Source organism: Geotrypetes seraphini, chromosome 8 (genome assembly GCF_902459505.1).
Source record: "Geotrypetes seraphini chromosome 8, aGeoSer1.1, whole genome shotgun sequence".
Lineage (NCBI taxonomy): Eukaryota > Metazoa > Chordata > Amphibia > Gymnophiona > Dermophiidae > Geotrypetes > Geotrypetes seraphini.
Window position 1 is genome coordinate 136,750,029 of NC_047091.1, and position 136,422 is coordinate 136,886,450.

At 41.6% G+C, this 136,422-nt stretch overlaps 1 protein-coding gene across 7 annotated transcripts; it reads left to right on the forward strand.

Annotated features, from left to right (window-relative positions):
* Positions 1-57,565: 57,565 nt before the first annotated feature.
* Positions 57,566-99,456, forward strand: TBX1 (T-box transcription factor 1). 7 transcript variants are annotated; one of them, XM_033957416.1, is made up of 9 exons: positions 57,566-57,641; positions 60,103-60,213; positions 63,029-63,413; positions 69,904-70,005; positions 76,445-76,616; positions 76,904-77,059; positions 81,926-81,993; positions 86,384-86,484; positions 97,750-99,456. In XM_033957416.1, exons 1-9 carry the CDS (start codon positions 57,581-57,583, stop codon positions 98,136-98,138), a joined length of 1,545 nt encoding a protein of 514 aa, XP_033813307.1. In that variant the 5' UTR covers positions 57,566-57,580; the 3' UTR covers positions 98,139-99,456. The 7 variants fall into 7 exon arrangements, with proteins under 7 accessions (XP_033813307.1, XP_033813309.1, XP_033813308.1 ...); XM_033957418.1 differs by having other exon boundaries at positions 63,080-63,413; XM_033957421.1 differs by lacking the exon at positions 57,566-57,641 and adding an exon at positions 59,481-59,822 and having other exon boundaries at positions 63,080-63,413.
* The last annotated feature ends 36,966 nt before the right edge of the window (positions 99,457-136,422 follow it).

Consider the following 136,422-nt stretch of genomic DNA (forward strand, 5'->3'; position numbering starts at 1 on the left):
CCAATAAATAAGCATTAGAAAAATCCCTTTCTTTTTTTTTAAATTCTTTATTGATTTTCAAACCTTCAACAGTGCAATACAACGTATTTGTATACAATAAAAGCACAGTCAACTTTCCCATGTTCATAATCAACCATTTCCCCCCACCCACCCAATAATCATTCAATAAAACACAAAAACATATATTACCATAATAACCTTACCCTATTCTAGATAATTATATCTTCCCACCCATCCCAAATGTAAAAATTCAAAATCAATTTATGACATAAATTACCCTCTATGTCCACACCAAAATATTCATCTACATACCAACATCAGAGATTATATGTGCCATGTTTCTTTAAACGGAGAAAAGACCTCAGTGTTTCTCAGGAGAATACCTGGGAAACTTTCTATGGCAAGTACTTAGTTGCTACAGAAGAAGTACATCCTTGGTCTCAGAAAAACTCAGTTGTATATCTTACTATAATCACTATGATAGCTTTAAAATATATTTTCAGCAAATAAATTTCCAAAAAAATAGGAAACAAGCACTTATCTCAGGTAGACACTTTGTCCTCTGATATTGCAAAAATTACCGCAGGTCGCAATTGAACCGTCCCAATCTTCTTTTTACTAGGGTTGTTGTGCCTTTTCATATGTTTCTCAGTTACCTTGTCAATGATCTGGAAACAGTAGTAAAATTAATGGGGGGATGTGAGACAAATTGCCTCCTCAGGTCTATATAACCTAATTCACCCCAAACCTTTAATAAGTTCACATGACAATGTTAATAATTAGACAACAGAGTGGAGTAAAAATAGGCCATAGCTTTGTTTATTGGTGGGGAGTGAGGGGCAGGGCCGTGGGTGGAGAGGAAATATATCATAGCCACCCATCCCTTTTGTTAACCCATCCAAAATTTGCCATCCAGCTATGCCACTAATTGTGAGGTTTAAGTTCCAGACCAGTGGTTCTCAATCCAGGCCTCATGACACACCAAGCTGGTAGGTTTTCAGGATAGCCACCATGAATATACAAGGGATAAATATGGAATACAATAAAGGTAGTGCATGCAAATTTATCTCATGCATATTCATTCAGGCTCTTATTCGGACCATGAGAGATTGCCAGTGGTGATACTGGAAATTCAGTGCCAATGTGGTATCCAGCCCTCAGCATTGAATTTCCAGTCTAGTGTTGGCCAGCTGAAACATAGCTGGCTATGTAATATTCAGTAGTAGCCAGCTAAGTGTCAACAGGGTTCTTGTCTCATGTTGAGGCAGTCTTTCCTTTTTCTTAGGAAATTAGAGCAGAAATTAACTTCATTCCAAAGCAAATATATACATACATGCAGCGATTAAACTGATCTTCGGACTGAAGAAGTCCGATCATGTAACACCTTACTACCGACTACTGCATGGGCTGCCGATGGAGGCGTGTGTGAAGTTTAAGTTCGGTTGTTTTTGCTTTAAGGCACTATTCGGTCTAGCCCCTAAATATATAACTGACCTTTTCTCTTTCTCAACCAACAGACATAAGAGAAGCTCACACATGAACTTTGTTTCCCCTCCAGTTAGAGGATGTAAACTTAAAAGATATCATCAACACCTTCTCTCACATCAGGCAGCACTATGGGGTAAAGATCTAGATCAACTGCTTACTCCTACTACTTATGGGGAATTTAGGAAATACCTAAAAACATATCTGTTTCTGAAGTATTTAGGCAGCTGACCTGTACAATTCTTACTCCAAAATAACTGTTAATCTATACCTGCTAATCACTAGCTCTTAACTCTGTTTATTCCACTCAAGTTGTACTATCTTTTAATTATTGTAAACCACATAGAACTTCACGGTCCTGCGGTATATAAACTGTTGTTATTATTATACATATGCACCTTGGTCAGACCACCTACTCCTAGAATTCACCATATTCTGGAAAGAGATATCAATAACCAAACCAACTCCCTGAGTAACCTCTTATTATAGAAACAACAGAGCCCCTGAGAGGAAGTGGCTGTGGCTCACCAGAAAAAAGCCATGTGCTCATCTTCCAGAGGTCATGGGTTCAAATCCCAGCACATATTTTAATTGTGGCATTCTATCTTGCAGGTGCACCTTGATGATCTCACAATGAGATCAGCATTGTGCAGCTGCACACCTCCATTTGCAATGAAATAGAAAGGTCTGTATCTGTTTTTTTCTGTTTTTAAGCTTTTGCAAATGAAGTTATGTATGCAATCTATATTTTTTTTATATGCTTTCTTTACTTTCAAGAATGAACTGATTGGAGCACTGTTTAGTCAGAAAAAAGGGTAGCTTTTTAGCACGAAACATAAAGCTGTGTTTTTCATGTGCTGTGCTTCAGTTAATGGATCTTTTCCTCTAATTAGCAAATAGCATTGCTGTTTGTCCACAAAAATAGAAGGTTTTGCATGCAATATATCTGTTTTGTTGTGCCCTGTTTATGTGGTGCCTTATTAAATGTATTTTGAGCTTAATAAAGCAAAAATAAAAACCTAAAGAGCTATTTAGCAGATCGCATTAAGGACGTCCAAACTGTGCCTAAATTCCGTCCATAGAACTCAGGTATCTCTGAAGCCCAAACTATGCTGAAAAGTAGACCTGGTTTCATTCACCTACAATGTAGGCATGAGATGGACACCCTAGGTCGTTCATCGTTATGCAAATGAATCGAAGGACGCCCATAATGAAGCCTCACCCAGACCATGCCCATTCTATGCCCACTCCTATTCCGTTATGCGTGCGTTATCCCAAGGGGCGTCCATGAAATTGTGGAGGCACCTACAAAGTGACATCCACATTCTTTGGATGTCCATGTGCCAATTATCGCTCATTAAGACCCTTAAATTGCTCATTAATTACTTAGTTTGGACGTCTAAATCCCGCTTTGTGTTAGGCGGGACTTAGGTGCCCTTTATAGAATCAGGGCCTAGGTGTACATATGGATGATGAACTTTCTGACAGCTGGCATCCTCCCAATGGGGTCCCCAAGAATTCTCATTTTCATCATCAGTGTTCAACCTTCAAATGCAATTCTTGGGAGCCAACCTAGATCTCATATGAATAAAACATTTTACCTACTGTATGCAGATGACATAATGATCATGCTACCTGTAATGGCTGCATTAGCCAACACCCTCACCACTGTGAAAAAGTGTGTCCACATCATAGAAAACTGGACCTCAACCCACCGCTTTAAACTAAATAAGAACCAAACAAAATTCCTTTGATTAGGACCCTCAACTGACCCATTCTACACTCCAAAGATTACAGACTTTTCACTAGAACTACAATCACAAATCTTAGGAGTAGAAATTGATAACTACCTAGCCATGAAGAGCCATGTACATTCAACAATAAAACAATCTTTCCTATTTTTTAATGAGGTTTTAACATATCTAGGACCCCTAAGGAAGAAGTGTTTTTCGAAACATGGACCGTGTCAGGTCCAGGTAGCTAACTTACAGTGAACCATTTCTTTTGAAACTGTTCATTGATTCAAATAAAAGACTTGGCATTTTGTACATCGCCTCTACAGTTTCTCTTTTTGGTTTTGATAAGCATTTTCTTAGCAAAGAAAGTTTTTCATAGCATAGAAAGGTTTGTCCCTGCAAACTGCAGAAATTTCCGGTTCCTTTGTTCCAGGCCTCAAGAAATTAAATCCTTTTAGTTTCCTTTTTTATTAATTTTTAAAATTCCTACCCTCCCATTGTTCTTACATTTCATGTTTTCTTTACTATGCTTATTGTAGTTCCCCCCCACTTCCCTTATGTATAAGTCTGTAATGTCCATGTGTTTGTGGTAGTTAATAATTGAAACCTCATTTTTAATTGTAAATTGCTTTGAATTTATGATATTGTGATACATCAAAATTTTAATAATAAACTTGAATAATAAAACTTGAATAAAATATACATTATACTTTGACAGGCATTTGACTAACTGACACTAGGCTAAGAACCATAAGTACCTGTTCCGACTTACATACAAATCTGACTTAAGAACTGTTTAAAACATGTAACTCATTTGTAACCCGGGGATTACCCGTAATACAACTGAAATCAACCTCCAACCTTTACAGATACTTTGCTCTAGATCAGTGGTTCTCAACCCTGTCCAGGGGGACCCCCGGCCAGTTGGGTTTTCAAGATATCCCTAATGAAGATGCATAAGACATATTTGCATGCCTGTCTCCTCCATTATATGCAAATCTCTCTCATGCATATTCATTAGGGATATCCTGAAAACCCAACTGGCTGGGGGGGGGGGGTCTCCTAGGATAGGTTTGAAAACCACTGCTATAAGTAGATAATCTACAAACCACAATCGCTAGAAAAGCTTGCCCAAACAAGACAAGTCATCAATTCTTGCTGGAAGCCCCATAAATTAGCACAATTATGAAGGGCATCGAGGTGCAGCCATAGAAAAAGTGCACTGTCTAGTTACCTCCAAACAGGCATCTTGAGGCCTTAGCACCAGGAACAAATGTTTTTGAAACCTTAAAAGATTCACAAAACCTATTTTTAGAAAAATGAAGGCCCTAATCACATGTTGCTCAATGCTTTCCTGCTTTCTATGTTGGATTACTGCAATGCAATCTGTGCTGGTATTCTGGCATATAGGCTGAAATGCTTGCAGACCTTACAGAATAGAGTGGCTTGCTCTCTCTGTTAACCTTACCGATTTGACCATGTGACTCTTCTTCTATTTAGCATATATTGGGTGCAGATAATGCATCAATTTTAATTCAAATTATTGGTATTGCGTTTTAGAGCATTCTGTGATCATACTCTGAGATATTTGACCACTATGACTATCCCACATCAACCTTCACGCATTTTACTCTCTCTGCATGAACATTGACTCATACTTTCTCCTCTTGCTTGGCATATTTGAACATTACCAGGCAGAGTGCATTTTTCTTTTTGGCTCCGTGGTTATGGAACTATCTTTCTAAGGATCTTTGTGCCATAGAATCTCTTTTTGGATTCAAATCTTTACTTTTTTTTTGTGGGGGGGGGGGTGGCCTTTGAGTAGCTGGTTATAAGCTTCTCTCTCTCTTTGAATGACTGGTTCTATCCTATGTAATACTGACATTCTTCTCTCCCTTTCTTATTTTGTTATTATTTTAAACTACTTTGGTCTGTGAGTCAGTGAATGGTGGCATATTAAAAATAAATAACCAAATCCTCTCACAATTTTAAAAACCAACCACCACATTTTAAACTTCACTCTAGCCTAATTAAAATGCAGTGAAGAAAGAAAAGAGGTTACATGATCTCTTCTTCAAAATAATCTTGTAGCTGTACTCTGGATCGACTGCAACTGTTTTATACATTTCAGATGCAATCCCAAATATGCCAGGTTATAGTTATCCAGTTGTGAGAACCCAAATGCATGTGTCACTGTCCTCAGATCTTCATTCCTGGATATAGTTTAAAATTCTAACCTATAAAGCATTGACCTATAAAGCATTGACCTATAAAGCATTGGACTCGGGTGTTCCAGATTATCTGGCTTCTTTAATCATTTCATATTCTCCAGCAAGGGTCCTTCATTCACTGTTAGATAATAGACTAGTGATTCCTCATCCCTCAAAAAACAAAATGGGAGAGAAGCAGATGCTCAGCTTTCTTTGCAATTTCACCATCCTTATGGAATTCTTTACCAACTAATTTACGTTTGGAACCATCATATATTTTATTTTGTGTACTTTTGAAGACTTATCTTTTCGAACATGCTTTCTCTTAAATTGTTAATTAGTGGAGAACACTTTTTGCAGTGATGGAGCGTGTATGGTTTTATTTCTGTGCGTGAAAGTAGTGCACTTTCCTATTTTCAATGGCATTCTTTTTCTATTTGATGTATTTTGTTGTAAATCACCTTTAATTGTGCTTCAACTAAGGCGGTATATCAAATTTAAATAAACGATAAATGATACAGACAAACCATCAAGCAACAGCCCCAATTCATTACTCTGCAGGGACACACTCGTCAAAAAAAAAAAAATCCTAATAAACAAAAACTACATTTTTCCATTTTGTCTTTAGTAAACAGAAGCCACTGCTTGCCCTAGATCGGTAGTATGGAATGTTACTACTCTTTGGGGTTCTAGAATGTTACTAATCTTTGAGATTCTGGAATGTTGCTACTCTTTGGGTTTTTGCCAGGTACTGGTGACCAGGATTGGCCACCGTGAGGACGGGCTACTGGGCTTGATGGACCATTGGTCTGACCCAGTAAGGCTATTCTTATGTTCTTATGACATTTTGTTGGCTGTATCAAACAACCCCCACGTTCATGACTAGAAGCTGAAGCAAATCGGTGCTATGAACGTGAGCCTACTGGTGGAAACCTTGGAGTTTCAGTTGCGGAGCTCATCATCATCTCCCCAGAGAGAAGGAATCCGTTGATATCATTCATGCTTGTCTTGTTATGCTCTCTAAAACCCCAAATCCCAGGACTGGAGAAGTGGCCTAGTAGTTAGTGTAGCAGACTAAAAACCAGTGCATCCTGCTTCTTCCACTGGTAGTTCTTCAGACCTTGGGCTTCCCATCACCCTCCATCCTCTCAAGTACAAACTTAGGCTGTAAACTCTCTAGCACCTGAAATATAACTTGCCTTGAGCTCAGGTTTGGAAAGGCAATTGAATCTAAGATCCAAATCCTGTGTGCAGGGCAATTTTTGTGTCTTAACACCACACATTGCTTGCAGCTCAAAGGCTTGTCAGATGTTTCTTGATTTTCAGCAAAATTCCTGAAACATGTGTTACCTTCAGCTAGGGTTTCTTTCCCTTATGTACACACATTTCTCTCTTTTTCTCCTTTCCTTCATAGTCCCCCCCCCTCCCCATCTTCTTCCCCCTTCCCCCAACCTTGCTCCCATATTCCCATCACAACTCAGTGTGTGTTCCACCGCAAAGGAAATGCCCAGACTGAAGCTTCAGCCTTCAAACTGGTGCCAGCTGGCTAAAGAAAGTAAATAAAGGCACTGGGCGTTCATTTTTTTGAAAACCAAAAAATGTACAAGGAGTCATGTTTTGATGAAGCTCCTCAACAAAGGTATCATTTTTAATCAAAGGCTGCTCAACAAAGGCATCATTTTTTTATTACAATAAATATTTTTGTGATAATGGATAATTGTCTGAAAGATTTCCTTGTATTAGTGCATTTTATTATAGATGTACATGAATATTCTATTCTAAGCAGTATTTCAAACCCACATGCTTGTGAGCCAGCAACAGTGTTCCCTGTATGCAAGGGGTAGAGGGCTCTGTGATTACAGTGTAACCTCAGTGCATCTCTAGTCATCTTGCTGTTTGAATGGCTCAAGGCTGAACTAGGTCGCCGGACTGGATGGACCTAGGGTCTGATCCGGCAAAGCCATTTCTTATGTTCTTATGGAGGTCCCTTGCAGTTCTAGCTGCAAGCTGACTGGAATGCGATGAGCTATTGCATGGGTGTTGGTGGGTCCCTAAAAGCCTTAGAGGGAACATTACAACTTTGTGGTGTCTGCTCTGTCATGCAGATGGTCTGAATATGATCTTCAAGCCAGTAAAAAGTGGATGAGAGGGATGTGGAACCACGTGCAAAGATTCACTGTTGGCCTTATTTCCGTAAGTCAACAGGGGTTGAAAAACAGGGCCAAAAAAGTGTAACCATGTGAGAAAAACAGCACTGGTGCCCATGGGTAGAACAGGCCCCAGAGCTGGGCTTCTGGGCAGCTGGAGCTATAGATGTTGCCAAGGCAAAACTCACTCCTATCTCACAAAGGCAATGCCTAATTGCTAGACTCTTTATGTACCTCTGAACTGGTCAAATAATGTCACAGCTAAATGGAAATGGGGATTATAAAGTTTTTTTAAAAACCCTCCCCCGTTGTGAATGAAAGCTCATGGCCCCTTAATCCACTGCCTGCTAACTGGAAATGTTTCAGAACCAAGGACCTGCTTTGATCATGTAGTGACTAGTCAATATTAAATCCCACCATCACTATGACCTATTGACTGAATGTGATTGGTCCTAATAAAGAATAGTGTTTTGCAATCACATTACCCATACTTTAGGTTTCCTGGGCAACTGAAAAGGCTCTGTATTTGATATCTATGCTTATGTCTGGGTTCTTTGTATCAGAGAGCAAGCATTATTGCTTAAAAAAGGTCTAAACTAAGAACCTGAAGGAGAAACTTGCACTGTGCCAACCTTAATACTGAATATGTGCGTGTTGGAGGGAGAAGGCAGTGTTTCATTTCAGTGACACTAGTGACCTGTGGTTAGGAAGAGGAAATTCTGTTTGTTTGGATTTTTCAATATATCGGAAACCAACCTGCTGGCAGCCGGGACCTTTTCTTATGAATGGGATGTTCGGACATAGTAACCTAGAGATTCCGGATAATAAATGTTAGCAAAAACACAAAACAAAAGCTAGCAGTGAAGGGAAAGAAGACCGAAAATGTAACTGATGGGTCAGCAGCAACATCCAAAGGGAAGGATGACAGGAAGTTTCCTGCAGTTTTATCATGAGCCAAGCAAAGCTGGGATGGGGATCTGGGGGGGGGGGGAGGGAGGGGGGAAGGGCTGTCCCTGGGGTTTCTATTCCTTCTATCATTGTGGAAAAGTCTCACACAAATGTGTCAAGCTTTTTTTTCATGTACGTATGTATTTAGTTTGTTTCTTCTTCTCTTGCGTGCATGACTGCATTAAATGCATAAACTATACGCCCAGTTCTCTCTAAAGGTTGCTAAATCCCCAGACTCTCCTTTCACAATGTTTTTACTAGTCCAGATCTAAAAAAAAAAATAGCCCAACCAGTGGCCCACCCAACAGTAGAGCATCTCTGATGTGGCTGATTGGGATTCCCTATCTCTGCCATCTGAAGACTCCTGGCATCTCTCCCTCCCCTTCCTCACAGGTGTTCTGGCATCCCTCAATTCCACCCCAACCCCCAAAACTTTTTAAAGCCTTAAGTCTGGAACCTTCTCTCTGATGCAATTTCCTATTTATGTATAGGTGGGATCAAGGCTGGTATCAACAAGTAGTATGAGTTGCTATTTCACTGCCAATGAAGAACTGAAAGGTTTAAAAGGTATAGGGGGCAGAGAGAGGAAATTTGAGAGATACCCAATCTGCTGATCTGCGGGAGAGGGGGGGGGAGAGGTTCCTAATGCCCACCCACTTTAGGCTTAGGCCCACACAAAATTGAGTTTTTGGCTATACTTCTGCCCCAAAGTCCACTACCATTCTCTTCCCTCCTTAACCTTGTGAGCCAAGCTATGGTATCTATAATAATAAAATGCTAGCCACGCATGCGCACTCTCGCCGCGTATACCCTGAGATCTGATCTGTCGTGCTGTGCCCGCAGCGAGAGTGCGCATGCACGCTTACTATGTCACCAGGACCGCAGCCAGCCGCCGATCGCCTCCACAAGCTGGGACCACAGCCAGCCGCCGTGACACGGTGGAAGAACAGCAGCAGCCCTTGAAGCTCCTCACCAGCCTGTCCCACCTCCTCGAGAAGGGCTGAAAAGCTGGCCTCGCGCGCTCTGCAACCAACTGCCGCTCGCCTCCGCGTGCCAGAGTGATGCGCAGGCGCGGGGGCTCTCGCAGTGTCTGGAAGCAGCGATGGCGGCGCTGCGCTCGCTGCTGTGCGCGAGTGACACGCCAGAGCTGGACTCCGCCTATCGGCAGCGGCTCGACGCCAGCGCGGCGATGAGCCGGTGTCTGGTGCGCTTCGATCGGCCGCTCCATCTCTGCCGGGGCTGCCGGACTCAGTTCTAGGAGCTCAACCGCCTCCTCTACAACGTCTCAGCTCCCACACTCTTCAAAGTGCTGCTCTCCTCATCTGGCAACGCTGCTCCTCTCCCCCTGTTCCACCATCCCTCAACTTGCAGTTCTGTCTTCCTCCCATCAGTCCTCATCTTTCTGCACTGCTCCTCTCCGCCCCCCCTCAGCTCCCACACTCTTCAAAATGCTGCTCTCCTACCTCAACTTGCAATTTCCTATGTCTTCCTCCCTTCCTGCTCCCATCACTCCTCATCTTTTTGTATTGCTACCCTCCCTTCCACATTTGCCACACTCCTCAAAGTGCTGCTCTCCTTCCCTTATTCTGCAACACAAATCCCCCACCACTCATTTTGCAATGCTGCTCCTGATCCCCTCCCCAGATCCTACCAGCCCTCATTATGCAATGCTGTCTTGCCCCCCCAAGCTCCAATCACTCCCTATGTGATAGCGCTGCTCTCCTCGCCATAGCTCCCACCTTCCCCCATATGGCAGTGTTGCTCCCTCAACCCCTCATGAGATGGCACTGCTCCACCTCCCTCCATCAGCAATCCCAAAAGGTTAGCACTGCAGGAAGGGCTGTTTTGGGAGAGGAGGTTTGGGTGATTGCTTCTGTACTTTTGCTAGCCACCACGCCCAACCCGCTCCCTTTCACGGCGCTGGCAGTGGCTGCGGGGAGGAGGGCTCTGAACCGCTGAAGACTGTCCCCAAAACACCGGTCCGCTATTTCCAGCCTGCTGTCGGCGCCTGGAGGCCGCGGTGTCGGTTTCAGGCCCGCGCGGTGGTGCAGAGTGGCGGCTGACAGGGAATTGGTTGCGGCCGGTGCGGAGCAGCGGCTGCCAGGAGGAGGCCTTCACAGAGTGGTGCTGGCGGCCCTCCTTCAAGGCAGCACAGCTAAAGCATTCAGGTAGTACATAGGACAGGGGGGGAAAAAAGGAAGGGAGGCCTACTGCTGGACAGGGGGAGCAGGAAGAGGTGCTGATGGACAGGGGGGGGAAGGAAGGGAGGCCTACTACTGGACAGGGGGAGCACAGAAAATGGCTAAGGAGACAGAGAGAGAAAGAAATAAAGACACACACACACACATATTCTAGCACCCATTAATGTAACGGGCTATAAAGCTAGTTACATTAATAATTGCATAAGAATTAAAAATGACACAAGTAAACCCATTTATGGTAAGAACATGCTACAACTTTATACATTAAAGTGAAATCAAAACAAACTTTGCATAATAGTACATATGAAACAAACATTAAATAACTAATGTCCCTCCGCCACATGCTACCTATCATAAAACTGGACAGCCAATGGATGCCTTTAAGAGTTACTGAAATCCTCTTCAGGTCGCTGCCTTGCCACTGCTCAGGCCCAAGAGAGCAGGCATGGACCTCCACACTGTATCATTTTGTACTGTAGAGTACAAATTCTATTTTTTTTATTTATTTTAAAAATGTATTACTCCTTCTATCACAGATCTAGGTGGGATACAATGAAACATTCATAAAATCACAAATATAGTATTAAAAAGTATATGTTGTGACAGGACCAGTGGTAAGCCTAGCACTGGCAACCCGGCTCCCACCACAAGGCGCAAATATTAGCGCTCTTTGGAGGACCATTCTGAATTGAGCACAGAGGAAAAATAAACTCTCCACCAATAATTCCCAGTTCCAAGTTTTGTTATCCAGTTTACCTTGCACTGGTCTTAATACAGCCACACTGGTTAATGATGTTTGGTAGGAAATTTATCACAAACAAAAGTTCTCTTTTACAGCCAGTCCTTGCTTCAATCAGGAAAGAAAAAAAACTCAAAAACATTTCCCTTTAAACAGAGTTTCTTTCTTACAGTTCTGCTGCCCTGCTTTGCATACTTTTGGGCAGCATTTTGGTTTCAAGAACTTATATACAAAAGCCCCTATGGACCAGCCAGCCCTGGGCTTTAGCTCCACGCCTTCTAGGTGTGGGCACAATTGCTGTGTTTAGCCCACTGTTTCTTCAGGAAGTTCTCCCCATCTGACCACCACTGACCCCTCTTATTTCTGAGCAGTGGGCTGGGAACCATCCACCCTTGTTTTAATGGTCTAAGATTCCCCTCCCAAAAGTTCCCACTATCAGGGATGTGAAATGTAAGGTCACTGAAACAACTCAGGGCTTTATTTCTCCTTCTAACATTGCATACAGGGAGTCTGGTTTAATTTCTGTTGCTAACCAATCCTCACATTCACACATCAAACACTCATTCATTATACAGTACCTCATGAGGACAGAAATGTTTCTTTTAAGTACTTTAGACCATTGTTATAAAACAAACTTTCATTCCCTTCCCCCATACAGTACCTTACTGATTCATGCTGCATTCAGACATATAGTCTAGGGCTTCTTGGCTGCAGTCCATTTCATTCCCCTCAGAGATATCGCCCTCTACTTCCATAAGAGACTCCTCACTCTGTGAAGTGGAGTACAAGCTATCCTCTGGAACAGCATTTGACCAGCCCTGCTCAAGGAACTTTTCCCTTCCAATTAGCCTCTCATTGGGAAGCAAAGTTTTGTCAGCCTGACTGTGCTTTGGGACAGGAGGTTTTCTAGCAGAAGGCAGTAAGACAGAGCTTCTAGCCTTCAGCTCCCTGTTCTGTGAGGAACGTCCTTCCCTCCAGGTTCCTGATTGCCTGTGTGTGTTCTCAGCTGGCCTTAATTTATCCTGCTGTGAAACTTTCACTTGGGCTCTGAGCACTTTCAGCCTGTCAGCTCCATCCCTTTCCTTAACCCATGCTGTGTCAGATTGCCTGACCAGAGGTTTAACCAGAGAATTAACAGATGGCTTAAAAAAGAAATTATAGGGCTTGGAACAGGTATTCTGTTCTCTGTTCTGCCTGTCTGATCTTAGCACAGAGTTAATGGGCAGCTTCCTTGGCTTAGGAATAGGCACATTTGCTTTAGTGGTACGGTTTAAAGCAGATTTTGAACCAATGACAGGAGCTTCCCTGTCACAATGTTCTATCAACAAAACTAGGACATTCCTGGAAAAACTCCCTTAGAAGAAAAACATATGAGAATAATAATAATAACTTTATTTTTATAATCCGCAATACCAAAACAGTTCTAAGCAGTTTACAATAAGAAATGAACCAACAACCAGTGAAATACAGTCAATACAGGTAATAATAAAGACGTAAGAAATACATTATGAGGTAATAAATTTGTCAAATAGATAGGTTTTACAGATTTTCTAAAGGATTGGTAGGAAAAAGCTTTTAATACCATTTTGCTTAACCAAGCATTCATTTTACCAGCTTGGAATGAGAATGTTCTATCTAAAAATCTCTTATAAAGGCAACCTTTCAATGAAGGAAAAGGGAACAAATGAGTTCTGTGAAAATGTCTAGAAGTGGGAGCCAGCTCAAAGTGGGAGCACAGAAAATATGGGGCCGAACCGGTCAAAGTTTTAAAACAGATGCAGGCAAACTTGAAAATAACTCTTGCCTCCACCGGCAGCCAATGTATCTTTTTATAATAAGGGCTGACATGATCTATTTTTTTCAGGCCAAAAATAAGGCGAACTGCTGAATTCTGGATAATACGCAATCTTTCGATGATTCTCTTATATATTATATTGCAGTAATCAAGAGTACTTAATGTCAATGATTGGACCAGTAATCTGAAAGACTCTGCATCAAAGTACTTTTTAATAGTGTGAAGGTTCCATAATATTAAAAAAAAATCTTTTAATCAGTGAGTCAATATGTTCGTCAAACGTTAGTTGATGATCTAAAGTAACACCAAGTACTTTTATGGAAGTATTTATTGGATAATCCTGGCCGTTCAATCGCAATGTTGTCTCTATAATTTTATCATTTGGATTAGCCAAGAAAACTTTTGTCTTTTTGGAATTGAGTTTTAATTTGAAGTGCAATGTCCATTGTTCTACCTGATTAAGTATGAATGAGATATAATTTGTAATCTATGTAGAAAGTGTGGAAATGGGAAAGATTATGGGGCTCATAATAAAAAAAAAAAAACATCTAAAAAGTGGCTTAAATGGGTACTTGGACAATCAAAAAGCCTGATCGTCCAAGTACCCATAATCAAAGCTGGTTTTAGACGTATCTAAAACCAGCTTAGGCCTTTCCCCTGCCTCTAAACGCATAAAGTGAAAAGAGGCGTTTTTAGAGGAGGGGAAAGGGCGGGCGGTGGGCCGACCTAGACATAGGTGTACAGCAGGTATAACCAAAAGTTTAGGCAGGTTGTCTAGTCGGCATTTACACGTTTTGACTTAGACCAAGTCAAAACAGGTATAAGTGCTGAAAAAGGGGCCGCTGAGCTGATCGTTGCAGCTCAGTGGCCCCAGCAACCTGCCTACCGCCTACTGCAAATATCGCTGCAGGAGAGATAGCTCATCTCTCCTGCCGCGATGGTGATCGCCCACCCCCCTCCGAACTGTGGCACTTTGCGGTAAGCATCACGACAGGGCATCTCCCCTGCCAGCGATCCTCACCCCAAAGTACCACGGTTCGGAGGGGGATGGGCAATCACCATCGCAGCAGGAGAGATGAGCCATCTCTCCTGCAGCGATCAGCCCTCCCCCATGACTCGATCCGGGCAAGAGAGAGCCCAAGCCCTCTTGCCCCACGGCACCTCCACCCCTCGACTACAATCGGGCAGGAGGGAGCCCAAGCCCTCCTGCCCGGCGACACCCCCCCTACTACTACGATGGGGCAGGAGGGAGCCCAACCCCTCCTGCCCAGGCGAACCCCCTACCTCCACCGCCACGAAGATACGGGCATAAGGGATCCCAGACCCTCTTGCCCTCGATGCACCCTCTTCCCACAATTGCCCACCCAAATCCCTGATCAGCATCCCCGGCGATGCTTGAGACCCTCTCCTGCCGACACCGCAACCCCCCCGACCCCCCCCAGTACCTGAAAATCGTTGGCCGGACAGACGGGTGCCAAGCCTGTCCGTCCGGCAGGCCAGCCATCCCTTGAATGGCTGGCCTTAGGGCCTGATTGACTCAGGCAGCTCAAACCCCACCCACAGGTGGGACCTGAGGCACCTGGGCCAACCGGAATAGGCCCAGGAGCATTAGGCCCCTCCTGTGGGTGGGGCCTTAGGCACATGGGCCCAACCCGGCCCCATTGTTTTCTTGCCCCCTGAAGTGATGTTATCAGAAGCAGGAGGACCGCTCTGCTCTACTGATCCTGAACCTGTACAGCAAGTAGCGCTTTCCGCAGCTGCTACCATTCTGTCTCCTGTCTCACAGCAAAGTGATGTCTCTACTGGACTCTGCAAATTTTCCCCATCCTGGCTACTTGTACAGGCAACTGAGGGCTACAGTGCAAAATGCTATTGCAGATGTCCCCACTGCATCTCCTAAAGCTGTGCTTTAACTCTCAGCAATTGGACTCCTGACGTCAGCAAGCCAGCTCTGTGGAGACAAGAAGGGGACACCAACAGCAACCAAACCAGAACACTTGGGCAGTGGCCTAGAAGACATGCAATCTACTCCAGCAAATAGGTTTGCCAAGTCATCCCCCCATATATGCTCAACAGGAACCTTAGCACTATGAAATTATAGCGGACCAAAGCCTGGCACCCACATAAATGGGCCCTACCCCTAACCCCTCGGCCCAGCAGGTGAGCAGCCCCAAAGACCCTGCCTTGATGGGAACTGAGACTCCTGCTTGGAAACCGCATGAGTATCTTGGCCTCCCAGTGGCCCCACCCCTGCCATGGAGGCAGTGGCATAGTAAGGGTGAGAGGTGCCTGGGGTGCCCCCTCCTGCTGCAAGCACGCAACTTCCTTTCCCCCGTACCTCTGTAACGTTCCTGGTGTGAGCAGCAACCCCTCCCCCCCAAGCTGCTGTCGCACCAGTGTTGGCTCTTCCTCTGATGTCACTTCCTAGGTGCGGGTCCAGGAAACGACATCAGAAGAAGAGTCGACACTGGTGGGGGGGGGGGTTGCTGCTCGTGCCAGAAATGTTACAGAGGAACAGGGGAAGGGAAACGGTGCATATGCGCAGCAGTGGGGGGGGGGGTGGAGAAGGAGCAGGGGGTGGAGAGGAGAACGGGTGCCTGCGCCCTTACCATGACGGCAGCGACTAGGGTGGACCGCCCCCCCTCCTTAATACGCTACTGCGTGGAGGTGCTTGAAAAAAATTGAACAGCCCTGATCTCATGCATCCTAGACTCTCTCACCACTCACGGCAATGCCAACCCTGGAAAAACTGTTGCACGATCGGAGGGAACCCCCATGCCTTTGAGCAGCCATGGACCCAGGAAAAGGCTCTCTAAGGGATGCCTTTGCTCCCGATGTTGCCTGTAAAACCAATGGACCTTTTCCCTTCCCATCCCATCTCACCAAACCCCTTTTTACTCCTCCCACTGTTCCTAAACTCTGGGACTTCTATAGAAAGAGCTAACAACGCAGCGGCTTTTGATCTAAGCAGAGGCGGAGAGGACACGGGCTATGATGGCAGCAGAAGAAAAGTGTAATCAGAAGTCCCTGCACTCATATGCTCAGAACTCAGCTCCTCGTCAAAAGAGTCTCCCGCCTGGAGGGACACTTCTGTTTCTTCATCCACCGGTCTTGAGTCATCATCTCAAGCTACTCTGCCACCAGATAAGTAGGAAATGGAACAGAGCCAAACACACGTGTGCTGCCTCTGAGGATCAGGAAAAGATTCTGAGATTCATAGTCCATCCTATGGACCTCTCCCTCCATAATCCCTACAATCCTGGCCTGACCCCTTGGCAGGAAACTCTTTTCAAGTGATGTTCCTATGCTATTTCCTTCAGACCTATACCCCTCTTTTCGACTTCCTCCTCTCGCTTTTCAACCCCCTCCACCTGCCTTCCCCTGCCTTCCACCTGCCTTCCCCTTGTACCATCCCCTGAGCCATCTAGCCCACTGTCAGCTTTGCCCTCCTAGACAAGCTCTTGGGCTCCCACTTGACTGAAGAGAAACATTGAAAGCAAGCATTACTAACGTAGCTGGATCTAAACTGATATTCCGATCACATGAGTAGATATTTGACCCTTCGAGAGGTTTCATGCCTAAAAGGATTATGGCACTATTTTCTGAACGTGACTTTCATCCATGTCTGTGGAAAAATCCATAGAGAAAAAATTGTCCTTCAGTGTTAGTACCAGGTTCCCAAATTCCTCAGGGGTGTTCAGGCAAACATTAGGGGAAACACTGGCACAGTGCAACATGTAAAAGAAAATGGAAAACAAACAAAAACAGCTCAATCAAGTTATTCTTTTATGATTTTAAGAATAAAAAAGGTTTAAAAAAAAAGTGTAAAGTTTCTCTGCAGTTCAGTGACCGAAACAAAATACAGGGTTTGATAGAGCACCTAGAATTTCCAGACATCAAATCATTCAAACCACAAGTAAGGTTCCAGTTGCTCCCTACTGTTTTCCAGTTTATAACAATTAAAAAAATGTTCCTAGAGCCCTCCCCAAAATACACTACTCAGACTGAGAAAATAAACACGTGATTGTGTCCCAAATCTGGGCATTTTTCTTTATTTCCTTACTGATATAGTTTTGGCTTTTCTTAAAGGTCCTGGTTACCCACATCAGGCTGCTTGAAAATTGAAAACAGAGAGAGAGAGAGATAGAGAAACCCAGAGACAGTTTAGTCTGATTTAAATGACATTTATCTCAGACTTGGCTACGCGGAAATTGATCTATTTGTGTTTGTCCTCTAAGAAAGTGATATGTCTGTTCTCTCTGGGGAGGGGAGGAGGGAGGCAGATGGAGAGGGGACAGCTGTAGACAGGGTAGCCATCTCTTACCCATTCCTTTTTTTCTCTTCCCCTCTCCTATTACTCAATCACCCCATTCCGCATAGTTTTGCCTCATTATTAGAAACAAGAAGAGGGAGAGAGAGCGGGAACCCCCACGAAACCAGCTAACTTTTGTGTTTCAATTTTAAACGCCCGTTGTCTGGAGGTTATGTGGGCAGTAACACATTCCTATGTAAAAAAAAAATGTTAGACTCTGAAATAAAGAAAATAAACTAAAATGCTCTGATGGTGATATGAAAGCAATTATGTTTTCATAAGCGATTTAGAAAGTGCACCCTTCCATTATTTGCAGCTAAGTGCATGCATAGCGCTAAACAGCAAATATAAGGACCTTGGCTATCTCTGATCTGTTTTATAATTTCACATACATTTAGCATGTCACGAGGTTTTGCGCTGTAAATTCATATCATCAAAAAAACTGCCAGGAAACTTAAGGCTTATGATAGAGATCAAAAGAAAAAGTCACCAAATATGAAAGCAAGTGATCTCTAATTGATAACAGGTCAGGCACTTAGTGATATATTTTCTTCAATCAACTATCAATTGATGTAAACCCAAATGCTCAGAGTTGTGTAGCCATTTATTTATTCAATTTTCTATACTGTTCTTCCAAGGGAGCTCAGAACAGTTTACATGAATTTATTCAGGTACTCAAGCATTTTTCCTGTCTGTCCTGGTGGGCTCATAACAAACAAAACAGAAGACTGCAGACCTTGTACACGATGCAGGCAGACTTTATTTATGATAAGTAAATCATTAATTAAAAACCTCTTTCTAGGTAAGGGACCCAACACGGTCCGTGTTACATGCAATCTTCATCAGGGGTCCTATTAGGTAAAAAGAAAAAGGTATCAAGGGGGTCTTTTCAGCGTGACACTAACGTCGCAGGTTCCACAGCGTGTCACCAGCGTTTTAGTTCCTACAGCGTGTCACATTTATTGCTATTTGTCCAAGGTTACCCCCTTGATACCTTTTTCTTTTTACCTAATAGGACCCCTGATGAAGATTGCACGAAACACGGACCGTGTTGGGTCCCTTACCTAGAAAGAGGTTTTTAATTAATGATTTACTTATCATAAATAAAGTCTGCCTGCATCGTGTACAAGGTCTGCAGTCTTCTGTTTTGTTTGCTTTGGATTTTTTACTGCAGACAGTTGGACCTCTGACTCCTATTTTTGGTGGGCTCATAAGCCATCTAATGTACCTGGGGCAATGGGGAGGTTAAGTGACTTGCCCAGAGTCACAAGGAGCAGTGTGGGTTTAAACCCACCACAACCTCAGGATGTTGAGGCTGTAGCTTTAACCACTGCACCAAGGACCTAAGCCCCCTATAGCAAGATTTTGGGACCCTCTAAGATTTTGAGATGTGTTCATTTTTGTATTCATTTTGATTACCTAAATTACAATTTTTAGAGGTTGCATTTAAATATTGTTATATGCAATGATTGGGTGGTTGGTCTTGCTATATAGAGGCGTTAGATCCTTGGCATGGCTACACAACTCTGAGCATATGGGTTTACAACAGCTGAGAGTTGATTGAAGTAAATATATTACTAAGTGCCCGACCTGTTAATAATTAGAGAGCACTTGCTTTCATATTGGGTCATTTCTTATCATGGATTTTGGTCAGTGCTCCTACGACACTGATTATTTTGATGAAACCACCTTAGGACTCCTGTATGATTATTTTTCATTGTCCACCTCACAATGGTATGAGGGACCGCTGAAAAGTTCTCAGCCCAACCGACAAAGTTGGGACAGTCTCCAGCCGTGTTCCACTTTTTTTTTTTTTCCGTGCCGTATTTTTCCAACGGAACGAAAAAGGTGGAAAATCGCATAGCCCTCGCAGCGGACTGCCCCCAGCTTTGTTGGTTGGACCGAGAACTTTTCAGCGGCCCTTCGTACTTCACTGGGAAGAGCAAAAGCACCCGGAGGCCTGCTTCCATTCGCATGAGTGTTTGCAATATGAAAAAGAAAACACCAATTATCCGAGGCATCCCTTACTTTTGACATTAAACTCTAGAGGAAAAGTTCACGTTACAAACAATAACTACTTCTTATAAGGGAAACCACTCTAGTGGGGAAATTTTGGTAAGCTGGTGAAAGAAACAGCATATAAAGATCAATCAATAGAATACAATACGGTTTAATATTATAACTGCTAGCTTAAAATATGAAAGAAACTACATGCTAAAGGTGCTATGGGAAGAAGAAAATCAGCACTATGCCTTTTGCTTTATTTGCACTATGGCAAGCTGTGTTTCCAAGACTAGAGAGAGCAAAGAGAAAATATTTAGGTGGAAATAAAATAAGCCACTATAACTGGAGCCAACATCCTATTTATTTTTCTAAATGCCTAAACAAAGATATCCGGAGGAAAATTTTGTTTCAATGTGTGCTAATTACTGCTGGGTGTGGGAGGGGGGAGGTGTTGTAAGAAAAGGATTAATGAAAACTGACTCCCAGTTTCCTCTCCCGAGAGTTCAGTTGCCCTCCAGCAGAAGCGGCCCATCCGCAACTGCACTCGGGAAAAGGGTACAACGAAGGTCCATGCGGGCAATATTAAGCGGCCACGTGGGCAATAAGCCATGTAATAGAACTAATTTTGGCCGGTTATTTTACGCGGTTATTACAGTGTGCTGCTAACCGCTTAAGTACGGTCGTGTAATGTTCCTCGCAGTATCATGGCCACGCAATATTGGCCGCACGTGCATAGACGCCAAAACTAGGCGAGACTTAGGGCTCCTTTTACGAAGACGCGTTAGCGGCTTTATAATAATAATAATAATAACAGTTTATATACCGCAGTACCGTTAAGTTCTATGCGGTTTACAAAAGAATAATGAAGTACAAGTTGAGAGAACTTTATCGCACGCACCTTTTTTAGCGCGCGCTAACCTCTGCGCTAGCTGAAAAACTACCACCTGCTCAAGAGAAGGCGGTAGCTCCTAGCGCAGCCAGCATATTAGCACGTGCTATTACGCGCGTTAAACCGCTAGCGGGGCTTCGTAAAAGGAGCCCTTAGTTTCTAGTTTATTTGTAATTTATATACCGCCTATCAATGATGCCGCGAGATCCTCGTTTTACCCCCTCCCAGCTCAGTGCAGTTGCGAATGTAAAGTTCTTTTCCTATTAGCAAGATTCATTTCTGTAGCAACAGGATTTTTAGGTGATAAATATGGCCTCTAAAAGCTCTGGGAATGATCAAGATTTTCCAAATAAACCAAATAAAATAACTGAAGGTTTGTGAAAATTGCTCCAATATAGAGAGGGTGCTGAAAATTTCTCAGACCAACCAACTAACTTCCTAAATTCTGAGCGTTATTTTGCCACTGTAACTGAAAAGAGTCTAACATATGGATCTGGAATGGCCAAGTTGTCACCCCTTCCCCACAACCCCCATAATCACCAAGCCCCTTGCTTTACTTGCTTATTAAATCTCATATAACCCCACAATCAGGTCAACAGTAAAACCACAGACACTTTATTGATGGTAATAACCAGGCAGCAGCTTTGTTTATTGGGACAACCAATAAGCAATCAACAATTGCTTCACCTCCCGAGCTACAAAATATTGCAATTTGGCACAAACTCAAAATAGTATTCCCCTGTCCTCCCCCACCATATCAGCAAGAGCCTAGGGGGTGGCATGGACCTCCATGCCCCTATTCTGTGCCACCTGCCTCAAAGCATATTTGCTTGCCTGAGCTCACTTCCCCTTAAATGCTCATCCTCTGATGGGCCGGGAAGGGGGGGGGGGGTAGGCATGGACCTCCATGCCCCCTTTCAGGGTCGCCTGACCCACAGCATCACACTCAACTGAGCTCACTACCAAATATCTTCTCATCTTTCAATGAGCCAAAACCTTGTAGCTCGGAAATACTGCCGCTGCGACAGCCCTAAACCCCCATATCTCCTAAGCAAACCCTATAACAAAGGGGAGGGTGGGAGGGAAAGTTGCCTTTGAGGGACAGGGAAGCACACTGTTTCTCGGAGGCATAAGGCCCCTCTAACCCCCCACCCATCATGCCATGCATCTCCTCGTCCAGCCAATCTCTTCTCAACAATCAGGCGGGAAGCCAAGTCCCTCCTTACCTCCCCCCACCCCCTCTCCTTTACTAAACTACCACTGCCAGAGCACCAGCAAGCTGTCTCACCATGGGCGACCAACTTGGGCCATCCAGCCCATTGTTATAGTCGCCCATCGAGATTAGCTCTTGGGCTCTTTTATCTATTTCCTTAAATGCAAATTTGCAGAAACAAATTCCTGTTTTGAGATTGAAATTGATTGAAATTGTACCTGCCCAGAGCTCAGAATGATCCAATCCCGGTTTGAGATTTTTCCCTCAAAAGTTTGAATAATAACTTGCCAATTGCAGGCCATTACTCACCAAGCATGTGAGACCCCCAAAGGAGCATTCCCTTTATGCTAAGTCCCGCCCACTTCATGTTTGCCCCCACTCTACTAAGACGCCTAGCTCACACACCCGTTAATGGGCTTGTACTTGGGAAAATTGAAGCAAGTTCAAAAGGCTTAATTTTGGTTGGTGTTCTTCCCTGACCAAAAATCACAATTGAACATATCAATAGTGTTACATACAATTTGTTATCCTCTCTACTGTATAGTAAGTGAGGTGAGCTCTGTCCTTACTGCCTAGAACCAGATCAGGGTTAAATGGGAGCCCGAGACCCCCGTGTCAATGGGCGGAATATAACACGGGGCTGGTAGAGCCCTCGTATCGCCCATCGGCTGGGGGGTAGGTGGGTTTAGCAGAGGTACGGGGGGGGAGAAGAAAGTAAACAGGGATTGGATTGGGCGGTGGGCCTGTCAGGTAGGCAATTTAAAACAGTTGGTTGTGGGCGCGGGAGCGAGGTCTTAAAGCCGGGACCCTGGAGGACCCGGCTCCTTCTGAGGTCCTCCAGGGCGACTTTTCCCACCCACCCACCCATGGTTTGGGGACAGATGTTGGTAGCTCGGGGGGTGGATCTCCCAAGCTACTGGGCCATAGGGCTCATCAGGTGATGAGCGTTGGGACGGCAAGGAGCCATGCCCGGTGGGTCAGGTGACCCGGAAAAGGGGCATGAGGGACATGCCACCCCTCTGACTCTTGCTGTGGTGGCGGGGTGGAGAGAATAAAACTCATTCATGTGGAAGCTTGGGAGGAGCTCTTTATATAATGTTAATAAAGTTAATGAAGTTAAGATATGTTATTATGTTTATGGTTTATAAGCTGAGCTGCGGCTAATTTTACCAACCAGAAGACTGCAGTGTGTTTTTGGTAAAGTAAAAGGGGAGGGTTTGAGTATTTAGGTGGACAGCAGGACCTATCCAGTTCCCGCTGTTAATAGAAGATTCTCCACTTCAAAATGAGCCTCCTCCTCCCCATCATTTTTCAATTGGGAGGAGTTGGCAAAATAATTTCTACCCATTCTGTAATCCAGAGGGCAGTGGTGGTAGGGAGGGCTGAAGCCAATATCTGAGGCGCTGTATAACACTGTTTTGCACATAAACCCCCACAGAGGGACTACATGAGGAAATAATACCAGATCGATAGGTTTGGTTTATTTTCCGAAACGGCAACATTTTCTGTGTTAGCTTAGCAGAGCACTTCAACTTTATAAATGCAGGAGGTGTTTGGAACGAAAGTAAGCCGTCTTTGACTGGAACCTGCACGTCCTTAAAAATCTGCCACTTTTTATGTGTAATCAATTTTTATTTTCAAACAGAAAAGCAGCCTACAAAGTATAGGCAACCATGGAATAACAACAAAGTAGAACCAGAATACAAAATAGAATAACCCAGCACCCCGCCACTTTTAGTCTCAGCATAGGTTATGGCTGTGACAGACCTCCATGACACTTTAGCTCTGACGGACCCTAATTCTTCTCCCTCCCTATGCTGAGACTAAAAGCGACAAAACTTTTGCCCTGAGGTCCGTGCCACTTTTAGTCTCAGCATAGGGAGGGAAAAGCATTAGGATCCGTCAGGATCTGCTTCATTTTTTTCAATCAAGTTCCTTATATTCAACTTGATGTATTTTATCTGTTCTATGTATTACTTCTTTCCCTGCCATGCCGGTATTTTCTGCATTATATTGTAAATGCTTTCTGTCTTTATCTCTTTTTAAGTCCATTATTCTAATTTGTATTTTATCTGTATCCCATGTATTAGCTCACCTTGTTGTGAACCACCTAGAACTTTTTCGGTATGGCGGTATATAAGAATAAAATTATTATTATTATAACCTAGGCTGAGACTAAGTGGCACAGAACTCAGATTTTTAAGGACATGCGGGTTTAGATCCATGAGGTCTGTAACGTCTGGGAAGTCCGCATTTTACCCCTTCCCGGTTAATACCGCAAAATGGTGTTAGTCAAAGTACTTGCACAGGTGACCATAATAAGACAGCAAAAATATCTCTCGCTTCCCTGGTCCTTAAATGCGGATCATCTGTCACTAGTCAAACTATTTCCCGGAGCTCCGTTTCTAGGTTAAAAACACAAATATTTGTACAATATAGAATTTAGTACTAGGATCAGCCAAGGCCCCAAATGCAGTGTAAATCAATCCATATGAACTCGGAATGCGTGTGCAGTTCAGAAGTGTTGATTTATTACGTGTGAAATGATGTCAAGAGCCAATTAATATCTGACTGGTTTTCACTTTAATGCAAACCGAGGGCCAGGTGTACTGAAGGGTTTTCCCAAGTTTGTGTCTGTGGGAAAACACTTACTACATCTTGCCCGAAGTGATTTCAATGTTTGCCCAAGTATTTCTTTTTCCGATAAGTACTAATATTAATAAGAATAACTGTACCTAATCCAAATGATCAGGACTTCATAAATTTCACTATTACACTATGTTATGAGCTGCCTCAGAGGTGGGTGACAGGACAGCATATTTTCAGTGTCAGAATAGGACGAGATTGCAAAGAAAGGGGAAAGCAATATCTTTACACCACAGTGAGAACTTGAATCAGTAAAGACATGGCCAGGAAGCTGTTCTACAGCACTGGGGATGCTGGTTTCTGCCTCTTATTTCCATTCTGTGAATTCGGCTGCGGCCGACTATGTCTCTTTTCGTCCTTGACATTTAATCAAACTATATGGAAGAAATCCAGTTTTGATCAGGTTAATTTGGATTGCCAGTAAATTCCACAAAACGTGTTCAAGGTTTCAATGAACACATGTCCTCACTTTGTAAGTTCTGTGTCTGCGTCTGTGAGGCGCTAAAGGATCCCTCTCCCTAGGTCCCAGCAGAATGGCTTTTCAATAGATTCTCGTTTCTCTTGGCTCCTTGTCCCGTCTGGCTGTAAAAGGCAGCCCTTGAGTGTTTTCCCATGAATTGCCCTGTGTATTCCTTTGGAGTTAATCAGCTAAAACTTATTCCAATATTTTACAAATCTGAGTTGTTCAGACTGCTTGATTTCTGCTGCACAGAAAGCAAAAAAGGGCGGAGCTAAGGAAAATGTCTTTTCTGAAAAGAGGTATAAAATAATGCATTTTTTTTGCTACTTCAGCTTGTCTGCGGTGTTCTTAGCTCACATGTTTAAAGACAATAGACTGTTTTCAGTCCAATTCTTTATATGTGAGGTTGAAAACCATTGGACCCCTGAGGAAGGCGTGTTCGCTGAAACACAGACCGCGTTAATGCCGCCCATCGAGACTAGCTCTTGGGCTTTTATTTTAAGAGGGTGTAGCCTAAACACTTGAGCCCTAGGCACAAGCCTAGTTTGCCTACGCCTTATGCCTGCCTCACTAAAGTGGAATGCCCTTGGTTTCATACGATACCAAAGCGTTCCCACAGTCCCAATCCAACCCTAAGCCTCTCTCAATAATAAAAAAAAAAAAACCCAACAATAGCAGGAAATTAATTATAAACATATAAAACCAAACAAAAGAACACTAAAATTTAATAGATTTGGAAAAGGGGAGAAAATAATCTGAAATCCAAATGAAGTATACGCTAAATTATTTTTATTTATTCATTCATTTATTTATTTATTCATTCAATTTTCTATACCGTTCTCCCAGGGGAGCTCAGAACGGTTTACATGCATTTATTCAGGTACTCAAGCAGTTTTCCCTCTCTGTCCCGGCAGGCTCACAATCTATCTAACATACCTGGGGCAATGGGGGGGGATTAAGTGACTTGCCCAGAGTCACAAGGAGAAGCGTGGGTTTGAACCCACAACCTCAGGGTGCGGAGGCTGTAGCTTTAACCACTGCGCCACACTCTTCCCTACTGCTTCCTTCTCTGCTAGTTTTCTCTGCAGTCAGAACCCGGCAAGTCCCATTTGTAGAGTTAAAAAAAATATATATTTGATATTACAGAGGGGGTTGCCAATGCATTTGCTTCATTCTGCCTTGTGCTTCGGAGTGTATATTTTATGGGCTCTTTTTACAAAAGGTGCGTTAGGGCCTTAATGCACGGAATAGTATGCGCTAAATTGCCACGCATGCCAGCTGCTACTGCCTCCTTTTAAAGCAGGCGGTAGTTTTTCAGCTAGCACCTGCTAATCGGGTGCGTGCGCTAAAAACGCTAGTGCACCTTTGTAAAAGGAGCCGCATATTTTTATCTACACCCACCTATGTTGATTTGTGAAAGTTTTTATTTCTCCATAACTTGCAGCATTTGACATAAAACCAGATCTATTAAAGACAGACAAGTCATGGGCTTCTCCAATATCTTAATAACAAATATGTAAAGGAATGAGAGCTAAGCTGTGTCCAAAGCAGCCTACAAGCCCTACCCGATATGGGTGACAAAAATCTGATTATTCAGATTTGCAGCGGTTAAAAATTGTATCAGAGTTTTAACACTAAAAGGGAGGGGAGGCGTTTAGCTCCAAAAAGATTGGTAGCAACTGGACCGCACTGTGCCCTGCTGACACCAACAACCTCCTAATTATTCTACAATATCTAGAAACACTTTGTATTTTCATAAGATAGGTCTATGAAATACTTTATGATTTTTTTAAATAACCTTAAAAACATGCAAGAATTTAAAAATTACACTCAGAAGGACTTAAAACACCCCAAAATGGATGTGCAAGCTCAAATTTAGCTCAAGCTACAAGAGCTGTAATTCTTTACTACCGCAAAACTAAAGAATCAGGTATTGAAGGACGTGTCTACAGTAGCACATGGCCTGGATTCCACCTTTCTTGAATAAAAAAATGCCTCTTTTTTTGTTTGTATAATTCATTCCCATTGTAATAGTTTTTGCTAGGTTCCCTCTTAAAATATCTCCGGGAAATTGCAACAGTGTTGACATTTAGAGGCAATATCGTTGAAAATGTATCTTTAGAAACTTGAAGTGCTTTTTCAAAGAGTAATATTGGATGTACTAGAAGAAAAAAATAAAAATACCTGAAACATTTGGTGCAACCTGTGTATGAGGGGCCGCTGAAAAGTTCTCAGCCAAGCCAACAAAGTTGGGGCAGTCTCCATCAAGGGTTATAGGCTTTGTCCAGCAATTTTCCACTTTTTCCGTTCCGTATTTTTCTGACAGAACGAAAAAAAAGTGGAAAATCACTATTGTTTGAACTGCCTCAACTTTGTTGACGGGGCAGAGAACTTTTCAGCGGCCCCTCGTATGTTATGTTCCAAGAACGATTGATAGAATAATTTGGTACCGAAACGTTTTTTTGTAATTTGTGGCAAATGTCTCCAAATGAATTCACAGTTTAATCTATATCCAGATAAGTCTTAATACGAGTCGCATGTGCAAAAAAAAAAAAAGTCTGAAAACCAAACAAAAAAATTCCATCATGTCTAAAGGTCTAGACTGAATAGTTCAGCCTAATTAGCACTGGAAAATTCATTATCTTATTCTCCTAATCCATGTAAATTGCACCTAGGAATCCCAGCAAAGGGTATTGATCTGCTTCTCCAGCGCCAATTGAGTATTCTCAGAAATTACTTTCCTTCGCCATTAAAGCTTTTGTAGGTGGCAGCGGTAGATAATTCTTGTTTAGGGCTGCTTTTGTTTCTGCGAGCTTGATACATTGGTCCATATTTACTCCATATATTTTTTCCCCCATTAATTTCCTGCAGCTGAAAATGTATTTTAAAATAGGACAGCTTTTCACGTAATATGCTGAAGTATGTAGTTTTCCAAAGTTTAATTGTGCTTATGACTCTAATATCACAATCGTTCACTCTTATATCAAGCATCCTGTTCATAAAGATACCTCCAAAGTGAAGTATAAGAAGCCTATATGTACCCTTACAATTAGACGTATAGCCTATTTGAACAAAAATCTATTTTTGGAACTTCAGAGAGAAAGCAACTTCCTGAAGAGTTGCTAGATCTTTAAACAATGGTTATTTATTTTAAGAAAAGACGATGAAAGATATAATTGCACGAAAGAGCATATTTTTTTCTCCATTGAACCCTTCCTATGGTTTTAATTTTTTGTTTAAATCTTTGATTTTCAAACTTTGATAGTGCAATACAATTGGTAAATCATAAATACTGCATAGAACACACTAATAACTATACAATTATTACATTAAACAGTCATTTACTCCCATCCTCATCTTAATTATTAATACAATAATACATATGATATGATTTCAATATTATAATTCAATAATTTAACTCCTCAAAGTACATTTCCCTCCCCCCCCTCCCCGCCCACCCACCCTCCCTGGATGTGTAAAGAAATCTAATGTTTCTTCTCTTTTTATTATTATTTTTTTAAGCAAAAAGGATTACACAGTCAGACTGCACAGGAGATACGGAGATCTGCGCACAGGAGTGGTGAGGAAAGATTTACCTGTACAGAAGTCCTCGAGTTTCGTTTTTTTGTTTGTCTAAGGGTTCTCCTCTTTTTAAAGTGGCCAAATAGCCTGTTTCGAAATGTACAACAGAGCTCCCGTAAATGTTGCACCTGAAATGCCTTCAAATATCTGAAGTAAGCCTGATCAGACGTAAGATATAGAGGCTTTTCAACACCAAGAAATCACATTACGGGCCTCTTGTGAAAAGAAAATGCCAACAATTAACTTAAATACATTTTTTTTTCAACGTCACTCTGCCTATCTTGTTTCTGAATCACAAGCGATAATTTACTATACCTATTATGTGACTAGTGTTCATTGTGATATCAATATTTCAATGTTATTTCTGATCAGAACTGTGATTTTCACTTTTTATATATCAAAAATAAACATCTGTCGGTTGATAGATCGCAGACAGGGCAAAATTTAGATAACAGATTCAGGTTTTTTACAGTTTTACTGTAGCTGACTATACTATTCTTTCTGCTTAATAAACATTCCAGCCTGATAATTACATCTGTTGTCAAAACGAAATCTTAACCATCTGAAAAGCCGTGATATTCTGTTGCCCCTTTCTGCCTGGGTGTTGTTACATATGGTAAGTCCCGGGATCAGCCGCATATGGGGCAATGAAATGTAACTTTATTATTTTGCAAAGCTCTTGTAGATTGCAGAGAGCAATTATCTCAAAACCCCCGGGAATCCCTGTTTATAGAATGAACGCTACTGTATATGGTCTTGAAAATTGCATAATCCTTTATTCAGACAGAGAGTTCTCCTTTCTGTGCCACCCAAGCATTCAGTCAATAATATAATATCAGGATAAGTAAAGTAAGCCTTTGGAAAATTGTTATGAGTCGATGCCTTTGACTTAAAACTTCAATTAGTGGGGAACTGTCTGTTGGTAAGATCCTAATATGATGCATTGTGGAAACTTATCTTATTTAAAGTAAATTCCATGTTTGAGACTTGTGTGTGGCATCAGATTATAAAGTGCAATAAACAGGAAGATTCATTTTGTTTAATGTCATTGGTAAACTGGTCCTAGGAAAACTACAGCCAGTCAAGTTTTGGACAGTCACACTGAATAGGCTAGACATAAATTTGCATAATTATTTATTTAAACATTATTAACCCTCTCTATCAAAAAAAAAAAAAAATAATTCTAGGCAGTGAACAAAAGTAACATACACAAAATAAATAAGCTACCAAATTCCCGTCATATGCAAATTTAAATCATGCCCAGGGAGATCCATTTTGTTACCTTATTGGTCCTATGTATTGTCTTGCCTCAACAAGATGAATGGAGGAGTATCCTAGTGCTGGCCTTCCCCAATTGGTCCTAAGGCCCACAGCCAGTCAGGGTTTTAGGATATTCATAATGAACAGGCTTGAGATAAATATGCATATCTCTGATGTCAGCAAAAGGGGAGGATTTATTGAGAGACAAAAAAATGTGGCGGCCATCTTGGCTTACAAACAGCGAGTAGATCGGGATGGTACAGAAAATATAGAAGGAGTAACTTTTCAAACTATTAATTTTAAGATTTGTTTACTCCTAAAAAATGGTTTTAAAGGTTTTGAGCAATATGTTTGTATATTGTAAGAATAATAATACACTTTATGTTCTAGGGGACTTTTCTTGAAACAACCTTCGGGGGAAACATGTCAAAATGACAGGTCCCTTCTCGATGTGAACAAAAGAATATTACAAAGATAAGTTTTTGTGTTGATTAGCTTTATTTAAAATATTTAAGCACTTTAAAATATTTAAGTATGAAATAAAAATTACGGGGCTAATGAGGAGGCCATTGCCATATGTACGCTTTTAGCCACTGAAAACAATTGGCTAATAACTGGCATTTCTGAAGCCCTTAGAAAAACAGTGAATAAGAAACAAAAGAGAAATGAATGTATATGATACTGTTTTTTGTAGCATATGTTGAAAAACCCAGCATATGCAAATTTATCTCATGCCTATTTACTGTGCATATAGTAAAAACCCCACAGGCTGTAGGGTTAGGATATGTATGGGAAGCCCAGGCCTGCTGGTTAGTGGTGTAGCACTACAAAGCTAGAGTTCAAATCTTACTTCACCCTTTGAAACTCTTCCTCACTTTGAACCATCACATCACCCTTTGTAGCCTAAATGTTCTAGAGCAGTGGTTCCCAGCCCTGTCCTGGAGGACTACCACCCACTCAGGTTTTCTGGATAGCCCTAATGAATATGCATGGAGCAGATTTGCATGCCTGTTATCTCCATTATATGCAAATCTTTCTCATGCATATTCATTAGGGCTATCCCGAAATCCCAACTGGCTGGTGGTCCTCCAGGACAGGGTTGGGAACCACTGCTCTAGAGCAGGGAAATACCTACTGTACCTGAATTGTGACTGCCTTTGAGCTCAGCTTTGAAGATGCAGGTAGTTCAATCCCAAACAACACAAAAATCTGTTGTTATGAACCATTTCTCCAAAAAGCTAAATGGGCACCTAAGAAGTGGCCTAGCTGCTAGAGCAGTGGGCTGAGAACCAGGAAAACTGGAGTTCAAATCCCACTGATGAACCTGGTGACCCTCCAGCACCCGAGCCACAAGTCCATTTGGCAAGGAGAAATAACCTGTTTTCTTGCTTGTACCCTGAGTTCAGATCTGGAAAACAAGTAATTAATTAATTTTAAAAAGCAATGATGCACAGTGACAAGGAGTGTCAGTGAAGAAAGGTATAATATATATCATCAGTTTTTAAAAATGTTGTTCTATTGTCCTTTGATACTCAACTTTTGGAAATCTATATGGGGACATATTAATTCGATTCTGGAGACTGCGGTTCCGCTGTCGTATGAAGCGGTAATCTGTGGGACATTGTTATCTCCTACACCTCCACTAGATAGACATAAAAGCAGATTACTTGTTATAATGACTGGGGTAGCCATGAAAATGGTTACTAAAAATTGGAAGAATTTTGACAGATTAAATTTTACTTTTTGGTGGAATTCATTATGCTTGTGTTATAAATACGAGAAAATGAATTCTGAACTAATGGGCAATAATAAGTTGTTTAAACTGACGTGGGGTCCAATGACCGATTTTATCAATCTTAATTAAATAGTTTTTTCCTTTATTTCCGGTTTGATTTGCACATCCAGGGAAGGGGGGGGGGGAGGGAGAGGGATATTATATTTGGATTTGTTTATTAATTACAGGTATGTACTGTTATATCATTTATTGAATACATTGGAATTAGGGTGGGTGGGAGGGGGGTGAAAATGGTTTCTCACATATTTATTGATTGATGTAAGTGCTGTTTTTCAAATTACTGGTATGTTTTCCTTTATGCACTGTTTTTAGACTGAAAAATTAATAAAGATACACAAAAAAAAAATGCCTGGCTAGATTGGAAAATAATATTGCAAATAAAATTGCAAAAAATGATTTAGATGCACAATTTCATTCCTAATTCCCCCTTATATGTATTAAAGCAAAGATCACAACACAGGGTCCTCAAGGATTGCAACCCACTCAGAGTTTTAGGATTTCCACAATGAATAAATGTGAACTATGCTTGCCTGCACCACCTCAATCCAATGCAAACAGATCTCATACATACTCACTGTAGAAACTCAGAAAACTTGACTGGACTGCAGCCCTTAATAATATAGTTTGGGGGACACTGGTCTAATATGAGGGTTCTCAACTTTAGTCCCTGAGGGTCAGAAGCGTGCCTGGTTTTCAGAACATCCACAATGCAGTCATCAGACATATTTGCATGTGGTCCAAGAACAGGTTTATTTGCCTATTGAATTATTCTTACATTGTTGTTTTTAAAGAAGCAGACCTGTTTGCAGTCCTCAAGGTCTGCTGGATTAGAGAAACTCTAATGTAAGATAAGAAGCTCTTGCATTTTCAGATGTTGTCATATATTTACTTTTGTGCCAGAATACCTGCTATAGGTGCTGGTTGAGGAGATTGGCTTTACTCAATTGAGAAGCTTATCTAATTTAATCTACAATTTGTGAATCGCTCCATGCCTAAACAGGTTCGAGGCGATGGACAATTCAAGTGAAGGTAGAAGGAAGAGAGGGGGAGTGGAGAAGAAGTAGGAGGAGTACAGGGAAGGGTGAAAGTCTTCTAATTGGGTGGCAATAAGGAGAACACGATGGGTGGGAAAGCTGCCTCCGAGGAGCAGGGAAGAACTCTGCGCCTTGGAGGTATCTGTTCCTAAGCTCCCATGATGCCTTGCTCTTTCCTCCCCGCTCACACTTCCGGCTAATCGGCGAGAAGCCCAGTTGCTCTTGTGCTTCCCACCCACCCCCTTTCTCTATTCCCAACTTGCCCTACCGAGCCCTCTCCATAGGCGACCAACTCAGGCCATCCATCTTGTTAAGGTCGCCCATCGAGACAAGCTCTTGGACTCTATCTTTCTGAATTCATGGGAAAAGCACATAAGATCTCGGAGAGGATTCTAGAGCTGATTGACGGCAGACTAGACAGGCTGTAAGGTCTTTATTTATTTCATTTTCTATCCTGTTTTCCCCAAAGAGCTCAGAACGGGTTGCAGGTTAAACATACATAAAATACAGTTAACAGGTTACGATTTGCAATAATTACAGTACAAGTTTATGATACAAATTTTTATCCTAACTCGAAACATACTAGGGGGTCTAATACCAATATACATAATATACTGTGCAGTTTATAGATTACAATTTGCCTTAGTTATCCTTACAATGCTAGTTTTTTCAATACAAGTTATTATTCTAACTTGAAACAAATTACAGATCTAATACCAATATTACAGGTTAAATTTCCATAATTACCATGGAAGAATTTTCAAATCAGGTTTTTATCCTCATGTGACACATACTGGGATCTAGTACTGATCTACTTTTCTTTATAATCCAGCTCATCATTGAAAAAAAATTAATAATCTATCTTCTTAGGTATGATTCTACAAAAGATAGATGTCTAACACCAAAATAGGCATGTTTAGGGGTGGAGAGACAGGTTGATATCCCTAAAATTCTTTCTAAGTACTAAGGCCCTTCTGACTTTTCCATCGGTGAAAGGTTGTAGGAGTTACCGTACAGCGAAAGATTAGAGAAACTGGGCCTCTTCTCCCTCGAGCAGAGGAGATTGAGAGGGGACATGATTGAAACATTCAAGGTACTGAAGGGAATAGACTTAGTAGATAAGGACAGGCTGTTCACCCTCTCCAAGGTAGGGAGAACGAGAGGGCACTCTCTAAAATTGAAAGGGGATAGATTCCGTACGAACATAAGGAAGTTCTTCTTCACCCAGAGAGTGGTAGAAAACCGGAACGCTCTTCCGGAGTCTGTCATAGGGGAAAACACCCTCCAGGGATTCAAGACAAAGACAAGTTCCTGATGAACCAGAACGAACGCAGGTAGAGCTAGTCTCAGTTAGGGCGCTGGTCTTTGACCAGAGGGCCACCGCGTGAGCGGACTGCTGGGCACGATGGCCCACTGTTTTCATCCAGCAGCGGCAATTCTTATGTTCAAAGAGACATCATGACCGGATGCTCTCATATCAGGCTGATTTATGGGATAAGGAGTTGAAATCTCTACTATTGATGTCTGTATCTTATCTACACTTTAGGAAATAACTTAAGACTTACTTATTTTCTAAGTTCTTGGGTCTTTAGTTTCTTATTCTCAGCTACTGTATATTTTTAACAAATCTTGTGTAAACCGCATAGAACTTGAAGGTGAGGCAGTCTAGAAATGAATTTTTAATGTTATGCTATGTTGACTGACATGCAACAGGGGCCAGATTCTATAAACAGTACCTAAATTAGCAGGTGCCTTGGGAAAAAACGTGCCAGATGTATCAGTCACGCTTAGACACACCATTTACAGAATCACACGTTATGGCACCTATCACAAAACTCAGGCACCAATAATATAGATCATACTGGCCATACTAGCCTACATTCAGGTGCCTATGTTCTTTTCAGAGTCGCATCAAAAGGCATCAATCTCTGTCTCCGTCCCCAAACATTCCTATATAGGCGTTAAGTACAGTGAGGCACCATGCAATAAGCGCTTGCCATTTATAGAATCAGGAGTTTGTTAAAGCTGATTTAGATAATTAATGTAGGCATAGGCAGCGGAACGCTTTTTAGTTTGGGGGGAGGGGGCCAGGAGCTCCACCCTAGCCCCAGCAGAATCCTGCAGCATGGGCCGTCACCAGCTCCAAACTCCACTCCCTTCCACCTCCTGGCGTTGTACTTTCAATCTTCGGGGCAACCGCCGCACAGCGTCAGCGAGCAGGCATGCCCCCAGAAGTAGAATGCAGGGTTCCGGGGCATGCTTGCTCATTAACGCTGCACGGCGTCTGCCCTAAAGATTTAAAGTACAACGTCGGAAAACAGATGGGAGGGCAGGCACCAGCTAACGACTGCCAATGTTAGGGTGAGGCCATGGCCCTATGGCATCCCCCATTCCGACGCCTATGAATGTAGGTGCTGATTGAGGCACTTAGCGGTGCGGAACATAGGCATACTTCACAGAATCTGGCCCTAGGCGCCTTTTTTTGTGCCGGTTACAGAATCTGACCCTAACTGCATAATTCTATAATTGCACCCACAGTTAGGCACTAAGGTCCAGATTCTGAATCGGCACCATTGTCAGTGGTTGTCTTAAAAGCGGTCGTTGATCGCTTGTCAATCATGCGACAGCACTGGGTACAGACTCGCACCTCCAATACAGGTAGGTGCCGGAAATGTAGGCCAGGTTTTTCTAGGCCTACATTTCTGGCACCTACCTTTGATGTGAATCATGCCTCTGTAGGCACTTTAGGTCACCCAACGCCACTTTCAGTGTTAGCCATGCCCACGGTGGCATTTGGCGGCCTAAAGCACCTATAGAGGCATGATTCTGGTGCTGAGTTTTTAGGCACCTTGAAACTCAGTAAAAAAATATGGCACTTCAATGGCATTTTTTACTGAGCTTGGGTGCCAACCAGCGCCTAAAAAAATCTGCGCTGCTTAGAGAATCCAGGCCTAATTCTGTGCCTAACTTTAAGTGTGAAAACATGTTCTACAGCAGTGTCTCTCAAACTTTTTTTAGCCCCTGCACACTAAACGGAACAAATGTTTTTCGCGGCATATTATAATTGAAATGATAAAATTGCAAAACCAACAAAAACTTAAATTTGAGAATTATTTATTTAAAGTTCTTTAAACTATGGTCTCCTTTTACTAAGCCACGTTAGGGCTTTAACGCACAGAATAGCGAGCGCTACATTGCTGCGCGCGCTAGACCTTAACGCCAGCATTGAGTTGGCATTAGTTCTAGAAGTGTAGACGTGCGGTGTAGCATGTGGTAATTTCCTGCGTGCGCTAAAAATGCTAGCACACCTTAGTAAAAGGAGCCCTATGTGTGTGTGTAATTGTAACAATGGTGAAACTAAAGTAAATGGAATAGAATTTCTAATCAATACAATGGATGTGCTTATTTTTGAGTGCAAATATACTCAAATCGTGGCTCGATAGTCGACAAGCAAACATGTATTTCATCATCCACCATCTGCAGTCATTCTCTTTTATCCAATTTAATTTCTATCAGAACTGAAAATCCAAGTTCACAAAGAAAAGAAGCCTTGATTGCTTTGTTGGTCAAGTTAGAATAACTACTGCATAAAAAAAATAAATAAATAAAATTACTTGCAGTTAGCTTTCAAGGAGCAATCACGTCAAAGGATGATGCTTGTCTGGGTGGTTGAATCCTTACGCACACAGATGCTCATAACATTGACAGATTCTTGCGTACACATTTGTTCTAGTGTATACTTATGAAGTCTGGAAGCTCTCGTGGCACACCCGGAATCTTTTTGGGGCACACCCACTGTGTCATAGCACACAATTTGAGAGACACTGTTCTAAAGAATGCAGGGTGCTGAAATGGCAGATCAGTGCAGAAATATACTTATGCACCCAGTTATAGGATAGTGCAGGGGTGCCCAACTTCGGCCCGTGCCAGGCCAGGTTTTCAGGATTTCCCAAATGAATATGCATGAGATCAATTTGCATACAATGGAAGCAGTGCAGGCAAATAGATCTCATTCAAATTCACTGGGGAAATCCTGAAAACCCGACTGGATTTGGTCCTCGAAGTCCGGGGTTGTGCTGGCCTGGGATAGTGCATAAGTGTTTCAGTGTACAACAGGGGTCTCAAAATCCCTCCTTGAGGGCCACAATCCAGTTGGGTTTTCAGGATTTCCCCAATGACTATGCATTGAAAGCAGTGCATGCACATAGATCTCATGCATAGTCATTGGGGAAATCCTGAAAACCCGACTGGATTGCGGCCCTCAAGGAGGGACTTTGAGATCCCTGGTGTACAACTTCAAAGTGGGTGTTTCCATTGGAGAGACATGGTGGTGGTGGGGGGGAGGGGGGAATTTGGGAAAACTGTGTGCAGTATTATACGATGGAGTGTAGAAAAGTTCTCCCTCCTATTGACCAAATTACTTACATTTTATTTTAATCAATAAAATTGACTGCCTGAAGAATAAATAGAGGATGAATTAGCAGGTTGACAATCTAACCAAAAAGCTTCATTTTTGTAAATGCAATAAGGGGGGGGGTCTCTTTTCTATTAGTATATGCTACAAAGGTAGACTTTTTTGAAGTGGGTTGAGGAAAGAGAGAGGAGTATAGGAATATACAGTAGTTTTAAAAGAATGGTGTGAGAACGCATTCAGAGTTCCTCTGATCTCTCATAAATACAGGAAATATGTTTCCTTCCCAAACTAATGTAGATTTTGGTATTTCACTACAGATACAAAACTTCCAGGTTGTTGTATTTTTTTTCTTCTTTGACCTCCGGAATTTAACATTTTGCTGTCAGAATTGAGATTATTTTTTTAGGGTCTTAGATCCTATTTTTCCAAAGATTATGGTGTATAGGAAACATTATGGGAAAAGACCTTTGTACTATGGAGTCGTACTCCCTCCAGGTTGTGTCCTGTTTACTGTTTATGGAACGTCCTTGTACTAAGATCAGAGAGTTGGAAGGGCTCCAGCATGAAGTTACCCCTCCTTTACTTGTCATGCCAGAGACCAAGACTGTATTTTTCCAAATAAAAGTGTTTGTTCTCTCCATGCCAAAGTTCTCTTCAATGACTCACTTGGTGCCAGTATACCAATTATCAAAATCTCCAATGGATGGGAAACCCAAGCACTCTTGAATCACTCTTGAAAGGAGACAGGTGAAAAATGTTGAGGTGATCCTAATTAAACGCTTTTAGACTATTACAGATAATAACAAACCTTCACCTAAATGTAGCACCTCACCTGTTTTATGAAACCTAAATAAACATTGCCAGGATTATTACTCTAATAACAATCCTAAAGACCTAATGTTCAATGAAGGTGATGACTCCAAAGACAGGAAACATCAAAAAAAGTAAAGTGGATTGTTAAGTGGATTTTTTTTCTCTATATATGCTGTTCTCTCCTGCTTTAAATTGTATTCTTTGTCAAGTTAGGAGAAAGGAATTTCTAGTCTATCGGGATAAAGTACTCTCCTTAGGTGCTTTTTTTCAACTGAGATTTCCATGCAAATGTTTTATTTGATATCAGGAGGTTAGATATATATTTTATGATCCAGTTCAGCTTCGTTTCTTTCTAGAGGGTAAGGGGATTTCATTTGCAGCCTAGGCGAAAAGTGTAAGATTCAAGTCAGTTGGAAAGTTGAAGGAATTGCTCAATTTCTAAGGTTTAGTAAATCTTATTTTCCTTTCTTAATTTCCTTTCCCTGGAGAATTAATATCATTGCACCCCACTTAGTTTGAGGACTATATTATATATTATATTTTCCTTTTTATCTATATTGTATAACTTTAATCCCCAATGGGGAAATTGGGAGTGTCATATTCTGTATATTTCTTTCAAAGTATATGCTTTGAATTTAATTTGAAAATTATAAATAAAAATAAATAAATAATTGTATTCTTTGTAAGATTTTTGTTATATTTTATTCTTAAAACTCAATAAAATATTATTGAACATAAATTGTAGTTTTCTTTTTATTATTGTTTGTAAACTGCTTTGCTACAGTTTGTATAAGGTGGTATTTTAAAACTAATAAACCATAAATTGGATACAGAGAACAGTACATACAGGTATGTTTATGTACAAGGAGGTGCTGAAAAGTTCTCAGCCCAGCCAACCATCTTCCTAACTTCTGAGCGTTATTTGGCCACCGTAGCTGAAAAGAGTGCTATCTTATTTTGTTAAGTGCCAATTTACAGAAATGGAAAATCTATGTTTTTGAAATCGTTTCAGATCACTGATTGAACCATATCCACATCATTGTTCAACTTTTTTGTTCAATTTTGAGAGACTCTTCTTCCTCATCACAAGGAAATGTAGCCATAGACAAATGTTCGCCTGTGATTAACAAAGTCAATTATCATTTTAACATTAGCAGCTTTAGAGAAAGTAGCAGATGCCACTTTAATTTTTTCCACAAAATCAAATGTATTTCCAAAACTTCGAGAATAGGGATTTTTAAGGCAGTTTTGGAAAAGTCGCATCCATGTTGATATTTTTTTCATGGATAAGTAGCTAGAATAATGTGATGTCAGATGAAAAAAAAAAAAATACGGCACATTAAAAGCACAATTACAGCAAAAGCCAGTAACTATACCGAAACCTTAGTTTAGCATCCAATATTAACGGTCAATAGAGACATCAACTATTTCAACTTGAATTCATCAAGAGATTTTGTTTTGGGGTGTGTGGGGTTTTTTTTCTTTTTAAAAGAAAACATTGCATATAACTATATTAAAAACTGTTTTATAGAAAATAGTTCCAGTTAATTGTCTTAAATTCGTTCCATCCTTAAAGGGTCATCTAAAATTACACCTGGGTAGATTTGGGTTACCTAGTTAGAACAAAATAGCAACAGGTTTAGAAAGCATAATATCTCACTAGGTCTACAGCAGGGGTGTCAAAGTCCCTCCTCAAGGGCCGCAATCCAGTCGGGTTTTCAAGATTTCCCCAGTGAATATGCATGAGATCTATTAGCATACAATGAAAGCAGTGCATGCAAATAGAGATCATGCATATTCATTGGGGAAATCCTGAAAACCCGACTGGATTGCGGCCCTCGAGGAGGGACTTTGACACCCCTGGTCTACAGAAACACTGGATTTTCAAACCTAGCTATGTAGTTGTTGGCGAAGAATGTGGTAACTTTCCACTAGTGATCTAAATTCAAACTTTATTTATTTACTTATATTTTTGATAAACTGCTGTTCCAGGACTTGGCCAAGCGGTTAATTTGTGTATAACGGTAAATAAATTCATTAATAGAATTAATACGAGTGTCTCTACAGCAGTTTAATGGCGCATGATGCCACTTTGTGTGGAAAAGCTATTTAATGTTCAATAATTTTTATTGAGTTTTAAAAATAAAATATACATAACAAAAATCTTAAAAAGAATTTTTAAGAATCTCAACTCAGTTAATACATTGTAGATATAGAAATTCAAAGAAATCAACAATCAATTATCATCACAACACAAACACGACAAAGAACGGCCCAACATTCCCTCCTCCCTTCCCATCCCCCCTTCCCCCCTCCACCCATCCCATTTCCAAATATTACTAATAAATAGTGCTTCACTTTATGATTACAAATGTAATGAGTTCATTATTTAATAACGTTCTGATCTGAATTAAAGGCGGTTTTGTTTTAAAAATCAGGCTTTAGCTGTTGCCACAGGTGTTGCTCTGTGACAGGATACTTCCGATAGATGTTTTACGTGGGTCTACTGGACGATAATTTTTAAGAATTCAGCTGCTTCTCCTGCAGCACCTGAATGATGTGTTACTGCCCCACTCTCACCGCACAGGAGGCAGGCAAGTGTCACTTTGGACTGAAATTGGACTTTAGGGGTTCAACCGACCAGAACTTCAATGCCAAAAGTGTTACCCAAACTAAAGTTCGACCTGATCATTTTCTTTGTGTGTATGGTTTTTGAAAGGTGATATTTCTCCGGACCCTGTACAGAGAAAGAAACCCTACTGCAAAATATATTTACTACTGTATACATAGATGCTGTCCTTTAGTAACTATAGCGCCTCTAGCAAAAGAAAAGAAAGGGGGGAAAAAAAGAAAAGAAAGGGGAAAAAAAGCGATTCACAAAATCACAGCTTAAAAATCAAGGCACGTAAACACAAAACAAAAATCCATAATTAAACATACGAGAATAATAAGACACGGTAAGTAGGAAAAATAATTCACAGTGATATCACAGACTTAACCTCTGAACTCTTATAATATATTCAAATGTATGCATGGAAATCAGCACAATTTGAATTATACGAATATAAATATTGTGCATCATTTCATGCAATATACCTGTTTAATGAAGAAGTTCCTCTGTTCTGAAACTTACTCTGATGTCTCGTTCTGCTAGGGGGAGGGGAGGGGAAGCAGTGTATGTATATATATATATATATAAATTTTAGATACATAATCTACTGCGATCGGACAGAAAAAGAGCTTCTGAACCAACTGACGATTAAAATTGTTGTTAGAAACCTAGAAATAATAAAATGTCCATAATTTGTATTCTTTCAACAGACAGGAATCAGAACTGACAAAATTCAAGTATGTGATCAAACCTCCCCCCCCCACACACACAATGTCACTATCACCGCTGCACACAGTAGCATTTTACAGTCTAGTCTGTGGATTCTGTGAAATTAGTCACTGACATTTATACGATATAGAAATCTTTTTAGTAATTGTGTCTTGAAGTGATTTAGCTTCTACTGTTTGTATTAGAAAGGGCAGCAAAGATTCACATGTTTCAAGTTTCTCAAAACACACCTTGCTAGAGTTTCCCCAATTTGTCATAGCAGTTTGCTTTCAATGAAACTCCTATTACATATACACTTCTGCAGTCAAATCTTATGTGCATGCATGAATGAGGACCTGCAGAATTGCAGCGCCTGTCATATTGTTTCAAAACCATCCTTTTATACGGGTGAAATTGACTCCATCTGAACTAAACATGCAGTTCTGCATAGAAGAACGAATCTGAGTGACAGAAGAACAAACAGAAAGAACATCATCCCGCTTTCTAATGGTTTCTATTTCAAGTTGTGCAGGCTGCTGAAAGACAGCTGCCGTGGAAAACAATGACAATGGAGTGCTGCTGCACTGTTTGTCATCAGAAGCCTGTTCTTTAGTTCATTTTAATCAATATAAATGCAACAGTAATGACTAGATATCAGTTTAGAAAAGGCAGGACTACTTCTACACCGTTTTACAAGGATAAAGGTGATATCCATAATACTGCAATACATCAAACACTTATCATAGATAAATTAGAAATTTGACTCAGTTAATTTTTTTTTTTTCATACTATGGTTTTCCCTCTGTTTTCTGATATTTACATGAGCTACGGTCTAGGAGGGAAGAGAGGGATAATGTAATCTAATTTAAGAACTTCTCTTTCTATCTCCCTGTAGTTTACCTAGTGGACATTAATATTGTCAAGCCCCAAGCACAAAATAGGCCGGTGATATATCTATAACCACACTGAATGAGCGTGATCTAATACAAAATTGGAAAGAGTAAAATATAAGGGGTCAAGTAAGTCAGACTTGGAAGACTGATTTACGCAATCAGCGTTAATACTGAAAGAAGTATTGATAACCATATGAAAGAAAAATAGGAGTATGGATATAATTTGAACAAAGGAAGTGTGGTGCAGGGGTTAAAGCTGTAGCCTCAGCAGGCTGTGGGTTCAAATCCCTTGCTGCTCCTTGTTGACCCTGGGCAAGTCACTTAATCCCCTCATTGCTCCAGGTACACTAGAGTTTGAGCCCACTGGGACAGAGAGGGAAATATGATAAAGTACCTGGATGTAAACCACTTAGGACAGGGGCGTCCAATGTCGGTCCTCGAGGGCCGCAGTCCAGTCGGATTTTCAGGATTTCCCCAATGAATATGCATTGAAAGCAGTGCATGCACATAGATCTCATGCATATTCATTGGGGAAATCCTGAAAACCCGACTGGATTGCGGCCCTTGAGGACCGACATTGGACACCCCTGACTTAGGATATAAGTGATATATAAATAAATGAATAATAATAAAAATAATAATTATTGCACCTCACTGGTAAAATAGTGACATAATGAATAAATATAACGAGCATTGTATATGTTATATTTAATGCTGAATCTGAATACAAAAATACTGTATAAATATATTACAAATTCTGGTTAAGTGTTTTTTCTTAAATTAATGTTTGAAACGCTGTCTTTATTCTCAGTGCCATTCAGCCCTTCTAGTCCTGCTGTTTTTCTTTTTTTTTAATTTATAACATTTTATTGAAGGAAATAATTAAATATAATATAATACAAATAGATTTCATTTCTAATAGATTCACAATTATTATATTTTCATACATATTTCTATCATTCCTCCAAAATATATTTCCATAAGACCTATATCAACCTCCTACTACCCCACACCTCCCTTCCCCCTCCTATTCACATTGTATTGAAGTAATTAATTAAATTTTAATAAAATATGAAATTTATCATTCCTTCAATATACATTTCTATATGACCTATTTCATCCTACTCCTGCACCCTCCTATTCTCCCCCCCTACCCCCCAAATGGAAGATGACACATATTAACAGGTATTGCAAAGTTATATATGTTTCCAAAGCTTCAATGTAAAATATATTGCTGTTTTTCATAGAGTCTGGCTGCATTTTTATTTATGTGTGCGGATCCTACCTATGCTGAGAAACTCTTGTCACCTTGCTCATGCTGCAAAACATTTATTGGAAGAAGAGACAGAGAAATGCCTAAACCAGAAAAGGAGGAGGGGGTTAAATGAAGACAAGCAGAGCTTCAATCTCAATTGATGGCAGTTGGGATGAAAAGGAAAAACCAAGCACCTGGGTTTGGACAGAAGAGACACCAGAGGGGCAGGCAAAGAGCAAGTGACATGCAGGGCTGTAGAAATGGTAATAAAAATAGTTCCCAGTGTAACAATGTCTGTACTGCCAGCCAAATTTCCTATATCTTTTTAATGAAATAACTATTTCAAAGGGGGGGGGGGAAAAAAGCAGCGGAATAGGAAACTTGTCCCTTTGAAAGATATATATATATTTTTTCAATTGTGAGAGTTTTGCTGCTAAAACAGACCCAGTTACTGTAGCACCTGTAGGAAGGGAAGCATAAAGCGAAGACAAATCCGTTGGGAGGCTTCGATGCTGTCATCCTTTGGGCTCTGAAGGACACTCAGTTGGCTGCAGGCGATTGCCCTAGTGGAGTTCCAGGCAAATTCCAGACGTGGTGGCTGGGTGTCCAGTAGCTGGCATTACGAAAACCCGTGCGGATATTTTATAGGACAGGGGAAAACTGAGCCAAGACTCCATGCTGAGATGGGGACAGTATAAATGAAATGGAGGGTTGTGTCTGTAATGAAACCTGGGGGAAGTCAGAGCTGGTTTCCTGCTAGTGTTCCGTGTCCATGGCAGTGAGTATCACGAGACTTATTCACAAGCATGTGCACAATGTAGCGTTTTAACAACTAACACCTTTACCCTCTCGTCTCCATTATATAAATTCTTGGGGGAAAAAAAATGCATCAGTAAAACGAGTAAAGCAAAAGAGGGCACATGGTTCATAACAGAAAGCCAAATAAGGCGTTCATCCTTTGCCCACCAAGAAGATGAAAGTCTTTAGAGGGGAAAGGACATTATTATATTGTAGCACTAAAATTAAGGGGGAAGGGGAAACTAAGGGCTCCTTTTATACAGGTGCGCTAGCATTTTATACGCACGCACCCGGATTAGGGCACGCTATAGCGCGCTAGCTGAAAATATACTGCCTGCTCAAAAGGAGGCGGTAGCAGCTAGCGCACGGGGCAATTTAGCGTGCGCTATTCCGTGCGTTAAGGCTCCAGCGCGGCTTTGTAAAAGGAGCCCTAGGTGTGGTTAGAAATCTTATATAGAAGAACTCAGGCACAATCAAGTGGTCAAAATTCTTACGTAGGTGTGTATTTGATGTAATCTAAATGTACACCCACTGCCCAGTGCAGCTGATTTAAATACAGCAGAATTTAAATTTACCAATCATAAAGTGAAGCACTATTTATTAGTAATATTTGGAAATGGGATGGGTGGAGGGGGGAAGGGGGGATGGGAAGGGAGGAGGGTGCGTTGGGAGGTACTTTATCGTGTTTGTATTGTGATAGAGACATAGAGAAGGTGGAGAGGGACAGATTCTTCAGTCTAGCGGGGACAACAAAAACAAGAGGCCATTCGGAAAAACTGAGAGGAGACAGATTCAAAACGAATGCAAGGAAGTTCTTCTTCACTCAGAGGGTGGTGGACACCTGGAACGCGCTTCCAGGAGAGGTGATAGGACAGAGTACAATACTGGGGTTCAAAAAGGGACTGGATGACTTCCTGGAAGCGAAGGGGATTGCAGGGTACAGATAGAGGGTTACTTTACAGGATATTAAACGAATAGGGTACAAACGTTTTAGGTAAGGAGCACTTACAGGTCATGGACCTGGAGGGTCACCGCAGGAGCGGACTGCTGGGCACGATGGACTCCTGGTCTGACCCGGCAGGGGCCATGCTTAAGTTCTTATGATAATTGATTGTTGATTTCTTTGAATTTATATATCTACAATGTATTAACTGAGTTGAGATGATATTCTTTGTAAGATTTTTGTTAGGTATATTTTATTTTTAAAACTCAATAAAAAATTATTGAACATTAAATTTATCAAAATAGATGACCCTTTTGTTTTCTTAATATTGCATTTCCCTATAATTGTATTTGATGAGTTTTGCATGGTATGTCCAACGGATAGTTAAGGAACCTATGTGCAAGAGCTCCTGTTAGTAGAATATTCTGCTTATACACTTCTCCCTCTGTATTCGCTGTGATAGGGGATTAACAGAACCGCAAATAACTTTTTCACATGTTATTCGCTGTTTTCTGTTAAAAAAAACCATCGTGAATATGGTGAAACCGCAAATAACATGGTGGGAGACCTGGCCTGTTTCTGAAGGAGAGGCAAAATACGGTGAAGAAAGTGCTGGGAATCAGCGATTTTCTCTGTAAACGCTTGGAATCAGCTTGGATTTCTCTAAGCAAGGTGACGTAATTTGGGGGGAGGAGCCAGCAAGCTAAAAACCGTGAATAATCAAAACCGAGATTAATGAAACCGCGAATATGGAGGGAGAAATGTAATAACTTTCTCCACCCAAAAAAAAAGTTCCATCCTGATTCTTCTCATTGAGTTCATTTTAGGAAGATAGTCTTATAGTTTTATGAAGTTCTGGTAAAATTCAGTACATATTCAACACAAAGGTCCTGCTTTCAGTTTATGATCTAATTGAGATCATTGGTTTATGAAAACATGATGCACGATTGAAATACTGCCACTACAACTAATTATCATTTCTATAGGCTTATGCAGCGCTGTATATTAAACATTCAAGAAATAGTCCCTGTTCAGTAGAGTTTACAATCTAATCAAGCAGACAAACAGGACAAGTAGGGGGGGTCAGGGAGTTTCTCAGAGAGGGAATGATATACAGGAAACCTACAGACCGATCTAGCCAACTCCATAACTCCAAGCCCCACTCCCACACACAAAAATATTCCGCCATACTGAAAGGTGAAAGGGGTGATTTGTCAGTTTTGCTCCCAAGCAAAATTTCTGCTAGATTTAATAGTTTAAAAATGTCATTAATAGTAGGGGGAAAAGCAAAAAAAGGTGAAAGTTTTGCACCCACACAAACCTGGCACAATCCTCTAATAAGCCTAAGCTGCCTGATCCGCAGTCTGGATTCCAAGAACTTGTAATTCAAGTGGACTGCATTTGGAACTCATATATTTTTTTTCTCTCTCTCTCGTGAACCCATGGGAGGGAGAGGGGGCGGGGGGAACACTTCCAATCATCCTTCCAGAAATAAATATATCCATAAATTTGTTTCATCTTACCTTTTAAAAAGGGCAATTATGTTTTCCAAATGGGGGAGGGAGGGTTAAGTGCCATCAATAAGATAAGAAAGTGTGCCATCTTATATTCATATTTATCCATCTTCTATTTTACGGTATAATAACTTTTTAATTCTCAATGTCTTCGATAAGGAAGTGTGACATCTTTTACATGGCTATTCTTCTTCCGTCTTTTTTATGGCATAGTAACTGTTAACTCTCAATGTTTGTCTTCTTTTAGATGTATTTATTCCTCTTCTTTCTATTTAATTGTATAATACAGGGGGTGCTACAAAGTTTTCAGCCCAATCCAGAAGAGAATGACGTGGATATGATATGGTTTAATCGATGATCTGAAACCATGTCAAAAACGGAAAATTTTGCTTCTGCCAAGTTGACACTTAAAAAAAATAAGATAACCCTCTTTTCAGCTACAGTGGCAAAATAACGCTCAGAATTTAGGAAGTTGGTTGGTTGGGACGAGAACTTTTCAACACCCCCTTCTAATATATTTATCAGTGAATTGTGCCATCTTTTATAGGTACTGTTTATGTGTATTACATCATTTAATAGGTCACAATTCACAGCATAAAAGAGCGTTATTTCTCAGACTAGTCTTCTGATCATGTCAAGATTTTTTTTCAGCATATTTAGAAATATCTTATAATATAATGGACTCTAAAAGTAAGGAGACTGTGGGCTACTTTTATCAAGGTGCGGTAGGCGGTTAACGCACGGAATACCGCGCCTTCAACCGCCTGCCGCGCTAGTCGCTAACGCCTCCATTGACGAGGAGTTAGTGTTTAGGCTTGCCGCGGGAGTTAGCGCATGATGAAACTTCCGACGCACTTACCCCCACAGCACACCTTGATAAAAGGAGCCCTGTATTAATCAGAAACCATATTTCAACACTCTAGAAGTATGTGTTGTGGGGTTTTTAAAATTTTTATTTAGTATAGTCAGAGAACAGACAGATGAAGGCCTTCCGATGTTAGAAAACCTATCTTTTCCAAAATATAGGGCTCCTTTTACTAAGGTGCGCTAGCGTTTTTAGCCTGCTTAAAAGGAGGCGGTAGCGGCTAGCGCACGCATTTTAGCGCACATTATTCCGCTTGTTAAGGCCCTAACGCACCTTTGTAAAGGAGCCCATAGTCAGCATTAACCTAGGGATACACGTTTTTCTCCGGATGAATTAACACTGTGTAATCTGTGTTAAGGTTTAATAGTGTGTTTTCCTAAGATTTCAATAGTCACGTTTCTTTTAGTGTTTGGCAGGAGGCTCAGGCAGAGAGTGCTGTCTCTCTGGGTCCTGAATTCTGTCTTTTATCACCTGGCTATTTACACAGGACACTTCCGATGTGGTCATGATTTAGGTGCTTTGTATCAGCAGGTACATGAAACCAAGAAAATATGCGGCATCACTTCTTCCTTATCTGCTCACTTCCCAACCATCCAAAAGAGGGGTCCTGAAATCATATCTTCATTCCAAAACTCTAAAAATATAACAATAACACTCCCTCTTTGCAACATGCCCAATGTTCTTCTCTCCCTTCTGTAATTTGTGTCTAGTTTAATTATCCTTTAACTTTTGCTGCCTCAAACTAACATGTACTCTGATGATGATAACAGCAAAGAAAGGCGCATAGCCCGAAAAGTAAAAGGTCTGATATTTCTGTCCCGCCCGACCCCCAACTTATCCACTGGTGCACGAGTTTATATCAAGTTAAAATTTCAGCTCTGACTCAGTATCACAATTTCTGGGTTTCTAAATTATTTGTATGACTACATTTGGAAGTCAAATGTTCCTGCATTGTATTTAAAGCCTTTCTGCAAGGGATACTCCGTGCAGTTATTTTTTTTTTCTTTTGGAGTTTACAGATGCAAAGCAAATAAAAGGTTTTCTAGAGCTGTTCTAGTGGCACGGCCCCATCAAGCAGAGCCAGCAAACTGAAACTATCAAATGAACAAATCTGAGAAAAACAGAGGTGAGTCGAACAATAGAACCTGTTTTATTTCAGGATCTACTGCAAGAACTATGTTTGATCTTTAATATACCATAGAAGGTGTCCAAAGCCTTGAAAATAACAAAACAATAACTTGCTCAGAAAACAATTTCAGAGTCTCAAGAAGTAATGATTTGGATTAGATCGTTACATCAAGGTGGAAGACTATGATCTGCAGGAAATAAAGCCTCATACATAACACTGCAAATATTGAGGGGAAGCGTACGTCTTGCGGATTACTTTATGGTTCCCCCCACCCCCCCCAGGGCTTAGCTAAACACGGTGACTTTCTTACAGTTTCATTATTGCTTTTATAATTTCCGAATACAGCCGAGGGTTCATGGCCAGGCGTAGAACATGACTGCTTTCTTTATACGCACTAGTAGCATGGGGGAGTGTGTGGTGCAGTGGTTAGAGCTACAGCCCCAGCACTCTGGGGTTGTGGGTTCAAATCCCGCACTGCTCCTTGTGACCCTGGGCAAGTCACTTCATTCTCCAGTGCCCCAGGTACTTTAGATAGAGTGTGAGCCCACCGGGACAGAGAGGGAAAAATGCTTGAGCACCTGAATAACTTGTAATCCGCATTGAATTGTAGGATATGTGGAATATAAATAAATTAAATTAATTGAAATTAGCCCCCAGTGTAAAAAGAGCTGAACCTGCAGATATGCCGCTGAAAACAAAATACTTGCTGTAAGATATATGCTGCTTAAAAATCAATAAAGTAATTATCCTTATGGTACGTAGGACTCCTTTTACAAAGGCGTTAGCTGCTACCGCCTCCTCTTGAGCAGGTGGCAGTTTTCCGGGTAGCGCGCACTAATCCGGTGCGTGCGCTAAAAACGCTAGCGCACCTTTGTAAAAGAAGCCCACAGTAACAAGTATAGTGGCCTATTGCAAATGCAGAAAATGAAAGCTTCCATGTTAGATCTCATTATCATAAAATGTTGATACTGCTCAAGAAAAATATAGCACTGTTTTCAGATTTTGGCAGCAATTGGCAATTGGTGGAGAGAATCGATTCGTAGCACCTTCTAAACAGTCTTCGTTGTGGGAACTGACGGAAAACCAGAAACCCGCGAGAGCTCACAAGCTTAAAGCACATCAGGGGGAAAAAAAACCCCACCTAGAAAAGGAAGTGATCTTGGTCCCGAAACAGAAAAAAAAAAAAAAAGGCCCAGGATAGAACTGGCAAAGACAGAAAAGACCAGGAAAGTCCCCCCATTCCTTCTCTGAGAGAATATGTTGCCTCAAGGCTGTGGATGGAAGCACGGTGTTCTGTAAAATCTTAAATGCCCAAATGAAAGTCAAATGGGGCCTTTTTTTTTTTTTCAAATTCCATTTAACATAAACGTGATCAAAGTGGGTATTTACTGTATAATTCATTTTTAATACTTGCGCAATTAAAACTTCACATTTACAGCATTAATGAATTCAATACTGTGGTATATTACTTTTAAGTAAAACATAGCTGTAATTAATTGGCAAATATTAAGTATATATTAGTCTCTGCATTATGTTTCTCTAAGGAGACTGCTTAGCCCACATCCCTTATCTTTCTTGCTCTGTATATACCATGGCAAGCAGATAACCTGTCTGCTTGTGCAGTGCTCTTGACGATAAATCGATCATGTATTTCAGTAATAACAATGACAGAAGTAAAAAGCAAATATGTTTTAGTGGTAGGACTGAAATGTAAAATAAAGGGGCTGCCGAAAAGTTCTCAGCCCAACCAACAAAGTTGGGGCAGTCTCCTTGAGGGCTATATACTCTGTCCAGTGATTTTTCTACTTTTTTGGTTCCATCAGAAAAACACCGAACAAAAAAAAGTGGGAAATCATCCTATAGCCCTGGATGGAGACAGCCCCAACTTTGTTGGCTGAGCAGAGAACTTTTCAGCGGCTCTTCCTAAACACATAGAAAAAATATTATGGTGACCTTGTTATTATGACTAAATGTCAATTGTACTTCTTGGTGCCTACAATGTTTGTTTCTAATAATGCTGGAAGAGGAATGGCTGAATGTTCTCTAGCTATTTCATTATAATAATAATACTGCAACTGGATATGATGGAATGAAACAAATGCTTTTGCCCTTTGAAATTCCAATGAAAACTGATTTCCAGTAGTGCAATTTGAGAAGTATACAGTTAATTTGTATAATCCTCTATTAATGAAATTCATTTAATACAGCTTTGCTCCAAAAGATACTTTCTGTAGCAACCTCTGCTCATTCACCCCTCCTAAAAAATAAGAAATCTAGCAGCCTCAAACACTGTGAACAAATAAAGCTAAATCTCCCTCTTCATGTTGTAATGCAATCCCTATGCTGTATATTTTCAAATGCTTTTAAAAATTCACAGCTTGACTCACTGATCCAGTTTCTTCTCATAGAGTCTCTGCCCCACCCATAGGTATGTGGGAAAGGAAAAATATGTTATAGACAGGAAAAGCATATAATGTCATGAACAGAATGCACAAATAATTATTTTAATGGGATGAGGTATACAGACTGTACAAATCTTAAAAAAGAAACATAAAACAGCACAATAAAGAGGTTCACGTGTCTTGCTAGTGTTCACCTAGGGTTTCGTTTTAAATATCTATCTAGAATGATCCAGAAGTGATGGTTGAACTTCTGAATGGTTCAATGATTTTCTTTCAACAAAACGTATGTAGCTGTACTCATGGAGCTAAGCATCTCGGTCATCCTTCTCTCTGACCAATACCTTGTGATATGTGGTGTGTAGAAGTTTGGGGTGCAGAAGGACATCCTTAAAGATAGGTTTTTTTAATTCTCTTGTAAAGTTGTCCTGTTAGTACACTAAGGCCCAGTTTTTCTATAAGGTGCCAATATGGGCAGCCGCCGATCACTTGTCAATCATGCAATAGTGCCTTATAGAGCATCGCACCTCTGTGAAAGAGAGGCATCAGAAATAAAGGCCAGGATTTTTCAGGCCTACATTTCTAGCGCCTATCTTTGTCATGAATCACGCCTACTTGGGTGCTTTAGGCTGCCTAACGCCACTTCCAGTGTATTAGATCCCTGTGTGTGATGAGTTAGGATAAAACTTGCATCAAAAAACTTGTACTATGGCAAATTGTAACCTAACTATAACTTGTATCCAGTGGCGTAGAGAGGGTGAGTGGCACCCTCTGCTCCTTCCCAACCCTCCCCTGATGAGTGCATACACCCTTCCCCAGTACCTCTTTAATTTTCCCAGCGCGAGCAGCATCATGAACTTGCTGCCTGCGTCGTGTCAACTCCCCCCTCTGATGTCACTTCCTGGTGCAGGACCTGGAACTGATGTCAGAGAGAGCCGACACCGATGCGAGCAGCAAGTTCATGAGACTGCTCGTACCTGGAAAATTAAAGAGGTATGACAGGAAGGAATGGGGTGCTGGTACCTCCTATCAAGAGGGCACCCAGGGTGGACTGCCCCCCCTGCACCCCATTATTACACCACTGCCTGTAACCCATACTGAGCTCTTTGGAAAGAACGGAATAGAAAATGAATTAAATAAATAAATGTAGGCATGATTCCTGCATATATTACTTAGGCACCACTAGGTGCTTTAATGTTGCAGTTTTTGCCATTTTAAACAGCATTTGTTAATTAACTTAGGTGCCATTTCTAGAATTTCCCAAGCACAGTACTGGGTAGAGCTTTGGATTCTTGCCCAGAAATAGCTAAGAAGAAAAAAATGTTTTTTAAAAAATTTTAATTGAATCAAGTTGGGCAAACTGAATGGACCATTAGGGTTTTTATCTATCGTCATCTACTAAGATATGTTACTATGTTAAATGCACAAAAATCTTACAGGAAGATAGCCCCGGCAAACAAGGTGGGGGGGGAGGGGGGAGACTTCTGCAAGCCTGGATTTATTTCCAGAAGAAAAACTTTTACAGGGAAATACTTTTAAAACCAATAGGAGGAGATTTTTTTTCACTCAGAGAATAGTTAAGCTGTGGAACGCGTTTCCAGAGATTGTGGTAAAAGCGGATAGTGTAGCTGGTTTTAACAAAGGTTTGGACAATTTCCTGGAGGAAAAGTCCATAGTCTGTTATTAAGACATGGGGGAAGCCTCTGCTTGCCCTGGATCAGTAGCATGGAATGTTGCTACTCTTTGGGGTTCTAGAATGTTGCTAATCTTTGAGATTCCAGAATGTTGCTACTCCTTGGGTTTTGGCCAGGTACTAGTGACCTGGATTGGCCAGTGTGAGAACGGGCTATTGGGCTTGATGGACCATTGGTTTGACCCAATAAGGTTATTCTAATGTTCTTATGTTCTTATGTTTACAAGCTGCTTTCAAAACCTTGGGTCAGGAGACAGTGAGTAATTTAATAAAAGCTAAGGCCCTGGTATATTTGGTATCAAAAAGGCGAGACATGTTAAGACCAGCCGTCGTGACACTTGAGTCACTTTGGGACGCCATTAATGGCATGCACTCTTCTCCACTGAAAGAAGTTAGACAAAATACTGTGGATTTGAAAACTATTTTAGATGAGGTGCTCATTCAAGCACCGGTCTCCAGTCCATATGGACAGGAAATGGACTCCTTAAAAAAATAGAGTCCAGGCCGTGGAGACTTTTGAATCTTCAGCAGCTAAAGATAGAAATTATATTGCAAAACATTTACTCCCTCTTTTATGAATGGGTTTTAGCGCCGGCGGCAGCAGTAACTGCTCCGACGCTCATAGTGAGCATCAGAGCAGTTTCCACCACTGCCGGCGCTAAAAGAGGAGGTTAGAGTATCTGGAAAATCAATCTAGATGACATAATCTGAGACTTCTGAACTTTCCTAAATCTCCACTTGTCTCGGCTGTGGATATGTTTAAGAAATACTTGATGGAAGTTCTAGAGATGCCTTCAGAGGCACTCCCTCCTATTACATGAGCCCAATACCTTCAGGATTTGAGAAGATCTATAGATCCTGAGGGTACGGGTGGGAGAGAATAGGCCTTGGCTTAACTACTTTTCTGGAGTCATCTTTGGAAACTGTTACTCTTAGAGCTACATTACTGGTCTCCTTTGCTTTTGAGCTAGACCGCAATACTAGTTGGAAACTTTCCTTAAAACATTTACAAAGATGGGCTAGGGGCTTAATGCGCAGAATAGCGTACGCTATATTGCCCCGCGCGCTAGCCACTACCGCCTCCTTTTGAGCAGGCGGTAGATTTTTGGCTAGTGCGCTATAGCGTGCTAATCCGGTGCGTGCTTTAAAAATGCTAGGAGCCCTTGGACTCTCAGTTTTTAGGGTCTAAACTAACCCCCTCTTTTACAAAGGTGCGCTAAGCTTTTTAGCATGCGCTAAATATGCACTAAACGCTAACGCTTGCATGTTATCCTATGGATATGCTAGTGGTTAGCGCATGCATCGATTTAGTGTGCACTAAAATGCTTAGCTCGCCTTTGCAAAAGATGGCCTAAGAGTATTTCTTGATTTGGCAAGGAATACACAGATGAGACGAAAAGCCTTTCTGGCTATGAGGGCTAGAGTTCAGACTTTATCTGCTAATTTTGTGTTAAGATTTCCTTGTAATAGTTTTATTATGTATGAAGGTAAACAATTTCAATTTTTTGACCCTAAACAGCTTGAAGAATTTTTAGAAGCTAGGGAAGAAATTAATGTCACAGTGTAATCCCAAATGTTCACTGTTTGACTGGCATGGGAAGGTTCTCGGGGAGTCTTTTCATAATTTTTATGTTGTACTAATGGGATATTTTTTTTCCATGTTTTTTTGGATCGTAATTGCCTTAATATTATGGGTAAAATATTATTATTTTTTCTTTGTATTCTAGTGATTTAATCTTGTATCTGGAATTTCTCATTATCTCCAATTATGGTGATGTAAATTTGGAAATCTAATAAATATAAAAAACAAAAGAGCTTTATCCATGTGACTACCATGGAAAAATAAAACCAGGGAATGGAACAGTAATAGAAATATTGATTGAGAGAGTAGGTGTCTATCAGCATCTTCTATCTCCACCCCCCCCACCCCCCATCCTCAACCTGGCCACACTGCCCTGGACACTTGCATCTGTTTGGCTCCCCTGGTACTCTAGAGACTGCACCCACACCCACAATTAAAAATTTCCTTGGTAGTCTAGTGGCTTCCCTCTTCCTCTACCCACAAACCCTTTCCTTAAATTTTAAAAAATAAACCTATAGTGTCTACTGGCATCTTCCCACCCCGATCCCTCCCTTCCCTCTATCCCATTCCACTGTACCTTAGAGGAGAGGCAGGAGCAGAAATGGTGGTGCCTTGCCCTGCATGGTGTATCACAAGGATGCACTGAATGGGGCCTGTGGCCACATAAGGGAATTTTCCCTTATATGACAGACAGGCCATGCTCTGCACTGGGCAAGGCACCACCAGAGGCCAGAATGAGTGGACATCTCCTCCAAGGTACAGTGGGGTGGGCTGCAGGAGGGGTTGGGAAGTGGGAGGGTGCCACTAGACATCATGTATTTAATTTTTTTATATTTAAGGAAAGGGGTTTGGTCCAGGGGGAGGAGTGGGCCACTAAACTACCAGGGAAATTTTTAATGGGGGTGAGCAGACCACTAGACTACCAGGGGTATAAAATGTTGCTGCTTGACTTTTGACAAATTCTAGCATGTAGGCTGCATGTGCCACCTATATGGCAGTACAGTAGGGTTTTGGTGGGCGCACATGTTCTACCCATGTAGTGGTTAGAGTGGCTTATGGGCCTGGGTCCTCCTCTCTATGGTTCACTAGCCCACTCCCCAGACTATTTAGGACACCTGTGCGCAGCTCTACTAGGCTTTCCTATACCCAGTGCTGATCTTCTGGAGAGGCCTAGGGCGCCTGAGCCAATTACATTACATTAGTGATTTCTATTCCACCTGTGCCTTGCGGTTCTAAGCGGATTACAAATTAGTAGTCTGACATTTCCAGGAGAATTACAAAACAAGTATATAACAGGTTACAATGATGAATAACAATACATGGACTGAGCCTTAGGAAGTCCCTGATTGGCTATTGCTTTGACCAATCAGGGACTTCCTTAGGCTCAGCCCTAAGGAAGTCCCTGATTAGCTTAGGCGCCCCTGGCCCCTCCAAAGGTAGGAGCCTGAGCCAATCAGGGCCTTAGGCCCCGTCCCATGCATCGCATGATGCTCCGGGGCGGGGCCGAAGGCCTCAGAGTCGTCGCTGGAATCATTGGAGCAGGAGGGGTTGAGCATCCCTCCTGCTCCATTAGCGGTACAGGGAGGGGGGTGGCAAGGGGACTTTGAATGGGTAGGGGGTGTCCTGGGGTGGTGGCAGGAGGGAGTTGGCATCCCTCCTGCAGTTTGTTTATGGGTGGGTGGGCCCCGGCCGCATGATTTTTGATTTTGAAACAGGGAGGAAGGTGGGTCGGTCAGGGAGGAAGGTGGGTCGGGCAGATAAGATCAGGGGGGTAACCCTCTTGCCTTTTGTGGGGCATCGGCGCAGGGGGGAGGGGGAGCATCGTGACTTTTTTTTTTACTTTTTTTGACAGGCTTGCCTGTCTTTTTTATTCATTTCTTTTATATGGGACAGATATTTTGCGTGTCAAAAAGCCTGCAGACCTGATGGTAACTCAGTTACTGACAGATCTGCAGCAGTCGGGTTTGCCAATAGTAAAACCCGACTCAAAATAGCCAAGCAATTGTTAGTGAATCAATCGCTTGGCTATTTTGCATGGGTTTTTACTAATTTGCATGGGACGATCGGGATCGTATCGCTACAGGCGTTAGTGAATCGGGTCGGAGGGAAATCTGGTCACTAAGGGGTTGCAAACCAATTGGTACACGATCGGTTTGCTTAGTTAATTTGGGCCATTAATCGCTGTGAACTCAACCATTATACAGTCCACACCCATTCTCCACCTACTTCCTGCCCCTTGAAACAATATTGCAGTTAATGTGCGAATTAGCAATCGCAAACCATCATGCCACTGCACTAGCTTGCATGCTACTGCGAAAGTGGTTAATGCACCCTAATTCATGTTAACAGCTTAAGGCACTTTAAAGATCCCTTTAATGTTTTCATTGTATTGTCTCTTCCCTTTTTAAAATGTCTTTTTAACATGTATTGATTTATGCATATTTGGTTGTAATCCACTTAGACATTTTTATGAGAGGATGATATATCATTTTAAATAGCTTAACAATAAGCAAATAAAAAATACTGCCTTCCTCAGCTGCAAACAGAGAGGCTGATGCAAAACAAAACCAAACCCTCTTTTATGAATGCATAGCGTGGGTTTTAGCACCGGCAGCGGTGGTAACTGTTCCGACACTCATAGAATTCCTATGAGCATCCAGAGCCGTTACCGCCACTGTCGGCGCTATAACCCACACTATGCATTCATAAAAGAGGGGGCAAGTGGTAAAGTCATGCACTGATGGCTGAGGGAATAGCTTCGACTGCAAAATTAAGGAGAAAATATTCCATGGTGGTCCAGTAAGATGGTATGCAAATTCAAAATATGCAGACTGTGCATGCTAATCAAAGAAAGCTTGCCAGACGTATGCAGACAAAGTTCTGCAATAAGGGCAGCTTCACTGAGTGAATGCCTGAAAAGAACCCTCCAAAAAACAAGGTTCGAATATACATCTCACATAAGTAAAATCTTTTGCACATAAAACTTTGTTAGGCTAATATTTATACATAGAATAAGATGCACAGATGTGTGCCGATACATTTGTTTTCTTTGGACAGGGGCACAGTGAAGCCACTGTTACCTCTGGGCACAGCTGTTATTTCCATTCTGTCTTTTAAAGTTACAAATATTAACAGAGAAAAAAAAAGAAAAAGAAAAAACTGGCATGATAGAGCCTGAGAACTTGTCTTGACATGCGACTATAACAATGGGCTTGAAAGCCCAAGTTGGTCACCCTTTGAGACCTTCTAGAAAGGTCTTGTGGAACGGGGGGGGGGGGGGCTGGTAGCCTAGACAAAGAGATCAGGGTGAGAGAAAAGGGGGGAAATAGTGTAGGTGGCTGGGGGAGTGGTAGGAATGGTTCCTGCTGGAAATATTCAATTTGATTGGACAGAAGCAAAGGAAAAAGGAAGCATGGGAGGGGTTATAAGGTCAGGACCTACAAGGCTCAGGACCTTTTCCTGTTCCTCGGAGATGGCTTTCCCTCTCTCCCACCCTTTCTCAGTGTGATGGGTTACAGATGGCAAGGGGGCTGGAAATGTCGCAGCAGCAGTAATCCTGAGCTACTGGGTATGGGGCTCATCAGGTGATAAGCAGTTGGCTGGCAGTAAGCTCAGGTAGTGGATACCATTTGAGTCAGGGTCAGGGGACTATAATTTGGTTTATTATGTTGAATTTGTTGGTAGCTCAGGAGGTGTTATTCTGTCATTAATGTTTGCACAATTTGTTTCCAATAAACAAAGTTGTGGCCTGGTTTTTCCATCAGAAAGTGTCTCTTGTCTGATTCCAGTAATTCCATTAGCAATGTTATGTAAATATTTACGTGAGGTTAAGTACTCATAGAGATGACACAGTGAGAGGGTAATGGGGGTGGGGAAGAGGAAGGTGGTTGGGGTCAACCGGGCCTTTTCAGATTCAGGTGCTATAACTTCTCTCAGCTAACCCTGCACCCACAGTGGTCTTGAAAGTGGGGCCGGACGCACAGGGCTCTGGTAACCTGGTGGAAAATGCTTGCTCAGCACAACACGTATGCAAATTATATGCACATTGTTTGTGTTGAGTATGGCGGTAGAAGGGGGAGGAACTGTGCTTTGTGCCTGTGCAAGAGAGCTGAGCCTTAGGCATAACTTTTGTGCGCAGACCCAGTACAGTGTAGGGTTGTGATCTCGAAGCTCCAGTAAGCGGCAACAAGGGAAAAATAAAAACAACCTTCCAGCTTCAGCTGAAGCCTGTTTTGCTGTGGCAAGTTTTGAAATCTTTTTTTTTTTCTTTTTGGTTAAACATCGCTTTTAGATGCGTCTCTTAGGTGCAGGACACACACACAAACAGCACATGCATATCTGATATGCAAACTGTTCAAATTAAAGCAAACCACTCCTATGGGGGGGGGGGGGGAAGTCACCTACAGCTCCAGATCTGCTGGAAAAGTTTGCAACAGGTGGGATGTTCCTTGCTGTGGATTACATGGAGTGCTCATTTTAATACTAATGAGTTCTTTGTAATGCATTTGCATAGGATTCTCCATGGCTACTATCACGATTGGTAAAAGCCCCCCCCCAAAAAAAAAAAAAACCCAACAAAAGCCCAACCCTTTTGTGCATTGAGGATAAGTTAACTTGTAAGTAACCAGTCTTACATGCACGGCAAGCTTTTTTGAGCACTGGGGCCTGAATTTCTCAGGTTGTGCTGTTAAACCCCCCTGGTTCTTCTGTGCATTGGGGAGAAATACCTAATGACTTCATTGCCATTGGTTTTAATATAAGGTGCACCCATGTGCACTGGGCAAGTTAACTGCTGGGTGAACTCCTTTCTGCACCCTGGGTCCAAAAAGGTGCATCAGAATACACTTCTCCCTCCGTATTTGCGGTTTCAGCATTTGCGGTTTCAATTATTCATGGTTTTTTTAAGCATGCTGGCTCCTCCCCCCAAATTACAACAGCTTGCATAGAGAAATCGCAGATTCCAAGCGTTTACAGAGAAAATCGCCGATTCCCAGCACTTTCTTCACCGTGTTTTGCCTCTCCTTCAGGAACAGGCCAGGTCTCCCGCCATGTTATTTGCGGTTTCACCATATTCATGATGGCTTTTAATCAAAAACAGCGAATAACATATGAAAAAGTTATTCGTAGTTTTTCTGTATTTGCGGTTCTGTTAATCCCCTATCACAGCCAATAAGGAGGGAGAAGTGTACTGGGCCACACAGTTCTGCCCTCTGTAGTTTTCTGCATCAGCCTCTCTGAGCAGGTCAGGGTGAAGGGGGAGCAGTAATCCTCATAATGTAATCTGTGTTCCACCTGTATTTTCTGATTCTTCTGCTGGCACCCGGGAAAGGCAGCATGGTCAAGAAATATATTAAGTTAGTACAAGGTGTTCCCTTATTTGTTTTCCCCCATTTGCTGACTGACCTTTATTTCCGCTTTTTCCCGGCCGGATTCAGACTAGGGCGTGCTGACTGTTTCAACCCCAGCAGTGCCGGTGTGCTGTAGGCGGGACCCACGCGCGCATGGAGAGTCCTGGGTGACCTCAGTGCAGTCAGTCACCGAGAGCGCCGTCAAAGGAGCAAGTGGCCGGGGAGGAAACTGCATAAATAAATAAATAAGAGAGCCGTGCGAAGGGGAGCAGTCTCTGTCCTCACTTCTGGCACGGGAGCAGCCCTTTTCCAGAGCTGAGACGGCCACATTTTGCTCATCTTGTTTGGAAATCTTTTGATTGTTGTTTTTTTTCTGGAAACGCAGAAAGGATACACCAAGGGTACGTTTCAGAAAAAAAAAAAAAGTTCCTTGAAAACTTCTACAAACTTTTGTTCTCCACCCACCCGATTTTGAAGGCTCCAGAAGCTGTGGTTGGCTTCAGTTCCTTTGGTTGCAACTTTCAACTTAATGCTTTGGTAGGGAAAAGAAAACAGAGAAGAGGGGAGCACTGGGGGAGGGGGGGAAGGGAGATTGCTGCTAAAGTTTCTTCTCCCTTATGGACGAAAACAGTCCTCTGTCTCCTAAGGCAAATGCTTTCAGCATCGCCTCTCTGATTTCAGCTGCAGAACAAGCGGGGGACGAAGAGCTCGGCGGGGGCCTGAGCAAAGCCTGGAATCTGGCTTCCAACCGTTTAAAGATGCATTTCAGCGCAGTGACCAGAGACATGGAGGGTGAGTGGCGCACCTGCACTGCAGTGAAAGGCTGGGGGGTAACGTCTGTGGTTGTTGGTCTTTAAAAAAATGGAAAGAGTTATTTAATTAGCATTTCGATTTGTAGATGAAAGTTAACGTAATGATAATGTTTAAAGGTGGCGTAGAAAAAAAATAAATAATATATATATTCATCTGTAGGAACCAAAATTGCAGCAAAGGTCATTCCTTCACTACAAATGCAATTATTGTGATTGCTAGAGTACTAGTGGGCCAGCAGATTAATAAAGTGCAGACGTTTATAATGTAAAAATTGGCAACTGAAATTGTGTACATTAATGCAATAGAAATTTGAATAAAGAAAATGCTCGCATCTGGGGAGCAACAAGCATGTAACTTTAGCTTGTTTGAGGCCAGTAATTTCAAACCCTGCAGGCTAAAATATCATTTCAAAAATACCGTGCAATAAGGCAACTCAAAATTCACTTAAAGTTTAGAATTATATTAGCAAATATGGGTAATCAAAGCCATCACCTTGAAATCTGATACTGGGGAAAGCAAATGAATGGCATGATTAAAGAACAAATACCAATTGCTTGGTCAAATATTTTCACTCAAGCTTGCTAAAAATTGAAAGACTAGCTGAAAGCTCATTTTGAATACGCTACTAAATGACCAGAAAAATATATGCAGAAAATGTTTGTAATGTGGCGATGTTTGCATAGTACATACATCAGAAAGCAAAAATCTTATCAATATAAATGACATATTATATGTAATAAGCGTGTGTTAATTTCCAATTTAAAAGACTCTCTAAACTATAGAAATCTTTAATATTAAAAAATGTTTAAATAGTAGAGATATCACTTTTGAAAATGTTGATTAAAGTCATTCTCTGCTCAATGTGAGGATGGAAGTAATATGGCCCTAATACCTCCCGAGCCTCCCAGAATACACTGAAAATACCCAGGGCCAACATGAAGGAACGACTGAGACCCCACATTTGTAAGAGCTTTCCCCTCTATGAAATACTGAAGGGGTGCTGAAAAGGTTATCAGCCCAACCAAGAAGAGAATGACTTGAATATGTTTCAAGCAATGATCTGAAACAATGTAAAAAACCCCCCACAGAATTTCGTTTCTGCAAATTGGCACGTCTTAATAAATAAGATAGCACTCTTTTCAGCTACAGTGACAAAAATAATGCTCAGAATTGAGGAAGTTGGGGGGCTGAAAACCTTTCAGCACCCCACTTATTTAGTTTCTATCTAATTAAGGATTCCTATTACTGTATATATAAAAAGAATCTCTGGTTCTATATACAAAAACCTATGAAAAGTGGAGCTCTGCTAAATCAGGTGATTGCTAAACCATGCTCTAATCAATATTTCAATAAACGTTTTAAAAAATATATACATCCTTGTCACATAAAACAATCCATAGGCATGCAAGTGTAGTCAACACAACCTTTTGTCCCTTATAAAAAAAATGATTAGCTCTCGAAAACCTAACCCCCCACCCCCGAAAAAGAAATATTTTTTTTCCTTTGCAAAGAGTGCAAAGGAACTTTTTCAGGAGAAATAATAAAGGGGCTGCTGAAAAGTTCTCAGCCCAGCCAAGAAGAGAATGACGTGGAACCATGAAACCTACACGCTTTTCGTTTCAATGATATGAAATGGAACGACAAGTGTCAAGAAAAGCGTAGGTTCCGTGGTTCCGCATCGTTCTCTTCTTGGTTGGGCTGAGAACTTTTCAGCGGCCCCTCGTATATCTCTCCGTCCTCAATCTGAATGTGTGGTGCTCTGGGTGACAAGTCCGATGACATCCGAGAGATTAACATATTTTCCAAAGAGTGTGTGTGTGTGTGTGTAACAACTTTTTAAAAAAATTCATTTAATTGCATGGCAATAAATTTAAGTGCTAGGGTAAGATGTTGTAACAGTGCACTCACCCCAACCTTGCAAGTCTATTTCAGTGTGGTTTCCCTTTAATTTAAAAACAATACCTGGGTGATTTGCTCTAGCAGCAGCTCCTTGGTACAAGTATGTGTTTTTTTCCCCTATTGTTTAAACACTGACTGGGAGGTGGAGGGTGGGGGAAATGGGCAACGCCTTCGAGTTTATGTGAAAAGTGGGTGTTAGGAGGAAGAACCCCCCCCCCCCCATTAAAAGGCGCACTTCCCTGTCAATCAAGCCATCGTGGGGCTTGAATCCCAGAGGCGAGGAAAGGTTTTGGTTTTTTTTTTTTAACCTGCTCTTTTGGTGCTTTAGCTGAGGAGAACGAAGAAGCGAGTTTGTGGCTAGGGGAAGGCCCTGCCCGCCTGGGCAGGAGATAAGACGCAGTCGCACAGTCTGCGCGTGCTAAGGGGCAGTGCAGAGAGCGGCAGCGCAGCAGCGTAAAGGGAAGGAGCACGAGCTGGACTCTCGGCTCGGTCTGCGCGAGGGAACACCAGGGGCCGAGGCGCACGCGCCCCAGCTGAAGGGTCTCTTCTCCCCGGGCAGATCGCACCTGGGATTTTAACCTTCCCCCCTCGGGGGCGCAGATGCACGATCGGACTGCAGCCAGATAAAAAAAAAAGAGGAAGGCAGGCAGAGGCCGTGACTTAAAAGGGAGAGAGAGAAAGAAGTCCAGGGGGAGACTGAGCAGAAACTTCAGGCGACGAGCTCGGGACAGTGCAAAGAGAGGAGCCGCGGGGCACGAAGAACCGAGGTGGAGAGTTAAAAAAAAAAAAAAAAGTTCGGGACGGGAGTTGCTCGGAGGAAGCGTGCATTAAACCTGTTTTGTTTTCTTTCTTTCTTTTTTTTTTCTTTTCTTTCTCCTCTCTGGAATGATTTCAGCTATCTCCAGCCCTTGGCTCACGCAGCTCTCCCACTTTTGCGATGTTGCAGCTTTCACGGCCAACAGCCTGAGTAGCCTGAACGCTTCTGGCGGCTACCACCTCTCCCCCTCCCCCGGGGACCCTTACAGCCAGCATGAGCCGCACTACGAGCCCTGCTCCGCCGCCCAGCACGGCTACGCGTTCGGCCCGGGCTCCAACCCAGGCCCGGAGCCCGAGAGCGCTGCCGCCTCCTCCACCTCCTCCTCGTCCGGCAACGGCAACTGCAAAGTCCCGGTGAAAAAGAACCCCAAGGTGGCCAACATCACGGTGCAGCTGGAGATGAAGGCGCTGTGGGATGAGTTTAACCAGTTAGGCACGGAGATGATCGTCACCAAGGCTGGAAGGTACAGTATGGAGAGAAAAAAAAAAGCTCTCATTCCTTCCTTCTGACACTTCACCTTCTGTCTCTTTCACTCCTTCCTTCTCGCTCTAATTCCTTTCAAGGCGCCATCTTTCTCCACTTTTACCCCTTAAGAGAGAAGGTAAAAGATCTTGAAATGGAAACTTTACAGACGGGAGTCCTTTCTCTTGACAGCAAAGTGGTGGATTCCCCCCCCCCCCCCCCGGGCTGTGAAGAGTCAGGGCTGAAGCAGGGCTTTCGGAAACACTTTAATCTTCCCTTTCCTTGGCTTCCGGGGAGTCGGAGTACTCTGCTCACAGACTCCTAAAATCCGTGTGATTTATTGTCCTCATAATCAATGCTGCACAAACAATTGGGGAAAACTCGATTAAAGCTGGGAAAAGTCTCATATTTAAGTGTTAGAATAGGAACCGAGGGAGCGCAGGTTCAACGCACATTGGTAACTGAGGTCGGTTCTTCTGCGGACTACACTAAAAAGATGGAAAAGACAGTAACACGACTGAAACGTAAGCACAAATATTGGTATTCTCTTTTCTTGAAAATGAAGAAAAGTATAACGTGATACCATTAGCTTTGTTCGATTATAGACTGGGACATGAAATCAGTAGACGCTTAATTTAGAATTTGTATATTCACCTTAGAACATACCTCAGTAGATACACGTATGGTTTTTCCTGTATCTCCCCATGTCTTGATATTAATACATATTCCATTATATAGTTTTGTCTGCCTCTTGCCCAACACTAGAATAAATTACAAGTCCGTGCAACAATTTGAGGACCAGTGTTTGAAATTGTAAATTTTACCATGTTCCTAAAATTCTTCTTCTTTTTTTTTTTGCCTGAAAAACATGCAAATAATATCAAGTTTATCTGTAAAATTCTCCTGCTTCTTTCTTCTCCAGCATTCCGTCTTCTTTGTTTACATTCATATGCACCTCTTTATTTTCTTTTTTTAAAGGCCTAATTCTATTGTATTGGTAGGTCACAACAGAGGAAAGGGATAGTTTTAATATACTAATCCTAACTTAATAGAATATAAATAGAAGAAAACTAATAGGCTTGAAAATGTGTAGAAATACAGTAAAGCATTTTATTCCATTAGGTAAAAACACGTTATTAATTAACAAAAAAATATATTGCCCCTCCTAACAAAAAAATATATTGCCCCTTGTATTCCTTGCTTAAATTCTGTCCCTACAGAAAAGCTGTCATTTCCCCCATTGTAATTTTTTTCTGGCAGAAGGAATTATTCAGAGGTTAATTATTTGTTTATGGTCTACTATGGTACTTTTTAATACATCTAATAAAAAGAAAATCCGTATTCTTGGGGCTACATATCAGAATTTCCTATCCTCAACTTACCTACATTAACCAATTTCTTGAAAAAACATATCACTTTGGGTGAGCTCTTCCAGCCTTAAAAGGAGGCTGGTAATTCTAACCGGGTACAGTGAGTTTGTTAGGCTCAGCCTGATCCGGATCAGTTAGGCCAAAAACAGAAGGCCCTGACCTTTTCAGTTCATTTGATTAAAGGATCTCAGTTTTATCTAAATGCTGTGAGATGAAGAACTTCAGAGAAAATCTGCAAGACAGATTCCATAAGAGATAAAGAAGGGAACGTAAAATGCAAGTGGAATTAAATAAATTGGGGGGAAAGGGAATTCATATGGAAAAGAATCGGGGAAAAAATTCATATGGAAAAGAAATTGGGGAAAAAGAGAATTCATACGGAAAAGAAAAATCAAGGGTCAGACGAAGGTTACCAGCGCAAAAAAAGCAGTTTTTTTCATATTTCTCAATTAGAATTTCCAGCTAATAAAAATTTATTTAATATGCAGTGAAGTCTGATTTTAGTACAATAAATTTGAGGGCTATAGACAGGTGGAGAGATATCTCTGTTAGAACTTGAACAAGGCCATGAGTTAATTGGAAACCTGAGGTGGTACCATAATACCACGTTAGAACTCAATTTTTGAGGGGGTTTAATGTCTTTAAATAATATCTATGTCAAGAGGTGCAGGTGACTTAGTCAAAACTAATACAGAACAATTTTTAGATCAGAAGTTCTTAAATAGAGTATTTCTTTCAGAATCCACAAGTCATGCAGGGCTTGATCTTAAACCTAGAAGAACTTTTCAAGCAAAAGTGTATAGTTTGAATAGCGCCAGGGCAAGGCTTTAGACCCCCCCTCTCTGCAGCCGCTGTCCTTAGGAAGGGGTTTTCTCACTACTCAGCCGCTTTGCTTAGGAGGGGCCGCTGAAAAGTTCTCAGCCCAACCAAGAAGAGAATGATGTGGAGCCATGAAACCTACAAGTTATTCCACGCTTTTCTTGACACTTTTCGTTTCAGTGATATGAAGTGAAACGAAGAGTGTCAAGAAAAGTGTGGAATAACTTGTAGGTTTCATGACTCCACATCATTCTCTTCTTGGTTGGGTTGAGAACTTTTTTTACGGCCCCTTGCATTTCTTCTAGTTTTCTAGGGTCTTTATCCTACTCTGCATCCTTTTCTGGATGTTGACAATAAATATTATTATTATTATTTTTTTTTTTTTTTTACACAGAAAAGAAATGGAGAATGGGCCATTTTCAGTGCTTCTGGAGAGAATGGCATGTTAAGTTTTGGGACAAGATACTCGGATCTGTGAAAAATCAATAATATGATGAAAAGTGTGTTTCATCATGTTAAGTTTTGGGGGCATTGTCTCCAATGGGTTATTTTTAAGTCGTGAAAAGCGCCCAGTGCTCTTCCTGTACCTTCCAGCACCAGACATTCATTACAAGATGCAAAAGCTGTGCATGAAACATCTTCTAAATAATTCCCTTTTGCACACAGTTTACATTTTATTTCAGATCAACCCCCCTCCCCCCAAAAAAATTAACCCACACACTTATCAAGCCAATAAAAATCATATTTACAAAATTTGTCATAGACGCCGTACAAAAAAATGCTATCAAAATAATTGTTTTCTTCCGATTGATTGGTGAATTTTAAGGATTCCCGGCTTCATGTGATATGTTTTTATAGCTGGAATTTATCACAGTCTCCTGTAGGTTTAAACCTTAATTTAAAAATCTCCAGGAGGCCTGGTTAGTAGGGGTCGACATCTTTGAAATAAAGACCTATTTAAGTATCGGTAAGCACTCAGCACCATAAATATGCTAAGGTGTTAGAGGCACTGTTTCTGCAGATGTTTTTGTCGGTGTGGGCAGGTAATGAGAGAAGTCCTCTGGAAAATAGGACTGTGGATTAGTGCCTTTGGCTGGCACTCAACCACTGGAAGACAGCTTCTGTTTTCCTGGCATTTGGTCTCATTCTGTGTAATTAGACGATTTTTAAAAAACTGAAGTCCCCTTTACAGAAAGTAAGCTAATTTCTTATAAACCCATTTAGATCTATTTTATGATTCTGGGCCTTATGAAATCGGACTTTTTCCCTATATTGCACCTACAGCAAAAATCTTTCTTAAATAGAGCCTAAACATTTGAGCTTTTAATTATTATTTATTTTTTCCAAGCGGACTGCTGCTGCTAGTACTTATCAGCTACAGGATGCCTGCATAACACCCTGCAGAAAGGAGGTTGGTAAAGCGCAGTGAGGGGTTTCCCTGCGGCCCTTTTAGTGGGGAGCTTGTTTATCTTACCCTCTGTGAGTCTGAAGTGTGGAAATAAAGTGCCAGGGACTGCTCCCAACTCCCTAACAGACTTCTAGGAGAAACAACCCCCACGGTTTACTCGCCACGGGAGAAGCTTTGCTTAAAAAAACAGCAGACTGCAGTATGGTTCAGCAAGCGATATGTGTAAACAGTAAGGAAAAGCGCCAGCAGAACTGGACTGAAACTCTGCAAATGGACTATATGTGACTGCTGTAGAAGACACCCAATGTTGAAAAGAGAGACATGCGTCCTTTTGGATTGCTCATGTACACCTAGATGCAAAGCCCGAATTGAAAAAAATAAATAACTAGGAGGTTTTTCCCCTTTCCTGGTCTTTTATCTTATTGTGGCGTTTGTGCGCTAAATGACAAGAATTTTTTATTCTGAGATCGGAATAAACTAGAAGAAGTATACCACTGTAGTTGTACAAAATCTCTCTGTAACCTTATTTCATCAGGAACAGCCTGTTTTTCAACAGGGCCACCTGACATGTGAAACTCCCCTCTTTCATACTGAACTCGTAGGGTGCATTTTTCAGATCAAGGAAGTATGTATACCCTATAAGGATGCCCTATATCAAGGATGCACAAATACCCTATAAACGCATCATACTTAAACATTTGTACAAAACACAACTTTTCCCTACTTGTATTTTCTCTGGATATTCCTTGGAGAATGCTATCGGGGGCAAGAACATAATTATACTCCCCAGAGTTTTTATTATCAGCATTTAAGATTTCCACAATTGAGTTCTTAAACCAAATGTGTTGTATTTTTGCCCACCTGACACAGAGAAGGTAGCAACCCCTAAATCGCGCAAATATGCTCTCTACTCGTACCACTTTCCTGGAATTCTCAAAGACTGGGTTTGGTCAAGACTATGTAAAAACTTAAACTGTCTTTTCTATCCCTTAAATGTATTGTTTCTATTGGTAAACTAGGGAAATCTTATTCATTTAAACTAACAGAAATATGGAACGATATTCCCCTAAGGTTAAGAGAATTAGGTTCACTTCAGTCCTATCGCAAAAACTTTAAAACTTGGCTGTTCTCAAAAATGTAAGCTCTATGGGGGGGGGGGGGCTTTTTAATTCTTTTAATGTATTGTAAACTGAGTCGAGCTTTATTATATGAAAATAACACAGTCTAAAAATTCAAGTTTTAGTTTAGTTTAGGACTGTGTATTTTTGGGTCAAGTGAGAATACCAGAAATGACATGTTGTTACTTTTCACCTGGCTAAAATGTGTTTAAAGAGTAAATTAGTTGAAAGCACTCTAAGAAATGCGGCTTACCTGGGTAGCGTGTGTGTTTACTGCCCCAGCCGGCCGCTTTTCCCTGTCTCTCTCGCTATTGTTAAGGGTGACAGTCCCAGTCAGAGTTGTCACGCACCCAGACCTCACACCGCCTTGTCCACCCTTGCTTTAGTATTACATAGACGAGGCTTGGCAGAGTAAAGTGAGTGGAAAAGGCAGAAAAATTCCTCACTGTTTAGAGGCCGTCTTAAATTCACTTTCTGCAGAGAGGAGCATAAGGATCTATTCTGTGCTCCATTCCAAGCAAGGACTGAGATATCTAATGAAAGAACTTGAGAAGCTTTAATCATTATTGTTAAATGAGCCGTGATATCAGTCTCATTTAGGATAATAATTGCTTAGCCTGAAGGGTATTCTATTTTATAAAGTTTTGTGAAGAAATTTCATATTTACACACTGGGGGGGGGGGGTTCCCTATAAACCCAGTCTCTTTAACTTTATTTTCCAACGGCTTGGCTTTCTTATTCTCTTTAATTTATTTTAGGACCGCTTGTTCTGGAAAAAAGAAGTTACTTAACTCAGAAACCGAGCACAACTGACAACATTTAAAAACATGCACAGAGAGAAATACATCTGTTATTTGCACATTTTAATTTTCAAGATATATTTCTATCGATGGGGGGACAGGGGAGAATTATCAAGTCATAATAGGTTAATGGGAAACTCTTTGAAGCCAAAATCCTTTCCACTTAATACCACCACTACTATTTATCATTTCTATAGCGCTGAAAGGCTTATGCAATGCTGTAAATTTAAGATGCAATTGACGGACCCTATTCTGAAGAGCTTACAATTTAATGTGTACAGACAGGACATATAGGAGTTGGAGAATTTTTGCAGAGAGAATGATAGGATGGACATAGGTATCTTACTGTCTGGAGGTTAAAAAATATAAATATATATATATATATATATAAAATATATATATATATTTTTTTACTGTGTAGCACAGGCCTGTGTAAAGTCAGCTTATACACATGCAAACAGCAATGCTGCCGTACCAGGAACTATAATTCGTGGAAAGAAAGATAAGAGAGTTACATTTATCAGTGTTTGAAACCACATTAAAAAGATTTGATTGACTGAGGCTGGCTATGCGCTGTATTCTTGGGACTCCTAGTAATATGTCTCGGCGTTCTTAAGTCTAAATGTGGAATACAAGCATTACTAAAAATCCAAACTAAATCCTTGCTTCAGCACTCAATTGACTCTACTTACCATTGCCTACCATGATTGTCATTTTGTACAATTTTTTTTTAATATCAAGGTCGACAAACTAATTTGATATTTAGCAAAATATTTTCCCACCTTAGTGGCTGAAATTATGGCAGGCAATAGAATTTGAGCGCCTAGGTCCGAACAGAGAGCTACTGTACAAGACCATTAAACAATGATTAGAGACAGAATTTGACAATTTGAAAGAGATGTGAGCGATTAGGGTCAGTAATAAAGGATAAAGCAGTTGCCTAATTTTATGCCTGACAGTTCTTTTCTGTCCGTAGGCGCATGTTCCCTACGTTTCAGGTGAAGATTTTCGGAATGGATCCAATGGCAGATTATATGCTATTAATGGACTTTGTACCAGTGGATGACAAACGATACCGGTAAGTGAAATATACTTTTCTGTGTTTCAGAAAACGAGAAGCTAGTCTATTACGGCTGTCTCCACAGATAAGCGTCTTCTCTGTCAAATGAACTGCCACCCCCCTCCCCCCAAACAGGGACATATCCCAAGGAAAAGGGAAGTTTATCTTCCACACAGGTGGAACATCTGAAAGGTAAATAACACTCCCACTTTGGGGAAATATTCAGATAGGAATTGGATGAGGACCATAGTTTCACACCAAAAAACCCTCTAGGTGCAAACAAACCCCAGTATGCTTTTAAATTGCTTTATATCACCAGAAGATAAGGACCCTGCTCCTTCCCACAAGAATATCCCAGGGGGAAAGAAAGCCCATGGAGATCCTACAGGGGGCAGTAACCCAAGGGAACAGGGACTCGGCAACTTTCCTGGAGGGGGGAGGGAGTTATGGAACAACAGAAGATTAATCTATGGGAAAACTTTATATATATTTTAATTTCAAGTCCCCAATATCACATAAAGTTTATTAAATGTGTATATTTAGATAATAAATGTAAACTATTTTGGTTGTACCACAGAAAGGCGTCATATCAAATGCATGAGCCTTTGCCCTTTGACTCTTCGTATGAAGCTATTTGCTCTTTGACATACTGTATTATATATATTTAAACATGGGTAACTCTGCAGGTAAACGTTAAAGTAGGCATACAAGAAATGTTTAAGGGAGGGGTATAAGTGTTAAAGATAAAGAAAGTCCTTTCTCTAAGGATGTGAAAAGGGGTAGGACAAGCAAGGACTGAACTGGGCATGGTGTCAGTCAGTTCCTGAATAAAACTAGAGCAAATGCTTAGAGATCTTGGAAACAGCACCAAGAGCACAGAATGTTTTGGAAAAACTGTATTTTCCCTTCAAATATCCTTCACATTTCTATTTGGGGAAAAAGGTAGCTTATTGGCTTTTTCTACTTGACTCCTTGAACATTATGCTTTTTGCCGTTTTTTATTTTGCTGCGTTTTTTCAATGATTCCATGAGAAATATATAATTAACAGGATGTTCCTGAAGAAGGAAAGAATTGGAGATCAAAGTGTAGAAAATAAATCTGTAATTGGACTTTCAGAAAAGTATATTTCAGTATCCCCAATATTAAACCTGGTCGGAATATGAATTCTGAATCCTAGAGCTTTTGTTTAATTTTAAGATTCTTAAACATATCTCATACAACATACTTACATATCGTATATATATATTTCAACTTATTTTGTGGAGAATATTTATGAATCTAGATGTAGAATATGTAAATATTTAGACAAGCTGAAGGTGACATGGAAAATAGTTGCTTATCAAATGAAAAGGAATATATGAAGGAGTATTGAAAAGCTCTCAGCCCAACCAACCAACTTCTAACTTCTGCACGTTATTTTGCCAGCGTAACTGAAAAGAGTGTTATCTTATTTCTTTAAGTGCCAATTTGCAGAAACGGTTTTGACATTGTTTCAGATCATTCATTGAACCATATCCACATCATTCTCTTCTTGGCTGGGCTGAGAACTTTTCAGCATCCCCTCGTAGTGTGAAGAGTTTGTCTCTGGTAACCAGAGCTGACATTCTGATGTCATAATGCATCATTCCACCAATAAGAGCTAATCTCACCAGTGATGTCACAGTGGCTTGATTGTCTTACACTTGGTTCACTTTTATTACATTCCAGAGGGTGCTGAAAAGCTCTCAGCCCAACCAACCAACTTCCTAATGTTTGAGTGTTATTTTGCCACTATAGCTGAAAAGAGTGTTATCTTATTTCTTTAAGTGCCAATTTGCAGAAACGGTTTTGACATTGTTTCAGATCATTCATTGAACCATATCCACGTCAATTCTCTTCTTAGCTGGGCTGAGAACTTTTCAGCATCCCCTCGCACAACATCAAGGTCATTTTTGATCATGCCGCGTGGCAAATGTGCCGATGCCCAATTCAATCCCTATGGACTTTGGTGCATTTACCACGCCAACCTGCGCTTATTTGGCTTGATACAAGAGGCCTTAATTTAGGTGTATGTTTCTGCTGAAGTATGATTTAATAGTGCCCCCTCTACCCAAACTAGATTTTCAAAGGCACATGTCCAGAAAATTGGAGACTATTATTTACACTTGAATGAGCTTGATATACTTCTTATTGTCAACTGCATAGATTCCTTGTAGAGAATTGTGGGATATAAGATACTGTATTGTATTAAACACTAACTATAGGGCAGTGGTTCTTAACCTTGTTGGAGGTACTGAACACCACCAGTTTCATATGTGTGTTCACCGAACTCTTCTTTATTCCCTTAGTTTTGCCGGAGCTAGACTAGAATTACTCAACTTGTCATTGCAAATCATACAATTAGGACGCTGACTCCCATCACGTTCCGTTATACATGTGAATCCATATTGTACATATTCGTCCGACCACTTTCGTATTTTGCTCGACATAGTTAGTAAGGGATTAAAATATTAAGATAGGTATCACACGACGTACCATCACAACAGTTACAATTCGACTACTGTGCGCATCAAATCCCCTGCAGCACAGATAGGCCAAGCGATGTTGCGTGATCACCTGCAGCCAATTATGGACAAGCGGGGCGTATCATCACGAATCATAAGCGCTTCGGTCACGTTCAATCATCTATCAGTTAAATCACAAATTTTGATCAGGAATTGATTGATGTATATAAGGCGTTAGTTACAGATTGATAGATCAAGAAACCGAGTACACGATCAGTCTTGATCAAAATCACTGAATAACGGATAGATGATTGAACGTGACCAAAGCGCTATATGAGTCGGAGGTGTGTTTTGACCTCCGCCGAACCCGCGAGACTGACTCACCGAACCCCTGGGGTTCGGTCGAACCCAGGTTAAGAACCACTGCTATAGGGGATGTTTACTAAGCTGCGCTAAACAGATGGATTATAGCATGTGCCAACACTAATGGCTGCTGCTTGCTAAAACCAGCCAGCATGGTAAAAATCCTGAGATCCAGGCAAGCCATAGTTGGAGAAGGGACATGGTCAGCCCTGGCAACTAGACGTGAATGCACCAATATAGAAACCAACGCAGGGATGTGTGTTCATAAACTTATTAGAAATAAATTCACTTGTACTCATCCCACACCAACTTTCATTCAGATCAAAGGACCTTCGGAGGAAAATGTTTCACAGTGAGTAGCGATAATTGTAGCTATGTCACTGAAACGTCTTCATAAGTCCTCACAGCTACCACATGAGATGCTACAGCACACTTGCTTTCAAGGCTACCACCCTACCAATCAAGAACCACCTCCAGGACCAAATCCTGACCCTCCAGGACCATACTAAAAACATAAGAATAGCCTTACTGGGTCAGACCAATGGTCCATCAAGCCCAGTAGTCCGTTCTCATGGTGGCCAATCCAGGTCACTAATACTTGGCCAAAACCCCAAGGAGTAGCAATATTCCATGCTACCGATCCAGGGCAAGCAGTGGCTTCCCCCATGTCTTTCTCAATAACAGACTATGGACTTTTCCTCCAGGAAATTATCCAAACCTTTCTTAAAACCAGCTACGCTATCCGCTCTTACCACAACCTCTGGCAATGCGTTCCAGAGCTTAACTATTTTCTGAGTGGAAAAAAAAAAAAAAATTCCTCCTATTGGTTTTAAAAGTATTTCCCTGTAACTTCATCTATGCTGAGCTATAGTTGCATCCTGTGTGACTCACCTACTGGTGCCCCCCTGCCCCACCCAGTTCACCATGGCCAATGAGAACAAATTTACATTCCTCCATGTTTGTGCCCTGTGTAGCCTTTGGTATGATGCTGTGACTCTCTCCCAATATACAGTCAAAAGAAGTGGGAAAAGGACAAGATGCTTTTCCAGGTGGAATCTTTATTTGTAGCGTCACCAGTTTTTCATAACACTCAACACTGACAGTGTTTTGGCGCCAAAAGACGCCTGCACAAACATTAATAATACAATAACATAATCCCCTATAATGGCACTGAAACACTGTCAGTGTTGAGTCGGGACTGAGTAAAATACAGACCTCGCAGATCTTAACCGCATGCCCTTAAAACATCTGCTTCACCTTGGGGGTGAGTGGGGTCCATGGGTTTTAAAAGGAGGATCCTTGTGGACCCGATACCATGGCCGCTTTCTTTTTAAAGCCATGCGCTTTTAGTTCTGTAGGGGTCCGTGAGATGCTCTTTAACTTGTACCTTTGCTGGCTTGCAATTGGGAGTTGCAATTGCCGGTATTAAATACTAAAGCACATGATCTAAAAAAAAAAAAAAGGTGGCCATGGCGTTGAGTCTGCAAGGATCCTCCTTTTAACATCTGCGGACCTCATGAGGTGAGCAGATATTTAAGGGCATGTGGCTAAGATCTGCGAGGTCCGTGCGCTCCGTGAGGTCCGCATTTTCCTGTTGAGTCTTATGAGAAATTGGTGATGCTACAAATAAAGAATTCCACCTGGAAAAGCATCTCGTCCTTTTCCCACTTCTTTTGACTGCATTTTCAGTACTTGTGGGAATTGTTTGCTGCTTCCTTTTCTTGGCTGTGACTCTCCCACCATTCTCAAACCCCTCTTGGACTTACCCAGGGGTCTTTTGGATAGTCTAGTGTTGAAGCAGGAGTAGTCTCCCTCCACTCCTGTCCCATAGCCATCCAGGTTCAAAATGGCAGCTATGGGGTCAGTCTGTCCATGTGGTAAGTGTCTGACCTATGTGGTAAGTTTAGGGCAAATATTGACCACGTCCCCTCTATCATATAGGCTTTGCACTTAAGGTGTGGTAAAATCGTATTACATCTTAGTAAACATGCCTCTTTTCAAGGTCTAATATATGAGAAAGAAAGAGAGAGAGAGAATTGAATAATCTTCAGTCTAGAACACAACCAAAGATCTACAGTTCAGACTAAGACTTGAGCTCAAATAAATTTCAGGTTGTACTAACCCAGATTAGTACAATATCAAAACACTCTTGTATCTATACATGTAATTCTTTGTAAATATTTATGCATTTGGGGAGTCTGGCATTAAATATTGCCTATAAATAATGTTCTCTCATTCTGTACCTCTGGACAGTGTCATCTGAACAGAGACAGGAAAAGCTCTTTTCAGGAAGGAATACATAGATTTTGTATTTTCATTTTAGAATAAGTTTTGAAAAGTTGAGGTTATGTTTATGTAGATTGGGCATATATTGATTAACAATTCTAAAGGGCCTGTGTTTCTCAAATATTTATTATTATTATTATTTTAAATCTTGGTTTATTGGGGTTTGGTTTTTTTTTTTTAGAAAGATAGCAAGGGTCTATTTTCACAGACTTTTCCATAGAAACGGAAACGGGAAATAAGATCCTTGTGTTAGCATTTCTGGGTGTCAGTAACAGTGCCTATAGACTGAAGAATATTCATTATAACATAAGAAAAGACACATACTGCTTTGAGATTAAACATATTACAGTATCTGATGTATATACTCAGTTGTCCAATAAAAGCAAAAAGAAAAAAAAAAAGGAATATGCCAGCAGGAAGCAGATAAAGGTAATAAGAAAATATGAGCAAAAATATAGAAAGATGGATGAGAGAAGGCAGAGTGACATGAGGACAGAACATCAATCAAGTTTAGGGGAAGAAAATTCCGTTTTACTAGCTCAGCTTTTCATTGGTACAGTATACAATGTTGTGAGTTAAAAATCTCAAGATCTCCTGATCACAAAGGCTAGTGCAGTTTTGCATAGGGGAACGTAACAAATTCACTTATATACCACAGTAACCTCTCAGTTCAATGCAGTTAACAACAATCAAGAGACTGCAAAGGCACAGTATATTCAGAAGAATTTGTCAAATAAGGTCTTTAGTATTTTTCTAATAGAAAGATAGGAGTTAGAGTTTATCAGGACAAAAAGGGGGTTTATCCCATCATCCAGCTTGAAAAGATAAAATTCAATGGAAAAATCTTTTGTATATGCAACCTATTACAGTAGGAAATGTAAATAATCTAAAATGCCGAGAAAAATGTTTTCTGTCAGTAAATCTAAAGTGATCAATAACATAATCGGGTATAAGGCCAAACAATGTTTTATAACAGTTACAAACCTAATTTGAATACTAATCTTGCCTCAACTGGGAGCCAATGCACCTTCCGATAGAATTTATGATGACTTCACTTCATATGAGGGCCTTATGCAGGGTGACTTAGAAAATGAATATATAAAGAAGTTGTAATTCAATCATTAAAAGGAACAATGAAAACAAACAGAACCCCCCTCCCCAAAACATCTGAAAATGAAAGTTTAACTTTCACTTAAACACTATAAGGTCTTATTTTGAAAGCAAGGAGGGAGTGACATTGTCTATTTCTTTGGAAAAATACAAATAATGAGTCAGATTGAAGCTAGATTTCTTCTTTTTTTAAAATTTTCTTTCCCATTTCTAGATATGCCTTTCACAGTTCCTCATGGCTGGTAGCGGGGAAAGCTGACCCTGCTACCCCAGGGAGGGTGCACTACCACCCGGATTCTCCAGCTAAAGGAGCCCAGTGGATGAAACAAATCGTCTCTTTTGATAAACTCAAACTGACCAACAACTTACTAGATGACAATGGGCATGTAAGTCAACTCAGGCCTAGCTGAACAGGGCCTCTCCGTTACAGCTAATTATTTTCCTCCAAATCATTTGAGTCTGAAAAGTGCTGCTCGGTCTTTGCAACTTCTAAATTTGCCAAGCCTGCTCTTTTATTAGTGGCTAGCAGAATGCACAAACTGTTCTCAGAACTTCTGCAAAAGGTTCCATTTTGTTGAAGTTAGTGGCTGTCTTGCAAGCCAGAGCCCAGTGGATTAAATTATTCTCTGTTCGTTCTCTGTTTTTTGTTTTGTTTTGTTTTGTTTTCACTCAGATCATTTTGAACTCCATGCACAGATATCAGCCCCGGTTCCATGTGGTGTATGTGGATCCCAGGAAAGATAGCGAGAAGTATGCAGAGGAAAATTTTAAAACCTTCGTGTTTGAGGAAACTCGCTTCACAGCAGTCACGGCCTATCAGAATCACAGAGTGAGTAGGTCTGCAGTTTATTACCGAGACACAAACCTCCCAATACTTCATTTATCAAATCCTTCTCCATGATGGATGGAGGGCCGGAAAGGGACTTTGAAAAAAAAAAAAAAAAGAGGGAGCTGTATTAGTTCAGAGAAGTCTGTGCTATGAAAATAAAGCTATGCAGTCTACAAATTTGTTGGTACACAAATAAATAGACTTTTCCTCTGGCTGACTTTACTGTGGAACGATCAATAACTTCTTTAAAGCTGCCAGATTCAATTAAGAGAACACTATTTAATAAATACATGCTGAGTGAATTCAAATGAACCTATACACAACTCTGGGCGTTTGGGTGGAAAATACACCGTTCTCATTTTTGTTTTTGTAAAATACAAGAATTACAAAGCAAAGCGCATGATCAAATGCCATGTGTAGGCTCTGTCTAAAGACTTCCCGTGAATACACAGATCCATTTTGTGTGTTGCAGTTTTGCTTGCAGCCAGATTTAGATAACTTACCCTATTCCCCTCCCCCCCAACACTTGGCGATTTACTTATTTATATTTTTATTCAAGTTTTTAGCCCATCCTCCCAAAAGAGCCCAGAACAGGTTACAAGTTTACATAAGTTAGCAATACGATAGTTGGAGTAAGATCTACAAATAAGGATAAGACATATAATACAATAAAGGCACAGTATGAGTTTTCTGTGTGGAAGGCATATACATTTTAATGGTGAAATCCGATGAACAGACAATTCTGGTCCACCTCTATTTGCAACAGATAGGGGCAGACAGAACTAGGTACTGTAATGCCTTTCACTGACCCTTTTCTGTTATTTAGAAAACAGATGATACTACCAGCTTAAAACCAATTCAGGACATGACATTAGGAAAGTAAGGGGTCCTTTTTACTAAGGCACGCTAATCAATTTAGCACGCGCTAGTCAAATATAATGGCCACCTTAGCATTTAGCGTGTGCTAATCTTTAGCACGCTCTAAATCAGTTAGCACTCCTTAATAAAAAGACTCCTAAGTCAGGTCTAGAGAGGAAAGAGTCTTGGTGAGTTACATTTATGTCACGGTGAATATTTTCCTGTGATCGTAGGGTTTACAATCTAAGATCACAAGGCGCCTATGTTGGCATTTGAACCGGACTTCCATGGCTTTCAGTGCCCTTGCTCAAAGGCTTCTTCTCCAGTTTATTGATTATCTTTTGTCTCTTCTCTGCTTGTTTTGTTGTTTTCAAGTTTCAAGTTTATCAAAAAAAATTTTTAGACCGCTTATTCGAGTTCCTAAGTGGTTGACAGTGTAAAATTACATAAAAATGAGTTATAAAATAGCAATAAAACACGAAATGGGGGATACAGACTAACGTCCTAACATACAGACCGCTTTGATCAAAAACATACGAAATGAAACAATAGGATAGTGGGAGAGAACTACAATTGATATAGGAAAGGAGAAACATTAAAGGATAAAACAATTGGTTAGGATAGAAATGACAATTGATTCAAATTTAAAAAAACAAATAAAAAAAAACAAATTTTTTTTAAAAACTTTGCCCTTAAAAGGACAGTTATTAACCAAAGGCGTCTTGGAACAAAAATGTCTTTAGTTTTGATTTAAATTGTCTGATAGAATTGAAAGTATTACAGCTTATTGGGATTTATTAACTGCCTTTTCATGAAGAGATTCACCCAAAGCAGTTAATGCATTGAATAGTGATTGGGTACTCTTTAAGTATTTTCCCTATCTGTCCCAACAGGCTCACAGTCTAACGGTGATACCTGGGGCAAAGAAGTGTTAAGTGACTTGTCCCAGGCTGGGATTGAACTCTCAACTTAGGGTGCCGAAGTAGCTGCTCTAACCACCATTTAAGGTCCCACACCTCGTTTTATGACAAATCTAAAAAAACTAAGTGGCTCCTTTTATGAAGCCGCGTTAGCGGTTTAACGCACGTTAAACTGCCGGCTGCACTAGACGCCAACGCCAGCATTGAGCTGGCGTTAGTTCTTGCCATGTAGCGCGGGTTTAGTGTGCGCTAAAAATCTGCGCGCCCTAAAACCACCAACGCGGCTTCGTAAAAGGAGCCCTAAATATACCTTCCTCCACAATCCACAGTGCATTTATTTATGTTCAGTAACTTCAATTTATATATGGCAAAAGTCCTTAGGAAATATACTGAAATATATAGGTGCCCTATTACTTAAGAAATGTATGTTTCTTCAGTCATGTTGAGGGCACCAGATTACCGTATAGCAGTGGTCTCAAACTCAAACCCTTTGCAGGGCCACATTTTGGATCTGTAGGTACTTGGAGGGCCTCAGAAAAAATAGTTAATGTCTTATTAAAGAAATGATAATTTTGCATGAGGTAAAACTCGTTATAGTTTATAAATCTTTCCTTTTGGCTAAGGGCTCCTTTTATCAAGGTGCGCTAGCGGGGTTAGCGCGTCGGACATTTCATCACGCGCTAACCCCCGCGGCACACCGAAAAACGAATGCCTTGTCAATGGAGGCGTTAGTGACTAGCGCGGCAGGCGGTTGAATGCGCGGTATTCCGCGCGTTAACCGCCTACTGCAGCTTGATAAAAGGAGCCCTAAGTCTTAATAATAATATTGTCATTTATAGTTAGAGACATATGATCAAGAAACTGTTTTATTTTACTTTTGTGATTATGATAAACATACTGAGGGCCTCAAAATAGTACCTGGCGGGCCGCATGTGGCCCTCGGGCCGCATGTTTGAGACCACTGCCGTATAGACTCCAAAGCAGTCATATAAATGTTATTTCTGGTCACTGGGAGATAGAATCTTAAATTTTACTGATGATTATTTAGTACATAAGAAGAACCAAACTAGGTGGTTAGAATGTGACCCACTTTCGGTTACAAGGTGACAAGGCAGAGCCATCATCTCTGGGGTCAATGTAAACTCATAGGGTCCCTGAGTAAACATGGAGGCCCCTTCATCGCTGTGGGAATCTCCGATGTGGGGCCCTACATAAGGGTTGATAACTACTTTGCTTTAGCACTCTGAAACAGGTATCTGGGGATCGATCCCAATCTTTCTGTCCATCTGCTAAAGTCATTCCTTAACCTTGGCAGGAATCCGATAGCTGGGGGGGGGGGGGGGGGAGGCTCTTTTCAGCAGGCACGCTGCAGAAACACTGCAGGAACCTCATATTTGCAATCGTAACCTCACGGAAAACTTCCTAAAACCCAGAGGGACATCACTGCCTATGTAAACCCGAAACTCAGTCTAGATTTGAAACTACAGACATCCAGCTGAGAAACGTCAATCGGAATTTATTTGGAAAAAAAATCTGCCTTTCACTTTTATCAGGATTTGCCACCCTGATTTTGGGAGCCTTTGAGGGCGTTGTAAAAAGTGGAGCATTTAGTGCTGACTTCTATGCACTTATAATATTTAAGAACAGAAGGGAAGCTGTGGCAGGTCAGACTAAGGGTCCATAGCATTAAATTATTGTTTGCATTTGTATAGACCTCATCCAAAAAGAATCTTAAGACAATTATCAGCCTAGACTAGAGGAAAGCATTAATGTTGATCTCTGATGTTCATACACACCTATTTAGAAACTATTTAATATATCAATGAAATCTTGTAACAATTGTTCATTCCTTTCTATTAAAAAGTTGCTATTAAGTAATGGTTGATTAGATAAACATAAATTAGTTAAAATGATCATGGTGCCTATAAACTCTTTCATAAAATATTGGACCTCAGTTGAAAAGTTTGTTTGAAAGTGTTTTAGGGCTCCTTTTATCAAGCCGCGCTAGCGGGGTTAGCGCATCGGACATTTCATCACGCGCTAACCCCCACGGCCGGCTAAAAAAAACTAACCTGCTCAATGCAGGCGTTAGTGGCTAGCGCGGCCGGCGGTTTAACGTGTGGTATTACGCACGTTAAACCCCCTACCGCAGCTTGATAAAAGGACCCCTTAGTTTCTTTGCGAAGCCAAATTCAAGTGTAATGATTTTGTACATTTGGCAACCTACCATTGTATTAATGGAGTGACTGACATAATTGCTTATTACAAATTTTGTTTGTTACTTCTTGCCGTTTTTAACAAGCCTGTACATAAGTTTCAGAGCTATGCAGTGTAGATTATTTCAATAAAACTAAGTCCAATCTATACCCTGATGTTACCCATTCTATAGGTTTTTGAAAAGAACTAAATCCCAAATTATTATCTGGAATTTATCAAGAAACATACAGACTTCTGTAAAAAAAAAAAAAAAAAAAAAAAAAAGATCAGACTGGTAAGTATGAGCTGGCCCTTTAAATCATAAGCTTGCCTGTCTCCTTCCAATGCTGGCATTTTGCTGATGGTCCGAGGCAGCTGCTCTCTCTCTTGCCTTCTATCAGCTTGACCTCTAAGTCTGGAACTGTCACTGAGGGGCTTAAAGTTTGTTTTTCAACCCATTCCGGAAATTCACAATCGCATACTTTATCCGTGGATTTGCTTAAATATAGAAAATGTCCTGGCTGGTCCCTGGTGATTTAAATAAATACATAAGTATGATTTATCTCGTGATTTGTCTCTGCTGTTCTGGTGGTGACCCATATAATGTGGCATTTTCTTACAAGTGTCTTAACAGAGTTTTGCCCTTGAGACAGTATTATATAGCACAGAATCTGACATTTTGTTGGGGGGGGGAGGGAGAGGGAGCATAGCCATATGTTTTATTACTAATCACATTTTCTTTCTTATATTTTTACCCATAATATTGGGAACATAATTTTACCTTTTAGCTGAAATGTTGTTAGAAACATATCTAAAGAAAAGAAATGTCGGAAATTTTAGAAAAACGATGCAGTAAGACATTTTAAGCAAAGAAAATTTGCCTTCATTCCAGATCACACAGTTAAAAATTGCAAGCAACCCCTTTGCTAAAGGATTCAGAGACTGTGACCCAGAGGACTGGTAAGTCTAAGAAATTTATTTTTAAAAAATTATTTATATATTATTTTATTCACTGGAGTTTAGCTGTCAGTAACCACACTTGAATCAGAGATAGAGACATAATGCAATCAATTTTTATAAAATATCCCCCCCTTTTTACGATGCCATGCTAGCATTTTTTATCATCAGCTGTGGCAGTAAAAGTTCTGATGTGCGTAGGAATTCTATGAGCATCAGATCCTTTACCCCCATGGCTGACAATAAAAAAAGCCTAACGCAGCTTCATAAAAGGGGGTTATATTATTATTCTATAATTCTTTTCACATTATTTTCTGTATTATTACACATGATCTATATGGACTTTACTTATGCAGTTCATTTTCAATTAACATGTATTTCTATGAGAAGTATCATATTACTAATGTGTATTCTAGTTGCTTAGATGAACACATTATATAATTCACAGGGATGCTTGCATGTTGTACATCTGTAGATGAAATAACATTTGTGTCAGGTCTTCTGTCAGGATAGAAATACAATATCGCCCTTGTTTGACTGAAATCTCAGCTTTAGTCTATTTTTTTCCCGATTGCCTCTTCCCCCCCCCCCAAAAAAAAAAAAAAATTTTTTAAACAAATCTAATTTGTCTAATCTAAGGTATATCAATTCTGTTGAAGCCTATATCATCCTGCATGCCTAAAACCTTTCATCCAAACATACCCCCCCAGTGGTGTTGTAAGGGGGGGGTGGGGGGTACATGCGACAGGGGGGATTGGGGAAGAAGCTGGGGGATGTAGATGAGGGCAGCGGAGGGGTGCTTCTGCCCTGGGCACCTCTCACCCTCTTAACACCACTGATACGCCTCCTTTTATGAAACCACATTAGGCTTTAGTAATCATGGGCCATGGCGGTAAAAACTCTGACACTCATAGAATTCTGCCACGACCGGCGATTTAAAAAAATAAAAATAAAAAAAATAAAGCCTAATGTGGCTTCATAAAAGGGGGTCATTATCAGGAATGTTTCATAAAAATAGCCCTTCAGAAACAGACTAACTTCCAATACAACAAGGCTTGTATAGACTGAATAGATAATTACAATATTACAATATTATGAATATTACAATACTAGTGTTTAAGCCCGTTACATTAAAGGGTGCTAGAGTAGATGTCTGTCTGGGTTTTTTTTCTTTGTCTCTCTCTCTTTTTGGATGCTGTCTGTCTGTCATTCTTTCTGTCTCTGTGTTTCTCTCTGGCCCCCTGTCTTTCTTTCTGTCTCTGCCTCCCTGGCCCCCTGCCTGCCTGTATTTCTTTGTTGCGCCATGCCTGCCTGTCTCTCTGTGGCCCCCTTCCTATGTCCATAGTGTCCCATCCTATGTCCTTAGTGCCCTCAGTGCCTCCTTCCTATGTCCTTAGTGCCCCCAGTTCCGCCTTCCTATGCCCTTAGTGTCCCATCCTATGTCCTTAGTGCCCTCAGTGCCTCCTTCCTATGTCCTTAGTGCCCCCAGTTCCGCCTTCCTATGTCCTTAGTGTCCCATCCTATGTCCTTAGTGCCCTCAGTGCCTCCTTCCTATGTCCTTAGTGCCCTTAGTGCCCCTTCCTATGTCCTTAGTGCCTCCTTCCCATGTCCTTAGTACCTCTTCCTATGTCCTTAGTGCCCCCAGTGCCTCTGTCCTGTGTCCTTAGTGCCCTCAGTGCCTCCTATGTCCTTAGTGCCCCCAGTGCCTCCTTCCTATGTCCCCCTCACTGCTTTCTAGACTTTGTCCCACCCTCACCCTTCGAAGCCAGCCTGCCTGCCTGCTTGCCTCCCTCCCATCCCCCTGTGCAGTATAACCCTTGAGTAGCATGTTTCCATCTCCCCCCCCCCTCCCGCCACTACCGCCGCCATGCAGCCGACCCCGCTGACCCTTCCATCACGAGATGACCGACGGGCCTCCCGGCTCCGGCAGCATCCGCAGTGCTCTGGGTGCACTGCTTCACGGCCTTCTGCTGCCTTGATTTCCTCTGCCGCGTCTCTGATGTCATCAGGGACGCGGCAGAGGAAATCGGGGCGGTGTAGGGCCGCGGGGCAGCGTGTTTGGAGTGCTGCGGACGCTGCTGGAGCCGGGAGGTTTGTGGTAATCTTGCGGTGGGAGGGTCAACAGGGGTTTGGGTGCACTGGGGGGGAGGGGGAGTGATGACGACGAACTACCTTACAGGAAAACAGAACCCTAGGCGCGCATGCACACTCCTACCTGCAAGGGACCTACTGATCACGGAACACGCAAGTGGGAGCGCGCATGCGCGCTTAGGGTTTTATTATTATAGATTACAATATTATGAATAAGCACAGCTGGGTAAAGCCAGCCACAGTGGAAAAAAGTCACTAGCCACCGGCATGTAGGCATTTGAAGTTCTTACTGTGAGCACATCACACACTTATAAGTTGTACTCAAAGCATTATGAAATGGGGAATCATCACTGGAAATTAACTCATAGACATGGCTTCGCTTCTTCCTACCCCCACCCACCCCCTTCCCAAACCACTAAATAGCTCCAAAGAAACACCAACACCTAATACAGTTTAAACTTGGCCACAGCTTTATTCCAAGTAACAAACAAAATAGCCCAAGCCATAAACATCTCAACCTTAAGCATCAAACCTAAATATTCCAGGAATCTACCCACCAAGTTACTAGCTAGATAGTCACTATACATCTAAGCCATCTGGTGTCCCACCATAGCGGCTCAACTCTCAGAACCGTTCATGCCGTTAGCTGTGAACTGCTAACATCCAACATATACCCCAAACCTCCCAACTAGGCAACAATCTTCACACTTAATGTCTCCTCGCTCGCCCCCCCCCCCCAAAACTGCAACAACCATACCCCAAAGTACCGCTAAACTACTTCCAAAACAAGAGCAGAAGGGAGGGACAGCAAATATGGCAGGCGCAGCTTCACGAGGCGCCTCATCTGCCGAGTGGAAAACTCTCTTGACGTGCACCTCTTCCACCACCGGCTCCACCCACATCCCTTGACAGTCACTGAGCCCCACCAATCACCCACTCTGCAGTCACAAATTCCCACCCTTCCCTCTTCCCCTCTGGTTCATGTCGGCTCTGGGAATTGGGCCCTTCTGCTTCATTCACCTATGAATAGAGGGGAGCAGCCAGGACCAACCCAGGAAATAGCCAAAGAGTCCAAACTCATTCAATCCAAAGTTTTTATTATGAAACCACAAAGTATCTCTGATGACCTGACAAGGCTGTGTTTCGTCAGATGTTGTTTGCATCAGGGGTCTAGCAAAAATTTAAGTAATGTATATAGAAATCAGTTGAATTTTATAATGTAAATATTTACAATGCCATAAGTATATGCTACACACAAAACCTGGAGTCAAAACCTCAAAAGTACCAATGAGCTGCAGAATAAACATATAAAAGAAGAACATCAAAGCTGTTTGAAAAGTTCTGTAAAAAAAATCAAGTTAGACAAATATTTTTTTAAAATGAAAGTTATATTTCTTAACATACTCCCTCCCTTGCTAATGAGTAGCATGGGTTTTAGCGCCGTTAGCGGCCGTTACTGCTCCGACGCTCATAGGAATTCTATGAGCGTCAGAGCAGTTACTGCCGCTGCTGGCGCTAAAACCTGCGCTATGCATTAAGAAGGGGGATATAGTCTCTGTCGAGGGCTATACACTTAGTGCTCCTTTTACGAAGCCACGTGTAGCGGCTTTCTCGCACGCATCTTTTTTAACGCGCGCTAACCCCCGCCCTAGCTGAAAAACTACCGCCTGCTCAAGAGGAGGCTGTAGCGGCTAGCGTGGCTGGAAAATTAGCGCGCATTAAAACCGCTAATGCGGCTTCGTAAAAGGAGCCCTTACTGCAGTGATTTTCCAGTTTTTCCATCTCGTCAGAAAAGTATGTTTTGTTTTGTTTTTTGTCAAATTAAAAAAAATATTTGTTTGACTTGATTTTTTTTTTTTTACTGAACTTTTCAAACCACCCTTGTATATAAAATCATGATTTAAAAATAACATTAAAAATATGCCTTTCAATCTTAACTTTTTTACCAATGTGCCCATATTAAATTTTAAAACAACTTAAACAATTCACTTAACATGTAAGCAAAACCATATATGATTATTTAGCAATGCTCCATAAAATTGCAGAATAAAAGATGTCTTAACAACTGATCTAACATATAGGTCCTGTTTGGATTTTACAAATATAAATAAACTTTGCATGGTCTGGGGGAATCCATATTGTATTTTTCTGCTGGAATTCATTCATATTTATGTACCAATGTCCAGTGGTATTTAATTACAGTGTGTTTATGTAAAACCACTTTGAAAGCAACAAATCTAGAAGTTATCCCTGGAGCTGGATGCAAGGACTTTCAGTAGTATGACTTTTGCTGCTTTTCCAGGCCCAGGAACCACCGACCGGGTGCATTACCTCTAATGAGTGCCTTTACAAGATCAAGAAACCCCGTCTCTTCACCTACTCAACAAAATGGTACCGAAAAAGGTAGAGTCTATTATTTTTCTTCCTCATCAATCCAGCTAATGCTAAAATGTTCCAGAAATGCAGAACTACGCAAGCAGTGGCGTAGCGAAGGTGAGCGGCGCCTGGGGCGGAGGCGCCTCTCCCCCCCTCCCCCCTCTTCTCTGCCCTCCGCTCCTTCCCCCCCTCCTGCCACATGTGTGTGCGCCCCTTCCACCATACTTCTTTATCGTTCCCAGCGCAAGCAGCAACGCCAACCTTCTGCTTGCGCCACCGTCGGCTCTTCCTCTGGCATCACTTCCTAAGCACGGGTCCAGGAAGTGACATCGGAGGAAGAGCCGATGCCGGCACGAGCAGCAGGTTGGAGTTGCTGCTCATGCCGGGAACGTTAAAGAGGTATGGGTGAAGGAAGATGCGTGTGCGTGCGGTGGGAGAGGGAGGGTCGGGGAAGGAGGATGGGTGCTGGGTGAACTGCTCCCCCCTCCCTTGCTACGCCACTGTATGCAAGAAAAGGTGAGTTTCTAGTTAAAGGAGTCCTTTTATTGTTGTACTAACAGATTTAGGGGGAAATCAGCACGTGCTAACGCATTAGCCTCTGCAATCGTGTTAGTACACACAAACCACTAAAGACACCCAAAGGAATATAATGGGCGTCTTTAGCGGTTAGTGTGTTTTAACGTAATTGCGCATGCTAATGCGATTACACACCCAAACGCACTTAGCGCCCTTTATTGAATCCGCCCTTAGTATGTGCTAAACACTAATGGCCAGATTCACAAAGCAAACCGAGCGTGTAACGATCTGCTTGCGACCCCTTGGCGTCCAGATTTCCCTCGGGGCCCCATTCGCTAACCTGTGCTGCGATCCGCTTCGAATCCGTGCATGCAAATGAGGAGAAACGCATGCAAAGTAGACAGGGACGGTTCATAGTCAAATACGCGCAAGACAATCACGCGCAGACAATTGAGCGCCAAGACAAGTGCGCCAGGACATAAGCGCGCTATTTTAACCTCAAAAAAGACATGTAAAGATTATTATGAAAATTAGCATTAAAACACATTTTGAGAATTCAAAGAAAAAAGAAATATCCTGCAAGACAAACACAAATAAATGATTACAGGTGTTAAACTTAGAATAATGTAAATAACAGAACTTACTGAATGGGGAAAGGTCACATTAGACTAGACAGGACAAAAGCGCGTGGCCAGCGCTCACTTGTCTTGCGCTCAAATGTCATGCTCGTGCTTTTTACTAGAAATCATTGGCGCTGAATTGTCTTGGCGCTCACTTGTCTTGTGCTCACTTGTCAGCACCCATTTGTCCGCGCGCATATGTCTTCGCGCAGTTATCTTACGCTCTCTTGTCTTGCGCTCATATGTCTTGCGATCACCTGTCTTGCGCGCATTTGACCTGTCACCGACAGGGACGCGATTCACCAAACAAATTTTTGAAGCCGACTGGGCTGGCCGATCAACCGAAGAAGTGACTGCTGGAGACCACTCGCAAACGGCTTTCCAACTCTCCAGTTCCATTGAAGCCCTTCTTTCTGCCCTGCTCTCTGCAGGCCCTGTTCTCTGCTGCTTCGAATCTCTCCTGCCTGCCGCCCTGATGCTCTTCCTCAATCTCTCCTGCCTGCAATGCCCTGAATGGCCTTGTGCTTGTCCTCATCTCTCCTGCCTGCCACCCCAAATCTCTCCTGCCCTTCCCCGCACTGCGAGCTCTGGGCTAAAAACTTTAAAAAAAAAAGTCATTGCAGCAATCCGTGCCGGCAGATGGGGGCATTCCTCAGATCGCCTCCATCTACAGTTTGAAGAATCCATCGGACCTGCCTGGATCGGGTACGGGTCGGTCCCAATTGGGCAGGTTCATGACTCTAGCCCTAAGAAGTCCATAGGTATAAATTGAAAGTCGCCCTCTGTGGGCTAGATTCATTAACCTGATTTCTGTGGCCGATTCGCGGCTGATTGCAGCAGGCCCGACCAATTCACAACATTATAAAATTCTAATGAGGGTGATCGGAGGAACGCCCCCTTCTGCCCGCACGGATCGCTAGTGTGCGATCCTGATGCATGCGCAGACCATCTGCTTTCCACAAAGATGGTCTGCGCATGCGTTTTGTGTTTTGGGTTTTGTTTTTGTTTTGTTTTTTTTTTTGGGGGGGGGGGGTCGGGCCCCGACTCTCCTGCCTCTCCTAGAGAAGGGCAGAAACCCATACTTTCATGCATCATCATCATCCTTTTTAACTCATACTCAGAGACGCTTTAACAACCGGCCCTTGAAACACCGCCTCCCTTCTCAAAGCATTCACAGCACTGGCAGAGCTGACTCCTGTGTCGGTGGTGCAAATATTGGCTCGCAGTGCAGGGAAGGGTAGGAGAGATTTGGGGGACAGCAGGGTGGCAAGCAGGAGAGATGCAGGGCATGCAGAGAGCAGGGCGGCAATGGAGCTGCAGAGTCGGAAAGGACGTTTGCAACTGGTCCCCAGCAGTCGCTTCTTGGGTTAATCGGCCAGCCCAGTCAGATCGTGAAATTTGTTTTGTGAATTGGGGCTCTGCCTACTTTGCATGCCGTTCCCTTCATTTGCATGCGCAGATCGAAAGTGGATTGTAGGAGAGGTTAGTGAATCGGGCCAGAGGGAAATCGGGTCGCAAAGGGGTCGCAAACCGATTGGTACACGATCGATTTGCTTAGTGAATTTAGCCCTTTGTTCTGTTGATAGTAACTAGTTGTCATCTTGCATCTTCATGACATTCTGTTTTTCATTATGTTGGCCCCAAACTTTGGAAGATTCCTGCACATCAGGAATCTTCCTACTCTGCCTGAATTTCAGAAATTGCTCAAAACCCATCTGTTTCTACAGTTCTTCTATGGTTAGTCTTCAGTGTTTGTAGCATGTCCTATATGGCATTGATATTAAGGTATGGCTGAGGGGGGACAGGTCCAGGACGAATATCAGGAAGTTCTGTTTCACGCAGCGAGTGGTGAACACCTGGAATGCTCTCCCAGAGGAAGTAATTGCAGAATCCACCATTCTAGGATTTAAGGGTAAACTAGATGCACATCTCCTTAAGAGTGGCATAGAGTGATATGGGTAAGGGTAAATTAGATGTACATCTCCCTTGAGAAGCATACAGTGATATGGGGGACTAAAACTATGCCAGGGGGACTAAAACTATGCCAGGGTAGACCTGGTGCGGATCACTGGACTTGATGGACCCAGGGTCTGATCCGGAGATGGAAGTCTTATGTATGATGTTCTATATACAGTCAAACCTCGGTTTGCGAGTAACCCGGTTTGCGAGTGTTTTGCAAGACGAGCAAAACATTCTCGCAAAACTTGTCTCGCAAGCCGAGTGTTGATTCGATTTGCGAGCACCCCCCTCCCGAGAACCAGCATCGCTCCCCGCCCGAACAACTTGAAACCGGCACAGAGCCACAGGACACGCTGGCACCGCTTGAAGAACTTTCTGCTTCTGCCGGGCCTTGAGCATGCATCTGCGCATGCTCAAGGCCTTCTAATTCTCCCTCTCTCATTTTTGTGATGTACACTGCTGTAAAGTCATATAGGCCATTCAGCGGTATATCAAATGTTAATAAAGATTCAGGTAAGATATAATAAAATAGGCTTCTTAGCATTTAGGTCCCGATTCAATAATTGGTTGCATTGTAAGCACCATTCAGCGTGGTTGCCAATCAACCACCAGGTGCTGTTTATAAAATCACACCTTGCGGTACCTAGGCATCCTGGAGGTTGGTGCCAGTATATTAGACTAGGTTTTATTGGGCCTAATTTACTGGCATCTAACTCGGATGCCTAAGTCATCCACACCTATTCTACACTCCTAACCACGCCTACTTTTCAGGTAAGCATCGTTAGGCGACAGAAGGTGCCTCCACTTAAGCTTTGCTAGGCACTATGTAGAATTCTACGCTTTTTTAATTTTTTAATTTATTATTCAGTTAACTTCAATGCAATGATCAATTACCATGCCATTTAAATAAATTGATTTAATTTAGGTTAGGCCCAGATTTTAGTTAGGAATCACTAGGCGGCCTCAGTTACGATGCCTAACTAAGGCGCCATTTATAGACTCATGCACATGGTGTGCACTAAATCTGCGAGCACGCCTTAGTAAAAGGAGCTCAGAGTATAACTAAGTGGTCAGTTTTCTGAAAGCAAAGCATTAATAGTGGAGTGACTCAGTGTTGTTTTAAGGGCCCATTTACAAAGCCGTGGTAGTAATTCTCCCACGGCAAATGCACCAAAGGACAGGGACAGAAAAATATCTACTGTGGCTTCCGTCCACTGAAAAATAGCTCAATCGGAGCATCTTTCTATAACTTGGATGTGCCAAGTTCCAGGTCTAAATATGACCATCCATCTTTTTTGGACATGGGAATTCTTTCTCCTCCCCTATTTGGGCTTCTACCTAGTCCTACCCTAAACACACCTAGATCAGCGAAATCGTCATCACCCCAATTCAAAAAGATCCAAAAGCACCACAAAACCACCCATCTAACTTTAGACCTATAGCCTCAATTCCGCTATATGTCAAAATTATAGAAGGCCTAGTAGCCAAACTCCTCACCAATTACATGGATGACCACAACCTACTCCACCCCATGCAATCAGGCTTCAGAACAAACTTCAGTACAGAGACACTACTAGGCTCCCTTATGGATACCGTCAGACAACACCTTTGCACAGGGAAAAAAATGCTTCTCATACAACTGGACTTAACTGCGGCATTCGACTTAGTGGATCACAACATCCTTCTACAGATCTTAGACGCAATAGGCATCTCAGATAAAGTATACTCTTGGTTTGAAGGATTCCTAAAACTCAGAACCTACAGTGTAAAATCAAACAAAGAAAAGTCAGAATCCTGGTCAAACCCCTGCGGCGTACCACAAGGATCTCCACTATCCCCCACCCTCTTCAATCTCTACACTGCTTCTCTAGGAACGCATCTGGACAATATGGGCATAACCACCTATAGTTATGCAGATGACATCACCATCCTCATCCCATACGATCATTCTAAACCTAACATGACAGACAAACTTCACCAAACACTTGAAACAGTCTCAACCTGGATGAAAAATCACAAACTTAAACTCAACCAAGACAAAACCAAATTCATCCTTCTCGAAAATGACAAGATCCAAACCACAACCAACTTAGACATAAACGCAATCAAATATCCCATCCAAACCACCATAAAACTACTTGGCATGACCATAGACAGATGCTGCACTATGCAACCGCAAATAAATAAAACAATTCAGAAATCATTCGCAATCATGAGAAATCTGAGACAAGTCCGAAAATTCTTTGAAAGAACACAATTCCAACTTATAGTACAATCCCTAATACTAGGGATACTGGACTACTGCAACATCCTATTCCTTCCTTGCTCTGCAACTACGATTAGACAACTCCAAACAATCCAAAATACAGCTTTAAGACTCATCTACTCATTAAAAAAACATGACCACATCACTGAAGCCTTCATCAACTCACATTGGCTTCCAATCCAAGAAAGAATCCAATTCAAATTCTACTGCATATTATTCAAAACCCTACACGGAGACAGTCCATCATACTTGAACAATCGCCTCATCCAAGCACCCACTACAAGACAAAGAAAAACGCACGCCCCATTCATACCCCCCCCAATCAAGGAAGTAAAAAGAACAAAACTACACGACGGCCTCCTAGCCACCCAAGCCGCAAGACTGGACAACCAGATCTCCAACCTCTTGATGACCACCCCAGACTATAGGACGTTCAGAAAAGAAATAAAAACCAAACTTTTCAAGAAATTCCTGAAGCAGCAATAACATCACGACCGTTTAGTAACTCTAAAACTGACATTTGATCTACCCACTACTGCACTAATAATAACAAAAGAACTTCCACTATGACCACCTATTAACTCTTTGACAAACCACCTCACCCTCAACAACCTGCTAAATGTTTATAAGACCTACAACTTACCTCTCTAGCTAATCATTGTAACTCTGTCTTTTTTAAACTAACCTTTTGTAATCCGCCTTGAACCGCAAGGTAATGGCGGAATAGAAATCCCGAATGTAATGTAATGTAATGTAATCATGCCTCTTTGCCATATGGAGGAACTGCAGTTTTTAACCTCCATATCCTGGCTTTATAAAATAAGGATTTAGACATCCAGGCAATATGGACATATAAGTGCCAGTTGTCAGACATCTAAAACATGAATAGGACTTCTACAGTAAGAGCCTAAGTGATAGCAGAATTAAAATCCAGTTAAGAGTGCATTTTGTTTCAAACTGGTGTTCAATTAAAGTGCAGAATTTGTTGGTAGAGGACGTGCAAAGTTAATATACCTGAGATAAAAAAAATAAAAAAGATTTGGAGAAGAGATCATTAACCAGATGGTATTACTACTTTTACTAAGGTGCACTATGCTTTTTAGCGCGCACTAAACGCTAACGCGTGCATGTTATCCTATGGACGCGTTAGCGGTTAGCATACATGTTGATTTAGCGTGCGCTAAAACGCTTAGCGCACCTTAGTAAAAGAGGGCCTTGATTTCTGGGATTCAAAGCAACAAGGAATGGATCTCCCTTTGGGATTTGACAGGCACGTCAAAGTGACGCGAATGGCCACTGTCAGAGCTAGGATGCTGACTTGGTGAAAGGAAATTAAGAGCATAGATTTAAAACAACAACCCCCCCCCCCTCTTTCCCCAAGATTAGAACTTGAAAGGCATAGCATTAATTAGAAAATGCAAATTTATGCATTACAAAAGATGGTTGCAGTTAAGATTCCTTTAGGAGAGACAACCAAAATACTAGAATCTAAATTGTATTGTAGACTTTTGAGATTTGGTTGGGTTAATGGAAGGAAAAAAGTGATAGTTGGAAATGGATTCAGTTGATATTTGGCTAAACAAAGCATTAGGAGCATCACACAGATGTCATAAGTAGCCTAGTGGATGGGCTGGTAGAACTTGTAGAGAACTTTCTAATTTCTACCGGTGTGGAAGACATTTTATTGACTGGTTGCTCTCAGAAGAACAAAAGAAACAATGGGGCTCATAATAATACTATTTGCTGATTCTTTATTGAAGCTTCTGTATTGTTGATGCCATCGCCCCCACATGAATAGAAATCCTTTTATGTCCTTCTGCTCTTGCTTGACTCTTTCTCACCAAATACAGTCATGCCTTAATTTATCATACTAATTGGATGGATTCTCAGATGGCTGCCTTGAGTTAAATAACATTTGTACACTCGGTTCTTCAGCCAATATTTTCATAGCTCCATATTTTTATAAATTCAACTTTTTACTACAATTATTTCTCAGGACACTTATTATTTCAATTAATGCTTTCAGTGAAAAATACTTATCTTTTCATTGAAACTGTGATGAGGATCACCCCTCCCGACACGATCATGTTCCAAAATCTCTTCTTCAGGGTTGAGGTTCCTCACATACCCCCTCTTTTATTGGTGCGTAGTGCGGGTTTTAGCGCCGGAAGTGGCGGTAACTGCTCCGATGCTCATAGGAATTCTATGTTAGTAAAGGAGGGGGTTAACTATAGATCTACAGAAAGAGGAATCCATATTATAAATTGAACTCATTCAAGAGCCCTACAAAATAATATTTTGATACTTAGCTCAAACCACAAGCTCTTACCCCCTGCACGATCAGCTGCTACTTCAATTATGAAACAGCAGCTTTGATTTCCTTATTGTTTGTCAGCGTCTTAACGTCGGTTCCCCTCGTTTAAAAAAAACGTCATAATGACATGACTAAAGATGATTCAAATGATAGACATCCAGTCAGTTTCCTCATTCAGATCTTCCAGGGCTAAAGTCTGTTCTTTTATGTTTAAAATATATTTAACATTACCACTCTCCCACTCTTCACAGAAGCAATGGGACAATAGGGATGGCAGTACCATAAGAACAAAGGCTTTCTGAGGGCGTCTTCTACCTTTCTGCCACTGTAAGCTGATGTTAAGTCAGTTTTATGCAAGCGTATATCAGCAATTAAAAGCCTTTGAATATCTAACTCTAATATGTAACTGAACATTTTTTTCAATCTTGCAAGAATCCAGCCATTCGCAAATTGGTAAATTCTGAGATATATATATATTAAATATATTGCATTGCACAAAATAAATAGCTATACAGAGCAAGCAGAAGATGCCTGCATTTTTTATACATACCATAGGCCTGCTACAAAAGAGGCTGTCTGTTTGCTCTCTGATATATAGTTTCAGCCTGTAACTACTTGTCCATCAGCTCAGCCCCATTAAATCCAAATAAGAATGTCTAATCACAGGAACCATCTAGGTACTGGTGAAGGTTGACTTTACACTGCATATTTTTGGGCAAGGTGGAAAAACTGTTTAATCTGGATTCTATAATATACTATTTATATCATTAATTTACTAAAACTTAGAGAAAAGGATACTCAATGCATATTTTCTTGTCCCTAGTGTGTGCATTGCATGGTACTACTTTCTCTCTGTTTCTTGCAACCTCCTTAACTGATACAAATTTGCGCTGGATTTTACTAAATGGCGCTAGAGGTTTCTAGCACGGGCCGGCGAGGTAAATGCTCCGACGCTCATAAGAATTCTATGAGTGCCAGAGCATTTATCTCGCCGGCCTGTACTAAAAACCTTTTGCGCTGTTTAGTAAAAGGAGCCCTTGATTTGTAACTTGTATTTTTATTTAAAAATCTATTAAAGTTTAAGATAAATTATTCAAAATCTATTTTGTTTCTAAAGACATTGCTGGTGAAGTTTTTTGTTTTGACAATTTTGTCAAAATCCGTTTTTAAGAAATGATGGCTTCCATCTTCTAACCATGTTCCACTGTTTTGAAATCTTTTAAATACATAGAGAAGCCATCCCGAAGCCAGGTTCATCACAAGACAGATTTAATAGTGTTGGATGACGTGGCGCGTTGCGTTGTCAACTGAAATATTTGAACAAACAGTAGAGAAAAGATACATGCTTGCTTTTTCAAAAACAATTTTCAAGGAAAACCTGTGCAGTTTGATTTCAGGACATGTTACAAATGCCTCAACACGCTTCAGTGTATACCTTTAAATGATTTTAAGGCACTTTCCAGATACTGAAGGCACCTGGCCTCATCCATCCCCAGGTACCAGAGATGCTGAAATCCTTCAAATCAGGGGTGTCCAACCTGTGGCCCCGTGAAGTATTTTGTGCGGCTCCGGTCGAGGGCGATGCAGTGTTTTCCTCTTCTGCCCCTGGCTGTTTACTGTCTTGCCGGCTCCCTCCTCTGTCTTGCTGCAGCGTTTGCACATTTGTGTGGTCCCAGAAACATTTTTTCAGCCAATGCGGCCCAGGGAAGCCAAAAGGTTGGACACCCCTGCTTTAAATTGTTTCTTGCCCTGTGTCCCTGCTTACTTAAAGCAATAAGTGCATCAGAGAGATTATCTCATTTTAAAAATAACCTAAAAAACTTTCTATTTCAAGATGCTTTTGACATCTAACTGCCCTTATTAGGGCTAAAACTTTTAAATATTTAATTATCATTATTTTTAATTTTTCCTTCCTATCGTACCTACCTTTTACATTAACTTTATTTGATTATTGTAGTTCCTCCCTTTTTCCTCTTGTGCCCGTTTGTTTATATGTCATGAGATATTTGTCTTCTAACTTATCTCAAGTTCTACCTATGTAAGCCTGTGTCTTTGGTCCCCCATTAGCACTTACTTGTACTCCGCTTAGAAGTTTGATTGAGTGGTATAAAAAAATTTGTTTAATAAACTTGATCTTTAAAGTTAAAAAATTAACTTAATATTACCAATCCCATGCAACTCATACAGAGAGCACCATACAAACTGTACCTCTATCCTGGTCTTTACATAAGAACATAAAAATTGCCGCTGGGTCAGACACGTGGTCCATTGTGCCCAGCAGTCCACTCACGCGGCGGCCTCCAGGTTAAAGACCAGTGCTATAAATGAGTCCAGCCTCACCAGCGTACGTTCAAGTTTAGCAGGAACTTGTCCAATTTTGTCTTGAATCCCTGGAGGGTGTTTTCCCCTATAACAGACTCTGGTAGAGCATTCCAGTTTTCTACCACTCTGGGTGAAGAAGAACCTCCTTGCGTTTGTACGGAATCTATCCCCTTTTAACTTTAGAGAATGCCCTCTTGTTCTCCCTACCTTGGAGAGGGTGAACAACCTGTCTTTATCTACTAAGTCTATTCCCTTCAGTATTATGAATGTTCGATCATGTCCCCTCTCAGTCTCCTCTTTTCAAAGGAGAAGAGGCCCAGTTTCTCTAATCTCTCACTGTACGGCAACTCCTCCAGCCCCTTAACCATTTTAGTCGCTCTTCTCTGGACCCTTTCGAGTAGTACCGTGTCCTTCAGTACGGCGACCAGTGCTGAATGCAGTATTTCAGGTGAGGGCGCACCATGGCCTGGTACAGCGGCATGATAACCATCTCTGATCTGTTCGTGATCCCCTTCTTTATCATTCCTAGCATTCTGTTCGCTCTTTTTGCCACCATCGCGCATTGCACGAACGGCTTCATCGACTTGTCGACCAGAACTCCCAAATCTCCTTTCTGGGAGGTCTCTCCAAGTACCGCCCCGGACATCCTGTAGTCGTGCATGAGATTTTTGTTACCGACATGCATCGCTTTATACTTGTACACGTTGAACCTCATTTGACATGTCGATGCCCATTTCTCGTCACATTGCAGATCTTCACAGTCTCCCTGTGTCTTCGCTTTACTATACATCAAACCTCAAGTCAGTGGCGTAGTAAGGGCGAGCGGCATCTAGGATGGTGGTACCCCTCCCCCACCCCTTTGATGTGCACGTGCCCCCTTCCCATTCCCCATACCTTTTTAACTTCTCTGGCATGAGCAGCATGCCTCTGTTGGTGTTGGCTCACTCTTTAACGTCACTTCCTAGGCGTGGGTCCTGGAAGTGATGTCGGAGGGAGCGCCGACGCGTGCAGCAACCTCACATGGGGGAAGTAAAAAAAAAAAAGGTACAGGGAAGGCAAGAGACACGCAACAAGCAGAGGAGCAGGGGGGACAGAGAGGAGGAGGAAGATGGTGCCCAGGGCAGAGTTCTCCCTTACTGCCTCGGGTGCTTCCTTTTCAAAGATCTTGTTCTAGATAGTGAGATGATGCTTTAGGTAACCTAGAGAATAATACATTTTTATATCCCTGCAGTATGCTGGGATCTCTCATTAACTGCATTTCAGTTTTACGAGTGTTTGACGGTTTTGTGTTTCAGATACAGAAGGCAGAAGGGAGTACGAGAGAGATGCTAGCGGGACTCCATTACATGTTGACCCAGCCCATCAGCAGCTCATGTCCAGGGTCCTTAGCCCAGCTCTCCCGGTCCCTGGTGGACTAGTGCCTCTTAGCACTGCTAGACCCAGCCCACCTCACGAACTTCGCCTGGACCACCACTCTCAGGGGTCTGAGCCCTTGCATCATCATCCCTACAAGTACCCTACAACCTACGATCACTACTTAGGGGCAAAAACTAGAGCAACACCCTACCCTATACCCAGCATTAGAGGACATGGCTATCACCACCATCATCATATGAATCCAGCTGCCGCCAATATGTATTCTACGGCTGGTGCTCCGGCTACCTATGACTATGGTCCAAGATAACATTGAAGAATATCGACGTGAATATCTATATAGTATTTTGTGTATTAAGGAATGGACTTTTTTAATGCATGGTTTTAGTGAACTAGGGGTGTATGTTCTGCATACATTGCTACCGATACCAGAACACTTTCACGGTCTTCCGAGATTTATCCGAGTGTGGTGGCAGGAATCCAAATGGAGCTATCAGGGTCTCGCCCTGCCAACACTAAAGCGGGGACGCCCGATCCCTATCACTCCAGGACTCAGAGGCTGCACTGACTGACTAGCGTAAAACCCATACGGAAGATGTTAGAAAAGACACCAGGCTGCGGACTTACTGGGCGCTCCTTTAGTCTTCTGAGCCAGGACAGGATGACCGCTAGATGGACGAGGAGTAGCTCCCTTCACCTTTGCGAGGCATTTCCTTCTTCTGTGGCAGTTGCACTTTTCCTGCTTAAAAGAAGCCATATGTTCTTGCTATATTTTCCCTCTGGAAATAAAAATGAGTTGTCTCGATGTCAGTTTGGTACCAATACTGAAAGCCCTACCCAGAGTTTAAGATGGTCATTTTGTGGTTGATCTGTGGTTAGGAGGCTTCTGCTGTCTACCAGGACACATGACAAACACTTAAATGCAAGGTAGAGAATGGTGGACAGGTGGAATGATCCGTGTTACCAATTCACAGTGGTCAGTTCACCTCAGCTAAAGTATTTTAATTGTCAAGGGTGGGACTCAAGCTCTGGTTATATGAATCCAATAGGAACAAGGTAAAAACTGAAACCGTGACGATGCATCATTAACTTTTCAAGAAACGCCTGCTTTTCAATGATTAAAGTTGCTGCTTTAAATCAGTCATTACAAAAACAACAACCCAAAAAGAGCAGGACTTTACATAGTGTGTATTTTAGTTGAAATTTGCAGTGAATTGCTGAGTTTTAAATATCTGACTAAAGCTTAAAAATCAGACTCGAGAAAGATTTTGTAAAGTAGCCCTCTATTGTTATTCGCAAGCCAGATAAAAGGCCCTCACCGCTTTACAATTGTATTGCAGTAGCGTTTTTAAAATGCACAATGATAGTGCCAAAGCTTTTGGTTAAATGTTTAATGAAGTTGTTATATTTATTTCCTTCCAGAGATCCTGTGAAAAACACTTTTTCTGCATAGTTGCAGTGTAGGAGAAAAGGGGGGGAGGGAGGATAAAACGGAACCAAAGAGTTAACACTTACAAACAGCGCTGACATCTGTAGATATATCTATAGAAAACAGAGCACTATTACCGAAAAATGATAAAGACATTGAACACTGACTTACATAAATGGATATTTTTTTTAATTAGCTACCCGTGTGGTCTATTTGTAAACAGTGAGTCTGGTAGAAAATTCTCCATTAACATATAGGTGGAATTTACAAACTGAAGTTGATTCAGGAAGTGCCAGGATATGTTAACATCCTCCCCACACACACACACACACACACACTTTCTACAAAACCGCAAAAATGGTTTTTAGCGCCGGCTGGTGCACAAAATGCTCTGCGCTGCTCCCAACGCTCGTAGGAACTATATGAGCGTCAGAGCAGCCTGGAGCATTCGGCACGCCAGCTGGCGCTAAAAAACACTTTTATGGTTTTGTAAAAGGAAGGGGGGGGGGGATAAATAAATATAAAATAACTGATTTGGTATCGGTCACTATTGCAATGGCTAGTCTCTACAGGTATGTGATATGGGAATATTTACACTCATATCAAAATGATGATATATTGTACTGAGTAATACATAGAGGTCCCGGACTTTGGCATAACTAGGAATCTAGGAAACGTTTGCTTTGTGTAGTCTGGGGTGCAGTATGTGATCGATCTTTATGATTCTGTCCCTAGAATTTATGCAGAACTTATAAAAATAAATGTGCTTTTTTTTTTTTTTTTTAAAGCAACTAAAGGTTCTCTCCCAATGATCTCTTGTTCTTTGAAGAGCACAGATACTTTAAATTTAGACTTAAAGGATTAATTAATGTTCGCAATATACAATTTATAGAAACTATAAAGATCTATACTTGGGGGCCCTTTTACTAAAGGGTGTTCAGCCCTTAATGTGTGGTTCACATGTGTAAACAAGCTGGAGTGCCTCCATGTTAAGGGGGTTTTGTCTAATTTGCCTGTTTCCACAGGTTAAACTATGCCTTACTGCATTTTTCAGATTTTTCTCTCAGGAGGCATGACATGGGCGGAGAGTGGGCATGGAAGTAGGGCTACCGAATGGCTCCAGAAAAAGGAGGCTGGATTGAGACATCCGGGTTTTACTTCCACTAAAACTAATGGAAGTAAGGAGGACATATAGACATCTGGGTTTTACTTCCTTTGAAAGCAATGGAAGTAAAATCCAGCTGTCTCAATCCGTCCTACTTTTGCTGGAGCCATGTGGTAGCTTTAGCAGCTGGGTTATATTTACAGCAGAGACCACTTACCTCCTGCTTACACGGTCCCTCGCCCCCTTAATTCTCAACAGGTATCTTGTGCTACTGGGGACATTAATACACCACACGTAATAAAAAGAGTGTGCATACCCCTAAAAGATGCCACTTAAAAGTTGCAGCTAGAGAATGACATGAGGACAAATCAACTCAATTTCCCCGCCCTGACCCCATGAGTTTTGTTGCTGTCCCTGCCCCATTCTTGTAAGCTCTGCCTTAACCGCACAAGCCTCGAACACTTATGATTTTAAAGTGTTTGAGGCTTGTGCAGATGAGGACAGAGCTTAGGCATTGGTGGAATGAGGCATTATGACATCACAATCTGCGCTCTAGAATGTTGCTACTTATGATTTTAAAGTGTTTGAGGCCTGTGCGGATAAGGACAGAGCTTAGGCATTGGTGGAATGAGGCATTATGACATCACAATCTGAGCTCTAGAATGTTGCTACTTATGATTTAAAAGTGTTTGAGGCCTGTGCGGATAAGGACAGAGCTTAGGCATTGGTGGAATGAGGCATTATGACATCACAATCTGAGCTCTAGAATGTTGCTACTTATGATTTAAAAGTGTTTGAGGCCTGTGCGGATAAGGACAGAGCTTAGGCATTGGTGGAATGAGGCATTATGACATCACAATCTGAGCTCTAGAATGTTGCTACTTATGATTTTAAAGGGTTTGAGGCTTGTAGAGATGAGGACAGAGCTTGCAGGAATGGGGCAGGGACAAGAAAAGAACTCCGGGCTGGGACGGGAAAATGAGTTCCCGCGGGGATTTGGATAAATTTGTCCCCGTGTCATTCTCTAGTTGCAACCACTTTATGGTAAAATCCTGTGTTAAATGGGGGTAACTGTTGTAAAAGGGCCCCCTGATTCAAGTGTTTTGTCCTCTTCCTAGTCCTTGCAGCTTGAATGAGAGTGTAAATAAATTTTCATCATCAATCTTCATTCAAATTTTGTTAAAAATCTAAATTATGATTTTCCTATAAATTGTATTTGTAATATGCAATTTAAAAAGAATGCATTTTTTAAAAATTTGCTGAAACCTCTCCAGTGAATGAAAGGTGAAAGTGGGTCGTCTTCACACATGCTTGCAATTATAACCTTATTCCTACTTATTTTTAACCATTATTTCCTTGCTTAAAACACCTGATATCTTTTTTTTTATATGCTAAGTGTTAGCAGCACAGCCTTTGGTTATTTGATGAAGTTGTTATATTTATTTCCTTACAGAGATACTGTGAAAAACAGCCCCCCCCCCCCACCCCCTTTGTCACAGTATTTCTGTCACTGTCAGTTTCTGCAGAGTTTCAATGTCAGGAAAAAGGGAGATAAATACTAATAACATTTAAGAGTTACACCTGTAAACAAAACCATCCTATGTTCAATGGCGGGATTAACAAAAGAAGGTGCCATATATATAACTAGTATTTTAGCCCGTTACATTAATGGGTGCTAGAATATATGTCTGTCTTTATTTCTGTCTCTCTCTTTCCCTCCTGCTGTCTTTCTGTCTGTCTCTCTCCCTGGCCCCCTTTGTCTTTCTGTCTCTCCCTACCCCTGTGTCTTTCTTCTTTTCTTTCTGTCTCCCTTCCTCCAGCTGTCTATCTTTCTTTCTATCTATCTGTCTCTCTCCCTGCCTCCTATGCAGCAGCATTTCTCTCCCCCCACTTCCCTGTGCAGCAGCAACAGCAGCAGCATTCCCTCCCCCTCCATTTCCCTCCCCCAATACCACTTCTCTGTGCAACAGCAGCGTTTCCCCTACCTCCCCTTTCTCTTCCCGTGGTCTGGCCGGCTCCCTTGCTGCCTCCCCTTCCCTTCCCGCAGTCCCGACAAACCTGCCGATTCCAGCAGCGTGTGCAGCACTCTACACATGCTGTTTCGGGGCCTTCTACTGCCCTGATTTACTCTGGCACGTCCCTGATGACATCATCAGAGACGCGGCAGAGCAAATCAGGGCAGTAGAAGGCCCCAAAGCAGCGTGTGTAGAGTGCTGCACACGCTGCTGGAATCGGCAAGTTTGTAGTCAGGACTGCGGGAAGGGAAGGGGGGGGGGGCAGTAAGGGAGCCATGTCTCTGTCTCACAGCGGGTTTGCCGGCTCCGGCCACCAAAGTTCATTTTTTAGATCAATCCCCGCCAGAGTCAGAAGTCTTCTCAAACTCTGGTGAAGTTCGATAGAGGAGCCGCGGCGGGGGCTTTGAACAAAAAAATGAACTTTGTCTGGCCGAAGCCGGCAAGCCCGCTGCGAGACAGAGAGATGTGTGGTACGCGTGCATGCGCACTCTGCCGGCCACGGAACTACAGATCAGGCAACACGGCATCATGAGTGCGCATGCGCGCTTAGCGTTTTATTATTATAGATAATACAATATTAATTTCAAACTTGGATCCTAATGAATTTTAGTAAATCTCAACTGGTTTCCAGGTTTGCTTTTTAAAGAATCCACATGGTTCTATCTTTCTGCTGCTAAACATTTATATTAATACAACATACCCATGGTATTTCATCAAAGTGGAAGCCAAGTGTACTGTTTTCTTTACAGTTACATATAATCATATAAATTGCTTTAGATAGAACCGTATTCTGTAAACCAATTATTTTATATGTGTACGAATATTTCAGTTATTTTCCAAACCCAAACTAAATCTACCATATGGCATATGAGAGAAAGATGCGTCTACAGACTCACAAAAGACTAACAATTGCAAAATAATAAGACGAAGATGGAGAAAATTTGTTTTTGTTTATTTTTCATTTTCAGATGCTCATAATGAAGCCTACACATGCTCTGGCAAATGTAATTAAGGACACTCTTCTCAGCTGTAGCAGACTAGTGGTCCCTACGCGGTTACTAAAAAGGAGAATAGATTGTCAAGAGCCACGCCTCTTGGAACTGGGTTATCATATTTCAATGTTCAGACGGGCTATTTGATTGGATGAATGGGTCAAAGTGAATTAACCTACGAGTCCCGTCCTGCTGAGACTTCACGTAATAGGGGAGGCCAGTGCGACTTTGTTTGGTTTCATTTGATTGAATACAATTTTAGTTTTTAAATAATGATCATCTCGGGTTTTATCAGAATTTAGAAGTTCTAGTTGTATTTAGAAGTTCTAGTTGTAGTTACTGGTGAAAATAATGAATGTTCACTTTCTACATATTAAAATGTTGCTGGGGCCATTTTTGCTTAAATTTGCTACTAGGGCACAGTGCAAATCCCCTGAAGTCAACAGATCTGAACCGATTCTCCGCTTTGAAAGATGTTGTAGCCTAAACAAAATAGATCTCCCAACCTAATTGATTTATATCTTAACATAGTCAATTAAATCTTGATAACAGAAAATAGTGCTTCAAATTTTTTTGACAAGAAATTAGCCCAGTAGTCCAGGTATGAGAAAATTTCTTAGGGCTTTTGAGTCTTCCTCTTACTTTGAATGAAAGTAGAACTAGGGCAGGGGTAGGGAACTCTGGTCCTCGAGAGCCGTATTCCAGTCGGGTTTTCAGGATTTCCCCAATGAATATGCATGAGATCTATGTGCATGCACTGCTTTCAATGCATATTCATTGGGGAAATCCTGAAAACCTGACTGGAATACGGCTCTAGAGGACCGGAGTTCCCTACCCCTGCTATAGGGGTTGAGCATTTGTTAGGTTTTTTGTTTTGTTTTTCTGTGTGGTTTGTTTTGGTTTTTTTAACAATCATTTATCGTCGCCTTCCATGGAAAAAGCCACGTCTGCGTTTGATTCGAGACTGACTCTGGTGAAGGTATTAGAATTAGGGGTTCAATCCCGGTTTCCAATACGCGCGGCTAAAAATAAAATAGTACAAAACCTCCCCCAAAACAACTCCCCTGTGTAGGGGGCTACGGCGCCTAAAGGAGATTTGGAAAGTATCACCATGGCCCTTTAAAAGCCAGGAATTTGAAGAAGTCAGGCTGTATATTTTGACTGGAAAGTAATGCCCAGTTTGACAGGGTCTACTGGTTTCAGACCCCGAGTCTGCCTGGCTTTCTTCCCTCAGAGTTCAGCAGGAAACCAGTCTTACAAGCCTAACCTGGGCTGCTCTCTGCGCCGACGTGATTAATGAATCCTCAGCACCGAGGCTATTAGGCAGGCTGTTTTTCTTCACATCAAGCAGTGCCACTGCAAAAACATTATTGTAGGGCATTACAAGAGACTCAAGAAGTGCCTCCGTTTCGCAGATGTAAGGCGATGGATTAAACTAAAGCTTAACTTTGTATACCGAGTCCTCATTCTGAGTCAGCTCGACTAGGTTTACAGCAATTAAACAGGGAATAATTTACAAATGATAAATAAATAGAAGATAATAGCAAAATTTCAAAAGAAATTCATTTTCAAAATGTTTGGCAGAGTAGTTTTTAAAGATTTATGGAAAAACTGAAATGAACTGGAACTTCTAAAAAAAAAAAAAAAAAAGGGAGATCATTCCAGAGTTGAGAGAGTTTAAAGACCAAAGATTGACTGACGATCTTGACTCCTCTAATCCCTTTCTAGCAGAATCTCTAAGTACCTGGCTTTCCCTGGGAGACCGGCAAAAGCCCCCAGCCCCGGTCCTTTCCAGCGCATTTCGACAGAGAAATAAAACCACATTAGTGTGAAGGAATAATTGCGAAAATGGAAAGTTCACTAGTGATCATCCTCTGCCGTAGTCATTGGTATCCCAGACCCACACATAAACAAATTCACATTTGAATACAGAATGAGACTTGTTTTATCCCGGTCGGTTTTTGGTTTGTTTTTTCTTTTTAAAGTTTCTCTCTAGCATCTAATTCGCTTTCTTCTTTGATGAAAACAATACCAGCACCGTTCCTTACCCAGTACAGCCCATAAGCTGTTCAGGCAGGCTTTTGATCTTTGCCCACCACTACTTTTTAAGATAAGTGGCATTTTGAATTACTTTATTGTACTGTGCATTTTGCATATTTTTAAAAAAAAATCTTTATTAATTTTCAAAACTAATACAAAGTGCCAAAAATTATACAGACATTAATAATCAATGTTAGCACTTAAATTCCATCAATAACGATGCCGAAAAAATACCCTCCCCCCTCCCATCCAACAATTTAATCAATGTTTTTGTTGATGATCCGGAACGTTTCTATGAGTGGATCATTTTTTTGCATTTATACTACCTGAAGGTCCTTTATACATTTAAATAGTGTATAACTACTGTTCCATTTTGTGGTTGCAGTTATACGTATAAACACTATGCAATTATGCTACACGTTACTAGATCTGAAATTTCCAACGCATTATTTTAAATGTACCTTATAACATTGCATACGTATTTTAACCTGAATCGTTTTCTTTCCAGGGTTTCAGGGGTATAGTATATCTCTTTCGGGTTCCATATCAACCCTTTCACTGTGAATCTGTTTTAAGTGTGTGAGGCAGTGGTGCCAGTCCCACATTCCACTGGCAGGAGCGTGGTATGTCGGTCGTGTGGGTTGACTGGTGTTTTCATGTAAGGTCAGGATACATTTAAATTTCATAAGAGAATCAAAGCTTTTCCTTTTCTTTTTTTTTCAATCGCTTTCCTATTTTATTTTTAGGATGAAATGCGAACCAGTTCACATGTACTGAGCAGAGCAGGGAAATAGGCAGGGAGACGTGCCCCCCCTCCCCTCCCCTCCCCTCCCAGTTCCTACCCCTTAGGCTCAGTGCTCAGGAAGACAGAACCCTGGAAGAACTATCTGCACTTCCTGTTAGTTTCAAAGCCAGGTCATAATCATCCTTGATCATTGGCAGCCTGAGCCTTTCAAAGCAAAAAACAAGGTCACTTACCTGTAAAGCAGTGTTTTCAAACTCAAACCCTTTGCAGGGACACATTTTGGATTTGTAGGTACTTGGAGGGCATAAAAAAATAGTTAATGCCTTATTAAAGAAATAACAATTTTGCATGAGGTAAAACTATTTATAATTTATAAATCTTTCCTTTTGGCTAAGTCTTGATAATAATATTGTAATTTATAGCTAAGAGGCATATGATCAAGAAACTGTTTTATTTTACTTTTGTGATTATGATAAACATACCGAGGGCCTCAAAATAGTACCTGGTGGGCTGCATGTGGCCCCCGGGCTGTGAGTTTGAGACCACTGCTGTAAAGGGAGATTCATAGTGTACAGCAGGAAAAGTCTGCCCCACAATGGTGATGTCATCTAATAAGCCAGAAGAGGATTTGATTTGCTCTCCCTGATCACAGAGAATGCAAACCTGTAGCCAGACCACTGCTAGCCTTGGGAGGTTCATGTAAGGAAAAGGAGAGTGGGTTTGTGTGGTTGACTTTTTTCGGTCCATTGAAACCCTCTGGGTCAGTAAGCTTGCTTTCTCTATTAACAAGCAGGCTGAGTCAACCACAAAATAGTGATGCCCCAGTCGAGGGGTGTAAAGCCAAGGTCACCGAAAGAAAAAAAAAAAGTAACCAGTTAAATAAGGGTTGGAGAATGAACAGAAACAAAAGTAAATGCGCTATCAGGATCCCAAAGGCAATATCATGAGCTCCACCCATGAGAGGTAGGGCAATATGCAAACTAAGCAGGGATGGACTCACAGTGATCTGCTCCCCTCTCCCTCCCCTGTAATAAGAATCATGGACTCCCCCTCCCCTAACCTACCATCCAACATGTAGAATTCTGATATATATATGTGTGTGAACTAAATCCAGGCATATTGTGAAGTAACTCAAAACTACAAATTTCTCTCAGAACCTATGGAGCAATTTTACCATACCAAAATAGTCCTAACTTCCAGATATCACACAAGGACCTGCCTAGGACAGGGGTAGGCAATTCCAGTCCTCAAGAACCGGAGCCAGGTCAGGTTTTCAGGATATCCACAATAAATATGCATGATATAGATTTGTATCTCAAGGAGGCAGTGCATGCAAATCCATCTCATACATATTCATGGTGGAGATCCTGAAAACCTGACCTGGCTCTGGCTCTCAAGGACTGGAATTGCCTACCCCTGACCTAGGAAAAAGCAGCATCATAAACACTAGCACTAAAACATCAAAACACCTTTTTTTTTAACCTAAACAAGATGGATTCTTAGATTGATCCTACACATGCAGAAACATGATGCATGTCTTCCTGTAAGATGCAAAATAGAAAGATAGCAGATGTAGAAACTGACATTCAATCGCTATGGGCTCCTTTTACGAAGGTGTGCTAAGCGTTATAGTGCACGCACTGGATTAGCGCACGCTATAGCATGCGCTAGCTGGAAATCTACCGCCTGCTCAAAAGAAGCTAGTACGCATGGCAATTTAGTGTACGCTATTCCACGCGTTAAGGTCCTATCCCGCCTTCGTAAAAGGAGCCCTATGTTACAAATTAAGAAATAGGTTTTTTTTAAAAAAAGGAAAATAAATGGATACCTTTTTATTGGATTAATTTACTACATTTTTGACTAGCTTTCAGAGGCCAAAACCTTTTTTTCTCAAGTCAAGACAGTAGATGACAGTTATACTATACCAGGGGTGCCCAACACGTCGATCGCGATCGACAGGTCGTTCGCTCAGGCGACCCCAGTCGATCGCAGAGCGGGTTCCCTTCCTCCCTTCTTTTTTTTCCCATCCTGATTGGCCCGCCTCTTGAAGAACGCCAGCCAATCAGAGTGCTGGAAGGGGGGGGGTGAAGGGTCGGTGGGGGATGGAGCTCAGCGCACCACAAGAAATAGAAGCGCCTGTAATGATTGAGGTAAGAGCCGAGGCCTAGTGCTGCCCGATATACAATTTTAAAACCCCCAAAATCGGCCTCCCAATCAGTGGCGTACCGGAGGGGGGGCGGCCCGCCCCCGCCCCCACCCCGGGTGCACGGCTTGGAGGGATGCACAGCCGTCCGGTCCTCCTGCCCTTCCTTTCCCCCGGTCCGCGCTCGGGGCTCGCACCTGCCTGGTCCTGTACCGCCGCCCAAATGGTGCTGTTGGTTATCGCCAGACTCACGGGAGTTGACGGCACCATTCGAGCGTCGGTGCGGGACCAGGCAGGCGCGAGCCCCGAGCGCGGACCGGGGGAAAGGAAGGGCAGGATGACCCGGACCTGGCCGGCTGTGCACCCCTTCTAAATCCATTGTACTTGTCTTTTATTCAGTTCCACTAATGAGCATTGTGACACATGGGGCAGTTCTTGGAGGTATGTCTCTTCTGCATTTCTTTGTTTTCCTGTGCCTAAGTATTCTATTAATTTAACTTCCTTGTTCCTGTGGGGATCTCCAAAGGGGACGAATGGGAGACAGCCGGTGGCAGGTGGTACTTTAGCAATTCTTGCAGGTTGCCATAGGCCTCAGGTCTTCCCTTTGCCTGGTCCTGCCCCTCCTCTGAGTCAGAGACAGGATTGGGGCAGAGGGAAGACAGCTCCTGAGGCCTATGGCAACCTGCAAGGATCGCTAAAGTACCAGCGATCCTCTCTGCAGACTGCTCTCTGCTGGAATTAGGTAAATGGATGTGGGAAGGGCAGGCCTTCGGGAGGGGGGGTGCAGTCCTTTAAGGGGTAGTGCAGGCCTTCAGGGGGGGAGTCAACCTTTGGGGGGGAATGTGCAGACCTTCAAGGGGGGTCAGGCCTTCGGGGGGGGTGTAAAGTGAAACACATGTACATTTCTTTTTCTGGGGGCCCTGGTGTAGAAGTACATGGAGGGAGGGAGAGAAGGGGTTCAAAGAGATGTACATATGCCGGACTTTGGGGAAAAGAAATAATGGGTCTTAAAAATAGAGGAGAGGGAGAGAGATGGTGGACAATGGGATTTAAGGAGGGAAGGAACAGACAGGGAAGAAGTTGGAAACAAGGGATGGTATGGAGGGAGGAATAGAGATACTAGATAGGAAGGTAATTGGGAAGATAAAGGGAGAGATGGTGGACCCTGGGGGGTGGGGAAGGAGGGAGAGATGAAGGATGAAAGGGTAGTTGAGAACAGGTGGATCTGTGGATGGTGATGAAAAAAAGGAAAGATGCCAGACTTGGGGGGAGGGAAGGGAAACAGAAGTGTTGGACAGAGATGGAAGATGGATGGTTAGCATGGTGAAAGAAGAAAACAACAAATGGGCAGGAGACCCTGGCAAGTGAGTTATCAGAAGACAACTAGAGCCTGAGACCAACAAGATTTGAATAATGTCCAGACAACAAAGGTAGTAAAAATGATTTTATTTTCAATTTAGTGATCAAAATGTGGCCATTTTGAGAATTTAAATCTGCAGTCTATATTTTGCACTATGGCCCCCTTTTACTAAACCACAATAGCGTTTTTTTGCGCAGGGAGCCTATGAGCATTGAGAGCAGCGCAGGGCATTCAGCGCAGCTCCCTGCGCTAAAACCCGCTATTGTCTATTTTTGTATGGTTGTTACTGAAGTGACATTGCATAAAGTCATCTGCCTTGATCTCTTTGAAAAAAAACCCAGAATATAAATGATAATTAACATTTTCTCTGCGTACAGTGTGCTTTGTGTTTTTAAAAATTTTATTGTTGGTAGAACATTTTGACTTGGTCATTTTAAAAGTAGCTCGCAAGCCCAAAAAGTGTGGGCACCCCTGTACTATACTGTCTTAAGGAAGAAGGTTTTGGCCTCTGAAAGCTAGTCAAAAATGTATTTAGTCCAGCAATTTTCTCTCTCCTCCATTACATTCATTTCCATCACTGATCATTTCCTTTCAGTTTTCTTCCATTTATATTTTGTTTCTCTGATCAGATTTCATCCATTCTTAAATGGTCCTCTTTTTCCAGTTTACCTACAACTTTCCAAGTTTCCCATCAGTGGCACGCAGTCAGGGCTTTCACTGACTTCAGTGAATCCCCAGCTCTAGTCTACTGCCCTGCTTTTATGTTGTTTGTTGACTTTTTGCTTAATGCAGTTTGATTAACAGCGGGATATGTATTGGCCCGCTTATCCTCTGTCTCCCCCACCCCCTCACCAATAACCAAACCACACTCTGCTTGTGGATAAATAGCCGCAGCTCTGTTTATTAACAAACAATTAATTTAACACACTCACATAACAAAACACTTTCCCGAGCTACACATTAAACCATTACCAATAATATTTGGCCTCCGACCCTGCCATGCCAGCAAGGGTCTGGGGGGTGGCATGTCCCAACATGCCCCTTTAACCAGAGACACCAGAACCCGGGCACGGCTCCCTGCCGGCCCCCCCGCTCATCTCCTGATGAGCCCCACAGTAGCTCGGGATAACCACAAACCCAAACCCAACCTCAGCAACCTACTGAACCATAAAAAAGGGGTGGGAGGGTGGGCAGGAAAAGCCACCTCGAAGGACCCAGGAAGACACCGGGTCCTCCGAGGTTCCAGCTTTATAGGCTCCGCCCGACCGTTGCCCAGCAAGTCACCTATCAGGAGGCCGCCCCGCGGCGGGAAACCACTAAGCTGCATCCTGTCCCTCCTACACCTGCCTACTCACGCAGCGCGCTCGTCTCCATGAGAGGCAACGCGGGCCCTCCATCTCCGCGTTACAGCCACCCATCGAGACGAGGGCTCAAGAGCTTTCCTTTGTTGAGCAGGCAGGTGAATCCTCTGAAGGCCCTGACTGCAAACCACTGTTTTCCATCATCTTGGCTCTCTTATTCCTCTTGCTTTTATTCTCCAGTCTTTAACTCTGTCCTCACTCCCTTCCATGCAGCATCGCCCCTTGCCTCTTCTTCCATCCAGAATCTCTATTTTCTCTTCCCCTCTTTCCATCCAGCATCTATTCCTCTCCCCCACTTCTATCTAGGATCTTCTCCCCCCCCCTCTTCTTCTATCCAGCACCCCTATCTCTCATCACTTCCATCTAGTACCCTCGCTTTCTCTTATCCCTTTTATCCATCATTTCCTTGTGACTCTGTGCAGCGCTGTGTACGTCTGGTAGCGCTATAGAAATAATTAATAGTAGTAGTAGTAGATTTCCCCTCTCTCACCTCTCCGTCTCCCCCTTCTATCCAGCATCTCTTCTTTCCCCTCCCTTATCCAGTCTTAGAAAATTCTTCGTTCTCAACACCCATGTTTTGCACAATCAAACTGCCCGCCTAAACTCATTGACACCATGTTTGTGACAGCTCTAATGCATATTCTGAAAAACTGGAAATCATCCTCATTACTAGATTACACCTTCTGGTGGAACTCTTTAAGTATGTACCACAAATTTGAATCTTATGCATATGAAAAGAAATTGTTTTCTCGATCCTCTACAAACTTGACACGAAACAAATCACCTTGGTCATTCTTAGACTTATATGTTCGTTCTGCTCTATAGACACTTCTGCCTCTCTCTCTCTCTCTCTCTATCTCTCTCTATTTCTCTTTCTCTCTCTCTTCCTTTTTCTTTCTCTCTCTTTCTCTTATCCCTCCTATTTCTCTGTCTTCTTCTGTTCCTTTTCTAAGCAGTTCCAGATACTCTGGATCCTTTTCATTAATCTAGTTTTATTCAAACGATTGTAGATACGAATATTTGATACATGATTTTTATTATGATTCTATGTGTTTGAGCTGCTTTCTGTTTATAATTCTTATAATATTCAATAAAATTATTGAACTAAAAAAAAAAAAGGAAAAAAAATAACAGTCAAAAACAAATTTTACAGTAAAAAAAAAAAAAAAAGATGCTACAGATTGAGTAGAATTAACAAAGTTAAGGGTTAGTGATTAACAGCTCTAGAGATCAGTTGTTGTGGACTAAGATTGTATAGGTCAATTAACTAAATACGTCAGGAACAGATATGTTTTTAGGTGTTTCCTAAATTCCCCATAAGTGGTATGCATAAGCAGTTGTTCCAGATCTTTACCCCATAATGCTGCTTGATGTTGATGATGTCTTTTAAATTTACATCTTCTAACCGGTGGAGAAACAAAATTCAGATGGCAGATAAAGGCCAAATGGCCCATCTACTCTGCCCATCCGCAGTAACCATTATCTCTTTCTCTCTCCGAGAGATCCCACGTGCCTATCCCAGGTCTTAGCATCTTCTGTTCTCCTCCTGGCATCCTGCATCTTCTAGTCGTTCAGTCCCCCCCTCCTCTCCATCCCAGCAGCTGCTGCTTCCTGGGACCAGCAGCAACAATAAAAAGAAAATAGGTACAGGTGCATGACCCTGCTGACTCTGCAGGGTCCACCTCTCCAAAACAAGAACTTGGCAGTGGAGGAGATGGGACCAGCAGAGACAGCAAAGGTGCACATAAAGACCACAGCCCTAAGCCAGTTTTGCCCCTACTGCTGGTCTTGAGAAGCAACAGTAGAGGCAGCAGCAGGAGGAAGGTGGGGAAAATCCTGTTCATACCAGGTATGTCAGAGAGAAAAGATGTGGAGCTACTGGATCCTCATATACTACCCAGTTGCCTGATTGGTCGGTCCACCCCTGAAATCAAGGCATAATGATGAGGGCAAAACATCATATCACAACATTAATACATTATTGTAAAATATTAACATAAGCCACAGGAAAGCATAATGAATGCCCGATAGAGTCCATTGTGGAAAGAGCCATGCAGGCAGTGGTGTAGTAATGGGGGTGGCAGTCCACCCCAGGTGCCGTCTTTGTGAGGGCGCAGGCACCTGTCCTTTCCACCTCCCCCCCCCCCCCCCGCCACCACTGTCGCAATATCATGACCCTGCAGACAGTGGCGTTGCAAGGGTGAGAGGCGTGGTTGTGCCCCTCCCCTCCCCACCCTCTTCTCCACCCCCACCTCCACACACTCCTTCCTTGCCCCCTCTTGCCGTGCGCTGCTTCCCTTCACCCCCCCCCCCCCCTGTATCTCTGTAACGTTCCTGGCGCGAACAGCAACCCCCAATCTGCTATTGAAAACTGGGGAATATACTCAGAACCATGAACCGGAAGTGAAATCCAATCTGGCACACCCTGATAATTCAGATATCTTGCCACACTATTGGTCCCATAAACAAGCTACATTATATATTTTGGTTCATCTAAAAGTGAGAGGTCGTGTTCCTGTTCCTTCTAGAATCCCTCATTTAGAGATAATTTTTGGAAAACTGAAGACATTTTATATTACAGACATTCCTCTCCCTGATCATGTTTATAGCATTTTCACCAATAGATTCTGATGCTTACCTTGAAAGCTTCAAGGAATCTCTGAAGTTTTTACTGTGAGTAAGGAATGGTCGCCATCTAGAGGGCAAGAGATGGATTGTACTGAAAATAGAGTGCAGGGTCTATAAAGATTCAATGCCTGTAGAAATCTAGTTAAAGTAATGTGGTTGCTTTATTAGTTCACTTAAATACACATAAAGCTTAATAACTAAAAAAAAAGAAACAAAAATTTATAGCTCCTGAAAGCTAGTCAAGAAATATAGATAATTCACTATAAGATATCACATCTTTCTATCTATATTTAGATGAATCACCCTCTCTCACACACACATATACAGTTTATATACAGTATATAGTATTCCAACTGAAAAGTATTATAGGATAAGCCTTAGATTATAATTATTATTATTTTTGAAATGCTTTGTGATTTAAAAATTCATCAGTAGTTAATTTGGATTGCAAAATGATTAGGCAGGCATTTCCCCCCTTTTTGTACATCTTCAGCTGAGGTGGTCCATGGTATAACCATTTTCAATTAGATTTTTATTCCCAGTACTCATTGAGACCTTTTTTCACACCATAGCTGAGAGCTTGCAAATACCTCCTCTCCCTCCCCTCCCAGAGAAGTTTTCTGAAGGAAAAGACAGGAAACTGACATTAACCTAAAAGTATTATACTAAAAGGGTTTCCCCATATTGTGTGGATGGGGGAAGTGATCAATTACTCCGGACCCTGAAGAGAAAGCATTGTAATGAAGAGGTACAGTCTTTGTGCCATCCCTTGCTTTTAGCTCTAGCTCACACCGCCTTTGACTTCAATAAACATACTGAACATGTAAGTTTTTCTGACCGTCCTCTACTGCTTGTCGTTAGAGATACTTCAGAACAGATGGGCTCAGGAGATAAAGCCTTATGTATTCAATGTGTCTGTTGATTCTGATGCCAAGTTTGTTTCCAGCACATATTATTCCATGGCATAATATATGCTGGAAACAACCTAGAGAAGGTATCTTCTGAAAAGCAACAAAAAAGTGAGATTACATTTAAGATTTAATTGCAGCAATTACCTTGTCTTTTTAATTATGATAAAGATGAATGTCTAGTCTCAATCTTTGTTACGTAAAAAGTCGTCCGAAATTCTCACTTCCCACATACATATATAAATCATTCCAATATAGGTTACCACACACTGTACTCCTCATTCAAGAGAGCTATCATATTTTTCATAAGAGGGTTGGTTTTTTTTTTTTTACCATGTGTATTTTGGAACAGAATGTTTCTGTCATAAACAACTTACCCAGAGATAGAAAAATAAACAGATCTATGAGAATAAATTGAGGATTCTGACATATGTAACCAGATAAATGCTCATTGTTTATTTATTTTATTTATTATACCACCTTATCCAACATCAAGTCAAAGATGTGCATATAAAAAATAAAAAGAGGAAGTAGGACAATAATGCCATAAAATGGACAGGACAGTGAGGCATTCATACCTTAACTAGAGTATTAAGGATATCATAAACCAAAAACTAAAGGTAAGTCAGGAAGAGGAAGGGGGGAAGGTCACCAAAAGGACTCTTTAGATCAGGAATATAGGGCTCCTTTTACTAAGCTGCAGTAGCATTTTTAGTACACGCAGAATATTTGCGCGCGCTAACACCGCGCTACGCAGCTAGAACTAACGCCAGCTCAATGGCGGTGTTAGCATCTAGCGCATGCGGCAGCGTGCTAAGCACGCGCTAAAACCGTTATTGCAGCTTAGTAAAAGGAGCCCATAATGTTCCATAAGCCAGTTCAAAGGTGAATTTTAAATTTAAGAAATTATAACATAACAATATGCTTGTATACTGCAGCTACCTCTTAGTTCCGTGTGGTTTACAGAGTTTACAGAGTAAAGATACTGGACACTCACAGCGAATTACAATCCATTAGTTAAAAAATTTACCAAACAAGTATGTTTTTGACAATTTTCTAAATGCCAGACAGGTGTTGGAACTTCATATAAAAATACCAAGATGTTTATTCCATATACCGAATCTGACAAGAAGAGGCACTGGAGATGTCAAATCCAACCGAGTGGTCGGAATTCCTTTATTAGCAGTTTGTATCGCAAGTTTAAAAACAAGCAAAATACCAAAAGACAAAGTCCCGACTAGGATCTGAGTTTCGGCGTTGCCATCGCCTTCCTCAGGGGACAATTGTGAACATGTCAGCGTCTCTTCATCCAAAAGAAGCGCCAAAAGGATGAAGAAACACCGACACGTTCACAATTGTCCCCTGAGGAAGGCTTTGACTTTTGGTATTTTGCTTGTTTTTAAACTTTTGATACAAACTGCTAATAAAGTAATTCTGACCACTTGGTTGGATTTGACATCTCCAGTGCCTCTTCTTGTCGGATTTGCTTTGCTTCAAGGCTTGGTACCTTCTTTCCCCCTCCCCATATTCCATATACCGGCCTGATAAGATAGAATTCTGCCAAAGAATCATTTGTAAACACATCCCTTAAGTCAAATATCCCATGTAGGACGTTTTCTATTAACAAATTCAAAGTGGTCAAGAAAATAACTAGGTAAAAGACCATGTAAAGACTTTAAAAATATACATACGAACTTAAACAATATTCTCGCCTCAATTCGCAGCAATTTTTGGTAATATTTTGTCACATGGTCGAATTTATTCAGACTGAATATCAAACAAACAGTGGTATTTTGAATAACTTGCAACCTCTTTCTTACAGATTGACAAATAAAGGATGTTACAGTAATCTAAAGTGCTTAGAATAAGTGACTGTACCAATAGCCTAAAGGAAGAAAGGTCAAAATATGGCCTAATTGTTTGAAGCTTCCATAACAGAAAATAACATTTTCTAACAAGAATGTTAATGTGAATATCAAATTATACATTTCGATCAAAGTGGATTCCCAAATTTGTAATAACTGGTAGAATGGAATATGTTATCCCATTCAAATTTATGGAATTCTCCTTGATCTTATTTGAACTCAGATCTAATATGTGGAGGAGGGGTGTTTCAAAGTTTGGGGGCCAAAAAGAAAAAAGCTAATAGACCCATAATGAGCTTTTTCAGATACAGGAAAAGACAGAGTGTCAAATATACTAGGTACGCCTCATCTGTCATATCAGTTTGTCTCCCGAAAAGCTAAGGACATTTAAAAACTTAGGTCTTCTTTTACTAAGCCGCAGTAGAGGTTTCTACTGCTGCTCGGGGCACTAAATGCGCCAAAGCTCATAGAATTCTATGAGTGTCAGAGCAGCATTGGAGCATTATCAGAGCATTTGGTGCTCTGGGCCACGGTAGAAAACTCTACTGCAACTTAGTAAAAGGGGGGAGGTTATATTTTAAGGTAATTTCACCAAACTAAAAATTTTAATGCGTAATACAAAACATAGTTCATGGTGAGTGTGACTCCTTAACAGGTATAGAAGTAAGGATAAACATACCAGTTGCAGGTGATTGCTTTCCATTGAGGCAACTCAATGCAGCTGTGATAGCTTTGGAATATAGCTGCTCTTAATTGGCTTGTTAGGAATTATTAAAGAAAGGAATGAGAACAAAACTGAGAATATTACAATGTTCCGAAATGATCAGCCCTGGGTGTCAAATATACTAGGTACGACTAACCCAGATTTGATGAAAACATAATATGTAAAAGAACAAACACTTTCAACAATGATGATGATAATGTCCAATAATATTAAGTGAGAACAGCATAGGCTATAAATTCAATCAAAAAAATGAAGAAAATAGCCTCAGAAAGGGCCCTCCCACCTCAACTAAATATACTAGGTACGCCACTTTTTAGATGCATTTGGCCAAATGCATCTAAAAAGAGAAACATGGTTTTAAATTTGTCAAAAGATCTTTCCAAGCAGAGATGTGGGGGAAAATGCATTCGATGAAAGGCCAACAACACTGAAATCTTAATTCTAATAAAGTCAAAGCAAATCTAATTGACGGAAATACAATGCAGTTTGATTATGATGATCTGAGTGTTCTAGACAGAGAATAGGGGATTAGTAAATGGGAGAAATATGAGGGACAAAATTTTGAAAGAAATTCTGTGAGTTACCAGTAACCAGTGTTCTTCTCACAGGATTATCATGGCAACCAAAATTCTTTCCTTAACAAGAAAAATTCACGCTTCTTCATCCTTTCATTTTTACCATAGCATCAACCCCACAAGTATAATTTTCAAATATTTTGTGTGATAGTATTTAGCGGAGCCACATCAGTCAAGCCAACTACCACTATGTCAGTAAAAGTCACTATGTGATAGAGAAAGGTTTGTTAGGATTACATGCCCACACAGACCGACTTTCAGCTTACAACTGCAGAGGCTCCCCCCGTCAGCAGCAGCTTTTGCTCTTCAAACATGTTTCAAAGTAAGAAGAAAAAAAAAATCCAAATGCATGCAAAACAAACACGAAACTCCCCGGGACATTGTGCCAGGAGTGAAACATTGCACACTGAGAGTTAAGAAGTACAAAGGAAGAGCTCTTGTTCTGACAGCCAGAGTACCTCGAAGCACTGGCTGACGTGCAGAGACTGATTTATTGGTCTGCAGGAGACACCCCACACAGACTATATTAATATCATAAATCACGAGGAACACACATAATATTTTTAAAAAAAGTTAAAACTTATACAAAGCATTTGAGAAGTACCGGTATCTGATTTGGAATTTTAGCTCCCCGTTTAACAACTGAACAGTAGGACATAGCAAGAGAGGAGCTGAACTATGTTCATCCATACACAGACTGAAGATTTGGAGTGGTGGCCCAAACCAGGGGTTCCCAACCCTGTCCTTGGGACACACCAGACCAGTCTGGTTTTGAAGATATCCATACTGAATAGGCATGAGATAAATTTGCATACACTGAGGGGCATTTTCGATAGCGCATCTACGTCCGACTTTGGACAGGTCACGCTTTGGACTTCCAAATGCTTTTTTGGAAAATAACCTTAGGACATCTAACTTTTTGGGCCATGTTCAAAACATTCAAATCAAGCCCATTTGGATGTAGGAGGGACCAGCATCTTAATGGACTGGCCACACAGACATCCCAAAAGGATAGTGAGGCACCTTAGAGGACACTACTGTGAACTTCATATAAAGGGTGCCAAGTGCATATTTCACCAGAAACTCCTTTTAGTGTATGGTGAGCCTTCCAAAACTCCCCCAAAACTTACAGTATCCACCTGCCTTCCACCATAATAGTCCTTATGGCTGCAGGTGTCACCTACATGGCGGTACAGTAGATTTGGGTGTGTTTTGGTGAGATTAAACTTTCCACCATAAATGTAGTGGTTAGAGTGACTTAAAGGACTTGGTACTCCGAGTCCTCTTTATGCTTCATCAGCCACCCACCAAGTGTGTAGGTCTACTAAGTTTTCCTATACCAGGTACTGCTGTTCTGGAGACAGGCATGTAGTTTCGTATTCTGATCTTTGTGGGGTGTGAGGGGGTCAGTGAGCTCTGAGGAAGTGTGGGGAGGTCTTTATCTCTGCAGTGGTTATATGGTCACTTTGGGTACCTTTTTAACACTTAAACTCTTTTAAAAGAGGTCTAGCTCAAAATGTATAAGTTCCATCCAGGACATCTGCCAAAACATTTGATTATCCCTGCAGGACATCTCAGTCTAAGCCTGCCCGGAGGTCGCTCAAATGTCACCAATAACACTCCTCCCAACATGCCCTTTTGAACTCTGGATGCACAGTGGCTTAGAAGTCCTACTAGACATCCAGAATGTTGGTTTTGAAACTTGGTTCTTCTATATCAAGTTGATTAGGGTGTCCAAGTGCCAACTTAGGCAGGTTTTTGAATGTCTGGATGTTTTATAATAATAATAACAACAACAGTTTATTTACCGCAGGACCGTGAAGTTCTATGCGGTTTACATTGATTAAAAATGTTACAGATTGAGTAGAACTAACAGAATTAAAGTCTAGAGATCAGTTATTTTGGGAAAGGTTGTGCAAATCAGCTACCTAAGTACTTTAGGAACAGATATGTTTTTAGGTGTCTCCTAAATTCCCCATAAGAATTAGCAAGCATGAATAATTGTTTCAGATCTTTACCCCATAATGCTGCCTGATATGAGAAAAGATGTTGATGATGTCTTTTAAATTTGCATCCTCTAACCGGTGGAGAAACAAAATTCAAGTTTGAGCTTCTCTTATGTCTATTGGTTGAAAAAGAGAAAAGGTCAGTTATATATTTGGAGGCTAGACCAAATAGTACCTTGAAGCAAAAACATCCAAACTTAAACTTTACACATGCCTTCATCGGCAGCCAATGCAGGAGTTGGTAGGAAGGAGTTATATGATCGAAATTCCTCAACCCTTGAATCAGCCTGACTACCGTATTTTGCACCAGTTGTAATCACTGCATATTACATTACATTACATTTGTGATTTCTATTCCGCCTGTGCCTTGCGGTTCTAAGCGGATTACAGTTAAAAGAGATCAGGACATTACCGAGAGAATTACATAACAACGATTCAAGTACATTACATGCTGTGGTATAGAGATACAATTATAAGATATCTGGATTTATCAATAGAATGACTCAACAATAATAATAATAACAACAACAGTTTATATATCGCAGGACCGTGAAGTTCTATGCGGTTCACATTGATTAAAAATATTACAGATTGAGTAGAATCTTCTGGGAGATTGCTAGATAGGCGATATTACAGTAGTCAAGTTGGCTCATTATAAGGGATTGTACCAAAATTCTAAATGATGAAGCATCAAAATATGCTTTAATGGACTGACGCTTCCAGAGAGTGAAGAAACCCTTTCTAACCAAAGAGTTCACCTGGTCTTTCATGGTTAGGCCCTGGTCTAGTATTACACCCAATACCTTCATAGTAGATTGATGCACAGTGGTGTTCTAGTATCAAGTGGGTGTGACGAAGCTACGAAAAAATTTTTTTTTTTCTGAATTAAGCTTCAGTTTAAATTCAGTCATCCATTGTTCCATCAGATTTAGTACTTCTGTTGCCTAGGAGTGACTTCAGAGAGAGAGGTAGCGAATGGGATAATGATCGTAAAGTCAGCTGAATAACTAAATAATTTTATCCCCAGTTGGGATAGTTGCGCACCTAATTATGACATGTAAACATTGAAAAGCAATGGGGATAATGGTGACCCCTGCGGAACACCAGATGGATTACTCCAGGTATCAGAGAGATTGTAATTAAAACGAACTTGATAGGTGCGGGACATAAGGAAACCTCGGAACCAGTCTAACACCTCTCCTCTGATACCAATTGCATCTAAGCATTGTAACAATTTCCCATGGTCCACTAAGTCAAAGGCAGAGCTCATGTCAAATTGCATGATCAGGGCATTAAGGCCCCTACTAAACAAGGAACGCACATTATCCAAGATGGCCGCAATTACTTGGGCCCTACTGCCTTTATTATACACAAATTCATTGTGGATAGCTTGAAAACCAGACTGGACCAGGTTGAGAACCCCTAGGCTAGACTAGTCATACTGGCTATAGGACGACATGTGATAGAGAATCCTGCTACCGTAATAGCTTTTCATACCTGTTACAACACTATATCACTAAAGCTTGCCTCTACTTTTCTTGTATAAATTCTCAGACTTTTATTTATTTATATATCACTTATATCCTATGTGGTTTACATTCAGGTACTTTATCATATTTCCCTATCTGTCCTGGTGGACTCAAACTCTATCTAGTGTACCTGGGACAATAAGGGGATTAAGTGATTTGCCCAGGGTCACAAGGAGCAGTGAGGGATTTGAACCCACAACCTCACTGTGCCACACACTCCCATTCTCATTTGATGTTTTGTTTGTGACTTGCCCAAGGAACATCACTGGGGTTTGAATCCTGGCTTCCTTGATTCTCAGCCTACTGCTCTAACCTCTAGGCTACTTTGCCACTAATACAGAAACCTAGAAAATGATGGCAGATAAAGAAGACCACATGATATGGATGGGCAGACTGGATAGGCCATTTACTATCTTTTCTTCTTCCTTAAAGATCCTATATACTTGTATTAAGCTTGGTTGAATTCAGATAAAGTTGTCATCACCACTTTCACCAGAAAGCCATTCCACACATCTACCACCCTTTCCTTAAAGATTCCCTCAGCTTAACCCTGGTCAAATTCTTTTCATCTTCATCCTATGCCCATTCATTTCAGAACTACCTTTCAGTTGAAAAAGACTCAACTCCTGTGTATGCCTTGGAGGTATTTAAATGTTTACATCATATCTCCTCTCTCCCACCTTTCTTCCAAAATATACACACTGAGATCTTTAAGTCCATCCCATATGTTTTATAATGAAGACCAGTGACCATTTTAGTAGCCACCTTCTGGACTAACTCCATCCGGTTATATCTATCTGAAAGTGTGGTCCTCCATAATTATACACAGTACTCTACAGAACAACTACATTAATTCCACACGCCAGCAAAATATTGCTGAAAATAATACAAGAAAGGTTACAATCATATGTTGAGCAAGAACTACCTGAAGTTCATGCTGGTTTCAGAAAAGGTCAAAGATTAAGAGACATTATTGCCAACATTAGATAGATATTGGAGAAGAGCAAAGAATAACAAAAGTCCCTATACTTTTGCTTTATCGACTATAGCAAAGCTTTTGACTGTGTAGATCACAATAAACTATGGAGAACTCTAGCACAAATGGGAATACCCAAACACATAACTCAGCTGATAAAGAGCCTCAATGAAAATCAAGAAACAGCAGTGAGAGCTGAATATGGCTATACTGATTGATTTCCAATAAAAAGTTGTATCAAGCAAGGATGCATCGTCTCACCTTACCTGTTCAACCTTTACGGTGAAGCCATCTTTAGAAAAGCAAATTTGGAAGAAGAGAGCATTGGCTTCAAAGTTGGTGACCAAAATATAAACAACCAATTATGTTCCGAACTCCTCCTGCATTACCAACTTCTCCTTAGCAAATTAGAAAATGTTCAAATTATTCCTTAAGTACTTCTTAATATCTTATCAATATGTACTTCTTAATATCATAACAATTCTTATGTAATCCGCCTTGATCCCCAAGGTAAATGCGGGATAGAAATCACTAATGTAATGTAACCTGCACTATGCAGATGATACATTGCTCATCACCAGCAGATAAGACATGCAGTATCTACTGAGAAAACTCAAAGCTGAAAGTCATGACATAGGATTAGAACTGAGCAGACAAAGATCATGAACACGGAAAATTATGAAAATTTTGAGTTGAAGGCAATAGAATATAAGTTGTAAAGGATTTCAATCTCCTGGACTTATTTGTAAACAAAGACGCAACTAGCAGGGAAAAAATACTTCACAGACTAGTACTTGGCCACTCTTCAATGAAGGCTCTCAACAAAGTATTCAAAGGCAAGGAAATAACACTCCATATGAAGATCAGACTTGTCCATGCACTCATTTTCTCAATGGTGAATTATGGATGCAAAAGCTGAACACTACGGGGCTCATAATCAAAACTTAAATACATCTAAAAGCCTGCCTATGTAGGCACTTGGACGATCTAAAAGACAGGTCGTTCAAGTGCCAAAAATCAAAATGTTTTTTTAGATGTATCAAGGGACATTTTAGGCCTCTGAATCCCAATATGCGCCCAGATCTGAAATGGATTTTTTGGAAGAGTGGTTAGGGTGGGATGTGGGCTGACCTAGATTTAGTTGTCCTGCAGGGATAATAGAATGTTTGACAAGACTGTCTCTCTAGATAAAACTTATACGTTGTAAGTTAGACGATGTAAAGACAAGTATAAGTGCCCAAAAGGTATACAAAGTGACCATATAACCACTGCAGAGAAAAAGTAAAGACCCCCACACACTCCCCCTGTGTTCACTGACCCCGTTGCAGCCCTACAAAGTTTAGAATAAAAACGTATATACCTGCCTCTGGAACATCAGCACCTGGCATATGAAAGCCTAGTAGAGCTGCACAGAGGTGACTTAAGTAGTCTGGGGGGGGGGGGGCTAGTGAACCATAGAGAGGTTGTAGACAGGTGGGTATAGTGAGTTTTGGGGGTGTTTTGGGGGGGGCTCACCATGGCCTATAAGGGAGTTCTGGAGAGATGTTTATCTAGCACCCTTTTTGTGAACTTCACATCAGTGCCCTCTAAGGTGCCCCTCTGTTCTGTTGCCATGTCTGGGTGGCCAGTCCATCACAATATTGGTCCCTCTCACTTCCAAAATGTTTTCTTCTGGGCGTTTGGGACTTGGACAGATTTTTGTTCAAGAATGTGGTATAGACATACGGCCTCTTTTACAAAGCCACAGCCCCGAAGCCCTTTAAATCTCTATGGGCTTTGTGGCCACTAGTGCAGCTTTGTAAAAGAGGCTAATAGTGGTGGTTTGGACGATCAAACACCTGAACATATAGATAGACGATGTTCCCCCCCAAAAAAAATAAATAAATTTTGGGGACGTACTTTTCAAGAATGGGCATTTTGTCATTGCTGACTTTGGGCGACTAAAGCCCTATGTCCAAATCAGACTCAGACATGTCTTTTGATTATGTCCCTCCACGGAAACAAGACAGAAAGAAGATTAACTCATTTGAGCTTTCATGTTGGAGAAGGATTTTATGAGTGCCATGGACCACCAGAAGAACTAACAAATTGATTCTGGAAGAGATCAAACTGGCTATGTCACCAGAATCCCAAATGATGAAGTTACGATTGCTTTATTTCGGTCATACTGTTGGAAGAGAAAGATCATTGGAGAAGGACATCATGTTTGGAAAGATTGAAGGAACCAGGCCAAGAGGGTGACCTGCAATCAGACGGCTGGACATGTTGAAAACAACCATGGGGATGACGCTGGGGGACCTTACTAGACTAGCACAAAACTGATTTCTTTTTAGATCTGTAATTCATCAAGTTGCTAGGACTTGAGAACAAGTCGATGGCACCTAAGAAGACTGTAAACACGGTCTTATAAGAGACTTATATAGAGGCACTATCACTTCTTTTTTCATATTAGTCATTCTTCTCCTTGTAAACTGAAGCATCCTTCTGGCTTTTGCTGTTGAATTTTCTACCTGTTACTTAATATCATCAGATATGATCATCCAAATCCTGCTCTTTTTTTTGTGCACAGTAGTACTTCACCCCCTATTCTATTCTGCCCCCTTGGACTTTTGCAGCCTACATACATAACACTGTATTTTCTTTACCATCAAATCTTAGTTGCCAAATTCTAGACCATTCAGGCTTTCCTAGATCCTTCCTCATGTTATCCACACAATCAGAGGTGTCTACCCTATTGCAAATTTTAGTATCATCCACAAAAATGTAAACCTTATTAGATAGCCCTTCTACAACATCACTTATAAAAATATTAAGAATAACTGGGCCCAGAACTAGTGCCATAGGAAGGCAGAGTGAGAGGTGTAGACTAGAGAATGACACGGTGACAAAATTTATCACCGTTCCCGTCCCCGCGGATAACCGCGGGAAACCATCTTCATGTCATTCTTTAAGGAGAGAGGAAATAATCAGAGTATAATTGGGCACAACCACTGACCCGCAAGCTTTGCTTTGAAGAATGCTGGTGTAGAAGGACCGAGGTTGAAATAGACACTAGAAAATGACATGGGATTATTTCCCGCGGTTATCCGCGGGGACGGGAATGGTGATGAATTTTGTCACTGTGTCATTCTCTAGTGTAGACTGCCCTGGGCGCTATCTTGGCAAGGGCACCAGCGCCTCTTCTCCTCTCTGACCCTGCATACATCTTGAAATGTTCACCGGCACAAGCAGCTTCTTTCACCATCTGCTTGTGCCAGCCTCGGCTCCCTTCTTATGCCAGTTTTTGAGGGGCGCTTAAGCGGCAGGGAAGAGTAGGAAATGCACAGCATGGCAATGCCAGGCACCACTACCCCTGGTGCCTCCCTCCCTCACTAAGCCACTGCCCAGAATTGACCCTTGTGGCACAAGACTGGTAACATCATTTACCTCCGAATGAACTGATTTATCACTATTCTTTGTCATCTTCCACTTACTTTATTTATAAGCCACCTATGTGGAACCATGTCAAAGGTGTTGCTAAAATCTACCACCACCACATCTAGTGCTCTAGTCAAGGATATTAATATTTGTCTGATTAGACCTACCTCTAGTAAAACCATGCTGCCTCAGGTTCCTGTAATCCAATGGATTTCAGAAATCTATCTTTTGTCTTAGAAGCTTTCTTGTTAATTTATTCACAATGGAGGTCAGACTAACAGACCTGTATTTCCCAATCACTTCCTTATTTCCACTTTTGTAAAGAGGGACCCTATCTGCTCTTTTCCAGTCCTCCAGGACCACTCCTGATTCTAAAGAAGCACTGAAAAGGTCAGACTGCAAAGCCACCAGAACTTCCCTAGTACGTTCAGTACCCTCAGATGTATCCCATCTGGCCCCATCACTTTGTCTACCTTTAGTTCAGATAGTTCCTTAATGAACAGACTTCTGAAAATTGTTCAAGGTCTATCACATTCATATCTTTGTTTGTCTTCTGCAATCCTACTCCCAACCCTTCATCTGAGAACACTGAAAAATACAATTAAGCAATTTTGCTTTATTCTTATCAGCTTCTACTTTTTCCTGCCCTTCTCCCTTGAGCCTCACAAAGCCACTTCAGATTGTGTGAGCTACTTGTACATTTTTAAGAAAGATAAACATTCTTATATATTGTAGACAGTGTGGTGCAGTGGTTAAAACTACAGCCTCAGCACCTTGTGGGTTCAAACCCACACTGCTCCTTGGGACCCTGGGCAAGTCACTTAATCCCCCATTGCTCCAGGTCCATTAGGTAAGAGTTTGAGCCTACCAGGACAGACAGGGAAAAATGCTTGAGTACCTGAATAAATTAATGTAAACCATTCTGAGGTCCCCTGGGAGAATTGTACAGAAAAATAAATAAAATATTGATTTCTACTATGATATATACTAAAAATAAACCCACATGATAATCTATTATTTATGAGCTTGTCATGAAATTTGGGGCTGGGAAGTAAGTTTTATTCTCTAGTACAGACTTGGCTATAGATATGGCTTTCCCTCTCCTGGTTTATCCTAAGGAAAGAGCTTTAGATATGCAGATAAAAACCAAAGTAGAGGGACCTCTACTCTTCAAGCAATCAGACTAGCTCTTTAAATAAGAGCAATTTTCCCATGTGAACATTCAGATACAGAGACAAGGTCTGCGTGGCAGTCCATTGTGTTTAACATGACAAGTGATTTTTCGGGTGTCCTTAAAGTTTTACAGCGTGTAGTCAGCTGATCAAGGAACACTAAATGACATCATGCTTGACATAACTGTTTAAACTGACTGAAGAACGCCGCGGCCATTTTTTCATTTCTGCGGCAAAATAACTTTGTATCAGCAAGCATGGCATGGTAAAACTGTTTGATTAATTTCTGAACATTTAAATAGGTACGAGTAGTTGGTAATTTTGATTTTTTTCGTGGCAGCGTTATCATCGTTTTTTTACCTCATCCCTGAAGAAAGCCACTGAAACGTGTGCCACGTCGGAAGAGGTGCCGCTGCGAAGCTAAGTTCATTGCATAAGCCTGATGGCCATAATATAAGAAATATATAAAAAAATGTATTTCATGAACTTGCAAGGGAATTGATATGTTTGCATAAACAGGTTTGATTTAAAAAATGGATATTCAGACAAGAGATAGCAACACACAACACTTAGAGGTCTTTTTACTAAGGCACGCTAGCCATTTTAGCACGCACTAAACGCTAATCTGTGCTAATGCGTCCATTATATTCTATGGACGCGTTCACACACATTAGCTTTTAGCGTGTGCTAAATCGGCTACCGCACCTTAGTATAAGAACTACTAAATGTGGAATTGATGATGATTGCTACCGATAAGAGTTACATTACTCTATCGGCATTCTGAAGATTCCTGAATATCACACCAGGGAAGTTAGGGTGTACGATAGGAATTTAATGTGATATATCATGTATCTCAGCCACAGGAAACCCTATATTTCTGGATATTTGTACCCATCATCATCATATTTATAAGTTTCTAGGGATGGCTTGAAAAAAGGCTCTGAGGAAGAATTTGTAATTGAAGTGTCATCATGGACAATATTTTGAAATCTTCTATTCAATGTGCAGCAGCAGCCAATGTTAGAAATTAGAAAATGAATAGAGAATAAGGGAAAGAATATCATAATGCCTAAGTATCGCTCCATGGTGAGATCACATCTTGAGTATTTTGTGCAATTCTGGTTACCGCATCTAAAAAAAACAGATATACTAGAATTAGAAAAGTACAGAGAAGGCCTTCAAGGGGGGGGGACAGGCCTTCGGGGGGGTGCAGGCCTTCGGGGGGGTGCAGACCTTCAAGGGGGGGGGACAGGCCTTCAAGGGGGGGACAGGTAGGCAGGCCTTCAAGGGGGGGACAGGCAGGCAGGCCTTCAAGGGGGGGACAGGCCTACAAGGGGGGGACAGGCCTTCAAGGGGGGACAGGCCTACAAGGGGAGTTCAGGCCTTCAAGGGGGGACAGGCAGACCTTTAAGGGGGGACAGGCCTTTGGGGGGACCCTGGTTTAAAAGTACACGGAGGGAAGGGGGTGTTCAAAGAGACGTGCATATGCCAAACTTTGGGGGGGAGGAAGAAATAATGGGTCTGAAAATAGAGGAGAGGGAGAGAGATGATGGACCATGGGATTTAGGGAGGGAAGGAACAGAAAGGGAGAGAAATTGGACACAAGGGATGGTGTGGAGGAGGGATAGAGATACTGGATAGGAGGGTAATTGGGAAAAGAAAGGGAGAGATGGTGGACTCTGGGGTGGTGGGGAAGGAGAGAGAGATGCCGGATGAAAGGGTAGTTAAGAAAAGGTGGATCTGTGGAGGGAGATGAAAAAAAGGAAAGATACCAGACTTCCTGGGGAGGGAAGGGAAATGGAAAGGGAGGACAGAGTTGGCAGATGGATGGTTAGCATGCAGAAAGAAGAAAGAAGGAGATCCTGGCAAGCAAGTTATCAGAAGAAAACCAGAGCCTTGGACCAACAAGATTTGAAATATAACCAGACAACAAAAGGTAGAAAAATTAATTTTATTTTCTGTTTTGTGATTATAATATGCCAGAGCTGGTGTTGGACTGCAAACGTGAGCTAGGATTTAACAGAGAGAGGAAAAGTCCTTTTTGTTTCTTTATTTTATTTACACCACAGCGCCAGTGTGGTTAGGAGAAGCCAAAGGGGGTGAAAAAGCTATAAAACCCACCAGGAGTTTTGAAAAAAATCACCCAACTGGGCAGGAAAATCGAATTGAAAAACCAATTCAATAGGCTGAATCGAATCAAAATTTTTTTTCCTGAATCTGGCAGCATTAGTTTGTGCTACTGTCTTAGACTTTAGGACCTGGGATTGGGGAGAGATGGCATCCTCAGTACTTTATAATGTAAGTGAAACGAGGATTTGGTCAGACTTTTGAAGGGTCTGCAGAAAAAAAATATTGTATAGGCCGGGGACATGAGACAGCAGGAAATGGGAACTTTTCTTCCTTCTATTTTTGTAAATGGAAAGGCTGAGGATGTCAGAGAGTTCAGTTAAAATATGTGCTTTATAAGAAAATATAATAATGTGTTTTATAAAGTTTATAGCATAGCTGGCCTACCCAGTGAAGTGTTCCTAGTGGTGGTGGTGGCAGCAGCGTGTCAGTGTGTTGAGAGGAAGAGGTGGTCTGGGAAATTCTGCTGAGCAACTCCGGGCCCATTTCCACCCCCCAGTTAGTCCACTCCACTCAACTGGTTCACACACTGAGTGGGTCTTTGGGTGTTGTTTTGGGATCTCTTCCAGTGGTTTATCAGTATCTCCTTCTGGTCCAAGGAAGGAAACTTTGTTATCCTTAGCATTGACCTACAGAATATGTTTGTAACAGCGCTGCTTGTGTGGCATTAGGCTATGTAGTGATCGAAAATAAAAAAACAGACCTTTGCACATTTTTGCACTATATGGTGGGTGTATGAGGAGATTCACATTTCCTGCACAGCTAAGTCCATGTGAAGTTACCTTGTGCTGTATTTGACATCTAGCAAGGTCTCTGTTTGAAAGGAAAGATCTAAACTTAAAAATGAAGTGGCCAGAAGTTATGGTAAAAGCAGATAGTGTAGCTGGTTTTAAGAAAGATTTGGACAAATTCCTGGAGGAAAAGTCCATAATCTGTTATTAAGACATGGGGGAAGAGTCTGCTTGCCCTGGATCGGTAGCATGGAATGTTGCTACTCTTTGGGTTTTGACCAGGTATTAGTGTCCTGGATTGGCTACCATGAGAATGGGCTACTGGGCATGATGGACCATTGGTCTGACCCAGTTAGGCTATTCCTATGTTATGTTCTCATCTGTAGGGGCCTTTGTTTTCACTTCTTATTTTAATGTATTTTTTTCTGGGAACTTATCAGTGTTTTTTATAATGGGAACAAAAATGGAGGAGAATTAATGTGTGTGGGATGAGGGGGTAACTAATTTCTTCAGCTAAATAATTCAATCCACTTCAAACAGACATAGGAGAACTCACGCACCATTCACACACCCTCCAACCAAAAACGTCAAAAGAAAAAAACTGTTCGACAACCTCCTAGCCATTCGAGCTGCAACACTCGACCCCCAACTCTACAACCAATTGACATCGACCACAGACTGCAAAACCTTCAAAAAGAAATAAAAACCCTTCTATTCAAAAAACACATAAAACCGAACTAACACAATCAGAACTGTCCCAAGCATCACCTGCAACTACTCCATATGTACTTCTGATGCCATGACAATTCAGACATAATTTATGTTATGTTATGTTTGGAATATAAGAAAATTTTCACTGCCTGTTTCTATTCTGACCATTTATTCCGTTTCATGGTCATTACAAAAAATATTTTTTTACATGGGGGGGTGTCAAAAAATGATGGGCCCCGGGTGCCACATACCCTAGGTACGCCACTGGCGACTCATAAATGGAAGATTAGATTAGATAGCTGATGAAAGTTCTAATATCTTGAGTGGAATGTACAACACTATGGGACACTCCATGAAGCAACAAAAGAAGGAGGAACTGGAGAAAAATATATAAATAAATCAAATGATATATCTCCAGTTAAAACCTGCGCTGGTAGCAAAAATGCTCAATGGCTTAACTCCTTATCAACACTAGACTTTAATTCCAAAGAAGTATAGCTGAGCAGGGGGAAAACGCCTCAGAAGCTGCAGGGCAAACGTTGCTCTGGAGCTATGAAGGGGAGCTTAAATTGCTCTTTAACTCCCTTCCAGCATTCTATTATTGGCGAAACAACCCCTTAGTTATGCTATATAGCAGTGGTCTCAAACTCAAACCCTTTGCAGGGCCACATTTTGGATTTGTAGGTACTTGGAGGGCCTCAGAAAAAAAATAGTTAATATCTTATTTAAAAAATTACAATTTTGCATGAGGTAAAACTTTTTATAGTTTATAAATCTTTCCTTTCAGCTAAGTCTTAATAATAATATTGTCATTTATAGTTAGAAACATATGATCAATAAACTTTTATTTTACTTTTGTGATTGATAAACATACTGAGGGCCTCAAAATAGTACATGGCGGGCCGCATGTGGCCCCCGGGCCGCCAGTTTGAGACCACTGCTATATAGGATAGTTCAAAAACAAGCAGCACTTATCTTTGCCTTAACATGGCTACAGCTTCCTCATTGAATCGATAAAAGCCGACGATGGTCAATGTTTCATGATCTGCCCATCATTTCTTCAGGGCTCTGTTGAGGAAAGCACACAAACTTCAAAAACAAAAATTTTTGCTTGTTAACTATCATTTTTTACTAAGATTCACAAACTTGCCATACCTTAAGTGTTAGCAACGCTTAGAGTCTGTGGGGTAAGGCAAAAAATGGTGCCCCAGCGTCTTTTAAAATAGTGCAATGAGATCCAGCCATGTCATCACAAACTCGTTACCTGCTCACTCGGATCAGATTTCATTAAAGGACCAGTGTTAAAAAACTGGTTCAGCTGCACTCCTAGCAATACTGATAGAGATCGAATTTTAAAGTTCATGAAAATAGATGTGTTAAAAAATTCATGAAAATAGATGGATTAATAAAAGTAAACCCAGACAATAGATGTATTCAGTCCATGAAGCTACATAGTCCATTGAAAATGAAAAGTAGAAAATATATTTTCACGCAACGCATAAGTTAAGCTCTGGAACTTGCTGGAGCAAATGGTAAAAGCAATTAATGTAGCCGTGTTTAAAAATGTTTTAGACCAGGGATGCCCAATACGTCGATCGCGATCCTGATCAGCCTTCCTCTCCCCGACGTCCCCCACCACCGCCCCAAGCTCTCTCTGCAGAAGCGTCGGACCGACCAGCATTCCTCTCCCCAATGTCAATTCTGACATCGGAGAGGAAGTTCTGGGCCAGCTAATCACTGCCTGACTGGCCTGGAACTTCCTCTCCAATGTCAGAATTGACGTCGGGGAGCGGAATGCTGATCAGCGCGACGCTTCTGCAGGGAGAGCTTGGGGCGGCGGTGGCTTGGGGGGCCTGTTCCCTGATGGCAGCACAGTGGCAGCAAACCTAGTGGCTTGGGGGGTGGCAGGCAGGGAGACAGAAAAAAGGGGGGCAGGGAGACAAAGAAAAGGGAAACAGAAAGAAAGGGGGAACAGGGAGACAGAAAGAAAGGGGGCATGGAGAGAGAGAGAAAGAAAGAAGGAGGCAGGGAGAAAGAAAGAAAAAGTTGGGGGAGAGAATGAGGTCTGGAGGAGAGGAAACATACAGGAAGGAGGCTGAAAGAAGGGAAGAAATACTGGATGCACAGTCAGAAGAAGAAAGTGCAACCAGAGACTCATGAAATCACCAGACAACAAAGGTAGGAAAAATGATTTTATTTTCAATTTAGTGATCAAAATGTATCCGTTTTGAGAATTTATATCTACTGTCTATATTTTGCACTATGGCTCCCTTTTACTAAACCGCAATAGCGGTTTTTTAGCGCAGGGAGCCTATGAGTGTCGAGAGCAGCGCTGGGCATTCAGCGCAGCTCCCTGCACTAAAAACTGCTATCGTGGTTTAGTAAAAAGGGAGAGGGTATATTTGTCTATTTTTGTATGGTTGTTACTGAGGTGACATTGCACAGAGTCATCTGCCTTGGCCTCTTTGAAAAAAATCCGGAATATGAATGATAATTAACATTTTTTCTGCCTTTCAGTGTGCTTTGTGTGTTTTTTTTAATTTTATTTTTGGTAGATCATTTTGACTTGGTCATTTAAAAAGTAGCTCGCAAGCCCAAAAAATGTGGGCAACCCTGTTTAGACAAATTCCTGGAGGAAAAGTCCATAGACTTATGATAAATTTGGGGATCTCTGGGACAAAGTAACATGGAATCTTGCTAATTACTTGTGACCTAGTTTGGCCACTGCTGAAAACAGAATACTGAGCTAGATGGACCTAACCAGTAGGGCAGGGGTTCTCAGTGGAGTCCTTGGGACTCATCCAACCAGTTGGGTTTTTAGGAAATCCACAATGAATATGCATGAGATAAATTTGCATATACTACCTCCACTGTATGCTGGGTGTGTTCCGAAGACTGGGTTGAGAACCAGTGCATTAGGTGAATGCTTATATTCTTATGGTCATAATAAATTTATTTTCATCTATTAATATTTAGGATCATTTTACAATTGCTCACCTTGGAGAAAAGTACAAATGTACTTTCACTCTGCAGGATATGGAAAAAAAATATTACAGAGAAAGCATCCGCACACATTTACACTTGGGCAGATATATTCAATTAAAAATATACACATATTCCTGAAGATTCAAAAATATGTGCATAGTTTCAAACATCAGCCCTGGAAACATCTCCTCCAGTGAGCAAAGCTATGCATAAAATGGCACAATATGAATATTTTTATCCACATACACTGTAAAGTGGTCAAAATGACTTAGAAAACTGCATTAAGAAGCAATCCTTCCGTGAAGATGGTACATTTTAACTACATTTAATTGAAAATGTAACCTACATCATAGGAAATGCAGCTATCTGAACTACATTTTCCATAATGCCTGGTATCCAAAAATGAAAAAAAAGAGAGCTTAACCCACTGATTTACAAACTTTTATCTAATATGACCCCATTTTAGCACTTAAAAATTCACGTGAACCCAGATGACAAAAACAAAAGGCAGACTCCAGTCTCCTTCTTCAACTACTTCCTCCTCCCTTCCACTCCTCCTCACTTAGCCAAAAGTGGCAGCTACAGTCTGCAAAGGGCCCCGTATGCCAGTCTGTGCTCACAGACCACTGTACTCTGCATAGGTTTCCAATCTAACAGGAAGTCTACACAAGAGGAGGGGGTTTTTCTTTGGGCAGAGGGAGAGAAACCTGTAGAAACTCACTGTTAGATATTGACTCAGTATGGACATATAGTATCATGAATCAATGAAAGGTTTATGAGTGGGTATAAAGGTTTAAAGCAGGAAGGGCAGGTGCTCAACTCAGAGGCCCCGTGATGAACTGCCGGTACTGGGCATAGGTCACAGTAGGGTCCAGAGGAAAGAACAGCTCCATTTGAAGTTCTGACCCAGTTTACTTAACCACACTAGTGTACCAAAAGAATGCTGGTTTCAGCATTCACTGCATAGACTCAGCAGAAAGTTTTGTGGCAGGAAACATCTCTATACAAGGGTCATGTCCTAACTAGGATACAGTGTTTGGAAAGGTTGGAAGCTAGGGGATCATTAGCACTACGGTACTAATAGAAAACATTGTCCCACTATCCGTAGTATTGCAGCTTTAGATGAGATCCTGCTTCCTCCATACTCTCAAAGACACATTTAAAGCTGTGGTGTATAAGTGGGACTTCCTCTTACTTCCAAGTACTATAACACCACTAGCAATAAACAACACTGGTTCCTCTCTACTTTTACCCCTGCTACAGCAAGAAGGTTGGCACTTCTTAAATCTTGTTACTGCAGAACATCGCTCACCCAGAAGGCCACTTTTAGAAGTTGTTATGAAGTGGCAGGTGATTAACGATCCTACTGTCATGGAAAAACTAATATACGTGTCTAGGAATAGACCTGATCTACAATGGAATAAACAGACTTCACAGATCTGTATAATAAATATATTTTCTGCTGTGGTGTATTGCATCACTTCATTTTGCTATTACAACATTTACCACCTGTTAAAGAAAAGAATTGTTAAGGTGTGGTTTGGATTCCCTTATTGTGCTGTCATCAGAATAACAGGACTATGCTAATGAGCGTGGACCTTCCCAACTTAGGGCCAGATTCACTAACCTGCTCGAATCGGAACAATCAGTTTCCGATTCAGGCAGGACCGAAGAATTCAGGAATCTAAAATATGCAGATGGGGGGGGGGGGCGATCGGAGGAACGCCTCTATGTGCCTGCACGGATTGTGCATGTGCAATCCATGTGCATGCACAGACTGCGCAGACCTGTCCGAGCCGTGACTTTTTTTTTAACTTTAAACTTTTGCGAGCCCGTGGGTCAGGGCAGGAATGTTCAGGGCCCGGCTCTCCTGCTCCTATGCGGCAGTGGAAGCCTCTATCCTCCTTCCCTTCAGTGCTAGCCCACAGGTTTAAAGCTGGTGCTGCACTGCAGCATGCAGCCTCGCTTTAAAACCACAGGCTTGCACTGTGGGGAAGGGCGGCAGAGAGCAAGAGAGTCAGGGCGAGAAGGCAGGAGAGATCGGGGCAGAGCAGGGCGGCATTCAGCTCAGTTCCGCATCCCCACAAGTTCATTGGAAATCTCCAGTGCGGGGAAGGGTGGGAGAGTCGGGGCATGCAGGCGCGTTCGGGGCTGACAGGTTAGAAAGCAGGGCGGCAGAAGGCAGGGCAGTCGCAAAGGGCTTCAGCAACTGGTCCTCAGCAGTCGGTGTTGCAGAGTTTTGTTTAGTGAATCGCGTCCCTGCCTATTTTGCATGCCGTTGCCCTCATTTGCATGCACGGATCGGAGGAAGGTCGGCAGAGAGGTAAGTAAATCGGGCCGGGGTCGCTAAGGGGTCGCTGATTGGTACAAGATTGGTTTGCTTTGTGAATCTAGCCCTTAGAAAATTCTTACTGTGCCTTCCACAACTAACATTATCCTATTTAAGGAACAGACATATTTTAATTTTGAGTAAAATGTTATAAAATGGAATAAAGTAACCCCCTACCCCCACCCCCTTCTACAGCATTAGAGCATTTACTCTATCGTGCAGAGTTTTTGAGCAGGACCGTCTTTAGCCTTCAATTCACGATTTTCACCTTAGGACTTTTAGGAACCCCTGAGGAAGACAGGGTTGTCGAAACATGGACCGTGTTCGGTCCATAGTCCCCATCAATTGGGTCCTAAAAATTATATCATGTGGATTATATGACTGTATCTGTAATAAAGCTTGCATCTTGGACATCTCCACAGTGATTTTGTTTTTGGTTGTTTTTCAGTTCCGTGGAGTATCAAGGGTCAATTTTTGTTTGTTTGTGCATTTATTATAGATTAATCAAAGGCTAAATTTCATATTTAGGAGCAAACACAAAGACAATAGATGTGAGGAAATAAGGACATAACTAAGATACCAACCTGATTTCTTTTCAAATCTGACAGAGGAGGAAGAACTGTCAAACTTTCACAGCGGCAGAAACAGAAAGAAAATAAAGGCTGTGAGTGGAATTTTTATTACCTTCAGACATATCCATAATTCAAGGCACTTTACAGAA

What these genes read in the sequence shown, in the direction of transcription:
- TBX1 (XM_033957415.1), top strand. Translation starts at nt 60,039, where the DNA reads ATGGACGAAAACAGTCCTCTGTCTCCTAAGGCAAATGCTTTCAGCATC. An exon ending in AGTGACCAGAGACATGGAGG is followed by an intron (nt 60,214 to 63,028) that starts GTGAGTGGCGCA and finishes GAATGATTTCAG; the next exon opens with CTATCTCCAGCCCTTGGCTC. An exon ending in GACTGTGACCCAGAGGACTG is followed by an intron (nt 81,994 to 86,383) that starts GTAAGTCTAAGA and finishes CTGCTTTTCCAG; the next exon opens with GCCCAGGAACCACCGACCGG.